Source organism: Gopherus flavomarginatus, chromosome 10, assembly GCF_025201925.1.
Source record: "Gopherus flavomarginatus isolate rGopFla2 chromosome 10, rGopFla2.mat.asm, whole genome shotgun sequence".
Classification (NCBI taxonomy): domain Eukaryota; kingdom Metazoa; phylum Chordata; order Testudines; family Testudinidae; genus Gopherus; species Gopherus flavomarginatus.
In genome coordinates this window covers 32,845,944-32,953,378 of record NC_066626.1, presented here as the reverse complement: position 1 = coordinate 32,953,378, position 107,435 = coordinate 32,845,944, and the positions used below count along the sequence as shown (strand labels likewise).

Genomic DNA, 107,435 nt, shown 5'->3' with positions numbered 1-107,435 from the left:
ATCATTCCTTGATATGAGGCTATAGGTGAGAGGGAGAGAAATCAGTACTGTATTTGGAATCTAGCCAAAGTATCTCTTATTTACCATTTTTTATTTCTCAGTTCCTTGGTGCCAGCAATTTCAGTGCATTTCCTGGCCCATGCAGTAACACTATTGGCAAGATTAAGTTTGTCGATAACAGTAACACAGTCTAGTAATTCTCAAACACTTGATGTTATGGATGACATCTCTTAGCAGTGTAGTTATTGAGCTGTGTTGTGGGCTTCTATGTGGTGTGGTAGCCTCTTTGCTCATACAACCTGTTTAATATGCAGATGAATAAATGAAGATGAGGCTTGTAGCATCTGGTATGTCTATGTATGCTGTGGAGGAAAGGAGATTTAAAATCCCAACTGAAGTATTAAAAAAAGGAATACTGGGTGGGGTATGAGGAAGAGGGAAATGGGAAGAAACTTAAATATTCCTTACAAAATTTTACCTACTCATAGCATTGGTAATTCCAAAGAACATCTAACTGAAATTTTTTTGGGTTTTTTGTTTGCTTATTTTCAACTTTTCTTGTCAAATATCTACGGCACTTTGTGTAGCCAATGTCCTCGTTTCCCTTTGTAGTTAGTTATATGACTATATATTGTGAAACCAGTATTGCTACAAAGAAAGGGGCAAGTGTGCTTCTTTATGCTGGATTAAAATTTGTATATCTGGATAAAAATACTATGTTAATCTGTTACTTGATAGTTCAGCTGATTTTAACAGATACATACTCATTGCTGTGCAAAGTGCTTTTCCTCAGAAAATCTGAAATTCTGAAGAGATCTTAAACCCACAGCTAACTTGGTCATTACAAGTTGGTGCTGAAGCTGAAGTAGTTAGGGTGTAGCCACCAGTCAGTGACTTGTGCCCTACAATAACATAATATTGGTAATCAGCTGCCCAAGACACTTTTTGGCAATTGAAAGATAATTCTTGTGCCTTTTTGCCAGAGGCATCTGTTTCACATACAGTATTGACTCCTATAACTGCAGTGGTTTTAAAAGGGTTAAATTGTGTCTTTGAAATTGTACCAAAAATCTTTTGCTTTTTTTTCCCTCCCCCAATCAGAACATCCACCAAGTCTGATTGAGGTGTTAAATGTAGTGTTCCAAAGATTCATGAACTATGGGGTAAGTAACAATTCTGTGGTCCACAGAGTCTGGCCCAAGGGATGAGAAATGCCTAAATAAATGCTGGTAGCCACACCGGCATCATTTCAAAAGTCGGGGAAGAGGAGAGTAAAGTGTTCAATGAAAAGATGTTATAGTACAATTAAAATACTCTCTAGTTCTGTACATTTTAAGCAGTATGTGTTTCATTTAAACACTGAGCGCTTTGGGGCCTGACTTTCAACAGTGTGGCATACTCAGAACTTCAATTCAAGACAATAATAGCTACATGTGCTCAGCACCTCAAATAAATTATTTCCCCAGAGCTAGAAAATATTGTCATTCACTGTCCTCATCTGTGTCCTTTCTTCTTTGCCAATTCTATAGTGTCCTCTCTTGCTCAGCTCTTTTGCTCTGTCTTGGTTTCTAACTGTAGCAAGCAGGATGACAGCCTTTAACTTTAAAAAAATCCTTAAATTTGGGTGGTGGTTCAGCATACTTTCAGCTTAGAAGAAAAATTTAAGAAATGAACGCAGAAATGAGCTACTTTTAAATTCCGGGCATTTAAGTACTTCTGTTATTTGAAGATTGGCTTAAACATAATCTATTTTTAAAATATTTTCCAGTCCCGTGTCTTGTACAAAGCTCAAATTCCAGGAAATCAAGCAGTATGACAAGTACTTATTCCAGTCTGTGTGCTAAATTAAAAATGAGTGCATTCTTCATCTGAATGAGTTCTGGAAACTATATCTGTGCTTTTGCAAATGAACATTGATGTAATACAAGTGGGTACAGCTGAATCTGATTTCGTGCACAGATAGTAAGAAAAATATCGCCAAGTTGAGGCTTTTGATCTTGTTAATTTTTCTGTGATGAGTTTAATAACCTCACATTAAAGTCAGTTACAGTAAAGTGAGGGACAAGGTCCTGCTTCAATGAAATGAGTTACTTGAAACATTGCCTTTATGCAATTCACTGAACTCAGATACACATTATATATATTCATTATATCTAATGAGAATAAAAGTAGTTTAATCTGCCATAGATAGTGTATGAATTCAGTGAAAGGGACTCTTCATTTTTTCTAGTTCAGGAAACATGCTTTTCTGGCAAAAAAAAAAAAAAAAAAAAAAAGCCTCACTGATTAGGTTATAGATTCTTTTCCTCTTCTCACCTTTCCTCCAGGCCCTTCAGCTAGTCATCAATAGCCACTGTATTTTGTTTGTTTTTAAAATCCTTATACACACTAACATACAGTGAAGACACAGCTTTTTTCACGTTCCATGTAATAAAACTAGTTGAGATAATAAACATTCAGTTGTTTCTTGGCTCCTGTGTTGTGTAAATGCTTCTCTACTGCAGTCACTTCCCAAAAGTTGCTGAACAGAACATTATAGTATCCAAGTCAACAGTAGGAACTATAACTTGCTTGAATATGCAGATATTCAGTTAAAGTAGCAAGAAAACAAAACCAAAGGCCAAGAGGAGCACGAATGACTGTTTCTTTCTACTACAGTAGCTCTATTCTTTTTGTTCCAATTTCTTAAAAGTAGCTAAACCCATGCAATGTATTCAAGTTTTTGGTTACAAGGTAATAATTAAGCTTAGAAACAATGTGTTTGGAAACACACTCTTAGCCATGTGTTCTGCACTTCGATGCAGACAACTGCTATGCCTATCTTGAGCTATTAGTGAACTTTTAGAAGTGATAATTTTACGTGCACAGACCAGGAAATTCACAAGTTCAGATCCTTGCCTTCCCCAATGCACCAAAATCACTATAGCTTTAAACTTGGGAAGATCCATCTCCACATGCGTGTCCCTTTCTTAAACTCTTCAGTTTACACAGTAATGACAAATCTCATTTGTTTTTCTGTAGGATGTTTCTTTATTCACAGTTGCCAGTGTTAGGAGAGAAGAGAAAAAGGAAGATGGGGGGGAAGAATGATAGGTCTAAGTATGACCAAAGGAGTTAAAAAGAAAAATGGTGTTTAGTGAAAAACAGAAGGCTAGCAAGTGCCTGGGAGGGAGGCAGTGCCAGAGAATTTCATTTATTCTTTCTTTTTCTAATTTAATACAAACTAGATAAAACTATCAATGTATCTTGATCTTGTCAGGACCCTACTCCTTCAAGCATGTTTGTAGCTTTGTCAGTTATTAGCAATCTTTGTTATGGAAGTGCCTAGGGACCCCTCAAGAATGGGGCCCAGTGCACTAAGCCCTGTACAAAGGTGTAGATATCCCTTGCCCATAGTTCTGTACAGTGTGTTTTACAAGGCACAAAAGTGATTTAGAGAGACCTTTCAGTGGTTGTATATGCAAATTGCCTGCCCCTTCCCTTCAGCTCCCATATACACCTGCAAGACAGTGACCTTAGCTTTGTCCTGTCTCTCTTCAACTGTCTTCCATTTACTTCAATAGATGGTCTGTTGTCCTTTAGAGAGAGCAGCCTTTGCTGCTTTACTCATTTAGGATATTATGTCCCTGATATGCTCATACTAAAGGAACTATTGAGTATTATTCCTAGTGATGAGAAAAATTATTCTATTCAGTGAATCATCAGTAGCACCATTTTATTTGTGTTTAGTCCAGCAGAGCACAGAGGCAAGGTATAAAATGAGTAGCTATATTATAAATGCAAATTCTTATAAAATACAGCATTGCAAGTGTGTACATTGGGACAGTTAATTAAAGCCACTTAAGGAGAAAGAGATGCCAAAATTCTTCCAACCAGAGTCACGCAGAAATAATGACGAGATTGTTGCTTTGTGCTTCAGTGGGGCATGTTGCAACTGAATATCCCGTTCAGTGAGGATCAGTGAAATTTTGTCAAGCGTTTTCAGACTGCCTTTGTTTAAAGATGCACCTTGCTATTATCACAAGCTATAACAAGTCAAGAACAAATAGCCTCAGAGTTATTTTCACACACACCCATGTATCACATGTCTAATATTTTGATGAGGACAATGGACCAGAACCTCATCGGGTATAAATCAGGGTAGCTCCATGGAAATCGTTAGAAGAGAAATGAGGAGCAAGGGAGAGAAGGAAATGTCTGCTCATTCTGCCACACTTTCATTTCACTCTTCTACAGCAAGGAGGAAAAAAGAACCAGAGGCATTCTAAAAGGGAAGAGAGAAAGAACAAACTAAAGCAGAATAAGATTACAGCAAGAAGTGTGTGAGAGAGCAAAGCAAGACCCAGTGAGAAAATCTGATTCCCCTGTACATCAGATGGTTCAGGTATATGTGTTCTAAAAATAACAGATTATGCAGAGGCTCCATGGATCCATAGACATTTTAATGCCCCCTTCCATCAGTTGCAGTGCATATCAAGGTAGTGAGGCCAAGTGGCTAGATAACTGGACTGAGACATGGAAGACAAAAGTTCTCTTTCCAGCCCTGCCACTGTCCTTCTGCATGCCCTTGCACAAGTCACATCCTTTCTCTGTGCCTCTGTTTCCCCATCTGTAAAATGGGGATAATGATACTGAACTTTTTAAGTGCTTTGAAATCTACCAGTACAAAGCACTATATAAAACTTACTTACTGTTGTTTTCTCTTGTGGTTATTTTGGAATCTCAGCCAAACCATTCCTATCATTCCCTGACCACTAGAAATTGTGAAACTGCATTTACTACACCAGTCCTTTTATAACAGAGTGAATCGACTCCTTAGAGACAGCTCAGAAGGTTGAAGTCATTTTTGTACCCTCTGAACAGGAGTGCTGCAGGCAGGTGCAGTGCAATCTTTCCCTCTCACTGCTCCAGTCATCTGCCTCAACCTTTCCCTGGAGGAACCAGCCATGTGGGAATGGTAGTTTTGTTTCCTCTCCATGCCTGTTTAATCCTTGGCATTTTTTCTGCCACTGAGGGGGTATATTTTGTGGGTTTCTTTAAGCCCTGGCCACTTGTCCATAAAGAGTGGATTGAAGGCCATCAAGCAGCCACGTGTAACGCTTTGTAGCTACATGAAAGACTCTGAATCACATTACCAATCCTTCCATGCTTTCCATCAGCCTCAGATGTCTCATGGCCAGGACACAGATGTGTACCTAAACAAGAGCAGTTCTCCTTTGAAACTCCAAGATTCCAGTCCAAACAAATGAATGGCAATGCAGCCTTGAGTGTCTAATCAGGAATGGCTGTAATTTTCAGAACTGTCACTCTTATGCAGCATTCTCATAGAAAACTAGTATTTTGTTTTTCAGACAACTCTCTAATTTACATTGACTAGTTTGAATAACTGCTGCATTTAGAAGTCAGCTAGTTGTACTTGCCCTTTTGGCTATATCTATACATGCTAAGCAATATGCAATCATTACACAATGGATAACCATATCGATGTGTATTAAACTTTTATTACTCTTTCTGGTGTATAATTAAGAGATCACACTTTGAAGGATCAGATGCCTCAAGTCAGAAGGATGCGGCAGAGGTGTGTTGTATGCAGTCAGAAAACACACAGGGAAAGGTGTGATATTATATATCTATATATATAGATATATATAATTTAAAAGAATAATGGTGATATCCGTGTAGTGGAAAACAGTTGTGATGCCAGTAGTGGATATACTTTTGTGCACCAAAAGAAATAAGAAAGGGCATAATCCAAAAAGCCTCCAGACCTCCCCACTTACTTCAGTAGATTTCCATGTATGGAGAACTTCCAGCATTAAGCCCTTTCTTATTTCATATGCATATACACTTTGGCTGCATGGAAGGGGAATCTTATTTCTTTTTGGCTGATAATAGAATATGCGGTAATTAATATTCCAAAGTTTCCTACTGACACTGAATTACGTATGTTTCAACTTATTTCCCCTGAGGTAGTATCTTACATTTTCTAAATTTCATCTCATGTTGTGTATTATCCCAAGCTGCTAATCTCTCTAGGCTTCTTCGTATTATTACTGGCCCTGACAGAGGGTCAGAATGTAGGGCTGTATGAAGACGGACAACAAAGAAACAGCAGTCATCAGGGGAGATACTGAGGGAACAGTGGGGGATGTTCTAGGTGACAAGATGAGCTAGGATATGTGTGTGACCCAGAGGGAATAGAGGTAAGGGTTACAGGAATCCCCTGGATCTGACATCTATATAGAATTCTGCCAAAGAATGCCATGTAAGTCTCTGATGAAAGCTTATGTCACACTGATTATCATAAATAAGGCTCCTTGTTTGTCACGGAGCTCATGGAAGTCACGGATTCTGTGACTCTCCATGACTTCTGCAGCAGCTGATGTGCCTGGCCCTGGGGCCACCTGAGCCCCCACACCCCCCAGCAGCAGGAGTTTGGGTGTGGGAGGGCTCAGGGCTAGGGACTGGGGTGTGGGGCAGTGCTTACCTGGGTGGGAGGCTCCCCTCCCTCAGCTCCTAGCTTCTTGTGCTACCTCTTCCGGCAGGCACTGCCCCCACAGCTCCCATTGGCCACAGTTCCCAGTCAACTGGAGCTGCAGAACCAGAGCCTGGGGTGGGGTGGAGTGGAGGCAGCATGTGGAGCTGAGTAGCTAGGTAGGGAGCCTGCCCTAGGCCCATCAATCTTCCCCACTGTTTCTCTAATGGAGAAAAAAATCTTTATTAATTCTTAAAAAAAAATATGAGCAATTAATGCCTATGTGGATTATATTCGTTTTTCAAGTTTGCAGGACTGCTATTCAGAATGAATGTTTAGTAAAAGGCATGAGTTATGAGGACTTAATTCTGGCTAAACCAAGGAAATATGAGTCGATTTTTAAAGGCAGTGGAATTGTTTCTTATTCTGACTGTGTGAGGTCCTGGAAATAAAACTCGGATGAGTAACTTATCCTCTACAGAAGGCAAAGAATTATGGGAGGAAAATGTCATAGTCTTATACTGAAGTAATGTTACTAACAGTACTCAAGGAATTAAATCCAAACACAGACATGTTTTGGAACTCACTTCCTTTTTCTTCCTCAAGACTCTTTCAGGTTGTTTCTGGCCTAACCTACTTAGCCAGCCATATCTTAGGCGTGATCTTTGGGCTAAATTTTGACTCAAAGTACATCTTCATCCAGCCATTGTCCTGACTGGACTATTGCATTATTCAGGCAGGGGTCTTAGCACCTTCTATACTGCATGAAAGTCATATAATCATGGTTCAATCCCTAAGGCTTTTGGGTCCCACCAATTTGTAAAACATCCTTGAGGGCATCGTCAGTCCAACAACTGAATGAAGCACTGTAGATCTGGTAAGACTCATCACATGCTAACCAGAAGCATAGATAGAGTGTCCCAGAGTCTCTTTCCCCCCGCCCCGCAACCCATTGCTCTCAGATTCCTATGGTTCACAGACGTCCTGCACCAGCAAATGAGATGGGCAGAAGTTCAAGTGACAATGGTGGAAATCAAAAGCAAAAACACACCAAAAGAAAAGCCTGTTTCCAGGCCTATCAAAAGCTTGTATTTCAGGACAAGAGTTCACTGTGTCTCACCTCCATTAATGCACCAAACCATGCCCAGTAGAAATATTCAGAGTGGTGAGTGATTTCACTAACCCCACATGCTTACAGTCCCCAACACAACCTGCCCATTGCTCATGCTGATATCTTTCTTCATTGAGGATACAGTTCATGTCTGTAAGGGCTTCTCAGGCAGCATGGTACTGGAACCCATGAGCAAATCCATGCTCAGCCCTCCTTCACTCCATGAATTCATCCCACTCAAAACATGTGGGACACTCTAACAGAGTCATGACCCAACACTTATGAATCAGACCCCTGGCCTTCTTGATTAGTAAAGAAGAGTAATGAACAACCGGGATATCTTCCAACTGAGATTGCTAATGCTTCTTTTGTACATCCTTCTTCCTGCTTTAAAGACTACAATGGCAGATCAACCCTGAAGAAACCATCCCTCAATGCCACCGATTAAGCTATTACCCACTATCTAATCTTCCTTTCTTTGGCAAGTTTAGAAAAGCTTGTAAATGTATTTGTCCACACCCAGCACTGGGGATGCATGCCTACAGATTATCAAGATAGTCTGAAATTCATCTGGCATGAAGCTAGGCCTGCAAATATCAGTGTGCTCGAGAAACATTTCCCACCATATCCAACTAGCTAGAAGTCTGTGTCCTCCCATTTTGCTACTGTTGACCTGGTCACAACAAAGCACACCTTTATTTCCTTTCAGCATTGCAGCAATGCATGGTGAAAGAAAATAACTAGACAAGACAGATACAGAGTGGAAGAATGTAAAATGGAGATATTTTGTGATGGGAGATTGAGGCACAGAAAGAGGGAAGTGACTTGTCCAAGAGCACATGGGAAGTTCGTGTTAGATCCAAGACTGGAACCCAGATATCTCTTAGGGTCTGATCCTGCGAAGTTTTATTCATGTGAGTAGTCCTGTTGACTCCCCTGGCAGTCCTCCTGTAATAACTATTCACACAAATAGAGGCTTGCAAGACTAGATCCAGAGTTAGCAGATCCCAATATGGGGCAGAGTTTATCCCTAGACCGTAAGACCCTAAAGAGGCTAGATTAATTTTAAATTAATCCTGCCTTTCTCCACAACCCCATCCCTAGCATTTCTAAGAAATGGAGCCAGTCCTCCCATCCACTCTTTAATTGTTAGCTTTTATCACCAAGCATCCTAGTCAGTAACTGCAAATCTAACAGTGGAGATAAGAGGAGAGTAAACACATAAGCACATACTTTCCTGTTCACTGTCTGAAACATGATTTTACAGATTTCAGTTTATAGTTATGCTGGAACACTGAGAAAGCAGGAAAGCCTGCCCCCCCCCCATCTCCATGCCTGGTGAGACGGTGTTTTTGCTTGTAAATATTAACAAACCCATTCTTGTGTATTCAGACAGCAGTCCATCTTATTGCTCTGTCAGACCTAATTACTCAGTGCAAGCAAAAAAACAGATTAGTTAAGCTTTTGTACAACACAAAATACTCTTCTTCCTCATTAATGCAGAGCAAGCTGGCTTTGATCAAGACACACAGTGGTGCAACAGTTAAAGAGACATCAACAGAGAACCAAATATGACCCAAATCTCCTTCACTTTCCAGCTCTACCTGGGCTGGAGGTGGGGGTAATAATGCCATATTAGGAGATGTGGCTACACCCTGAAACTGTCTAGACTTACTGACTCTGATTGTGCTCTGAATTAAGCCAGACAGTAATGACTCCATGACTTCCGCTTAGCTGGATCGGTGACTAAACTTGGTGGGAGAAGAGTGGGAGGCTGTCTGCTGAGTCAGGAAAATGACAGGCTTTATTACCTTACTCCCTTTGGTACAGCTCAAGATAAAATGAGAAGAGATATGTATGTGAAACAGTAGTGAAGGAAAGAGCAGAGGGGAAATTGTTTGAAATTAGATAAATAATCCCAGAGATAAGGAGCCCAGCGTGTGATATTTTCACATACCTTTTCTCTTAATGAATTCTCTTAACTGACAATGGAAGATAACATTGGACCGCTAAGCAGGAAGAGTCACCACTAAAACTTATAATTGACAGAGCAGCTTTGACACTTTGAAAATAAAGCATTTTTCAGTGATTTGGATATAGTTTTAAAGGAACACTGTTAATTAAAAAAAAAACCCACTCTTCTCTTTCTGTTTACCTACTCGTGCAGTAAGTAACACCTGTCTATAATCAAAAGAGATTAAAGCATTTTTCTGTTTCTGAGCTTGTTTATGTTGCACATTTGCCAGCTCTTTATGTCAATTCACTGTTTATCCTTCATAGTCAGTCACTTAGCTGACCTCATCTTGTTTGTTTTTCACACATGCACAGCAGGAAAGAGAATATATTTTTTTTTAAAAGCAGGAAAATTGCCAGAGGGGCTTAAGGACAGGTGTAGTAACTGAAATTATTAAAGCTATGTCTACACTACAGCTTATGTCAACATAATTTATGTTGCTCAGGTGTGTGAAAAAAACACTTAAAAAAAACCCTCACAAAATATTGAAAGATTTTTAAGGAAGTAGACACTTTCTGCAAAACAAAAAAATAATGTAAGTGAAAACTCAGTTTTCTGTCAAAAAAGTTTTGATAGAAAAATGTTCAGCTAGCTGTAATAATAAAGCATTTTCAGATTATCAGATGAAAACTTCTGGATAAATATAAAGTATTTATGAATATAATGTACAGTATTTCTTATTGGATTTAGGGACCTTATCTTTTCAGTTTAACTACATAATTCCGTTTTGTGGATATATCACATACTCTAGTTATTAAAGGCAGTATTTTCTTGGCTGGGAGTCTGGCTTTGTTATTTAACTAAAACAATATTGCTTATCATTTATAAGGATTATGATTTAAAATTATATTTAACACAATAGGCATGCATGGCATTTTAGATATATTACTGCTTACATGGAATACACAATTCCTGCTTTGAGAGTTTTACAGTGTGAAATATATATAACATGACATGATGCAAAGGGAATATCACCAAAATGATTATTTTAAAATAAAGTTAAGGCAAAATCTCTTCAATTGTTTTTGACCGAGGTGAATGGAAGAGGCAGTCTATACTTCTCCCATTGTCATAAGATATTTTCTGCAGAGAAAACTCACCGGGATATACTCTTGGCCTTTGATTGGTTTTATTTGTGTGAGGACTCAGCAGTGTGTCAGTGTCCATCTTTCCTCTCTGCTAGGAGGACTAGAAACAAAATGAAATGTAGTTTCTGCAGACACTGATAACTCCACCAGAGAGGTCCTTTGGGGCCATCTGCCTGTCCCAAGTCAGGATAAAGGAGGAGGGTTGGGCGTGGGGCTAGCAACTCCACCTCGTAAAAAATCAACCTGCTACAGAAACGCCAACAATACAGACAACAGAGACTTTTACCCTGGAAAAAGAAGGGTCTTCAACTCGAAGATGCATGACGCTAGGTGGTAAAAGCCGTGAGGAAGCCACTAAGCCGATTACCCTTCTTGCAACCAGGAGGATTACCATAGGCACATGGAACGTTAGGACCATGTACGAGTCAGGAAAGACGGCGCAGGTTGCAGCAGAGATGAGGAGCAACAACCTGACCCTATTAGGCATTAGCGAGACAAGATGGACGCAAGCGGGACAGAGATGACTGTTGACAGGAGAGCTGTTGCTGTATTCAGGACATGAAGAGAGTGACGCACCCCACACACAGGGAGTACGTTTCATGTTGTCCAAGCAAGCACAGAGAGCACTGATTGGATGGGAGGCACATGGTCCCAGGATCATCACAGCATCCTTCAGAACTAAAATGAAGAGGATTAAGATGAATGTTGTTCAGTGCTACGCTCCAACTAATGACAGCGAAGAGGAGGACAAAGATTATTTTTACAACAGACTTCAGAAAATATTAGAGATTCTCCCAGACAAAGACATCATCATCCTTATGGGAGACTTTAATGCCAAAATTGGACCTGACAACACAGGATACGAACAAGTCATGGGGACCCACGCTCTGGGAGAGATGAGTGAGAATGGAGAGAGATTTGTGGATCTGTGTGCACTTAACAACCTGGTCATGGGAGGTAGCATCTTTCCTCACAAGCGGATCCACAAGAGTACCTGGGTATCACCAGCAGGCATGACAGAAAATCAGATCGCTCACGTCTGCATTAGCAAGAAGCTCAGAAGATCCTTGCAGGATGTTAGAGTTAGAAGAGGAGCAGACGCGGCATCCTACCATCACTTAGTGGTGGCCAGATTGAAGCTGAAGCTGAAAAAGAACTGGATAGACGCGTCAGACAGAAGAGTGAAGTACAACGTCAGCCTTCTGAAGGACCATAAGACCCAAGGAAGATTTTGGACTGACGCTGAAGAATAAGTTTTCAGTATTACAGGATCGGTCTGAGGAAGAGGAAAACAGTGTACTAAACAGATGGCAGAAAGTGAGAGAGACACTTAGGTCAGTATGCCAGGAAGTGCTTGGAATTAAGAAACACCAGCAGAAAGAGTGGATCACAGCAGAGACCTTGATCAAGATAGAAGACAGAAAGAAGAAGAAGGCAGCAGTCAATAACAGCAGGACTAGAGCAGCAAAGGCCAAAGCTCAAAAAGAGTATGCTGAAGCCCACAGATCAGTGAAGAGGAATATCAGGAAGGACAAGAGAGAGTATGTGGATGAACTGGCAGCAGAAGCGGAGCAGGCAGCATACAGCGGTAATATGAAACAGCTGTATGATACTACCAAGCGACTGTCTGGAAAGTTCAGCAAGCCAGAACGTCCCATTAAAGACAAGCAGGGAAAGTCTATAACAGGAATAGAACAACAGATGAACAGATGGGCGGAGCACTTTGAGGAACTCTTGAACAGACCAGCACCACCAAATCCACCAGATATCAACCAGCCAACGAGGACCTCCCAATTAATTGCGATCAACCAACCAGAGATGAGATCAGAAAAGCCATCACCATGATGAAGAATAGGAAGGCGGCTGGACCTGATGACATCCCAGCAGAGGCCCTGAAAGCAGACTTGGATGCTTCAGTGGAAATGCTGTACCCCCTCTTTGAGAAGATATGGGAAGAAGAAGTGATTCCGGTAGACTGGAAAGAGGGATATCTCATCAAAATCCCCAAGAAAGGAGATCTTAGCAACTGTGCCAATTATAGAGGAATCACACTCTTGTCAGTGCCAGGGAAGGTCTTCAACGGAGTCCTCTTAGAGAGAATGAAGGATGCCGTCGATCCACAGCTACGAGACGAACAGGCAGGTTTCCGGCAGAATAGATCATGCACGGACCAGATAGCAACGCTTCGCATCATAGTTGAGCAGTCTGTGGAGTGGAACTCCTCGTTGTACATCAACTTTGTTGATTATGAGAAAGCGTTCGATAGCGTGGATCGAGAGACCCTCTGGAAGCTCCTTCGGCACTAAGGCATCCCAGCAAAGGTGGTCAACCTGATCAAGAACTCATATGACGGTATACACTGTAGAGTGACCCATGGAGGGAAGCTTACTAACAGCTTCCAGATGCAAACTGGAGTCAGGCAAGAATGCTTGTTGTCACCACTTCTCTTTCTCCTCGTCATCGATTGGATTATGAAGACATCCACTCACGAGCGTAGAAATGGAATCCAGTGGACGTTGTGGACCCAGCTTGATGACCTGGACTTTGTTGACGACCTTGCACTCCTTTCGCACAGTAAACAGCAGATGCAAGAGAAGACCAACATAGTGGCAGCCATGTCATCAAGGTTGGCCTCAACATTCACAAGGACAAGACCAAGATCCTTAGGATTAACTCCATCAGCAATGACCCAGTCACACTGAATGGAAGCCCCCTAAAAGAAGTGCAGTCCTTCATCTACCTAGGTAGCATCATCGACCAGCAGGGTGGCACAGACGCAGAAATCAAAGTAAGGATTGGTAAGGCAAGAGCAGCCTTCTTACAGCTCAAGAACACCTGGAGCTCCAGAGAGCTGTCTTTGGCAATAAAAATTCGACTGTTCAACTCCAATGTGAAATCAGTCCTACTGTATGGAGCTGAAACCTGGAGGACAACCAAAACAACCATCAGGAAGATCCAGACCTTCATTAATAGCTGCCTCAGAAGGATTCTCTAGATCTGCTGGCCAGACACCATCAGTAACATCCACCTCTTGGAGAGGACCTGTCAACTCCCAGCAGAGGAAGAAATCAGAAGGAGAAGGTGGGGTTGGATAGGACATACACTACGTAAGCAGCCAACTAACATCACCAGACAGGCACTGCGGTGGAACCCCCAAGGCAAGCGGAAAAGAGGCCGTCCAAGAAACACCTGGCGGCACGACCTTCAGGCTGATAGCAAAAAAATGGGCTAAACCTGGAACCAGCTAGAGCGAATGGCCCAGGATAAAGTACTCTGGAGATCTGTGGTTGGCGGCCCATACCCCGATTGGGGTGACGGGCATGAGTGAGCGAGTGAGTGTGCAGACACTGATGGGTCCAGCAGAGAAAGTAGGTATAGCATAGTACCCCGCAGGCAGCTCAATCCCCAATTTTTGACCTTTCCTCTAACCCTCATCTTCATCCTTTCCCTATAGTGCATTTCAAATCAATCCCAAGTTTCCCAGGTATAGTGAATGGAAAGAATAAATTAGGCAAGGCATAGCAGCATTTCTCAAACTAACATAGCCATATTAGTATGTTTAAATGAATAAATGGCCCACTGGACAGATTATCAGTCAATTTCTATGTATGTAAAAAGCAGCCTAGTATTTCTGTTTTGGAAAAAACAATTCAGGAGTAAGAAAGGTTTATGTTGAAACTCTTCTTCTTTTTCTTTTCCCCCTCTTTTGCTGCTCATATTACATAAGATCAGTGTATGTGAGAAACAGCACTGACTTGTGTTTTCATAATTTATGAGCTTTTTTATTGACAAACTTTCCAAATTTACTCAAAACTACGCCTCAAATTCTGCTCGGTTACATTGTGTAAGCAAGGGCAGAACCCGCCTGCGACTTTAAATATGCAGAATTACTATGCTTTTAATAGTAATTCTCCATATTTATTAAATCCAAAATAGATTCTGAAACTTTCCTAAAGGTTACCATTATCTTGATCTTCCCTTTTTAGTCTACCTTAATCTGGGCAATCTTTAGTTGACTTCAGACTAACTTAATTTATATTGTATATATCCAATAATAATGTAATTATCTTATATCCAGAGATAAATATTATGTTATGCCTTTTAAAGTTTAGGTGACTTTCTCTGTTAGATTTTAATCTAGTGTTAGATGAGGTCTCCATCTCCAATACTGATAATCCATGGAACCCTTATATAGTTTGTTCTTATTAGCTTGTGCCCTAAAGACTACAGAGATCAATGAATCTGAGTTGTTGAGAACTAGCTGGGACAGAAAAGAGAAGACTGTGATATCATATTGGATAGAAAACAGGAAACTCTGATTCTAATCCTAAAATGTGATTCATTACTGTGGTTGTGGATAAAAGATCATATTCCCTGTTTGTGAAAGGGTCTTAAGAGGATTAGGATCTTACAGGAAAAGTAAGACAAATATTGTTAGAATAGAGGACTCTATTAAATATTAATAAATTAATTTGATTAGATATGGATTAAGCCTTTTATCAAAAGATAAATCATTAAAATGCCTCCTTTAGAAAGGGATTTTGTTCAGGAACAATGGTGGATACATTAATCGTAGATCTTTTAAACAGCACTTTAAAAATTTAGCACTTTTAAGAATGATTTCCTATTGGATGTGTTTTCCACTTGAAAAAAAAGAGTCTAATACTTATAGATGCTGATTCACAGAATCACAGAATACATGTTTAAAAGCAATTTCTAATTTTGGGTACCTCCCTTTTTTGAATCCCAACTTCAGGCATTTTGCACTTGATTTTCAGAGGTGATGAGCACCTGCAGTTCCAGATTTTAAAGCCGAAAGGGAACACTGTGATCACTCAGTCTGATCTTTTATAAAACACAGGCCACAGAATTTCACCAAGTGATTCCTTTATCAAGCTCAAGAACATCTTTTACAAATACATCTAATCTTGATTTAAATACTTAGGGCTTTTCTACACTACTCACTGGATCTGCGGGCAGTGATCGATTCAGTGGGGGTTGATTTATCGCATTTAGTATAGACACGATAAATCAACTGCTGAGCGCTCTCCTGTCGACTCCAGTACTCCACTAGAATGAGGAATGCAAACAGAGTTGATGGGAGAGTGTCAGCTGTCGACTTACAGCACTGAAATTGCGTATCTTAGATCGACCTCGGGCGGTAGTGTAGACAAGCCCTTAGTGATGGAGAATTCATCACATCACTTGGCAGGTTGTTCCAATGGTTACTCACTCTCACGGTTAAAAATAAGTGCATTATTTCTAGCTTCAGCTTCCAGGCATTGGATCTTATGTTTTTGCCAGATTAAAGAGCTGTCTACTAATACAAATCTCCCCATCTTCAGGTGTATTTCATACACTTATTTCCTTGCTGATTCCCTCTTTTTAGAAGGGATTCTCAGAACTCTTTATCTGACCTTAAATCAGAAATGTATCTATTAAGATATCTTAATATCTACCTACCTGGTAACTCTAATATATTGTGTGCAGCCTTTATTATTTGCTGTCATTGGCTTTGCTTTTACTTGGCTCAGACCCAAGGTCCACCTAGTTCAGTATCTGTGTGCATCACCCACACCTTCCCTGCCCCCACATCTCTGCTAGTGGTATGTACTAGATGCTTTAAAGGAAGGTGCCCGAAACTCTGACAATTCTGAAATAACATGTTCATAGAGGAAGTTTCTTCTGAACCCTGATTCAGATACTGTTTATTCAAACCCCTCTAAATTTGGAATTGATCCTGACCAATGGGAAATCTTGGCAAGTGATCGTAACAAGCGGCACCATCATCTCCATCAGGGTATCAAAATGCATGACAGGAGCTGGCTCCTACAGTCTGAAGAGAAAAGAGCCCACAGAAAGCAAGCAGCTCCCAACCAAGATACATACATTTGCAATAACTGCCAAAGATCAAGCAAATTTCAGATTGGCCTATTCAGTGACATGAGACATTGCAAACCATCTAGATCACAGGCTGAAATTTCCACCATCTCTTGCAGACGAAAGGATGCCAGCTTGTTAACTAATGTAACTGTATTCCTATTTGGAGTCTGAAAAACAATTGCCCTTGTGACAGTGAGTTCCACAGGTTAATTATACATTGATTTTTTTTTATCAATTATCTGTTTTTTTTTTCAATTTTGTTGCCTCGCTGTTTAATTCAATGTCTCCTTTGTTCAGCATCATGAGAAAAGCCAGACTTGGCACACATTTTACTGCGTCTATACCAGTCATTATCTTATGTACCTTTATCATTCCCTCGCTTATTTACCTCCTCTCTGAACTAAACAGCCCCAGCCCTTTCCATCTCTCCTCCATTTGAAAGTCTCTCTGTGCCTCTAGGTATCTCCCTACCACATTCATCTGTCTCTGAACTTTTTTTATTGCCAGTATTTTCTTTTTCAGCAAGTAACTAGCACCGAAGACAGTATTGCAGGTGAAGGTGTACAACTGATTGCTATGATAGCATAATATTTTCAGTACTTTATCCCATTTTGTATGCAACCAACATTTTATTTAAGAGTTTTGAACATTACTCTACATTGAGCAGAGGTTTCCATTGAGTGTCCATAACGGGACCTAGGCCTTTTTTCCCTGAGGGATTAAAGTGAATTTTGAACGAATCACAGTGTACGGATAGTTGCAAATGATGTCTTCCAATGTTTATTACTTTGCTTGAATTTCATCTGCCATCATGTTGCCCATTCTCCTAGTGTTCTGAAGCTCCTCAGACTCTTCTCTTGTCTGGACTAATCTAAATTTTGTGCAGTCTCCAAACTGTGGACCTCACCACTTAAACCTTCTCCTGAGATCACTGACAACTATATTAATAGATTCTATGGCCACAAGGGACCAATCACCTAATCTCACTTCTTGCATAACACAGACCATACAACTTCCCCCTAAATAATATCAAACAACATGATCCCACTATTGAACTCTAGGGCACTCTACTCTGAACCTTTTGCCATGCTGAAAGCTGACCACTTATTCTCACTCTGCTTCTGTCCCTGCAGCAAGATTGTAATACATGAAAGCACTTTCCCTCTTCTCCCCTACTTTCTTTCCTTAATAGCTTCTTGTGAGGGAATTCATCACAGGTTTTTTGAAAGTCCAAACATATAATGTGAAACAGTTCTCCCTTATCTGTAGTCTCAGATGTTTCTAAATAATGTTGAGGCACTTGACCTCATTAAAGATTTAAGTGTATGACCAATTAAACTTTAAAACTAAGAAATCTAAGTTCTTAATCTGTGCCAAATATATTTTCTTTCCATCCTGAAATTACTCAAAATTAGCCATATAACCTTAGCAAATTACCCCAAACATTCCACCGTTTGGGTTAGAATAAATGTGTTAGAAAAAACCCTTAATTATGATGATTTTGCATTTGTCCACAGAAACACAAGATGAAATCCTGGCCTCTCTGAAGTTAACTGGCATTTTACCACTGACTTCAACAAAGCCATGATTTCACCCTGGGAGAATGAAGATAGTCCCTGTTCCAAGAAGCTTTTAAGGTATACTCTTTGTTTTTGCAGAAAAATATCTCTTCTTCCCTCAGTTCTGTTTTCAGGGTTTTTGTGCTGTCATCATTTCTCTGACTGTCCAGTTGCAATTGACTAAGTAGAGGTGCCCCACGTTTGCCCAGAAGCCTCCCTTTTTCTGAGGCAGCTGCCCTGGGAAATCGGCAAGGGTCTCAGCACATTCTGCCGCTGTCTAGATTTCTGGGCTCAGGAGCATCCTCGAAGTCCCGGTTTTTTCCAGCTTAGAGTCGCTGCAAACCCTAAGCCCAAGTGTCCCCAGGCGGACCAACATCCCGTCTCCGGGGCGGGAAGTGGCACTGACCGGCCCCTGCTGCTAAGCGGTTCCCTGGGGCGCGCAGAGCCCGGCACTCGGGCGCTGCCGCTGCTCTGCTCCTCCTGTCCCGGGGCGGTGCTGCTCGGGCCTCCTGGCGCCCAGGGCCCGGCACTCAGCGCTGGGGCGCCCCGGCGCAAGGGCAGCGCAGCAGGTGCCCCCGGCTGGCGGGGGCAGGCGTGGAGGGAAGCGAGCACCCGCCCCATGGCCGGCACCGACCCTGTCCCGCCCCCGGAACGGCCGCTCCGCCCCAGCGCCCCAGGACGCGGCTTCCCCGCCCTGGCGCGTCACCCGCCGGGAGAGGCGGAGGCAGCGGCGGTTTCTCGCCAGCCCCCGTCGCAGGGAAGAGCCGCTCCGGGAACACGACCAGAGAGGAAGCGACCCGCCCGGCCGGGAAGCCCTGCGCCGCCCCGCGCCTCGCCTCGCCCCGGACACTGGTCCCTGCCGGCAGCGGGCACTGCCAGGCGTCCCTCCGCCCGCGGGCGCGGCTCCGCTTCGGGCTGCTGGGGCCGGCGGGCGCTCGGGCAGCCGCTGGGCATTGCCAGGCGCCTGGGCACCGGCCATGGCTCGCCTCCGCCTGCTGCTGCTGCTGCTCCTGGGCCGCTGGCTGGCGCTCGGCGGCGCCTTCAATCTGGACGCGGACGGCCCGGCTGTTTACTCCGGCTCGGCGGGGAGTTACTTCGGCTTCGCTGTGGATTTCTTCGCGCCAGACTCCTCCTCGTACGTATCTGTCAGCCCGGCGGGCGGGGGTCCGCACTCTGCTGGGGGGGGATGTTGTAACCTGGGTCCCCTTTGGCGGCTCCAGGGCCGTGTGAGTCCCCAGAGGGGCTGTGGCCCCTGGTGGCAGGGTGAGAGCAAATGTGAAAAATCAGGACGGGGGTAGGGAGTTAATAGGCGCCTATATAAGACAAAGCCCCGACACCGGGACTGTGACTATCAAATCAGGCCATGATCTGGTCACCTTTGGTGGAGCCTTGGAGGGCCGGGAGAATTGTGAAATGAACAAAGCCTCCCATTCCTTCCTCTTCCCCCGTCCGCCGAAGCGGGCGAACATCCTGTTCTACTGTAGCTCGGGTCTCTAGACACTTGATTTCTTTTCTGGCTCTCTCCGCTCTCCCACCCACCCACCCCTTCCTTGCGCTGTGGTTTGGAGATTGACCAGATGCATCCCAAGCGTACAATGTTGAGGGTCGCTTTCTATGAGAGAGTGAGGGCGTTGTGTGTGAGTGGCTGTGGAAGTCACACAACTGGGTGGATGAAAGAAACTCTTCTTTTGAAACTCTGATCCATTATCACCTGTGGCAAATTGTGTCGAAGAACTTTGTCAGCCAGAAAAGTAATTCAGGAGTGCACAGAATAAAATAGCAAAGACCAAGCTAAAAGGAGGCTACCTAGGCATTTAAATGGCTACTGTAGCTTATTTTTTTATTTGGGAGAAAATCAACCAAGTTCTTTGTATTAAGCCTTTCAGAAGAAAACCGGTGGCAGGCATTAGTGCAGGCCTGTTTACTTTGAGGGGAGTGGCTAAATGGCCTAACATTAAGGATTTAAATATATAGAGGCCCTGAAACAATAGGTTTAAATCTTAGGTGGAGGGGATCATCCCTTCATTCTTCCAGAGTATACTGATCTAGAGCCCACTTTAAATCAGTAGAAATCATTTTGTTTTCTTAGGCCCAGACTGAATCTTGTGCAGTTCAATTTATAGACTTGGCTTTTGAATGAGACCTTAAAAATTGTACTGCCTGGGCACTAAGGGCCATTTTTTAAACCAGATCCTTTTATGTGTGTCTGCATAGGCATACACAATTACCATGACTGTGTGCACAACCTGGATATACAAAATTCTACTCCCTGCAAACGTAGGATAGCTCACTTTTGTTTTAAAACTGGTGTGCAAAATATAATTTTTCTTACTCATCATAGTTAAGGGCAGGGGCATAGACTTTGTGCTTGAACTGGAAAATTTTCTTAACAGTATTGCAAGACTGTCATAATCCATGATAAATATTATGTATGCAAATCTAGGCATGGGTTTGTATTCGCATTGTTGCATACAAAACACTGAGTATCCTGTTTTAAAAATCTGCCCAAGTAGCTCCCCTGGCAGTTAACAGAAATGTAGGATTTTTTTTTCTAATGACTTTATCAACTGAATCAGCATATCTGTTTCCCACTCCAGTGTTGTGTATGAAGCTGTTTGACTTCATTGCTATAGTTCTTTGCAAACTTGGAGGTATTTCAGTGGTATATCTCTGAATTTTGTGAAGTATCTGAGGGTTCTAAAGGATCAAAAGTGCTCTAGAGATTGTTATTGATCATGTGCTCTTCTTGAAAGTGTGAGATTTGAAGAAGTTGCAGTCTGATTTTAATTGGCACCTTAAAATAAGGATTCAGAATGATGTAGCTTGTGATTCACAAAAGTGTTCCATAGTTCTTCTATCAACTCTTAGATTAATTATAATACTACAGTTGATCTTTCTTAGGTGGGATACACATTATAGTTCTCCCTTTTTGTGCCCTCCTCACTCCTCCAGAAATCAACTTTAGAGGTAGAAGATTAGCATATATCTAACATACAGGGTGATTTTTCCTACTCATCTCTTGATTTTAGTAGCTAGAATTTGTTTATAAATATATAAATATTAAGTAACACTTTTTGTAAAGTATCAGCCTTGTTTGCATTCTTTGTTGCTCCTGTTAAGTAGAAGTCACCCTGCCTTAACTTGTAAATGTTGCAACACTCTTCTGTGCTGTCTTCATTCTGCAAGTTTTATACTATTATCTTTAGTTGTATATCTTGAGTAAGAATAGTAAATATGTAAACACATTAGACTTTCCTATTGTATTCTGATCCAACTCCCATTGAAGTCAATTATGGGGGATTTTCTCATTGATTTTAATGGGAGTGACCTTTTAATGCCTTATTGGAAAAGATCTTGGTTTACTATAGTGTTTGTTTGCCAATACTCTAAAGCATTTTCCAGATGACCAGCCAAATGAGAGACACATGACTATCCTGTATGGGAATTCTTTTCCTTGGTGGTTTTTATATTGTTATGCAGTCAAAATATGTATCTTGTGTGCTTACCCTACAAAATTAAGCCTCAGTACTGCAGATTTACTAACATTTAACTTTAAGCATGTCCCGTTCAATGAAATTATTCACTATTAATGCTCTTAAAGTTAAGAACATGTATAACTCTGCAGGATCAAGGTTTTATGTGCTACCCTACATTTTATACAATGGACCTGTTCAAGTGTTTGCAGAATCATTAGCTGTATTGCATGTTTCATAAACATATCTATTTGCTGTGAAAGAGACACACATTCTGAAATATCAGCTTCATGATAGTTGCACCAGATTGCATACATACAAAGCAGTGATCATAATTAAGGCTATATTTTGTGTCAAGTATTTTTAGTAAAAGTCACGGATGGATCATGAGCAGTAAACAAAAATTCACAGCCTGTGACCTGTCCATGACTTTTACTAAAAATACCAGTGAATAAAACTTGGTGGGGGGCTGCCTGGGGCCCCTGTGGGTGCTGAGAGAGGGCAGCTCGGCTGCTTAGCGGGGGATGGCCCGGGACACTCACTAGTGCTGGAGGGTTTGAGGGTGGCCGGGGACCCCCACTGGTGCTAGGGGAGCGCAGGTGGTGGCGCACGGCCCAGGACCCCTGCTGGTGCTGGTGGGCGGCCGTGCATGGCCCGGTACCCTTGCTGGTGCTGGGGGCGCGTGGGTGGTGGCATGTGGCCGGGGACCCCCACTGGTGTTGGGGGCGACGGGTAGGCGGGGCTGGCAGGCTCCCTGGCAGGCTCCCTGCCTCCTCCTTCCAGTAGCAGCAGAGTTTGGGTGTGGGAAAAGGCAGAGGTTTGGGCCACGGGATGGGGTGAGGCAGGCTCTGGGCAGTGCTTATCTGGGGGGCTCTCCCGGAAGCGGTAACACCACTTCGCTCAGCTGCTAGACAGAAGACTGGCCAGGAAACTCTGCGCATTACCTCAGCCCAGAGCACTGGTTCTGACCAATGGGAGCTGCGAAGTTTAACATCCAGAAAATTTAACGTCAAGAATGGAATGAAGCACAAGTTATAAACCTTAGTCCCCTCCAAAAAACTGATTACAAATCTTGAAGCTTGTCCCTTGTGTACTAAATTTTCCTGTGTCACGCACTGCATAATTAGCCTTCACTTTATCCCCACTGCATGCTTGTGGCTAAATAGCAAAGCTTTCATTGATTTCAGTGGTTCAGGATCAGATCCATGATTCTTCCTTTGTGTTATGCAGAAGCTTGACAGTGTATGTAAAAATATAGCTTGCCCATTTGGTCCAACCACTGTGCAAGAGAGAGAATAGGCAGTGAAGAACAAACTACATGATATCTTCAGTGGACCATTGTGCAGAAATTCAAGAAAACTGTTTTTCATTATGATTAGGAAAACGCATTTAGTGAAATCAATATTGAATCATGTTACAGTAAAAGCTTTGTTATCTGGCATGTTGGGGGAATGGGGAGTGCCGCTAAGTCAAAAATTCCAGTTGACTGAGAAGGAGGGAGTTTAGGCTTAGGAGGGGGCTCAGGGCTGGGATTGGGGCATAGGAAGGGGTGTGGGGCGTGGGCTCTGGAAGAGAGTTTGGGTGCGGGACGGGACAGGAGGTTGGGGGCACGAGAGGGTGTGCGGTGTGCCGGATCCTGGCAGCACTCATCTCAGGTGGCTCCTCACAAGTGGCAACATGTCCCTGGCTGCTCCTAGGCAGAGGCACGGCTGGGCGGCTCTACGTGCGGTCTCTGCCCATGGGAGTGCAGAGCCAACACTTGCGGCAGAGTGGGGAGCAGCAGCACGGAGCCCCTGTGGCTGTCTCTCCACCTAGGAGTAGCAGGAACATGTCACCACTTCTGGGGAGCCACACTGAGCCAGGTAGGGAACCTGCCAGCCCTGCGCCAACCAGACTATAAACCAGACTTTCAGTGAAGATCAGAAATGCTGGTTTATAGAGCTTTCCAGTTGGTAAAGTGCCAGATAATGCAGCTTTTACTGTGTATGATTTCTGCCAAGCTTGTGACATGGATCATTGACTCCTGAGCCTTTTTTGTTGCTTCTGTGTAGAATGTTTTTTTGTTTTTTTTTTGTCACCTACTCTTCACTTGATATAGCTTCTTTAAGCTCTGCTTCATAAATGTATTAAGGCTTTAATGTGTTTATTTTTAACTTGCACATAATTTTTGCAGCATTTTTTGTTACTCAATAAAACTTTATTGTTTGGAAAATAATTCATCTTCATTAATTCTGAACATATGCTGCAGAGTGCCTGGCAGCAATGAGAGCACCCACTTAGTTTTTATTGTAAACTCTGACACAACTCATAGGATCATTGTGACCTTGTGTTTATCAATCCTAAATGTACAGCAAGCCCCACAAAATTTGTAGCTACACTGCCTGTTTTATGATCATAGATGTGCATCAAACATCACACAGTTCCTAACAGGTCCCCAAACTGCAGAGCCAGTTGGAACACACAACGCCACAGTGTCTTACTGTGACTCGCTGTTAAAGTGCTCTTCCAAAGCTTCCCTGATATAGCTCCTATATCTCCATGCTAACCTCTTCTGATAGCCCCTGTATCTGGCTGTTCAAACTCAGCAGACAGCTGCTCTATCTCTGCCCTACATCCTGGCAGCAGCTCTTCACCCTTTGCTTCACAGATACTATGCTGGTAGTCGAATCTGTCAAGGTGGTCGGTGTAAGGCTGGGGCAGGCTGGGTCACTGTTGGCATTGCAACATTGCCAATAGCAATCTGCGTGTTGGGAAAGAAAGTCCTTGCTTGTAGCTTTCAGAACAGCCCTCTGTTCTTAGAGATGTGAGCATCATGCACCTTGCCTGACCAGACCACACTGATGTCAGTGAAGCATTCCCAGTGATCTACCAGTTCTTGCATAAAAGTAGCCCTTTTTGTTGATGTACTCTGTAGCAAGGCAGTCTGGTGCCAGAGTAGGGATGTGTGTGCCCTCTGTTGCCCCCACAGTTTGGGAACCCCATTGCTGCAAATCCATCTATTGGACCCGGCATGCTGCCAAGAGTCAGAGCCCTGTGTACTGGGAGATGATTAATGGCCCTGTACACTTGTATGACAGCGGCTTTCCACAGTGGATTTTCCCATTCCAAAATGATTTCTCATTGACCAGTAGCAACCTGGCAATGCAAGTATCTACAGTGTGAATGCCACTTGATTTTTCCACTGTCAGTGCAGCTCTCATTCTGGTGTCCCTGCACTGGAGAGCTGGGGGAGATCAGCATACAGATCCAGGAATGTGGCCTTGTGCATCCAAAAGTTCTGCAGCCGCTCCTCATCTTCCCAAGCTTACATAACAATGCCATCCCACCAGTCAGTGCTTTTTTCTCAGGCTTAGAACTGGCACTCCACCATTTTGCAGCTGCTCTGTGCACACCACCACCAATCTTGAATTGGTTCTCGCTATGTCCCACTGCAGGCTTTTCTCCAGAAAATCATCACGTTCTCCATGGCTCTTCTTGAGGCTCTGCAAATACAAGAGTATCATGTGTCCTGTGATTGTAATGCTCATGACAATAATTCAGAGCTGAGCATGTTCCATGTTTCTGTCAGCGATGACAGACAGTGACAAGTCCCATGCAGGTTCATGGGATTTTCAAAATAGGAACAAAAGTTATGGAATAGAGATGACATCTTGGATTGGAGACAGTTGCATGATGGGATCTTGACCCTGGAGTCACGACTCATTTTGACTCCACCATGCATTTCCAAAACTTTCCAAAAGACAGTGCACTGCTGGACAGTAGTTAGTTGCACACTGGGATACCTACCCACGGTGCACCGCACGTTGCATTGAAACAAGCACTCCTTTGTCTTGAGTACATAAAATACCTTTTTGTTTCTGACTGCCACCACCAATGGTACCATCCCTGCATGAAAACGAGTAATGTTAAAAACAGAATCTCATTGACTTCACTGGGCTTTGGATCAGGTCTTAAGTTTGTGGGATCCACTTAGATTATTCCTGACCAGCTAGTCATATTACATCTGATTTCAAAACAGTGGGCCAGATCCTCAGCTAGTATAAATTACGTAGTTCCCTTGACTATACTGATTTACCCCAGCTGAAAATCTGGTGTACCCTTGCTTCACTTTGATAAGTGCACTAAGAATTGCTTAAGTGAAAGTTTAGAAAGCAGCAATTGATATGTAGAGAAGATTAAGAAACCTGGGTGTTTCCACACCGGGGATATTTTCTAACCAGTGCTGAAGTTGGTTCAGCTAACTAATTTGCGAGCCTTACAGCATGGTTATCTGAATCAGTTTCGGGACCGACTCTGTTTAAACAAGCCATGCTATCTAAAGCTGTCTAAAATCAGGTCTCTGCTATGACTCTAACTGGTTTTAAAATCTATCTGAAAATATTCCTAGCATAGACAGGGGGATCCTATAACATAGTATGTTCTTATGAGTTTCTATAGGGGAGATACACTGGGAGTGCTGTCCTTTCTCTTCCTTTTGCTGAAAGCATTCTTTTTCTCTTTAACACGTTGGTTTTGGTTGTATGTAAGGGCCAACCAACAAGGCGTCTCATTGTGCTAGGCTCTGTACAAACACAGTGCAATAGACAGTCAGTCTCTGTCTTGAAGAGCTTACAATCTAAATAGATCAGACAGACGCAGGGTGAGGAAAGGGGTAGAAAACATAAGCGGAGCAAACAATATGATGACAGCAAAGAGCATGTTGGTTCCACAATTTTTTTTTTTTTGCTTTAGTTAGGAGGGGATGAGGTAGACGGAAAGGGAAGAGAAGAGAGATGAAGGGTACGGAGCAGGGACCTGCAAGGATGAAGGGCTCTATCCCAAGCCCAAATATCTACACAGTGATTTTAGCCCTTCAGCCTGAGCCCCACAAGCCCAAGTCAGCTGACCTAGGCTAGCCATGGCTATACCATAGGTCTTTTATCCATGTGTAGATATACTGTGTGAGGGCACGAGAGGGCTGGAGAAAACATCCAATCAGCATAGGGCAGAAAAAGTCCACTCAGAACTATGGAAGGTTCTCTGAATATGGAGCTCACATGAGCAGATAAGGAGGGAGGTGACGTTTCCTTGGTCCTAGGGTCCTCGTTGTGTTTGGGTAGTCTCCCCTGCACAGTTATGTGTCCAGGGGGCGTGGAAGGAGGGGTTGTCCCAGTTTGCCCCATTTTACCTCCTCCCACCAGTGCAGTAGACCCTGCTTTGGCTGCTTCTGTCCCTACTGGCTGGAGTTTCTGGCTTTGACAAATAAATACAAATTTGACATAAATGATAGGAAGGCAGAGCTGCCCAATGCCTACTTTCCTTCACTAGTCATCCAGTCACATATTATTTTTGTTAGAAGACTGAAGTTACCAGGGACAGTAGAGGGGAAGGAATGCAGATCAGGATAAATGAAGAACACATCGGATACATTGTCTAATTTGAATGAATTCAAGTCAGCGGGGCCTGGTGATATTCACCCTTGGGTGCTGAAGGCATTAGATGAAGAAATCTCAGTGTCCCTGGCAATAATATTTGCAAACTCATAGATGACAGAAGAGATTCTGGAAGACTGGAGAAGGGCTAGCCTAGTGTGCGTCTTTAAGAAGGAGAAGCCAGGGAAGTATAGACCAGTCAGCATGACTTGATACCTGGTAAGCTACTAGAGCAGTGAATAAAACATACAATTTGGGAAGACCTGGAGGATGGAAGGGGTGATTGCTAGCAGCCAGCTGGGGTTCACTAAGAGCAGATCATGCCAAACCAACTTGATTTCCTTCCTTTACGGAGTAAATGGTTTGGTGGGTAGGGAGAATGCTGTGAATACTTGGACTTTAGCAAGGCTTTTCACACAGTCCCACGTGAGTAACTATCAATGGAATGATGTCAGATTGGAGGGAGGTCTCAGGTGGGGTTCCACAGGGATCTGTTCTAGGTCTGGTGTTATTTAACATCTTTATTAATGACCTGAGTATAGGACTAGAGAGTATACTGATCAAATTTGTAAATGACACAAAGCTCGGGAGGTTGCAAACACTTTAGAAGATAGAGCTAAAATTCAAAAGGGTTTTGTTAAATTGGAGAATTGGGCTATAGATAACAAAATGAAATTCAACAAAGGCGAATGTAAGGTGCTACACTTAGGGACGGACACCAGAGGACAGCTGTACATCCAGTGTTGATCACAGTGAGCTCAATTTTGAAGTCAAAACAGGAGTACGTCATGGGTGTGTCGTGTCTGCAATCCTCTTCAACATTGTCATTGACTGGGTAATGTGGTGTGCAACAGAAGAGGCTTGAAATGGACACTCTTCTCATCCTTTGAAGATCTGGACTTCACAGATGACGTCACTCTAATTCATACCTAACACCATATACAAGAAAAAACAACTTCACTCATCGCATTCAGCCAGCAAATTGGACTGAAAATCAACTGCAATAAGACAGATATGATGACCTTTAATATTGCCTCACCATCGCCAGTACGGATAGAGGATTATTTACATACGGATAGAAACATTCACATGCTTGGGCAACACCATCAGCCAGGATGGTGGAACAAGTCAGGACATCTGGAACCAAATCAATAAAGCCAGAAGCAGCAAAGAGATGCATGCATCCGACAAAGTGGGTATTCACTCATGAAAGCTCATGCTCCAATACGTCTGTTAGTCTATAAGGTGCCACAGGACTCTTTGCTACTTTTACAGATCCAGACTAACACGGCTACCCCTCTGATGATAAAGCCAGAAAGACTCTTAAATACACTCTGGAAATCATCAAAATACGACACCAAAACCAAACTCAAGATTTATCAGAGTGGAGTACTTTCAGCACTACTCTATAGTGCAGAATGCTGGGGAATGAGAAAGTATGACATGTCCAAACTATCTTCATTCCATACAACTGCCTCAGAAAAATCCTTCGTATCTTTTGGCCCAGAACAATCTCAAACCAAAATCTATTGACACAATGAAGCCAAGAGGATCTGAGCACCATCACTGCCAGGAGACGCTGGAGATGGATTGTCCATGTGCTTCAGATGGAAACTGATTCCATCACCAGAATAGCATAAGATGGAAACCTGAAGGCAAGTGAAAATGAGGCTGCTCAAAAACAACATCACTGTGCTAAACATCAGAGGTGTAATAGGAACATGATGATGATGACACTTAGAGAAGAAAAAACAAATGAACAAATACAGAATGGGAGTTAGCTGGCTGGGCAGCAGCACTGCTGAAAAGGATCTGGGAGTTGTGGTGGATCACAACCTCAATATGAGTCAGCAGTGCGATGCAGTTGCAAAAAAAAAAGCAAAGTGCAATTTTAGATTGCATTAACAGAGACATAGCATGCTAAGTCATTCTACTTAGCGCTGGTTAGGTCTCAGCTGGAGTTCTGTGTCCAATTTTGGTCACCAGTATTTAGAAAGGATGTAGAGAAACTGGAAAGGATCCAGAGATGAGCGACACAGATGATCAAAGGATGGAATGCAAGCCATATGAGCAAAGGCTGAAGGAACTGGGTATGTTTAGTTTTGAAACGAGGCAATTAAGGGGGACGTAATAGTAGTCTTCAAACATTTGAAAGGCTACAATAAAAAAATGGAGGAAAGTTGTTCTCTCTTGCCACAGATGGCAGCACAAGAGACAATGGTTTCAGACTACAGTATAGCAGATTTAGATTAAATCTCAGGGGGGAGAAACTTCCTAACTGTAAGGACAGTCGGACAATGGAACAGACTGCCTAGAGAGATCATGGAAGCTCCTTCACTGGAGGTTTTCAGAAGGAGGCTAGATAGCCATCTGTCTTGTAGGATTTGTTGTGTCTAAACCATCCATCCTGGCAGGGGGTTAGACTAGATGTCCCTTGAGGTCTTTTCTAACCCCATGGTTCTGTGATTCTGTGACAAGCTATTTGTTAAGCATTCCTCTCTGCATTGGTAGTAACACTTTTACCCACTGTCTGCATTTGAAAATGTATGTGAGGAAAATAGCCATCCGTGGTGTCAAGGTTTTTTTCCCCCACTTTGAACTTTAGAGTAAAAATGTGGGGGACCTGCATGGACCCTTCTAAGCTTAATTCCTAGCTTAGATCTGGTAATGCTGCCACCAGCCAAAAATATAGTGTTTGGCACACTTCCTGTTTCCCCCAAAACCTTCCCTGGGGGAACACAAATCCAAACCCCTTGGATCTGAACACAAGGAGAAATTAACTATCCCCCCCTACTTTCCTCCCAGACCTTCCCCTCCCTGGGTTGCCTTGAGAGACTTCACACAGGTCCAAACTCCTTGGATCTTAAAACAAAGAAGGATTAACCTTCCCCATCCTTTTCCCCCCACCAATCCCTGGTGAGTTCAGACCCAATCCCCTTGGGTCTTAAAACAAGGAAAAAAATCAATCAGGTTCTTAAAAAAGAAAGCTTTTAATTAAAGAAAGAAAAAGTAAAAATTATCTCTGTAAAACCAGGATGGAAAATGCATTACAGGGTATTCAGATTCATATAGACTAGAGGGACCTCCCCGTCCCCCCCCGAGCCTCAGATTCAAAGTTACAGCAAACAGAGGTAAAAATCCTTCCAGCAAAAGGAAAAACATTCACAAGTTGAAAGAAAACAAACATAAGACTAATCCGCCTTGCCTGATTACAATTTTGAAACATGAAAAACTGATTCAGAAAGATTGGGAAAGTCTAGGTGTACGTCTGGTCCCTCTTAGCCCCTAGAGCAAACAACAAACAAAACAAACAACACAAACAAAGACTTCCCTCCACCAAGATTTGAAAGTATCTTGTCCCCCCATTGGTCCTCTGGTCAGGTGTCAGCCAGGTTCACTGAGCTGCTTAACCCTTTACAGGTAAAAGAGACATTAACCCTTAACCATCAGTTTATGACACATGGCTTTAAAGGGAGGAACAGTGTCATAGTATTCAGTATAAAATGGAAATAATACAATGGACTGCTTAGTAATTGCTGCCTCTTATTTTATATCTACACTGTTTTTCAAATTCAGACCTTACAGAAAGTGCTGATTAGTCAAGTGTGGTTCGTAGAATTGTCGGAGTTTCTGAAAGATGTAATAATCTTGAGTTGAATGGGAGTGAGAAAAAGAAAGAGAACCCAAATCCGAATATACAGAAGTAGATTTTTGCAATCTGCAAGTTCTCACAGCCTTATGTCACAACAGCCACTGGGCAGAATGCAAATCTAAATATACATGAAGATTTTAAAAATTAGAATAGGTGTGAGAGGAAAAAAGGGTTCATTTTTGATGGGTTCCAATAAAGACTCAGTCATATGCCAAACGTGCAAATGTGTGGTTGACAACAGCTGGAGTTCTTGGAGGGACTAATTAAAAAAAAATTGCTACTGCTAAGCTGATTTACTAGTCAGAATATTTTAAAAATGAAAACTCCCAGATTTTATCAAGGTTGGCCTTTGACTATCTGCCGTGAATTGGTTTTGGTATGAAATGAACTAGAAGTGATGCCAGACTATTTTCTGGTGTTTTTTTTTTAACCAGGGCACACTACATCCCCTTCTGTCACACACACACACAAGATTAAATAATGAAAGGAGGGAAGGAAAGGCTGTCCAGCTAAATGTTTGTTTTGAAATCTGAATCAGTCAGGAAATGTTTTAAACATGAATCTCTATTTACACTTTCACAGCTGTCTGGTTTTTAGTCAAAATTTTGTTTTAACCTGCATTAACACAGGATCCAAAACAAACCCCCTAATCCAAACATCTCTGAATCCAAATTCTAAATTTGTGTCTTAGAACTATGGTTACATAACCATTTGAAGCACTACATAAGAGCTAAGCATTATTATTATTAATTAGCGACTGTCCTCTTGAACCTTCTATTTGTGTGTTCTTTTTTACTTCAGGATATTTCTTCTGGTGGGTGCTCCAAAAGCGAACACTACACAACCTGACATTGTAGAAGGAGGCCAGGTGCTCAAGTGTAACTGGAATTCCAACAAAAACTGCCAGCCTGTTATATTTGATTCCACAGGTAAAGTATGATATACTTGCTGTAAGTAGATGGAGCTTGTAATGTTTCCCATGTCCTAAGCCAGGGGGCTTTCACAACAAAGTTTTTGGTAGCCTCAGAGTGACTCACACTGACACTTTTTCCTAAAATACATATTTATTTCTTTTTCCTAAAGTTAATTATGGACATATACACATCCAAATCATTGTAATTTATTTATGTATGCGGACTCAATAATAAAAATGTTGTGAAAAGTAATATTTGTATGTTCTTTATCACTTTTCACGGCACACTTAGTAGCTAGCTGGAAGGCTGTGATAATTGATACTAGAAGTATCAGACTCTACTTGTATCACTTATCACAGCCTTCCAGCTAGCTATTAAGTGTGCTGTGAAAAGTGGTATTAAAGAACATACAAATACTACTTTTCACAAGTATTATTTATCACATCTTCCCAGGTGAAATATGATACTTGCATCTTTGTTCATCACTTTTCTCAGCAAGCACCAGGACAAATTAAGCCCTGGAGGGGGAGGCAATGGGGGCCAGGGGTGATGTAGGGATGGTTGTGGGGCTAGAAGAGGCAGTGGAGGGTCAGTGTGATTGGGGGGTTGGGGTCTGCATGGCCAGAGCCAGCGGTCAGTGTCTGCTGCTGCATGGTCAGAGCTGGGGGCTGTGCAGCTGAAGCCAGAGGCTGGAAGTCGCTGCCATGTGGCCAGGACCAGGGGTCAACACTCAGGGTTGGCTTCCGCCATATGTCAGTGGGAGCCTGGGACCAGAGCCAGAGGCTAGTGGCCAAAGCCAGGGGCTAGAGGGCACCCGAAGTCCTGCAGCCTGGCTCCTGAAGTCCTGCTGCTGGAGCTGCTGCTTAACCACCCCAGGGCTGAAGCCCATCCTCTTCCCAAGGTTGGTCAAGAACTCACCTTGCTTCTGCAGTGTTGTGCCCCACCTGTCTCCAGAGGCAGTGCAGGGCAGTGCATCCAGGAGCAACAGGGAGAGAGAGGGAAAGGCCAATACTTGCCCAGGAGGCTGTCATGGCCACACGAAAGGCCCCTGGTGGCCGCATTAGAGAAATTCTGCACCTAAGCAATGTCTGACAGTGTGAGCATGTTCAGATTCAGATGAGGGGATGTGATTCCAGTTAGTTTAAATGCAAGTTCTCTTGGTTTGGCTCACTAGTCAGTGCTTACTCTTCTTTCTCATTGAGAATTTCAGCGAGTTTGGTGTGTGCTGGAAACTTATGTGATCACAAGTATTTCTTTATTATTTTTTTTCGTTTAACCTGACTACAGCCCTGGTTATTCATTCATACTTTCTCTTGTGTATTCTGAAATATATCTAAGACATTACATGGTAAATATAGCCCTGACTCCCACTCAAAAACATCAAACTGAAACCTGTGGGTGTAAACTGAAACAAAAGCAAAGGTTTTCATGAACAGAAATCAGTGGGGTTTTTACAACTCAAGTCATTTCACAATACTTAATTCACATCTTTGTCAGGATTTCTCAATAGGTATGCGATGAGAAATTAACCTATGTCAGCACTGTACTAAAATGGAAAACAATATTACACTGTGCAATGTTATCATTCCATTCAGTCTTTACGCTCTGTTACACTTAGTGATTTCCACCACCTGTAGTAGGCTATGTGATAATCCACTGCACGTGTTCCTACACTTGAGCCCATGGATATTGAATCCTGTTTTCCACAGCTTGTTTTAGGCTAGCATGTGGAAAAACCATTGCATGACATGAGTGTGGATTAGCAAGACCTATATTAATGTGGCCTGAGGAAGCACTGGTGATTTAGAGCATTACAGGTCACCATCCATCTGTGTGGCTGTCAGTACTGTCTATGTACATGTATGCACACATGAGTTTTGGCTTGATAGGTTGTCATGCTTATTCAGAATTTGTAAATTATACTACAGTACAATCAAGATGCTGCTCCTCTATTGCATTAATTTGTCAAGGTATCTCACCAAAGTCTCTGAAATCTGCACATGATACTGGAAATTGTTCTGTTTATTAGTTTCTAAACAGTTGAAAGCTGTACTCGGCATAGTGTGTATAAAACTCATATCAAGATTTGGCTCTTTCTTCATTGGGAACAAACCATGGTTTTAAAGTTGTTTTGGCTGTAAAATCTCAGTCCACAGCTACCAGTTTGTCAGACTGCTTAGGACATAAAAACTGTGTACAATTATTATTTTCAAGTTATTGGGGTTTTTCTCCCCCTTCTGAAGAGGGTAGGGTAAGAGTCATGAAATTGGGGGGTTGGATTTGACTGGAGAGTAGTGTTGGCACTAGCTTTAGATGTCATAATGGTGTATCACATATTTGTTCTTCAAAATATTTCTTAACATATATCTGGAAGTAAGACTGACTCTTTTTTTTTAACATTTATTTCACAGTACCCTAAAGCATGCTAAGTACTTTACAGCACGAATACAACAAGAGTGAAATCCTGACACCATCAGAGTCAATGACAAAGCTCCCATTGACATCAGTGAAGCCAGGATTTCACCCCAGGTCCTTGCCTCAAAGAAACCTTTTCTCGTTTCCCTCATGTCCAAAGTTAGGTGGTAAAAGAGTGTAGGTTGTGGGAGGGTAAAACTTAAATATGATCATGTGGTTGCCTAGTTTAGTCCTGCAAGATTAATTTAAAACCTATTTTAAGCAAATAAATCCTTCAAATTTACTCCTGATGTCGAAAATATGCTCTGACTGTCCCATAAGCGATGGGCTAGTACTCAAAGCCATATTCAGGCAACAAGACTTAAGAGCAGAACATCGAGGAATCTGAATGTTTAACACAGCTGACACTTCTGATGTGACATGAGCTTTAGAAACTCAGATTCTCAGGTGTCCTGTGTTTTATATTCACTCTAAATCATTGATTATAACCCTTTTGCAAACCACCCTCTTGAGTTCTGAACAGTCCTTTTGATAGGGTAAGATTGGTTTTAGTATAGTTGAGGCTTGTCAATCAGGTCAATGACTGCTGTACAAATATCTTTGACCAGAATACTGCATATATACATCTCCTCCTTTCAGTAATCTCTTTTGAAAATTTGATATTCTGGATTAAGTCAGTAGTACAAATGGCCTTGAATAACCAAATTGCAGATGTTTAGCAGTTCATAATTAAGATACTTTTTGTTAGAGGATCTCTCTTTTTTTTTTTTCCCCTTTAAATATCATCATTATTAGATGCTTTATAAATACCAAGAAATATAGGGGATATTCTGGTCATTAAACTTCTTTTTGACGTTAAGCACTGTAGATGAATGTTATTGACATGTATTGCAATACAATTTTATAGCATTTTTACAACCAAACTAATAAATGTGCCACTAGTACAGAAATCAGTGTAGGCTCCAATAAATGATAGAGTAAAATTTCATATATAGGAAGAAGGTTTTGAAAAGTCTACTGTTGAAAAGTGCTATATAAGAGAGAGAGATTACTAGGGCCTGGTCTACACTGGGGGTGGGGGGTGAGGGGTGTAGATGTAAGATACGCATCTTCAGCTACGGGAATAGTGTAGCTGAAGTCGATGTATCTTATTTTGACTTACCTCCTGTCCTCATGGCACGGGATCGACCGCCGCAGCTCCCCCTGTTGACTCCGCTACCGCTGCTCGCCTTGGTGGAGTTCTGGAGTCGACGGGAGCACGTTCGGGGATCGATATATCGTGTCTAGACAAGGAGTGAAATTTCAGTCCCCGATAAATCAGTCAGGTGGGTAGTCTGGACATACCCTAGCTAGTCAAGGAAAGCAGGATGCCAGCCCCATTTGTGCAGGCTGTATTTTTAAAAGGTCAGTTGGTAGTTCTTTGAAATCTTGTAGTTCATTTTCATCCACTGGACGTTAGCATTTGGTCAACAGATTAAGGAGAAATATGTTCGTAGTCTAAATCGGGATGCTCAGACACCTGTATACGTTTGAAAATAGCGCTCTTTAAAGGACATTACGCAGTTAGGGCCCCAAGTTTAAATTTACTTTTTTTCAAAACCTGTTATAAAAATATATTGCAAACTTTTCTTTTATTTAAACATTCCCTTGCAGTACAGTAGCTATATTTGCCTTGGGTTAGTGTGCAAGATCAAAAAAGCGAAACTGATTGTAAACTGCTAGCAGAGGTAAAAGCTGTATTTAAGTTGGACGTGTAAGCAGAAAGATATGCTTTAGCCAAACACAAGTTATTGGGCTGAGTGCAAAGGAAATGGATGAAATTTGATGTCATCTGATACAGGATACAGATGATCCTTTCTGGCCTTAAATGAACCTGTGAATTGAGGGAGTACAGTTTCAATGTCCGAGCTGAACGTAATTAAAAAACATAAACTTCAAATGCTCTAACGTATATTAGCTAGGAAAATAATTTCAATATGAATAATCATAGGCCCTGATCCTGCAATCCATTCCACACAGGACCTCTGTGCAGATTCTCAATTACTTCAGTGGGAACCTGTCATGCCACTCAAATTGCAGGATTGGGGCTTAAACTGGTCTAATTAAAACAGATAAGAATTTTGTTTTGAATATCAGAGGGGTAGCCGTGTTAGTCTGGATCTGTAAAAGCAGCAAAGAATCCTGTGGCATCTTATAGACTAACAGACGTATTGGAGCATGAGCTTTCGTGGGTGAAAGCTCATGCTCCAATACGTCTGTTAATCTATAAGGTGCCACAGTACACTCTGCTGTTTTAGATATGGTTTCAGATGTTGATAGTGGAACAAAATCAGGTCTTGTTTACAACAGTGTAGGAGAGCAGAATTTGTCTATATTTCTGTGTCTTTGATAAGCTTTATGTTTTCTGGATTATGCTGAAGTACAGTCTTGGACACTGCTAGCAATCTTTATAAGAGTTCTGTAATTAGTAGATCTTTCTATGCTAGCTGAAAGACTTCTGCTAGATACAGAACCCCCAGGGGCAAGTGGCAAAAGATGATGTGCCTCTTCTGTGGTGATCACAATTAATGTATCAGTTTAGGCTCTGAATATTTACAATAGGCTTTCCCATATGCCAGGCAAAATAGGTAGAGGAAAAGGCCTCACTACTATAATGCATGTCTCTACTTATCAAGGTATGTACTACTGGGCAAACACGCAGTGTTTTATTTGTATTTTTGCCTTAGGTAATGGGCACATTAGGTTCCTGGCATAGGCGGCGGGTTATATGGGCTCCAGGTGCCCGGGCTTCAGGAATATTCAGGGCTGGGTGCCCTGCTCCAGCAATATTTGGAGCTGGGTCTTTCCCCCAGCCCTGCCTGGATCAGATCCCGTCCCCGGCGGGTCTCCCCCCACCGCCTCGCCCTGCCACGTCCCTGCCTGGAGCGGGTCCCAGCCCCCGCGGGTCTCTCCCCACCGCCCCGCCCCGCTGCGTCCCTGCCTGGAGCGGGTCTCGGCCTTTGCCTTCCACCCCTCCCCCTGTGTCCCCCCTCCGCCGCATCCCTGCCTGCTCCTGCTGCTCGAGTAGAGTGGCTCCCGGCAGAACTGCTGTCTGCTGCCCCAAGGTCCTAGCGCCTGCCATCCGCTAATGGCAAGGCAGGCTTCACTTACCCTGCTCTTCTGCCCTAGCCCTGAGCCTCTCCTACGCCCCAAACCCCTCTTTCCCAGCCAGAGCCCTTATCCCTCTGCACTCTGATCCTCTTTCCCAGCCAGAGCCCTCATTCCCCTGCACCCTAATCCTCTGCCCCAGCCCTGAGCCCCCCCGCAGCATGAACCCATTATCCTCAGCCCCAACCCTCATTCCCTTGCACCCTGAGCCTCTGCCCCAGCGTGCACCACCTCCCCCTTCCCGCACTCCCACCCCCAGCCGAGCCTGCACCCAAACTCCATCCCAAAGCCTGCACCCCTCACCCCCTCCTGCACACCTGCCCCAGCCCAGAGCCTGTACCCAGCACCCAAACTCCCTCCCAGAGCCTGCACCCCTCACCCTTCCTACACCTCCATCACCAGCCCAGAGCCTGCACCCAAACTCTGTCCCAAAGCCTGCAGCCCTCACCCCCACCTGCACACCCACCCCCTGCCCCAGCCCGGAGCCTGCACCCAGCACCCAAACTCCTTCCCAAAGCTTACACCCCTCCTGCACCCTAATCCCCAGCCCAGGACCTGCACCTCAGACCTCCTCCCTGAAACCCCGCCCAGAGCCTTAGGCAGGTGGAGGCGGAGTTTGAGGGGACGGAGTTGGGGGGTGGGTTCTGGGCACCACCAAAATTTCTACAAACTTGCCTCCCATGGTTCCTAGAACTTAAAGATAAGAATTTCATAGCTGAGAATCATGGTGGCTCAGGAGAATTTTTATTCAGATACATTTTCAGTTGTTAAAATTTCATTTGAGTGTTTATGGAAGTGCTGTATTTATCACATTGTGTCTGGGAGATTGAAGTTTGTTTATACTCCAGAAAAACAGGGCAGTCAATGCATTGTAACAATGCAATCTCTTTTAATGTGTGTAGCTGGTTCCTTGCCATTATCAGGCCAGTAGTTCAGATTGCCAAAGCAGAATCATATTTTCTTTTTTTAAAAAGTGCATGGCAAGAAGAAGGATGGCATTTTGATCTCTTTAGAGCAGAAATCTATTCAGATACTTTGTAAAGTACATGTGAAGTTTGGTTGCTAATGGAGGTAAGTCTGTTACACAACCTTTTGTGAGAAAGTCTGTGAGAAAGTTAAACTAAGCCTCTTGCCCATAATAGTTACTTTTGTATTGGAGGTTCTCATTCTCTTTCATCCTGTGTCCCTTTATTCAGCCACTTGCAAACAGATATTCTTCAGAATTCTCTGTTCCTGTATTTCTCTTCCTATGACCTTTTAAGCAGTCTTTTAAGGGCCTATAAGAATCCTCAAAATAGTTCATGGCAGTGGTTCTCAAACTTTTTTTTTACTGGTGACCCCTTTCACATAACAAGCCTCTGAGTGCGACCCCCACTTATAAATTAATTTTTATATATATATTTAACACCATTATAAATGCTGGCGGCAAAAGCAGGACTTAGGGTGGAGGCTGACAGCTTGTGACCCCCCGTGTAATAACCTCATGACCCCCTGAGAGGTCCCGACCTCCAGTTTGAGAACGCTTGGTTTATGGGGAGGCCCTAGAGTCTAACATAAGAACCAGGGGGCTCTCAATAAAATTAATAGGCAGCAGCTTTAAAACAAACATAAGGAAGTACTTCTTCACACAACACACAGTTAGGGTTGCCAACTTTCAAACTGCACAAAACTGAGCACCTCAGCCCCGCCCCTTCCCGGAGGTTATGTCTCCTGCTCATTACAGTCCCCCTTCCTTGGTGGCTCGCTCTTCCCCACCCTCACTCACTTTCACTGGACTGGGGCAGGGTTTGGGGTGCAAAAGAGGGTGAGGACTCTGGCTGAGGGTGCAGGCTCTGGGATGGGGCCAGGGATGAATGGGTTTGGGGTGCAGGAGGGGGCTTCAGGTTCGGGGGTGCGGCAGAGGGGTTCTGGTGGGGAACTACGGCCAGTGGGAGTGCAGAGCCGGTGCTTGGGGCAGGGGCAGCATGTGGCGCCCCGTGGTCCCCCGTCTAGGAGCCGGATCTGTTGGCCACTTCGGGGGTGCAGCGCAGAGACAGGGCAGGTAGGGAGTAGTCTGCCTTAGCCCCACAGCACCGCCAAGTGGACTTTTAACTGCCTGGTCAGCAGTGCTGACTGGAGCTGCCAAGGTCCCTTTTCGACTGGGCATTTTGATCGAAAACCAGACACCTGGTCACCCTACACACAGTCAATCCATGGAATTTGTTGCCAGGAGATGCTGTGAAGGCCAAAAGTAGAACTGGGTTCAAAAAAGGAATTGAGTATGTTCATGGAGGATAGGTCCATCAATGGCTATTAACCAGGACGGGCAGGAAGGCAACCTCGTTGTCTGAGAACCAGACGCTGGGACTGGATGACAAAGGATGGATCACTCTACAGTTGCCCTGTTCTGTGCATTCCCTTTGAAGCTTCTGGCATTAGCAACTGTTGGAAGACAGAATGCTGGGCTTGATGAACCATTGGTCTGACCCAGTATGGCTGTTCTTATGTTCCTAAGGAAAATCAATTGTCATTTACTGAGTGAATCTTCAATAGAAGACAGTATGCAGGGAACTGGAAAATGCATGTAATTCCTCCATAACATGTGGTGGAGGCTAAGGAGGGAATGATTTGAGTCTCACATCATACACATATTTCTCCCTGTGTATTTTGAGTGGTTAACTGTGTGGAACCTCTGCAGCTTTGCAGGGTCATCTATCACTTCTTTATTTCTCATATGTTGCACAAATGCTAATTCCTGAGTGTTGTTGAGAAATGGCAACGTAAAACAGATTACTCCCAAGAGTATTTGGCTGTTTTGTTAATGGAAAATGTAGTATTCTCTTTGTGCATGGACTAACATTTAATTAAATGGGTTTCTTCAAAATTTATTTAATTATTCATATCTAGTGATAATTCTATTTTATGAAGGTAATATGAAACTTAACGAATGGCTTTCCTGCCTATGGTATATAACACAGGCAAACTTGAGTCTTAAGTGGTTCTGGGGTCAAAGACAGGAGCGCACGCTCTCTCTTTCTCTCTCGCTCTTTCTCTCTCTCATTTTTTAAACTCCCTAGGGCTGGAGTCTGTAGAAGCCTTGCCTACACTAGAGTTTTTAGCCTCTGATGTAGCTAGACAAGTTTGAAACTCCTTTCTGTAGGAACTGCCTCCTGGTGGTTGTACTAGGGTTGTACAAAGCTGGTCCCAGAGGAAAGCACACACTATGCCCTTCTCAGGGTTGACGCAATGAGTGTGCTTCCTCATGAGTTGAAGATATCTAGATGCTATTGTGCCACCTCGGGCTTATTTAAGAAAAAAAAATTCCACTCAAACTGCTTTGAGAGACTGAAAGGCACTTGTTCTAAAGTAATCACTGATCCTCCTAAAAGCCACTCCATGCCTGAGAATGTCTATATGTTGGTGTAAATCAGTGGGGCAGTTATCTCTTCTTTATGTCCTGCAGAATAAGTACTGCAGTTTCTTTGTACTTATAAGCAAGCAGAGTAAGGTCAAAATGAAAATATGGTCCATATTACCTTCATCAATAGTTTCCAGAATTCTGCATTGATGATTCCCTCTGAAAAGGCTTTGCCTCTGGGAATTGGTGGTAAGCGCTCAGTAACCTGCCTGGGAATGGCCTACTTTTGAAATGAAAGAAAACCAGCAATCCACTCCCTGAGGCAAGCTCACTGCAACCCCAACTACAAGACAACTCTGCAACCCACCCCCCTTCAACAGCCACTTACAGTATGTAGAGAGAGAACACATATAGATAAGATTGATAACATCGCATGTCTCCTCACTCTCATGTGACTCAAACCATCTCTCGCACACGTGTGGTGCACTTGGGTGTTGGTGGGCAGACAGCTGCTGTATTTTCAACAGTTTTGATATGTTGTTGCTTAAGCCAGGGGAGGGCAAACTACAGCCTGCAGGTCGAATCTGGCCCATCAGGGATTTCAGTCTGGCCCATGGGATTTCTGGCCCCGTGACACAGCAAGGCTAAGGCAGGCTCCCTGCCTGCCTGGCCCTGCACCGCTCCCGGAAGCAGCCAGCACCACATCCCTGCTTCCCATGGGGGAGGGGGAGGCAGAGGGGTCCATGCGCTGCCCTCCCCTGCAGGCACCGCCCACCGCAGCTCCCATTGACTGGGAACAGGGAACCATGGCCAATGGAAGCTTTGGGGGTGGTACCCACAGGTGAGGGCAGCAAGCAGCAGAGCCACCTGCCCCACCCCACCTCTGGGAGCTACTGCCAGACACGCTGGCCACTTTTGAGAGCGGCATAGGGCCAGGGAAGGCAGGGAGCCTGCCTTAGCCCCGCTGCGCACCACTGCAGAGCCGCTCAAGATAAGTGGTGCCAGGCCACAGCCTGCACCTTGAACCTCTCCTGCACCCCAACGCCCTGCCTTGGGCCCCCTAACTCCCTGTCTTGAGCCACTTGCTGCACCCTCCTGCACCCCAAACCCCGAGCTCCCTTCCACACTCTGCATCCCCTCCTGCACCCCAGTCCCCTGCCCTGAGCTCCCTGCCATACCCCAATCCCCTGCCCTGAGCCGTCTCCTGCACCCTGGCCCTGTGCCCTGACCCCCTTACTGCACACCGTGCACTCCCTCTTGCACCCCAACCCTCTGCCCCAGCCCTACATTCATGGCCCTGCATGCAATTTCCCCACCCAAATGTGGCCTTTGGTCCAAAAAGTTTGTCCACCCCTGACTTAAACTGTAGAAGTGGGAACTATGCAGCATTGTCAGCTGGACACAGAAACTTTTAATATGAGGTATTCCAGTGTATTGTGATGACAATGCAAATCTTTAGACCGACATACAAAAAGAACCTGGCAGATTAAATTATTTTTCTGGCAACTGGCAAGTCCATAGAAATACTGGCCAGTCCAGTCAAATACCAGCCAGGTGGTAACCCTAGCCCGGTCCAGTTGCATCTCTCTCTTCTTTTTTCTGCCCCTTTTTTTTTCTCAGTCTGCTCCATACTTTTTTCTGTTTTTTCATTGTTTCCCTCCTTCTGTTGTTTGGCTTTTGTTTTTATAACACTTCTTCTTTCCCCACATGTGTCACATTCCCCCTCTGGCTCATAAGAGGGCTACTTAATGCTCAAGAGCAATGGCTGCATGGAGCTGGGCTATGTTTGCTTCCACTGGTTGATCTGGTAAGAGAATCTGCAACCCTGTACAGCAGGGGTCGGCAGCCTTTCAGAAGTGGTGTGACGAGTCTTCATTTATTCACTCTAATTTTAAGGTTTCACATGCCAGTCATACATTTTAACATTTTTAGAAGGTCTCTTTCTATAAGTCTATATTATATAACTAAACAATTGTTGTATGTAAAGTAAATAAGGTTTTAAAAATGTTTAAGAAGCTTCATTTAAAATTAAATTAAAATGCAGAGCCCCCCGGACTGGTGGCCAGGACTCAGGCAGTGTGAGTGCAACTGAAAATCAGCTCGTGTGCTGGCTTTGGCACCCGTGCCATAGGTTGCCTACCCCTGGTCTAGCAGATAAAGACTTTCTGAATGATACCTCACAAGACTGACTTTGTACAAAACATAACCTAATTACATGACAGTGGTGAATATTGGGGTGTCACAACATCACCAGACAAATGCTTCAAAATTCGTTTCATTTTAAAAAATACATTGGACTTTCAGTGGAAAAAATACTTATTTTAAGGTACGTGTAAAATATTTTGTGCTAACACAGTGTTAAGGTTTCAAAATTGAAGTGTCAGGCAGTGCACATTGTTTTTGTAACTTTAACTTGACTGTGTTGCAGATCTACTGATGAGTGTACAGTATAAGTGCTAAGTGATTTTTTTCCATTCCTGTTTATCTTATTCACTGAGTAGCTTAATACATCATTGTCACAAAATGTGTTAACACTGGAAATTTTATTTTTTTGAGTTTCCTGACTTCTCATTACTTTAACAATGTAAATATAACATAGCGCTAGCAGTTTCTTTGAACTGAATTACTTCTTAGAACTCCTTGGAGTTTTCTTTCTGTGTTCAAATACAATTTCAGCATTTGTTAAGAAGCTGTGGATGTTTAGTGATTCTTCAATACAAACGCTGTGGTGAAATCTACTTCCAGAACAATATACACTGTATAATTGCAAAGAGATCATTTAGTAATAATTTCTCTTCCTTTGAAGATAGAGTTACTGGTTTCCCAACTAGATTGCTATAAAAAACTTGTAGAGCATGTTGGGAAAACTTTGTTTACCTTCAACCTCATGACCTATCTGTGAAAACATAACTTGTGTTTTAAACTCTGGCTTTAAAAATTAGATTTTCGGGATTCAGATGGGAAAACTATGATCCTTATAACAAATAGTTTCTTTTCTCAGTTCTCTCCTTTCTTTCCCTTCCCCACCAAATTTTGTGTGGAGGTCCTTTACTGTACAGGGCGGATGCTTTAGCACATACTCTGGCCTTTGCATCTGATTTCCTGCCCTTGCTGGGTGGCAGCCAGATCTGGTAATTTGTTCATAGTGAAAATCTGCAGAGGCGTTGAACTGTAGCTAAATTTTACTACACCACCCTCTCTCTTTTCCTTCTGAAAGCAAATTATATAAAACTTGCTAAAAAGTGTGATGACACTACGAGCTGCACATAGGGGTTGCCAACTTTCTACTCACAAAACCGAACACCATTGCCTTGTCCTGCCCCTGCCCCGTCTTGCTCTGAGGCCCCACCCTTGCCCTACCCCTTTTCTGAGGCCCTGTCCATTCCATCCCTCTTCCCTTTGTTGCTCTCTTTCCTCACTCTGACTCACTTGCTCATTTTCACTGGGCCGGCTCAGGGGGTTGAGTTGCAGGAGGTGGGGAGGGCTCTGGGATGAGGATGGGGATGAGGGGTGCTTTGAGGTTTTGAGTGTGGGAGGGGGTTAGGGTGTGTGAGGGCTCCAGCTGGGGGTGCAGACTCTGGAATGGGGCTGGGAATGAGGGGTTTGGAAGGTGGGAAGGGGTCAGAGTGTAGGCTCTGGGTGGCACTTATCTCAAGCAGATCCCAGAAGCAGGGGCATGTCTTCCCACTGGGTCCTATGTGGCGGCGTGGCCAGGCGGCTCTGCGCACTGCCCCACCTGCAGGTGCTGACCCTGCAGCTTCCATTGGGAGCCGCGGAACCGGCGCTTGGGGAGGGGACAGTGTGCGGAGCCCCCTGGCTGCTCCTACACATAGTAGCTGGAGGAGGGACATGCTGCTGCTTCTGGGAGCTGTGCGGTGTCACGGCAAGTAGGGAGCCTGCCTTAGCCACGCTGTGCCACTGATTGGACTTTTATCAGCCCAGTCAGTGGTGCCGACCGGAGCTGCTGGTGTTATGGTTAAAATCCGGATACCTGGCAACCCTAACTGCACACCTCCAGCTTTTTCTGAAAATCTGTTTCCTAGTCTATGTCTACACTACACACCACTAGAAGTGACGTGTGGGGTATGTGTAGCTACACGCAACAGTGAAAGGCTCTGGCAGTGTGGAGGCAGCAGTGAAAGGCTCCAGTAAGGGGGAGGTGGTGGAACCTTTCCTTGCTGCTTTCCCACTGCCGGCACCTTTCCCCACTTTCCCTATGGTAGGAAAAGGCTCCAGTAGCGGAGAGGCAGCAGGACACTACACTGCTGAAAGTAGTGGCATAGACCAGGAGGCATGCCTTGGGCAGCTGGAGAGCTGTATAGAGTATGCACTCAAATACACCTTTGAAGGCTGTGGATATGTACTCATTCTACTTGCCTAAACCATGCTTGACTGTGTGTACTGCTATTACTACCCATGCTTGGGGAGCTACTCATGTATATGCACTACACCTCTGAAAGAAGGTGCATCCTTACTGCTGCACCCACTAGTTTTAACTGTTTTGGGCCAGTCTCTCATTGCTTTGTGGTATGCAACTTATCTTCCATGCCCCTCCCTCCTCACAGTCGTGTAACTCAGTAGGGCTGGTCTTACACACACACACAGATCCATCTACTGCTGAAAGTGTTTCCAAATCTTGCCCAGCTGATGGTTTCTTGAGATGCTGAAAGGTAGTTCACATTAGTTGTACAGACTGGGGATATCCTCCTCTTTAGAGAAGATTAAACTTATTCTTATTTTGTCAAAAGATTGTCAGACACTAATTGTAACAGGTAACAAAAATCAGTGAGCAGGTAGGTGTTCTGCAGTCATTGTACATGAACATCAGCAAAAGTAAGTTTTGATCAAATGTGACATACCAGGGTACAATCCAGACTAATGAGTAGCTGTGTCACCCCTGCCCTGCAACCTAGGGTGCCGTACAATGATCTTGCTGAAGTAGCTCACACCTGTGCTGCTCACAAACAGCCTTCCAGCATACAAGGCACATTAAGATTTTTTTGTTACTGGTAATATAGTGAATGTCAGGGGGTGTAATCTTTACTGGCTTTATGCAGTCTGGATAAAATGCCTCCGTCCTTTTGACATAGGATTTTGGGGGAGTGGGATCACTAAAAGCTATGAAATTTTATTCTGGACATGCGCGCGCACACACTTTTCAGGGACCTACATGACCAGTTGAAGTCTATCAGATTGTACACATGTGGGCAATATGTAGAATGTGAACCAAAGGATTCTGTTACGTGCTTGTTTCCAAAAAGGAAATTGTATTCTTCCTTTCAAGTCTCTTGCAGTTCTCTTGAGTATCACGCCTGCAAGATTGAAATTAACTCTTCCTTTTTCAGGAATGTTTAGGGCATTGTTTGGAATCCAGTAACCTTTTCAAAAGAATAGTAAAAAGTTTTACATTTTCAATGACAAACTTTCCTGTTAATGCTTCAATGCAGTGTACTTGTGAGCTCTTGAATTGCATATTAGATTGGGAAAATGTGACTGTTCCATTTCAGAATGCCTCTGTGTACAGCCCTGTGCCGTCAGCTTCATAACTTTTTTGAGTCCTTGCTTCAAGAGCTTCCTTGCTAATTCAAATACTTAGTTATCTGACAAAATACAGAAAGTTCCATTAAACTATTGTAAACTAAAATATGCTCTTAAATCAGCTTGGAATTTTCATGCTAATGAGTTGCAGATTTCTCTGGCAAATTCCATTTTAGCACAAAGTGCTGGCTCCGCAGTGATACTGTCTCCCCACCTCTTTAAAATTGTATATATAATATATATCTCCACAGATTGGCTCACTGTTAGTCTTAATCTTTTTCCTGGCAATGAGGATGTCTCCAGAACTCTTTATCTTTTCTGTATCACTTCCTGAAATCAGGAACTGGGAAAAGCATCTACAGAAAATTACCAAGCTTCAAGTCTGGGGTTTTCGTGTACTGGTTGAAATGTTTGAGTCCATTCCAGCTTTTTTCTGATTTGCTCCAGGAAAAAAAAGTTACATAGGCTAAGTCGGACTGGGTACTGTTTGGCACTTTTCCAATTAGCTGTATTCTTCCACTGCCCACGTTTAGTATACCACAGCCTTTATGAAGGAATTTTCCTGTATTCATTTTGGCTGAAATTAGTTTGAGATCGATTGTGTTGATCCACACTAAAAGAGAAATAAGCTTTTCAAAAGGGAAATAATAAAGTCCACCCCCCCCACTCCCTCCTACATTTCTCAGCTTCCTTCCCTACTGAAGTGGGTGATCCTAGACAATAAAAGGCTTTGTTTGGAAGCCTACTCCACCAGTCTGGCCTGGCTCTATCTGTGACCTATTTAGTTTTAGGAGGGTATATTAGCTGTTTTGTGCAGCTTCATCCTTTCACAGTTTAGGAGCTGCTGATAGAGTTCAGGGCAGAACTAGCATGTTGTAAACTTGAACAAAACTCTTGAAGACAAATTTATACGTATATTGAGGAGAAAATAGTGGGGAACTCCTGCTTTCCCCTAGAGTAGGATAAGGAAGGGAAGTTGGGATGATAATATAACTGTTGTATAGCACTTTTCATCAATGGATCTCAGGACTAGGAAAGATGGTATCTTTGGGAAATTATCCACTTTTAGCAAATACTGGTTTTTAAATGAGTATGATTATTTTATTAGGCTAGCCTACGTTAGAAGTGCTACATTGTAACACATTTGGTGAAAATGCTGTGTGCCAACGGGAGAGAACTTGGGGAGGTGGCTTATTCACACCCCTGAGCAATGTAAATTATACCAAAGTAAGGAGGAGTGTAGATTTGGCCACTGACATAGACAGAGATTTAAACCTGCTAATCTCAAATGGAGCTGTTTGGTTCAAAAACAAACCACTCACCTGTGTGAAGGCTGTTTTTTCATTTGTAATTAGAGGGATTGATTCTAATCTTGCTAACTCCTCCTTCACACTCCTGTGGTTCTCTTGAAACCTAACTGTCATCTGTGTAATTTACCCTGGGGTAAGTGACATCTGAATCAGGCTCAGGGTAACTCCAGTGACTACAGAGTGGGGAGAGGTGTTACATGTGTAAAACCTCACCAATGTGCTGTCCGTTCCCGGTGCTGGAGAAATCACTCTTGTGTGTTTGTGATTAGGTAGATTTCTGCCAGGATACTGTTTCACTGGATGTAGTTGGATCGTGATTTAAGGACTAGCTGGAACACACGACTTCTTGCTTACATCGGTTGAGGTGGGGGAGGGGAGGAGAGGGGGGAATTCTGTTGTTCCAACAGAGCCTTGAGGAAGTAACAGGATTTTTTCCCCCAATCAGAGGTAAGCAGGAGCTTTGTGTTCCCGTTTATCACTGGGTCATGAGCCAAACAGGCTTGCTAAACAAGTGATCTTCATGCAAGAGTCAGTCCCTTCACAGCATGGGACTTTTAAATGGTGATTAACATTCGCTCTCTTGGCTCACGATCCCCCACATTGAAACCTTTTATTCAGATTTTAGGTGGAAGATGTCCAGCTTCAAACCATCTACAATCCTGCTTTCTGAGAAGAGCACTTCTGTATATTTTGTGAGGTTGCCTCTTTTTGGCCAGCTGCATTAAGTTTCCATTTATTAAAACTCATCTTAACTGCACCAGTCCTTATTTTACTGAGGAGTCTTTAATCTATTCTGTAAATTAGGTCAGTCTTTAAATTTTACATCTTTTTAAGTATTCATAGTCTGGGCCAAACTTCACCAGTTCAGTGCCTCTTGTCTTGACTCATACAGTTACTTCAGTTCAGACTCTTACTTCCAGAAGGGGACAATGTTTACAGTCCAATCTTCTCATTACCATGGAGTTTCCATGAGTTTCTGCTTCCAAGCATGTTAAGGGTTGCATAGCACAACTTCCAGATCACTTAACAGTAAGTTCACCTTGTTTATATAGCATTTATATTGAATGAAGAAGGCATAAACTGTAGCAGACTGGACTAAAATAAGTTAGAAATAAACCTCCCCCCTCCTTCAATCTCTCTGCCTTCTTTGAAAGTGTGTGGTTAATAATCTCCTCCTCTTCCTGCCATTTTTCCCCATCTCAACTTCCAGATGTAAATTTAAGTCCTAGTTAATATAACAATGACAAAGTCCCATTTCTCCAACAGGAAAAACACACCCATAAAACTGATCATTAAAGGATATCAAGTTTGTTCTTGAGCAGGAGGCTTGAATATAATAGAACTGGAATGTATCAAGGCATAATTGTGTTAGGATCAGTTAGGTGAAGGCGCTTTTTGTTTGGAGTACTTGCCTGCTCTTACTAGAAAGAAGAAAAAGTCCTAGGGGTGAGATTTCAAGGGGCTGAGCACTTTTGAGTTGGCATATCAGGTCCTTTTCCCTAATGAAAAGGTACATAAGATGATAAGTAGGATGGTGGAACAGATGCACAAAGGAAAAGCCCCAGCACAGATCTGGCATTTATACATTCATTTTTATTTTTGTGACATGTACCCCATGATTCAGGCCCTTCATTTTCAGTTTTTATTTTATTTAATGTTTCTGGGGAGTTTATCACTGCAGCAACAAAAACAGGTGAAAATCAGTGCAAAATTATTAATTTTTTTTCTGGGTAAATATCAGGGTTTATTTTGGTGGACAGAAGGACAGGAACTAAGTATTCAGTAGGTTAATGCTTTGATGAAAGGAATTCAGTGTGGTTTGCTACAGAACTAAAACTGAACTCAAAACACAATACCACCTCTGAGTTTAAGAAAACAATATATTTCTAATCCCCAAATAAAACTTTTTATTTGGATAAACAGTTTATTGTTGTAGATTTAGAGCTATTAGCCTATAAATATTTGCATTTAAGAATTGGCCACACCATTTGCACTGCATACACTCAACTTTCATCCTTTTCTCCTGATTTTTTTTAAACTTTTGAATACTTCCTTGTGTTTTGAAACACATTCTGATATAGATTTTTGTTTTCTTCCCATTTTACCTTATCAAATCTTTAAACCATTATCTGCTAACAGCTTGAAATGTGTATATGGTAGCTGTGAGATTCATCCGTACATTCAAATGGGTACGCATTTAGAGCATGAGTGCAGGCCTGTTTGTTTGTGTGTATCTTCTAGACTAATACATAGCCTTACTTCAAGAGGTGACCTTCAAGAGGCCACACTGCTGTTTTGACGTAGGCTGAGACATGCTGCCTGGAGAGTCTTTGTTGGCAATGTAGACGTACCCTCAAAGGCACTTTACTCCTTATTGGTACCATTGCAGTTGACCTAATGAGCTTGTCTTCAATGCTTTTTTTTTTTTTCTTCCCAGAAAGGGCAGCTGCATTTTTCACTGAGGGGTAACTAATGGACATGAGCTGTGAAGATGAGCCCTCCCCCCGCACTTTTTTTTTTTTTAACTGTGAGGTAAATTTGCTGCTGTCAGTCTGCGGGGGAGCAGGCAGTAGGGCTGACCTCAGTGTGTTTACTTCAAGGTCAATCTAAGTGGTCTCAAGTCTGCACTAGATTTTCATTTTGTAGTTGTTTTATTTGTACTGCAGAGAAACCAAAGTGTCCATTGTGCTAGGTGCTGTTCCGATTCATAGTAGGAGAGAGAGTCTGTCCCAAAGAGCTTACAGTTTAAGTTTAAAACAAGACAAGATGATGCATCAAACAAAATGGAGAGAATGGGCAGGAGTTAACAGTGAAAGTGTTGTCACCTCTCTTCTTTAGTCAGAAATCTCATGGTATTTTGGTATTAAAGCCCCAGGTACTACAGTCAGTTGATGGTTATGTGAAAATCTCAGCTTTCATTTTAAAAACAAGCAGAAGTTTCTAGCCTGTGGACAAAAGCATAACAAAATTGAACTCTGAGGCCCCCAAACCAGAAAACAAATAAAAAGAAGCTCCAATTAATTATTTTTCAAATCTCATGATTTTTAAGACCATATCATGATTTTTGAGGACCTGACCAATTTTATGTATTTATGTATTTATTTATTTACTTGGGGTCGGCAACATTATGGTTAGAGAGACATGCTCACTGAGATGGATTTACAGTAATTTTCTCATCACTGGTTTAACAAAATTCAGAAATAAATAGTACAAAATATTGTCCAACGAAATGTCTTACATTGGTTTGAGCATGTGAACTCTTGTACCCAAAGTTTCATAAGTTTAGTAAACACTCATTGATTTTCAGTTTTGCACACTTAAGACTCTAGGCCTAATTTACTTTCTGTGAATACTCTCATGAAACATTAACTTTTGGCACAATCTAAAAAAAAGCTGCTAAGGAGAAGGAGAAGCTATTGCAGTGCATATATTTCTCACTTGTTGATACATGTAGGTGAAATGTTTTTGCCTTGCTTGAGGAGGAGACAGTTCTTTTTTTCTCTTTGTCTAAACTCTGCTTATGAAATATGATGATTTTGTTTAGTAATTGAGCTTCTTTGTAAGGCTTAGTTAACAAAAATTTAATCTCTCATGTCAAACATTTGTGCATTAATACTGTATGTTGAACACTTCTGAGCATGTTCAGAAGAACAAAAGGTATCATTTTCTGTGTTTGTGGAATATACCCAAACTACTATGCTTAAATCTCTCCTCCCACTCCAATAGCGAGTTGCCAGATTCCCTAGGCTTTGTGTACACTACACAGTTTTTAGTGACATGGCTGTGTCACTACAGCTGTGCCACTAAAAGTCGTGCAGTGTAGCCGCTGTTTGTCGTCTCTCCTGCCGACAAAAAGAGCAGTGTTTGCATTTGCATTGTCAGCAGGAGAGCGCTGACAACTTGCTGTTCACACTGGCACTTGTTGTGGCAAAACTTTTGTCTTTCAGGGTTTTGTTGTTATAACACCTCTGAAAGACAAGAGTTTTGTCATTCAGTTGCCAGTGTAGACATAACCCTGTACAAGGTGGATACCTTTCTAGAAGCTTAGGGTGGAATTTTTCAAAAGCACTGAGTGCTTGATTTCAGTGGGAGCACAGTCATGCAGGGTGCTTGGGAAAATTCAGCTGTTAACCTATAACTCAGTTCAGTCAAGTCCTAGATCAGGGGTCAGCAATCTAGGCAACACTTGTGCTCTTACAGTAATTCAGCATTCTGCCTATGCTTCTTACATGTTTGGTAAATAGTCACATATCCCATAGATACATAAGCACATAAAAAAATTACTTCTATCAAAGCTATTTCTTCCCTCAGATATTATTGGTTTCAGCTTGCTTTTTATCTCTGTTTGTATTAGTATTTTCTCTAAAGATCACTCGGTGCTCATGAAATAATGCTGTGTTTTTAATTTTCTTTGCAGGCGACAGAAATTTTGCACCTAATGATCCACTGGAGTTTAAGTCTCACCAGTGGTTTGGAGCATCTGTGAGGTCTAAAAATGATAAAATTCTGGTAAGTCTTGCTTGTAATGTTTTTCTACAGGAAAATACTGCAATAGAAGGATTGTGACAATTCAGAATTAAACTTAGCTTTGCCATCCAATTTGAGTTTCTCATTAGGAGTTTATTTGCTGGCTTTTCTGCTATGGAAAGTCCTAGTATAATTCATGAATTAGTGGATGTTGAAGTTATTTCTGAAAAATTCCTCTGAAGCCCTTCCCTCTTTTATGAGAGTTGTACACAGCCTTCTATCAACGAATGCACATTTCTAAAAATACAAGTGGACTTTTCTTTCTCTAAGGTTGTTACAACTGTCCATTGTGTAGGTAGTGTGATGTACTTCTACTAAAAGCAGTGCTTTTGGATCATTTTTCCTTGGGCATGCAGTAGAACAGTGGTGCAAAGATCCATCCAACCTGTTCAGGCATTCTGAAGAGAGACCTGTTTTATAGACTGTCATGTCTTTTCCTCAGGCCTGTGCCCCCTTGTATCATTGGAGAACTGAAGTGAAACAGGAGAGAGAGCCTGTAGGAACTTGTTACCTTCATGATGGATCTAAGGCTGTTGAATACGCTCCCTGCAGATCGAGTATGTATAGAAGGTTTTGTTGTTTAACTTAGTAATTTCAATTTCTCTTCTGTTACACCAATTTTATGTATATTTGTGTGGAGTAAGAAGAGAATCTGTTTTGTTCCTTCCCTCTTTTTCCATGGTCAGGTTGGCATTTATCCTTGTGGCAGTTGGGGAAGAGCCTGACTCAAAGCCCCAGGTCTGGGCACTTCTGAACTTTTGAGGTGTTCAGGATTTTCATTCAGATTTCACAGATGTTGGTATCTCTCTCTCTCCCCACCGCCACCCGCACCCCACACTATTCCATACAGTGGATCAGACTAAGACCATGGATCCAAATATCCCTGAATTTTGGAAAATCCAGATATGAATTTAATAGCTCATTGGTAATTGTTGTGGCATCCAAAATGAGCCCACTTTTCTTCGGAGATGTGGATGTTTTTCTGTTGCAACCCCCAATGCATGAATTTCTGAATCTGGAATTATTGTCGTCATATTAATGCTCCAGTTGATGCTCCTTTTAACTGTTTGAAATGTGCCAGAGCAGATTAAAGTTTCTGCCAGTGAACTACTGAAGAGAAGAATACCTAGGGTACTGCAACATATTATGAGTACAAAGTGCCCTGCACAGAACAGTCCCACTTCTGTGCAGCTTAGCTGTGTCAAATAACAGCAACTAGGGTAAATTTAGGGTAAAATTTTCAAAAGCAGACTCTGATTTTTGGTGCCTTCATGTTGTTTGTACTCAATTTCAGATATCATGGGCCTATTTGTTTGAAAGTGCTCAGCACCCACAAGCCCTGGTCATAGCAGTGGGGGCTGCAGTGGCTCACACCTCTGAAATCAGACCCAAGATGTCTCAACTTGAGCACCCAGAATAAGAGATTACTGTTTAAATTTGTTACCCTATTTCTTTAACCTCCTTTTGAATCACGACACTGACTGAGAAATTCTGCAGAACAGCAGGAAGTGCATTCCATAGTCATCCAACATAAAAGGAGCATAAATGTCTATGTCTTAAACTTAACAAATATTCAACTACTCACACAGTTATAAATAAGGGCCTGTCTCATTACTGCCCTAGAGCTGTATATACAGGGGATTAACTTGGTCATAAAATCTCTCTCTGGGTTGAATCCTAGCATGGGAAGTCTCTGCCTGGAATGCTTTTCTCTTGTTCTTCAGACAACCCTTGAAATACATTATAGTTATAGATTTCCGGGGTTTTTTGCATAGAAAGAGAAAAATATGTTCCTTTTTCCAGATACTTTACATCTGTTTTTCCCCAATACCTTTGGAATTTAACTCAGCAGGAATATGGCGTTACCATTTACTTCTATTCGGATAGGCCTGGAACTAATCCTAAAGTTATTTGATCCTGTGTTGAAGAACAGGAAGAAATATCTGCCTTGCCATATTAGAACAAACTATTGAAGCACCTAGCTTGGTATCTGACCTCTGGCTTTGACCACTGCTTCAGAGAAAGGGACAAAAATCTCCCTCACACAAAACCAAAATCACCTGACGTTCAAGTTCACCCAATCCAGGCTTTGGCCATCCACGGATGTTTGAGCAGAATGGATCAATGTAATTATAACCATTTTACCATTCCCTGTCACAGTTTAATTTATCACTCTCTCCTCATCTCTTTTCTGTAGCAATTATTGATGCTGATGGACAGGGATTTTGTCAAGGAGGCTTTAGCATTGATTTTACAAAGGTATGTGATGCTCATTGGATGTAGCTTGTTTTCATAAGTCAGCAGACAAATTACAGCAGTTCCAACCAGTACCTGATGTAGGCATGTATCTATTTTTTAAAATAAAGATCCATCATTCCTGAAAGTAAAACTTTATTAAACTAATCTAAATGTTTGGAACAAGCCATTATTATGAGCCCTGATCCTGCAAGGTGCTTAGCACCTGAGCTCTGAAAGATCATGCCCTACATAAGTACCCTGCATTTCCAGCTTCTGTCAATGGTACCTGATTATTTGTTTTATCTTTGCTGTCACTGGTCCTCAGGTCAAATGAAACTAATAAAATTACAAGATTACTGTAGACATTTAACCATATACTGGTCTCTTCGAGTCACTAAGTCGGTTCTCTTCCAGGAATGACTTGCTCTGAAAGTGACAGTGTAACCCCCACCCTTAATAACTCCATTAGTAGACTCTGCTTTTAGACCCAAATCACTGCTGCTTCTTGAGCCTTGGCTCCAAATTTTCTGTATCTTCTTGCTCTTGTTCTCTTACTTATGTTTTCTTTCTTTATGTATGTAGGTTGCTGTATGAAAATGTGTTTTTCATACAGTCTCTTAATTTTCTTTTTTTGTTTTGATTTCTTTTAAAATCCAAACATAGGAAAAAAATATTTACAAAGCGGAGCATCACATAAAAAAAGGACTTGATTCATCAACACGTGTAAGCACACAAATGGTCCCAATGACTTAAATGGGACTGCTTGTGCTTAAAGTTACAAACATGTTTTGCTGGATCATAGCATACCAAGTACAGGAAAAGCTGTGTTATCTGGCACTTTGCAAACCAGAAAGCTCTATAATCTTTCCTTTTGGGAGGGGTTGTGGGGCGTGGGCTCTAGGAGGGGGTGCAGGAGAGGGCTCCGGGCAGTGGGTTGGGGTGTGGAAGAGGTTTCAGGGTGCTGGATCTGGGCAGCACTCACCTTGGGCAGCTCTCTACAAGTGCTGACATGTCCGAAGAGACGCAGTGAGTGGCTCTGTGCACTGCCTTCGCCCGTAGGTGCAGCCCCCACAGCTCCCATTGGCCGAGGTTAATGCTCCTAGGTGGAGGAATGGCCACAGGGGCTCTGTGCACTGCCCCCACCCTACCCTGAATGCTGACTCTGCGGCTCCCATTGGCCAGGGACTGCAGCCAATGGGAGCTGTGGGAGCGGCGCCTGGAGGTGGAGGCAACATGCAGAGCTGCTTGGCCGCACCTCTCTGGACATGTCACCAATTTTGTGGAGCTGCCCGAGGTGAGAGCCATCCAGATCTGGCACCCTGAAACCCCGCCCATGCCCCAGCCCTGAGCCCCCTCCTGTACCCAAACTCCCTTTCTCTTAGTTAACCGGAATTTTTGACTTAACCGTCAACCTCCATTCCACAACATGCTGGATAACAAAGCTTTTGCTGTAATATACACAAAGATCGAAACCAAGACCACTGTGTGTACAATATTTCTGTAGTTGATTAAGAAAAAGTCTGTATGCCTCCACAGAAACCAGTCATATGACAGACTCCTAGCAAAATGTCATACAGTTTTGTTCTAACTATATTCTATTGTCTTAAAATTATGTCTGTAGGAGTCTCAGCTAAAATGACATGAATCATTCAGTTCAGAGTTTAAAAAGAAGAGGCAGGGTGGGGGAAGGAGCATAGAGGTGGGAAAATAAATTGATCAAATGCAGATGTTGATTTGCTTCAGTAGTGTTAAACCTAATAAAATTTTAGAAGATCACCACCTTTTTAATTTTCCTTTTTGTTTTTTGATTCTCTTTTAGTAGGTCTGTGTAATCTCAAATCATAATTAAAAAAAATCTATTTAAAAAATATAACGCGTGGCTGGGTTGCTACAGCAACTTTACAGTACAAGAAAACTGTGTGCCCCTAGAATTACCATATATTTTATTATTGTTTATTATTTTTCAGATGTATGGTAATGAGGGATCTTATTTTTTTTATTTAATTCTTTCTAGGGAGACCGGGTACTTCTTGGAGGACCTGGAAGCTTCTACTGGCAAGGTGAGACAAATCACTTACGTGACACAAAATGCTGATATCTTTGATTTTTCACCCCCACTCCACCTATCTTGACTCCTCCATAAATGCCAATATCTCAGTGAATGAGACACTAGAAATATATTTTTTTAATCCCCTTAAAACATTTACTGAATATTTGAGGCAGCTTTAAAAGACTTCTTTGCACTGATTATTAACTAAATAGCCATACAAATGTTCTTTTAAATATATAAAGTGTGTGTGTGTTTGTTCCTAAAGGCAAATACTTTGTTCAAGCCCAATGAGGTTACCTCCGGGAATATTTTGCCCGTTCACCCAAAATCTTAAAAGCAAGGAAACGTAAAGTTAAGCCAGAGGTCTTTCCTGTATCTTATAACGCAGACATCAAATTGTTCACCATCAATGAGACACGCTACAGGCCCCACAAAGAGAAGTACATTCCATTTCCTTTGGATACAGAGATACGTTACATTCTCCACATGCATCTGCCTTGCGCTGTAACACAAACCTTACCTCTGACTTCACAGTTTCCACAAGAACTTTTCATTTATCTTCTCCTAGAGGGAAGGCCTTCAACTGACCATTGCACATCCACGGTCTGTGGGTGTGTCTACACTGCAGTCGTGGAAGAGCCCTCTCGGCCTGGCAAACAGACGCTCACTAGCTATGCTCAAACGAATGTGCTAAAAATAGCAGCGTGGACACCATGGCATGGGCTAGCCACCTGAGTACAGACTCAAGGGGTCAGTTGGGCTTGTACTTGGGCAGCTAGTCTGTACAGCAATGTCCACACTGCTATTTTTAGCATGATAGCTCAAGCAGCATAGACAGCCTGTGAATACAAAAGCCGATTGACTTGCTGCCACCACCCCAGTGAGCAGCTGCCAAATGTAGTTGCTCACGTTGCACATACATAACATAGTTTCTGTATTAGTGCAGACCCTGAATAAAGGAGAGTGATTAAAAATGTGTTACAGATGCAACTGATGCTCATCAAATTGAGTTTGTAATGTATATTTGTTTTGTTAGCTTCTTGAGAAATTGATATCTCTTACATAAAACTTGAAAGGAAAACAAATTCTAAATGTAACAGTAATTTAAAAATAAAATAATGCGCCTTAACTTGCAGTTTCATAATTTCCTACAATTCTTTTAAGCTAAATTCTGAAATGCCACTAAAAGATGCACAGTATAGCCTCTGTTTGTTGGCAGGAGGGTGCTCTCTCACCGACAAAATACTTCCACACCTGACAAAGCGCTGTTCAGACCGGTACTTTTAATCGGTAAAATTTTTGTCATTTGGGAGTTGTTTTTTTTCACTCCCCTGAGCGGCAAAAGTTTTAACAACAAAGTCCACTGTAGACGAAGCCTAAGTCTTTGCTGTATCGTCGTCTACATTTTTATTTTCATACCTCCCGATGGCTACTGTTGTTATTGGATAATGGAGGTTTAGAATCCAAACATTCTCTGATTAAGTCCCATTCTTCACAGTTAAAGTCACCAGAGCAATTATCTATTTTAATGGGTTTTTTTTCCACAGGTCAACTCATTTCTGATCGAGTGGCAGAAATTGTGTCTAAATACAATTCCAAAGTCTACAGTATAAAGTATGATGACCAGTTAGCAACACGGTCCGCTAGTGCTGCTTTTGATGACAGCTACTTGGGTAGGTTGTTTTGACAGGGGGAAAAAAGGGATATTTGTATCAATATTGCAGCAAGACTCATTGAATTTGATCCTGCACCCGCTGCAAAAGACCCAATAACTTTTATTGACTTCATTGATTTTAACAGGAGCAGGTTTGAACCCTTACTGAATGTTAATGTTGATAAAGATAGCAGTTGATAAGAGTGTTTCTACCTGCTAAATGCCTATCCATTTAGGATTGTGTGCATCCATCCTGTCTCTCTCATATGGAGAGTGACTCATGGTCAGTCTGGAGCTCTTGGACATGTTATCTAATCCATGTATATTTGCTTTGCATTTGCTTTTTATATGGTGTCAGAGATTTGTCACTTTCTCAGTGACTCTGTATGACCCTTGGGGGGAAAAAATGTGTGACCAGAAATCTATGTCAGTGAGATTACTTACTATTCTGTAATCTCTGCCCTTCAAAAAAGAAGTGTTTTAAGTCAGCAGCTGATGTAACATGGCACAGAAAATCCCCTAGTTCTTAAGTCCTTTATTACTTTAAAATTGTGAAAGTAAAGGAACAAGCCCTGTTCTGCCTTTACAGGGCAGTCTAATGTACACCAGTCTGGCATGGAATCAGACTTGCCTGTTCAAATCGTACCAGTTTCCAAGGTAATTCAAAATTCAACTTTCCCTGAGAGGTCTTAAAGGAGAATAAAAGATCAAAAAAAAGTGTATAAGTGGACCCTGCTAATATGGGAACAGAGGTCAATCTTAGTGACCCATTTCCCCACCCTTACATAAACCTAGATAAGAAAATGCAGGAGATTACTTTAAAATGCTGAAACATTTGAAACCTACTTACTAGTTTAAATTCATGCTTAGAGCAGTCCTCTTTCTAGATAAAAAAATATTTTGGTCAGGAGCAAGTGAAAGTCTGCTTTCCAGTATTGCACCAATACATCAATATGTCACAGTCACTTGAGACCTCATTTCATTTTTGTCAACACAATGGGTGCCAGTAACTTTTCATGGCCCTGAGCCAAAGCCCAGAGAAGCCAGTGGGAGTCTTTCCATTGACGTTATTAGGCTTTCAATCAGGCCTTACATCACTATATGTAATTCTATATGGAGATTCACATCCACACCCATCCCCTCACACATCTTGTATTTACTTTAGAAATACAGCAGTTGGAAGTAGCCTTTGGATTCTGTGAACCAAAATGAAAATGTGTGTTGATGGAATAACAAATAAGTGCTCTCCAGGAGAGGTTAAGGAAGTAATCATTTAGCTTTATCTTGGTCTTGCTTAGACAAAAGAAAGGAAAGGAAAAATGTTCCTAGGGAACATGGAGTAAAATTCCTGAGGGAGAATAGTTTTAGAGTGTTCCTTGGGTGAGTGTGTGGAATTCTTATGGATACCAATGCGAGGTTTGTATTCCAAGAAATAGTGGGTGTATATCCATCTTATCGCATGTGCAAAACGGAGGACCAGGAAACTCTTTAAGAGAAGGCTGTTTGGGAAACATTTTTATTTTGTTCACGTGTACATTATTTAAAAGAATTGTCCCTTCTAAAAATACTCCCCTGTCTGGACCTGAATATGTTCATAATTTAATACTGTAACGAATTAATATCGATGCTCTTGCTACAGTTCCTGGAAGTTCTCAAAAAATACTGTGCCTTAAACTTCCAAGTAAAACCCTTATCTGAAGGAAGAAACTGTTCTTCCTCACTAAAATAAATTGAACCAAAGCATGTTGGAGTCTGTCAGATCTGACAGTTTAAGTAGGGTCTGTACTTGTGTGGATGTGTGACCTTCAAAAAAAAAAAACGGTATTGTGTTGCAAAAAGTGACTTTGTAATACTATTTCCTCTGAGGCTGTACTGACTAATGGCCCAGTGTAATGGTTGGGAGAATGGGGAATATGTACTCCTGAATGATGAGATTAATACAGAGGTCCTGAATTTTTGTGGTCATTTAAGAATCTCAGGTGTCTTTTCACAAAAGCAGAAGTGTCAGTAATGATGTCTTAGTAAAATTCCTGTTTTCTTTCCTGAAGGTCTTGTGAGTAGACATGAGGCCCAGGAGCCAAGCACTTTTGTCTAACTGTGTGCACTTCATTATGCATCTGTTCGTTTTTTCCTATCGTAAAATTGGTATTGTGATTGGGCTTTTTTGTATTAAGTAGTTAGCAAAGAGCTTTAAGATTATTTTACCATCACCATCTGAATTTACACAGAACAAGTCATTGTCTGCTCTCTCAGTTGAATAATGATGTGACCTACCCTCATCCACCAGAAAAAATCAGGCTAAATATTATCTCAAGTAGAAGCTCTCTCTGTATTAGACATTATTCAAAATTCTTTTACAAAACCTGAGCCAAGATTCAGCTGCTGAGTCCAGAACTAGGATCATTCTGTTACTGTTCCTGATATGCCCTTTTTCAACATAACAGGTAAATCCTCATTTGCTCTCGATCACCACCAAATTTCATTGCCATAAATTCATCAAAGGATTCCATTACAGAGAAACTTGGATTGCAACATATAAATCCTTTCAGATGCAGACCCAAATATGTCAGTTCTGGACCATCTCTAGGTTCTATATGTTTGTTTGAACCTAGCCATTCCAGTTTCAAACTGGTGGATCCCCATTTGGCAAAACAAACCTGACCATTTGGGCATGGTTCCTACTGAAATTGATGCGTCTCATGCAGACTGTAACTATTTTTAGTTGGATAGTATAGTTATCCAATGGATATGCTGTTTGAAATAGCTATTTATCTTACTGTCTTTTGAGATCATTCAGTAGGATGTGCAAGCAAAGTGGATCATATAGGAAATGTTGAGAAATTACATGAAAAGCAAAAATGAATAAGCTTCATATAGTGACATCACTTTTTTGTTATTGTTGCTCAGGTTATTCGGTGGCTGTTGGAGAGTTCAGTGGTGATGGCATAGAAGGTACAGCCTTGTTCTTGTTTTGTTGGTATGTAAAAATGTGTTCAGCAGGAAGCAGACTTGAAGTAATATTCAAACAGACACAAACCCACATGTACATGGATGCATACACAGTATAGTACATCACATTCTAGGAACGAGCAAAAGGTTCAGGCAAATTAAGATCTATCTTGAGCCATTGTTCTTTGCTCAACTGGAATCTGAACATTACCAAGTTGTCTTCTCTTATGTTTCAGACTTTGTATCTGGGGTTCCAAGAGCAGCAAGAACGCTGGGCATGGTAGGAAACTTGAAATGTTAAATTTGAAAAACTAATGTTAAATGTTATTATAGTGTATAGTGACGTTACTAGCTCATTTCTTTTTCCTATGCAGGTGTCTATTTACAATGGGAAAAATATGTCATCCTTGTACAATTTTACTGGAGAACAGGTATATAGTTCTGCTTTATACCAATGAGGTGGATGTAGGGGTGCAGAATAGAAAAATTCTTCAGAATGACAGAACATAGGCATGAAGTCCATGCTCTAGGAGATGTATTTTGTTAGCTCATATGCCTCCATATCTTTAGTAATCTATGGATGTGTTCCATGAACTCCCTTTCTTGTGCTGATGTTACTTAGAAAAACAGTCTTAGCGCAGAAACCCCTTTAGAAACCTGTGAAAGTCATTGGAGTGGAGTTGTGTTAGGGCTGCTTGGTGTCGTAATTCAATTTAGTCTGTTAAGAATTAAAAAAGAGGATGGACCACTGGATTCTACTAGTTGTGGGGAAGGAGTCATCAATTCTCTTTATCCAGTTGTAGAAACAGACCAGTTTACTAAGGAAGTAGGGGAAAGGAATGAAAAAACTATTGGTGGCCCCTAATGAAATTCATGTACCAAATATTTTGGAGAGGGGCAAAAATGACACTCATTGAAGTATTTGGATCAAATGTAAAATTGCTGCTGTTTTCCAGATGGCTGCCTATTTTGGATATTCTGTAGCTGCCACTGATATTAATGGAGATAAGTAAGTGCCTTTTTTTTCTTAGTAGTTTGTGGAACCAGTTGTGTGTGTCTCAAAATTAATTTCCTAGAACAAAATTAGCAATATTTCCTATTACATTTATTTCTCGCTCCTTTATGGCTTTTTTACTGCATTTTATTAGGGTTTCCCTGCACAACACACTTTATTTTGAGCATTCAACATGCTTTTTTTTTTTTTTTTTTAAAGTTGCCATACGTCATTTACACTGTCTAAATAGGAAATGCATGCTTTAGATGCTGGTAGATGTATGCTTTCTTCATCACTACATTTCTTTAAATTACAAGTGAAACCTAAAGATAGATATGAAACATTCGTCTTAACCATAACTGTACAATTCTGGGTGACAATGGGTAATGGGAACACGTGAAGCTGGAGTTTCTTGCGGTGGTTGAAAGACTGTGTATTTTTTATACAGTTACACAGATTTGTTTATTGGAGCTCCTCTCTTTATGGAGCGTGGTTCTGATGGCAAACTTCAAGAGGTGGGTCAGGTCTCCATATGCCTACAACAAGCTTCTGGAGGCTTTCAGATCATAAAGCTGAATGGGTTTGAGATCTTTGCGAGATTCAGCAGTTCTATTGCACCTCTGGGGGACCTGGACCAGGATGGCTTCAATGGTAGGACCTCATATTTTATGAATTATTAAATTCATAATGTAATCTGAATTCTGAAAACAAACAGATTAGGTTGTTGGACACCAAGGTCTAGTCTTCCTTCGATGCATATATGCTGCTCTCAAGAATGCTAACAGGAGTTACGTGTGTGCACCACACAGAGACTATACCAATTAAACTACAGCAATGACTATTTTAAGCTGTTAGATCAGTCAGTGAACTTCTTTGTGAATGATAAGTACTTTGATCAAATACGTCATTCCAATCATGAGTTGGAAAGGCATCTCTGGTGAAATTTTGAGGTTTCCCTTTTATAAAAGCCAATCCTTCCCCCAAAGTGTTATGATAGCAAATACAACCTCAACAAAGGATATTTCATGAAGGATTAATACATTAGGGATTGTAGCTGATCTTCTAGCCTTTCATTTGGTCCATAGGAAATGTTATAGTTCCAAAATAGTCATGCTACAAAACAGAACAAGAAATGCAAACTATATCTAAAGAACAATATTAAAGGTGATAATCTGTCCAGGAGATTATTCTCATGCATGAAAGGCAAAAATTTGATTTCAGGCCCAGTATTAGCCTGTATATGTTACAACTTCTTTTCATAGGAGAAAACAGTTTTAATGTTCAGCTTTTAAAGAAATGTGTTTTACTGCTCAAAATAGTCTATGCCAGTGGTTTCAACAAAAGTGAATATTTGGACTTTTAGTTGTTAGTAGCATGAAATCCTTGTGCAGAGGCAACATCTCAGCAGCCATTCAAGTACAAGTTTAATAACACATTAGTAAGATCAAGGCTAATAATAGTCCTGCAAAATGCTGATCATCAGACTAGATAACACAAGTGGTCTTTTCTAGTTCATTTGCTACTCTGTTATGCTTTTCTGCTCAGGTTATTTTAATCAGACTTAATTCATTTGTTAGAAAGGTAACTGAACAAAATCTTCACCTTTTTAAAGTTAATTCATTTACTAGTATTTAATCATTACTATGTCTTTTCCCTAAGCTCTACTATTCCACTCTGTAACAGGGTCATTTGATTAACATGCTTTCCATCCCAGGATGGTACAGTACCATTGTCTCTGCTCCTTTCATCAGCTCAATGCAGATGAGTCCTAATACCCATAAGACAACAGTTCTGTATTTAAGAGTTTCTTCTCATTATGCGGCTTTATATAAATGTACAGGGGGTAATGTTATAACATCTGCTACATGTTTCAGATTTTAATACTTTGATTAGAATCATACAGTATCAGGGTTGGAAGGAACCTCAGGAGGTCATCTCTAGTCCAACCCCCTGCTCAAAGCAGGACCAGTCCCCAGAAAGATTTTTACCCCAGTTCCCTAAATGGCCCCCTCAAGGATTGAACTCACAACCCTGGGTTTAGCAGGCCAATGCTCAAACCACTGAGCTATTCCTCCCCATGATATTCTTGAATCAGCATGTGCACTGCATACCAACGGTAGTCTTGCTCAGCATGCACACTTGTTTTTTACTTCTGTTCCCTGTAAAGAATCAGATTAGCATTTTGTTTAGGGCCATTTGTCATTCACTGCTAATATAAGTGTTCTCAGACTTACTGAGATGTGGCATAATTGCATTAATTTAAAATTCTACCTGTGGTATATTGCGAAGCACTCATCAACATAGCGCTTTGGTTCTAATAACTGTGTTTTACTAGGCTGGTTTAGATCTATAGGAACTATTAAAAATCTTGAACCCTCTGGATGAACGTGATTATATTAATGAAACCTAGTTTGATGAGTTGTCTCCAGAAGTGACCAATCCTGGGTGGTTTAGGGGAAAGTGTTAAATACCCAGACTCCAGATAGGTTCAAAAGTGTGTTTGTGGGACTGGGCCCTTCTATGTTGTAGATAAGGAGCATGTGTCCTGTAGACTTAAACATTAATTTTGGTATCATTCTGGAAAATCTCAGGATCCTACAAGTTATATAAAAGAGAGATGAGGGTGTAGATAAGTAAACCTTTCAGAGAGTAGTAACATTATCAACTTGCTGCCATGTTCTGAAACTCTGCTGTAACTGTATTTTGCCCATATGAATTGTTCAGTGTCAGCACACAGAAGTTCTCTTTGTTTATATTTGGAGACATTAAGGCTATTCTTCTGGTTCGCAGATATTGCAGTTGCTGCACCCTATGGTGGAGAGGACAAAAGAGGGGTTGTTTACATCTACAATGGAAGAGCGACAGGTTTGAATGCAGTGCCATCTCAGATTCTTGAAGGACAGTGGGCTGCCCGTACCATGCCACCAAGTTTTGGGTACTCACTGAAAGGAGCCACTGATGTGGACAAAAATGGATATCCAGGTGCCTTTTTCTTGACGTAGCTTTAGAACGGTTGCAGTAATGTGACTACATCACTTTTATATGTCTGACCAACTAATGTCCCTTTTTAAAAAAGAGGATAAACTCTCAAATTTAGCATTTCTTTCTCCTTTCCAGATTTGATTGTCGGAGCCTTTGGTGTTGACACAGCTGTTTTGTACAGGTAGGCACATAGTGCACATTCTCATGTAAGTTCAGTCAGGAGGAAAGCTCAGTGCAAATTGTAAATTCCAGAGTGGAACAGAAACGAGAGAGTCTGAAGTTCTGTCTTGCTGCATTGCAGAATGACATGGATAAAAGTAGGTACCTCATTCTTTCCACTGTGTTAATATATGGTCCATAATCTATTATTTGCTTCTGGTGAATATGTCCAAAGCTGAGAGAAAACATTGCATGAGATCTTCCTCCATGGCCTCCCCTGAGTGACAGTTCTCCAGAAACCTGCAGGTGTAAAATGCTGCTGCCTGGTCAGATATGCAAACCTGCTCTCATCCTTGAAGGTTCTGCGAGCTCCTAACTCATTATAGGCAACTCCTCCTGTTTGAGAGGGGCAGAGTAGGGCATGGAATGGAAAGAGCTTGCTCTCCCCCGCCCCTAATTCTCACAGGCCAGAGTATTAAGTTGAGCACAAAAAAGTTTATGGCTGCTTCACAGAAAAGGGAAGTAACTTACTCTCCTCGGAGAAAGGGGGAGAAGGGGAGGAATTGTGGGAGAGTTCCAACTCCTCTTCTGATCTGCTTCTGGGGCCACGTAACTATTCCCTTCCCCTTACCCAGTGTAGGGTGTAAAATTACAATATAGCCATTAGGGATCTAGTTTAAAAGTGTCATTAAGGTTCTTCAGTTCTGCACGTATTCACTCCAGTCTCCTCCAAAGAACTTCTCATTCCACTCCCTTCCCTGTTCCCTCTACTTATCTAGTATCTGCCTTTTCTTGATTCATTCTGACGTTTGGGTAGAATTGATGTGAGAGTCCACAGCTCCTGGTATCTGGGGCAGCTTTTCTTTAATTCTCTGCCCCATCTACTCTCTATCTCTTTGAATTCAATGAAAAAACTTCTCTTGTGTCTTTTTCCATCTGCTGCTCTATCGTTACATTCTGTATCTATTATTTTTAGCATTACTTAATGTATAAAATTTTTCATGGTATGAAGAATTTTGTGATGTCGTTCACACGAATTTATTTACTTTTGTCTACAGGGCTAGACCAGTTATCAGTGTAAACGCCGGCTTAGAAGTTAACCCGACCATTCTAAATCCTGAGGAAAAAATCTGTGAACTGCCAGATACTCGTGTGAAAGTTTCCTGGTACAGTGGTTTGTTTTTACTTAAACTCTCAAGGCCAAGAGAGTAGAACTAATAAACAGATTTTTAAAAATGAAACTGGATTTTCTGAAAGGCTAGGCAAAGCAGAGCAAGCACACTTAGAGCATGAGCCAAATCAAATGAAAATCAATAGAAAGACTCCCAGTACTTCAGTGGACTTTGGATTTGATCCTCACTTTTCACCTTTCATTCACGGATGGCAAAATGTTTCCACTGAATAGAGTAAAATCTCCCCAGTTAAATCAGCTCATATCTGAACAGCTGCATATCAGTGCAAATTAGGAAGTCCTCAGTTTCCTTTTGGAAATTTCTACATGTTCCAGGTTCCTAATGCATGTCATCACCAAGGTTCAGCATCTTGCAGATGAATGCTTGTATAATCGCTAGCGAAGTTATTGCATAAACATTTACTACTACTACTGCTACTACTACTACTGATTAGAATGAATTCACTGTTCAGTAAAGTAAAAGACCACTAGGGTTGGTCTGGGCCAGGTTTGTTGGGATCAGATGTCTTGCAAACTCCCTCTAGCAGTTCTGTTTTAACAATTCAGTTCTGGACTGCAATAGCCCTGCCTTTTTAGGCCTGGACTCCTCAAAGCCCTGGCTGCCCGTTGTTCCCCACTATGGAGTGCTTTAGATGAAGAACCGCAGCTCACTTTCATTTCTGGCCTACAGCACAATTTGAACTCTGGTCTTCACAGGTGAACGTTATTAGGCTAATCAAGCTCTAAAGGCTCTGCATTTCTACTGTCACTGTCCATCTTGACGTTTTAAATTTTTACAATGGCAAGACCTATACCCTAGTCAACAATGACCCTTCAGTGTAGAAGTGCCACGAGCCGTATAAACTGTTATATGCGTTCTCCATGGTCGTGTTTAAGGTTGATGGCTCTCTGGTACTTCAGTCCCCAGAGCTATAATACTGCAAGGTTTACTTCCTAACCCTAAAGAGTGGCTGCCCAACATGCTTCAGGTATTTTTGTATCCCCTGCCCTTGAAAGCCTCCCCAACATTAAACTTTTCCATATGGAAATAACATAATCTATATCTACTGAAATTTCCAGTTTTCTCCCAGGTCTTGAGAGCAATGCAGTGAGTTTTCTACCTGCTTCAGCTGGGGTGAAAAAACACATGACCTGTTTTTGTATATTCATTTGTCCTTGTAAATGGGGAAAGAGCAGGTCACGTTTTGGACAGTGTCCTATGACCCCACTGGAACTAGATGGGACAAAAGAAACAGTCATGAATCTGTTCTGGTTTCTTTGGCTATGAGGATTGAACTTTGGGAGTGGACTGGGTTCGGAGTCTCTAAAGAAGAGAACTTTGAACTGGGAAAATTATGGGAGACTGCTTTTAAACTACGTTCTGCTGAAAAATATTTAATCAAATATGCTTTTTGAAATATTTTTTTTGAACAGCTTTAATGTAAAGTTCTGCTTAACAGCTGATGGCAAAGGAAAGCTCCCCAATACACTCAGTAAGTTCTGCTGTTTTAAAAAATGTAAAACTTTTCAAATTGTCTGTAATCATGAATCCTGGTTATAACTGTTTCTTAATCACTGAAGTAGTTGCCTTTTCAGTATAGAGCTTGATCCTTTCCAGTGCTGAGCCCCTTTAGACACCATTCAAGTTATTCAGAAGTGAAGTCCCAGTTCAGCAGTGAATTTAAGCATGCATTATACTTTAAGCATGTTAGGTCCCACAAAATTGAATGGGCTTTAAGCACGTGCTTAAGTGGCTTTGCTGAACTGGGGCCTGACAGCACTTGTCATCTGGCAGGATCAAGCTCTTTAGCTATGCCTTCAAAAGGGAATTTTAGATAAACAGTTCCTGTGGGTACATTAATGGAACTAATAGTGGAGATGGTAATTGAGATACTAAGGGCCTAATCCAACTCCCATTCAAGTCAATGGAAAGACTCTCGTTGGCATGGATGGGAATCGGATCAGGAACTGGACCAGTTTCAATAAAAGATTGATTCTAAGAGGTTTATATGGTGCTATATGTAGGTTTTTGCAGTGCAACAGACTGATATTTTCTGGATGATTATACTTTCACATACCGAAAACTTTCAGTGTTTTCTACATAATGTGTGTATAATAGATATGATCTGGCAAAGTTTATGTAGAAGGAAATGTATTATATTTTTAAGTTGTGGGATTCATATCAAATACATTAAGCAATGATTAGATTAGTAATAATAAAAGTGAAGGATATATATTGTGGTTATAAGGATTTTTTCCAGAGACCACAACAATCTAACTTCTGCTATCAAAAGAAATCCCAATATAGAGGCAAACCTATTACTTGAAGATTTGTCTTCAAAAATAATAATATGCTTACAGTGTTGAGCAGAAGATTTGAGTCTCATTTTAGTACAATATCAACCTCTGCTACAATATTGTGATGACAGATTTAGTACTTGAAAGAAATAAACGTTTTTAAGAGGGCACAGCTCTTAGATTGCCATTACAGCTGAAGTCAGCTTGTGACTTATTAGCTGAGAGGAACCTGCTATGCATACGAGTGGTCAAGAAATTCCTAACTCAAATGCTTTGAATTTGATAGCCTTTCAAGTGGAGCTGCTGTTGGATAAGCTTAAGCAAAAAGGAGCCTTAAGGAGAGCTCTGTTTCTCCACAACAAACAGCCTGGTCACTCTAAGAATATGACTGTTGTCAAAGGGGGCACAATGCGTTGTGAAGAACTTCAGGCTTTTTTGAGGGTAAGAGGTCACGTCAGTTAAACTTTTAGGGCAAATGTCTTTTGCCTTATTGCACACATTGAATAAAGAGCTGTAATTACCAGAGTTGTCGTTGTTTGCCCTGAATTATTATTGCTATAGAAGAAGGATGGTTTTGTGATTAAAACACTGGGCTGGGTTTGGAGAGCCAGTTCTCATCCCTGCCACAGACTTCCTGTGCACTCTTGGGGAAATCATTTAAATCTCTCTGCATCCCTCAATTTCCCATCTGTAAAGTAGACATACTAACACTAACATTGTCTGGTTTGTATATTTAGATTGTAAGTTCTTTAGAGCCGGGACTTTCTCTTTGTTTCTACAACAGCTAGCATAAGGGGGGCTAATGGCTTAGGACTCAGGGTGCATAATATAACCAATAATTAATAATATTACTCAATACTGGTAGGCTTTTGATTTGAATCCAGTGCTCCTCTAGGGTCTTTTTTATATGATTTAAGAATGACTGGAATCATTTCTCCCCTCAGGATGAATCTGAGTTTAGAGACAAACTTACTCCGATCACCGTTTTCATGGAATATCGGTTGGATTACAAAACAGCCAAAGACTCAGCTGGATTACAGCCCATTCTCAACCAGTTCACTCCTGCTAACATTAGCAGACAGGTATATTCCTGACAGTTTTTGGTTAAACAGAATAGACAGTGTTTTCAGCCTTTGGTGCCTGAATCCACATAATGGTAAACTAGTGGCCTTATTTTCAGAAACACCTCTGAAATATCAGAAGACCTAAATATGGATATGGGGGTCTAGCTTTAGGTACTGAATTTTCAAAATGTTTTCCAAATACATGCACATAGTATTTTCTCTTTTATAAGTTACTTTTTTGCATTAGATGTATCCTGTGCTCAGGGTTTAACTGATTGCCATATTTGGGGTCGGGAAGGAATTTTCCTCCAGGGCAGATTGGCAGGGGCCCTGGAGGTTTTTCGCCTTCCTCTGCAGCATGGGGCTCAGGTCACTTGCTAGAGGATTCTCTGCAGCTTGAGGTCTTCAAACCGCAATTTGGGGACTTCAGTAACTCATAGGTTAGAGGTTTGTTATAGAAGTGGATGGGTGAGATTCTGTGGCCTGCATTGTGCAGGAGGTCAGACTAGATGATCATAATGGTTCCTTCTGACCTTAAAGTCTATGAGTCTAGTCTTCAGAGCTGAGCCTCTTTTTCACCTATCATACTTAGTTGTATTACAGAAAGCAGAGGTCAGGTCAGCATCAGGTATGCTGGTCCAGAAGGGTTTAATCCATTTTAATCCATTTTCTCATTTTGAGCTGCTGTATGTGCCATACCTATGTGAAGTTTCCAGGGAGAGGAAAGAGTAAATTACTCACTGAAGAATGCAGTTCACTCCTGCAGCTTATTGGTGTTCCTAGATCAATGGGTGCTGCTCCTCCCTTTTAACCCAATACTGCAAAAGATGCAGTCACCTCTGAATTATTTTTTTTTTTTTTGCTGTTTGCCATTCTGGAGCACAGGGTTCCTAGAAATTGGTCCTGATCTTATGCTTTCATTTTTATAAGTTTCAGAGATGCTCTGTAGATTAGTAATTTATCCTTGCAGTTCTCTCAAACAACTTAATTTCTACCTTTTTATTCCAAGCTTTATAATAGTCATTTGCACAGAGAGAATAGTGGAGATCAGGGGTGGCTCCAGGTACCAGTGCACCAAACGCATGCCTGGGGCAGCAAGCAACAGGGGGCTGCCTGATGGTTGCCATGAGGGCGGCTGTCAGGCTGCCTTCGGCGGCATGCCTGCAGGAGGTCCACTGGTCCTGTGGCTTCTGCGGCAATTTGGCGGCGGAGACACCGAAGGCTTGGGACTGGTGGGCTTCCCGCAGGCATGCTGCCGAATCTGCGTTACTCGCGGACCTCCCACAGACGCGCCACTGAAAGCCCCATGCCTGCCGTGCTTGGAGCGGCAAAATACAGAGAGCCGCCCTTGGTGAAGATGCAACAGTAAGGAAACAGACATGATTTATTTTAGGTGATCTGCAAATACAATTGATAAATGTAGACATTGGCTTTAGATTTATATAGTGAGGCTTTAGATTTATATAGTGGGCAAGTGTAAAAGGGGCATGCAGCATGCATAAAAGCTGTTTTTTTCTTTTTTCATAGTTCATGTATGTAGAGACAAGTAAACAGTTCCCCTAATTAGAATTGTTCCAAAAAACCTTGGAAAAAAGCAGTGATAAGGGAACTGTGCTAAGAAGATACATATTTGAATTAATGGGCTGAACTTATTAAAGCCATATGTGTTTGGTTTTTGCACAGACACACATTCTGCTGGACTGTGGTGAAGATAATATCTGCAAACCAAAATTGCAGGTTGCAGTACACAGGTAAATTTCAGTGTGGAAAAATAAACAATAAATACTATGGAAAAATACTATTGGGAAAGGTAACTTCCTGTGTAAGACACCAGCCCTACATAGATCTTGTGAACTGTGAGTAGTCCCATTGAAAAGAATGGAATGAAACCATTGGGAGTACTCAGAGTGTAAAATTTAAGCATGTGCATAAGTTGTTCTTGCTGGATCGTGGCCTAAAAGGGAACCTGTTTTCTCATTGTGTCTGAGTGCTGTTAACGTAAACGAGTTGTGAGGAGAGACTAAACTCCTGTGAAGACACTGTGGCTGCATGTATATAGTCATCATTGTCTCAGCTAAAGTGAAAACGTGACAAAGAAAGCAGAGCTTGTAGAATCTTCGGCTACAAACCAAAGGGCTGTCCCACAGTTTCATTAGCTGCTACTAGACGCAGTTACAGACACATGAGAAGGTGTGATTTTTATCCAGCAGAGGGCAATCGTACATGCATGCATGAGTATGTATACACTCCATGAGGTGGCAAAGTTTGCAGATGATACAAAATTACTCAAGATTAAGTCCAAAGCTGATTGCAAAAAGTTACAAAGGGATCTCAGTAAACTCTATGATTGGGGAACAAAGTGGCTGATGAAATTCAATGTTGAGATGTGCAAAGTAATTCATATAAGAAAACATAATCCTATCTCTGCATACAAAATGATGTGATTTTAATTAGCTGTTACCACTTAAGAGTGAGTTCTTGTAGTCACTGTAGATAGTTCTCTGAAAACATGTGCTCAGTGTGCAGCGTCAGTCAAGAAAGCTCTCTCTGTTAGGAACCATTAGGAAAGGATAGATAATACTGAAAATATTATAATGTCACTACAGTAAAACCTCAGAGTTACAAACACCAGAGTTCTGAACTGACTGGTCAACCACACGCCTCATTTGGAACTGGAAGTATGCAGTCAGGCCGCAGACACACACAATTGTACATACAGTACTGTGTTAAATGTAAACTACTAAAAAAATGAATTGACAAGGAAACTATTTCTGTGTTTTTTTCATTTCATAGAATCATAGAATATCAGGGTTGGAAAGGACCGTTAAAAGCAGCATTTTTCTTCTGTGTAGTAAAGCTTTAAAGCTGTATTAAGTCAAAGTTTAGTTGTAAAGTTCTGAAAGAACAACCCTGAAGTTTTGTTCAGAGTTATGAACATTTCAGAGTTACGAACAACCTCCATTCCCAGGCTGTTCCTAACTTTGAGGTTCTACTGTATACAAATGCATAGAATGCTCACATCTTGAATACTTCATACAATTCTGGTCTCCCCATCTCAAAAAAGATAGATTAGAATTGGAAAAGATACAGAGAAGGGCAACAAAAAATGATTAGGTATATGGAACAGCTTCCACATGAGTAGAGATTTAAGCAACTGTGTCTGTTCAGTTTAGAAAAGAGATGATTAAGGAGGAAAATGATAGAAGTCTATAAAATCATAAATGATGTGGAGAAAGTGAATAAAGACATTTTATTTGCCCCATCACAGTACACAAGAACCATGGGTCACCCACTGAAAGTAATAGGCAGTAGGTTTAAAACAAACATAAGGAAGTACTTCTTCACACAACACACAGTCAGCCTGTGGAACTCATTGGCAGGAATGTTATAATGGCCAAAAGTATAACTGGTTTAAAAAAAGAGAGAGATAAGGTCATGGATGATAGGTCCATCAGTGGCTGTTAGCCAAGACGGTCAGGAACAAAAACCTGTGCTCTGGGTATCTCTAAACCTCTGTTTGCCAGAAGCTGGGATAGGACAACAGGGAATGAATAATTGTCCTGTTCTGTTCATTCCCTCTGAAGCACCTCGCACTGGCAACTGTTGGAAGACAGAACGCTGGGCTAGATGGAATATTGGTTTGACCCAGTATGGCCATTCTTATACTCTTACGCTTGAGAAATTTTATACCACTTCAGAGAAATTTTGGGTCCCTTGTAGTTTATATGCAACATTTTCAAAGATTATATAGGGAAAATCTTTTACATTTATCTGGAATTATTAGAAAGTGATATAAATGTGTGTATTTTGGAGATGCTGCTTGCAGTTCTGTAGTTAACTTTAAGTTGAGTTTGGCTCTGTGTGTATGTGTACACATTTTATATCTAAACTGTGTATTTGTGGTTATTAAAATAGGAAGGACATACTGGAGATCTGGCCCATAGCATTTATCTACTGTTCTGCTGTTAGGAAGTGTGTGTTGTGTTGTGGTTTGTTTGGTTTTCTTAATTGACAAAATGCTTTGTCAGGGACAGTTTCTCTTAACGATATTTCATATTTGCTCCATTATTGCCAGTGACATTGTATCTTTTTTCCTTTAAAATCCATTGCAAGTTGTATTTTTTTGAGCTATGAAACATTTATTGCAAGTTAACTGTGGTGACCCCTAATGCTCTAGTGCAAAGTCAAAACGCCTCGTTTCTGTAAATCCTAGCTGTTAAACGTAACTACTTTAACCATGTGAACACAGTATTCACTTTTGCACTTGCTGTGCTTGCTCAGTGATCAGAAGCAGATCTATATTGGTGATGACAATCCTTTGACCTTGATTGTCGATGCCCAGAACCAAGGGGAAGGAGCCTATGAAGCCGAACTCTTTGTTATCATTCCACCTCAAGCAGACTTCATTGGTGTTGTTCGTAACAATGAGGTAAGTTTCTAATTCGCTTTCTTCCTGTCACTAGTCTTGCAGAATTTACTCATGTGGAGGTTTGCAGGATCGAGCTCTTAGTGTTGCGCAAGCTTCAGTCTTTAACTAAGCCTAAAAATTCAAATGTTTACCCAAAGCTCTTGGCTGTGTAAAACTGGCCTGGAGCTTTCATTAGAACAGATGTAATTGCAGGAATTCCATGGTACTTGCTTTGTTTCTGGTTAATCTGAAAGTGCTGTAAGTGAAGCATGTCTTCATCTGCAATGACACGTGTGTTTCTGGTACTAAATGAAACCAAAAGGTCAAAGCAGTGTGTGGAAAATATTAAAACCACAACTTGCTACTGAATTGTTCTGGCCTCACAGCATACACTCCTGCCTTGTGTAGTTTTGTGCATCCCAACACACTATTGTACCTTTTAGGAAAGAGTTCCCAAAAGTGAGCTATTGTAAGAGGGGCTGTAGATCACCAGTTATTAGACTAGTATCAGAGGGGTAGCTGTGTTAGGCTGGATCTGTAAAAGCAGCAAAGAGTCCTGTGGCCCCTTATAGACTAACAGACGTTTTGGAGCATGAGCTTTCATCGGTGAATACCCACTTCGTCAGATGCGTGTAGTGGAAATGTCCAGGGGCAGGTATATATATGCAGGCAAGCTAGAAATAATGAGGTCAGGGAGGATGAGGCCCTGTTCTAGCAGTTGAGGTGTGAAAACCAAGGGAGGAGAAACTGGTTTTGTAGTTTCAAAACTACAAAACCAAAACTACAAAACCAGTTTCTCCTCCCTTGGTTTTCACACCTCAACTGCTAGAACAGGGCCTCATCCTCCCTGATTGAACTAACCTCATTATCTCTAGCTTGCCTGCATATATATGTACCTGCCCCTGGACATTTCCACTACATGCATCTGACAAAGTGGGTATTCACCCACGAAAGCTCATGCTCCAAAACGTCTGTTAGTCTATAAGGTATGACAGGATTCTTTGCAGTTATTAGACTGGGTCACTAATATTCTCCTGCTCTAAACCCTCACTGGTTCAGTCCTGGAAATTCTGGGTATTCTGTGTTAGCCTTCCAGTTAGTCAGGTGATCACAATAACTTGGAAATTGCCTGAGCAGATGCCCAGCTGGAACTTCAAAGCTGAATTATTCTGATTCAATAGAGAGGTGTTAAGCAACAATGAATAGACTGCACATAGCCACAGTAAATACACACAGATTATTTCTGTCACGGTTCTTTTGAACAACACCTTTGCTAATTAATTTATATTCAGACTTAGCATTTCATATCTTGGGTAAAGAGCTGAGCAAATCTAAGAGAGACAGAATAATATCTGGATTCTATTGCTCCCTCCCTGCCACACAAGTGAAGAACAAAGGGAAAAATCAAAGAGTGGATTCTACTGGAAATTTTGTAACTGCAGAATCCTCATAAATTAAGGGGCTTCAGTTCTCTTGGTCACATGGAGTATTTGGTATTGACTTTTAACTGCTGCCCCTGTAGCCTTCTGAGATGTTTGTATTTCTTGGAAGGGACAAAGATTCTCTAAATGGTTTTCTTTGGCATCACAGGTGCACAGGCACAATCAACCAATCTCTAAGCGCCAATGCTGATTCTTGAAGCTTCTGTGAAGTTTCCCAGCAGTGCTCTGCCTCAGAGTGTGCTTAGATCCCACTATGCTTCCAGCACTTCCCCCATCCTAGTTTTCTCTCAACACAGTTAGGCCTTTGACCTATAGGATTGTTTAAAATGGCCCCAAAGTTGGAGAATGCTGAGATAAATCAGTAAATGCTGTTTTTGCCATGAGTTCTTGCAACTTTGACTGACTGGATTGCGCTGCTTCTAATGTCTTGTACGTGGTTACCTTTGAGGGCTGGTCTACACTAGGGGAGGGGATCGATCTAAGATACGCAATTTCAGCTACGTGAATAACATAGCTGAAGTCGAAGTATCTTAGATCGAATTACTTACTGTCCTCACGGCGCGGGATCGACGTCCGTGGCTCCCCCTGTCGACTCTGCTACCACCGTTCGCGTTGGTGCAGTTCCGGAGTCGACAGGAGCGCATTTGGGGATCGATATATCGCGTCTAGATGAGACACGATATATCGATCCCCAAGAAATCAATTGCTACCCGCTGATACGGCGGGTAGTGAAGATGTAGCCTGAGGTGTCAGCACACACGCACTGTTCCCCTTTCCTCAACTAGTCAGACCAGGGAGGAGGAGAAACAGCCTTCAACAGCTGAATAACCCTAGGTTTGGTTGGAATGCCAGGATGCTAAGACAAACCTTACCTTCGATGCAATTTATCCCACTTCTTTGATAGCCAAGGTCTGTAGGAAGCACAAAATGAAGTTAGATAATCCCTCTTTCATACTTGAAAGTTTAAGAAAGCACCTGCTCTTAAGAAAGAGGGGGGAAAATCCTTTTGTTTAAACCTCCTCAACTCTGTTGTTGTTCACTGTCATAGTGGGCACCACTCCTTTAGTCCCATATGGTAGTGTGCCTTTGAGTGTCCTGGTCATACTTCAAATGGCATGTTCAGAGAGGTTTGCCTTCTGCTACCCTAGATCTCTCTACTGTTACTGTGGTTTTATCCAAAACCTGATGTCTCTGATAAGAACTGCTTCTGAGGAGCTACTGACTTCTCATCGCATTTTGCCTTCAAAGACTTCTCTCTTAAAGTGAAGTATTAATCAAGCTCTGAAACTTACTCCCCTGCAGAAAAGTCATAGGTACTTCACATAGGTGTGGAGAACTCAACCAAAGAAATACTTGAGGCCTCAAAAATCATCATTGCCACCCAATATGAGTAAGAGTATTAGACTTTCATACTGTATATTTGAGAAAACAGACCACCTACCTTGTGAGGTTTTCACCTCTAGGTTTTTTCCAGAACTATTTGCTACTAGATTATATTAAGATTGGCCAGTAGTATTTAAATAAATGCAACTTGCTTGCAGTTTGTTCCTGTCTTTCATACTGATGCCAGAAAATGTTGCACTGCTCTTCTTTAAGATATGCCTGTTTTTATTGCAGGCTTTAGCACGTCTATCATGTGCATTTAAAACTGAGAATCAAACTCGCCTGGTGGTCTGTGACCTTGGAAACCCCATGAAGGCTGGGACTAAAGTAAGTCAAATGCATGGCTGGGGTTTAAAAGAGGCAGGAAGATGACTTTTCATATTCTTTGAGATAGATGCACACTCATACTGCTAGAAGATGTAATCTCATTGACATTTAGATCTCAAAATATATTTTAAGCCACCCACATGTTAGAATAGTTCAAAGAAAACATTCTGTTAATTGGCTGCAAGTTTGCCGGTAAACTAATGTCTGAAAAGAATGTGCATGGTTTTTATGATGCAACTTTACCTAGAATTATTCTGTAATAATTCTGAGCACTGTTGTATAGCACTTTTCTCTCATAAATCTTGAGGCAATTTACATAAGGGAATACATATCACTTCCAAGTATTTTAAAGATGGGGACGCTGAGGTGCAGAGAGAGCGAGTGATTCACTGCATGACCATGGGTGAATTAGTACAAAACTCGGAATTGAATCTAATTTTCTTGACTCCCAGACATTTGTCCAGTTTACTAGACCATGCTGCCTCCTGGTGCAGAACATGGGGTCTGGGAATATGTAAAAACAAACTGGAGAAATTTGAAGCAAATTTTACTTTTTCTCTGAGGCAGCATTATGACAGCTCAACCAAGTGAGAGAGGCACCACTTGTTCAGTTGGATGTCCTTATTACTAGTTCAGTCTGCCTTCTCCTCCCCTGTGACCTTGGGCCATGTGCAATTTCAGTGACAAATAGTAGTGCTGAGCACTTTTTGTTTTGAACTTGATTCTGTTCCACTAAACTTTGGTCACTTGGTTTTGTTTCTAAGCTATTAGCTGGTCTGCGTTTCAGTGTGAATCAGCAATCGGAGATGGACACCTCCGTGAAGTTTGACTTGCAGATCAGAAGGTATGGAACTAGATGCTAACGCCACTCCTCCAAAGCTACTTTATGCTGTAGCTAGCAATGAATAAATACCTTGGTAAATGACAAAGCTATGAACGGATCATTTACAATTTAGTTCTAAGCTAGTTTCTTCCTTTCTATTTGGTAAATGTTCTATCATGGATTTAACTTGCTTTAAAACACTTCTCTGTTGTTTGTAATGTAAGAAAAAAGTCAGTTCTATTTGTATGCGGTTGATTTTTCCATCCACATGGTGTGGCACAAATGAAATGGTGCTATTTAGTGACAATGGGTACAAAACCAGATGAGGTATTTGAAGTGGAGCTTAATATTTTGCCTTCTTGGTTCAGTTTGGATCTCCTCTTCACACATGCAGTGCCAAAATGTGAAATAATGTGTGCATTTGAAGGATTAGCAGCATGCTCTGTTTTAAAAATGAAGTTTGCTTGGACACTCCAGTCCTTCTAGGGATATGTCTGCACTGCAGTGTGAGATGTGATTGCAGCTGGGTTAGGCACACCTGCGCTAGCTGTAATCTAGTTACCGTGGTACAAATAGCAGCGAAGGCATGGGCTTCATCTCAGGCTGTATGAGCCCACCTGGAACGCTGAGTATGTACTTGTGTTGCTAGCCTGAGCTGGCATCCGTGCTACTGTATCTTCACAGCTATTTTTAGCTGTGCTAGCTAGATTAAAGCTAGTGCAGTTACACTGACCTGAGACTCAGTAGTACCTCCCATTGCTATGCAGGCATGCGCTTAAGAGCACGTTAGGCCAGGCCTCTACGTCTAATGAACTTGTGACCATGGGAGGTGCTACCCCATACCAAGGCTATTCATCTATGCTGTTCAGAGCAGAGACCATTTCTTGGTGTGGTGTGGTTTGGTTTGGTTTGTTTGTTTGTACAGCCCCTGGCACAACCAAGCCTAGAACCTGAATGGTGTCTTCTGGGCAATAGTATATCAGGAGCATATGAATGGAGTAGATTTATGTGCTTGCTGGAGAAAACACACAGGCTTCCTGTGATGCATAGTCGATAGGAATTTCTCTCTGGTTACGATTTATACATCTCTTAAGTTAACTCTGAGCTTCAAATATAGCAGTTTGTCCTTGAGGCATCATGTGAATTTGTCACACTTCCTGGGGACTTTGTCCCCAGAACCCAATGAATGGATTACGCTCACCCATTATGCATTTTACCTCTCCAAAACTGATAATATGAAAAATAATTTTAGCCTCTTCCTTCAATTTTAGTGGCACAGCAGTTTGCCTTGGTGATCAAAGGCTTCGCAGCACTTCAAACCCTTTGATCTCACATAGCTGTCTGCTTCAGTTTTATTCCCATCCTTTCTACCAGCCAACGTACTGTTGCTTCTGGCCAGTGGCATATAACTCTAGCTCACCTCCCTTGGAAAAGGTGGGCACCACTGGGCCTCCTAGCTTCTCCCTCCCTCAAAGGTGAGAGCAATCACCAAGGCACCTGGTTCCCTCCATCAGAGGAATAACAGTCCCTGCAGATCCTCTTTTCCACAGCTTCCTCCACACAGAAGTGTGGGGGGTGGGGAAGAGGAAGGAGCAATACTACTGATGGAGAAAGGGGGAGCTGCTACAGCACCTTCCAGGTCCCACCTCAAGAAACTCGCCTGCCTGGCTTCCGATTGCCACCTCCCTCAAAAACCATTCCCCACCATCTACCTCTGATAGCTCCTCGACCCTTTTCACTCCCTGATCTCTCATGAGGGCAATCAGTTGAGGAAATGAACTGAGTCAGCAACTCAAGCATAATATACTACAAGTTAATATAAGGGAGAAATGCACATTTTATGTAACTGTTTCAGAGGGCAAACACAACAGGATAGAAATTGCTTCTGCAGAATGTGAGAGGGGAAACTGCAGCACTTAGTGACATGTGACAGGTCTGAGTAATATGACAGACATGTCCCACTTCTCTATTCTGTGCCTTTTGCTGCACTCAGAGGTGTGCACTGCAACTTTCCCAACAGTGACAAAAGAGGGGGTGCCCTGGTTTTTAACAAACCCCAAACTGGTTGTGAGGTCTAAACTTAGATTTCACCAACAAACTGTACCAAGTGCAAACTCCTCAGCACTTTATCAGCCATAACACAGAGTCACAGACAGTCCCTTTGGATACTCTTCTGTATTGCCAGCCAGGTGAGCATATCTCTGTGATAAATATCTCCTTATACCAAGGATCACAGCAATATTCAGGTTACTCCTGCTCCCAAAGGACCAGTCACTTACCACAGGTCAATTGCACTTAAGGGCTCACATCCGTGACAGTACTTGTAGACAATCCTATAGTAAAATATGAAGATTTATTAAATAGGAAAAGGAAACAGAGTTATTTACCACGTTAAAGCAAGCAGTTTTAACGTGGCCTCTGCCTCAGTTTCCCCTTCTGTAAAATAAGGATAAAGAATTGATGAAAAGCTTTTATATAGGAGCTAGGAAAGTGCTAGATTGTATTGGTATGAGTAATCCTAGCATTTATAAGTGACAACTGCCCTGTGATCTAGTACACCCTTCTGTAGGTTTAAATGTAGGGTTCAGTGCCCAGCTGCTGATTAGTGTAGCTGTGGCAGGGGATGAGGTATGCAGAGATGACTTTAAGGCACTTCCTTGCATCCCCAACACTGGGGCTAGGTGAAGGCCACGCCAGCCTGTGGGGCAAGTTAGAGCGGCCTGCGGGCTCGATAGGGTCCATTATGTAGCAATGATCACCTGCCTCCTCTGGCCCCTCGTGCCAAGGAGAGTTAAAGTGGAAGGGCTGGCATAGTCAGCTACACCAGCTTTATGCTAATTGATTTTGCCATGCCAGTAGAATATTTAGGGCAGGTTTAAGGCCCATTTATTCCATACAGTATTGCAAAGCAGACCTCCGTGGAGCAGAGTATCTGGCTCTTCATTTTAGTACCTCTCCTTTTGACCCAGTGACACAAGAGTCACATAATAATATTACATAACATGTCCTTAATGCTTGAAAAAAGAGCCTTGTTCATTCCATTTAACAAATGGACTTATCTTCTTTTTCAGCTCCAATCTATTTGACAATTTAAGCCCAACAACATCTTATCAGCTAAAGTTAAAGCAAGCAGACACAGACACACGAATGAGTTACAGTTTTAGGTTTCATACAGTAACATAGGCTTCTATAATGAGCAAGCTCTACTTGACCTTTAGAGCTAACCTGTGCTTCAGCTGGGGATCTCTTGTTTATGCCTAGAAACACCTCTCCCTCCCTGATTCCAAGCAGCATGGAGAAACCTATTTGCTTGGTATGGGGTTTTTATCTCCCTCCTGCCATGTGCTCTGAGCTGCAAACTCAGCTGATGGGCAGAATCCACTTGCATGACTCATATTCTCAGCGAGGAGAGCAGAACAACAACAGTCTTCAGTCCTTTTGTTGAGGGTTTCTCAGCCCAGACATAGGGAGTTTTCAGTTGCAAGATCCAACCAAAGCCCCTCTGATCTGGTGGGTCTTCTGTAGAAGAGCAGTTCCTCACATTAATTAACATTCCTCTCTTGTATGGCGAGAATCGCAGAGGTTCACAACAGAACTGCTCACAAATTACAGTATGAAACAGATACTGCAAGTAAGATGAATGCATGCAGCAACTCTCATCTAAGCACTTTCTTAAAACTCTGATAATTGATCAATACTGACCCACAAGTGAGCCATACAGATTCCAGCTACATATCTGTTAGTGTCCAGTTGAGACACGAGCTAGCACCTGGCCCACCAATGTCACAGGTACAACCCAGCATCCAAAAGGGTATGATGATTGCTGCCTAGGAGGAAAATATTGCTCTGCTACATGTAATTTATAATTACAACAGCTGTGAAGAAAATAGAGAACATTTAGGAAATCCTTACAGAGGAGGCAATGGGTTCTAGTGGAGAGAGCACTGGTCTAGGATTCAGGAGACCTGGATTTTATTCCCAGTTCTGCCACTGACCTGCTGAATGACCTGGGGCATCCTCTCTGCCTCAGTTTCCCCTTCTGTAAAATAAGGATAAAGAATTGATGAAAAGCTTTTATATAGGAGCTAGGAAAGTGCTAGATTGTATTGGTATGAGTAATCCTAGCATTTATAAGTGACAACTGCCCTGTGATCTAGTACACCCTTCTGTAGGTTTAAATGCAGGGTTCAGTGCCCAGCTGCTGATTAGTGTAGCTGTGGCAGGGGATGAGGTATGCAGAGATGACTTTAAGGCACTTCCTTGCATCCCCAACACTGGGGCTAGGTGAAGGCCACGCCAGCCCGTGGGGCAAGTTAGAGCGGCCTGCGGGCTCGATAGGGTCCATTATGTAGCAATGATCACCTGCCTCCTCTGGCCCCTCATGCCAAGGAGAGTTAAAGTGGAAGGGCTGGCATAGTCAGCTACACCAGCTTTATGCTAATTGATTTTGCCATGCCAGTAGAATATTTAGGGCAGGTTTAAGGCCCATTTATTCCATACAGTATTGCAAAGCAGACCTCCGTGGAGCAGAGTATCTGGCCCTTCATTTTTAGTACCTCTCCTTTTGACCCTGTGACACAAGAGTCACATAATAATATTACATAACATGTCCTTAATGCTTGAAAAAAGAGCCTTGTTCATTCCATTTAACAAATGGACTTATCTTCTTTTTCAGCTCCAATCTATTTGACAATTTAAGCCCAACAACATCTTATCAGGCTGACCTTGCCATCTTAGCATCTGTTGAAATTAGAGGGTGAGTGTTGATACTAATTTAGCAAGTGTCTCTTTCTCAGATGAGTGTTTTTTGTTTTTGTTTGTTTTTTGGTAAATTTCCTTGCGGATCTTGTCTCTCATTGAGCCTTGGAGGTTTTGTAATAGAAAAATAAACACGGATTCATGTCGTCATCTTTGGGGCTTTAAGTGAAACCTAAGTAATTTGGGATCCCAAGTCAATTTTGAAAATGGGACTTGGGTTCCTAAGTCACTTAAGTGCCTTTGAAAAAGCTACTCTTCATCTTTATAATTTGTTCAAAGAACAGTATGTAAAAATTACTCCCAAAAAATCGCCTTCTGAACAGACTAAGAAAATACACTTTGAGTCCAAAACTGCCAAAACCCTTTTTTTAGAATGTCAAAATACTCTCCAAATATAGGTCTAAAGTAGCTTGTCCTTTTCAGCCTAAGGCATAGTATCTGTGAGGCTATGATGGGACTCTTCTACTGCAGTTTATTGAAAGCCACACTTCACCTTACTGTTAAATGGTCCTTCTGATCAGCCAGTCAACTCAGGATGCCTCTCACTACATATTTTAATGTTCCTGAATAGCTTTTATTTATATGTTTATTTTACAAAGAGCGCTTTTCTGTGCAGCTCTTAAACCTCTAAAGAATCCTGACTGTTCAGTGAAGATGTTAATTTTTCTCCTGCTGGAACACGAATATTGCTCACAATCATTGAGGCCTTGCATATTTTTTAGGGGAAAAGTGAAAATCGCCTGTGAGGCACCATTTTCTTTAATTTTTCCTTCGCACCAGAAATCTTCTGCATTACTAAGTTTCTTGAGATCCTGGTACTGTTAAACCTTCATGTTTAAAAAGGAGGAAAAATTAGTCAAACCACCATTACCAACCAGGTGCTTGCTGAGTTCCATGTATGACTCTACCAATCAGATGCCACTATCATCAACCCGGCTCACAGTTAACTTCCTCACCACAGAAGATTGTCGAGACAGCATGTTTTAATTTTATACTATGCCCCAAACTAGAAGAATATGAAGAAACATCCCTCTGAGAGAGAATTGTTCTTAACAGTATATTGAGCAGAAGATCAAGCATTTTATACCAAAAAAATCCCACTTCTGCTCATTCCAAAATCCAGTATTTAGGGTGGAAAGGTCATTGTCAGTCAGTGTTGTTTTTTAGATATTTGTAAATTTAGTTTTGTCCAGTCTGCATTATGAAAGCCTTAGGGTCACTTTTTAGAAATTAGTAGTTCATTAAGCTAAATATTTGATAGCTTTGTTTATTCCCTTCACTATGTAGTGTCTCTTCTCCTGATCACATCTTCCTCCCCATTGCAAACTGGCAACCCCAGGAGAATCCAGAGACAGAAGAAGACATAGGACCTCTAGTTCAGCACATATATGAGGTATGTAATGGTTACTGATTTGAGGTCCAGGATTCTAGCTAATAAATTACAGGGGAAGGAGGAAATATTTTAGTTAAGATTTCCTTTATGGTAAATGTGCTTTCCTCCATGTGGTTGTTCAATAGGAACTTAAAATTTACTGCATTGAGTCAATTTAGTCCACTAGTTCAAGCCTCTGAGGAAGGCAAAGATAATAACAATTAATATAGCCAGCTGTGCAGTGCTGTACATTGCAGTTAGTAGGACTTGAGAAGAAATTCCTCTCTGATCCTTACAGCAGTCAGCTTATACCAGAATCATAAGCTCCTATGCTATTTTACATAACTGTGCATGTTATTGGCCATAAAATCATCCAGTACTTTAGAAAACTTTACAAATTATCTGGTCACCTGAATCTTGCAACAGTGAAACCAATAAAATGACTACTCTGTTTGTTAATTATTCTGGACACTCAGCTGTACTGTAATTATGCAGTCATTATTATAAAAGCCTTTTGCCCTGAAAATTAGTCTTTTGAGAGTTCCTTTTTTTAAGCAACTATCACAGATTTCATCTGTGTTCAATTAATTTTTTTAAATAATTTTTTTTAGAAAGACTGAGTATAATTCAACTTATTATGCAACCAATAAGGTACTGAATTATCTAAAAAAAATTATTCTTATATATCTGACGTGTCCACAACGTACCTACAACTTTGGTTAAGAAATGTACAGTATCTCTCACTTCGGGCAATGTAGTACATTTAACAAATGGAATTTCTTGAAGGTAGAAAAAATCTTTCCTTTTAAGTTTTTTCAGAAGAATTTCCCCTTTCCAGCAAATTATTTCAAGTCATTATAAGTTATCTTCTTGGGAGATGAAATTTCATTCCATAGTAACACTGGTGATACTCTGATTGTACTGACAGGGGAAATCTTGTAGATGCGCCTTCATATAATTTTAAATATATACTAGTGCCTGCTGGGCCATTAATAAAGGAAAGAGGATAGTCTTACACAGTCATTAATTTTCTTCTTGTCACTAGCTGAGAAACAATGGTCCAAGTGCCTTTAGCAAGGTGATGCTAAATCTTCAATGGCCTTACAAATACAACAATAACACCCTGTTGTATATTATGCAATATGAAATTGATGGACCCATGAACTGCACTTCAGATATGGAGATCAATCCATTGAAAATTAAGGTAAGCAGAGACTTTTGTAATGCCATGTTTGAGTATACTATTAAATGTGAAATATAAGATTATTTATATAGACCAGACCCTTTGCTGATCTAAATAAGCATAGACGCTAGTTTTGCTAGTTTTACTCCTATTGAGAATCTGCCTATTTTCTCTATTCTTTTTTATGTATTCCCTTTTATTTTATGTTATATCCTGGTTCCTTGCAATAAGAGACACCAGCTGGAAGGATAGGTAGACACCAGTATTTCAGCCAAAAGTTCAGATCTAGTATCCCACATTTTTTTAAAAAAACCTCATGTTGGCATAGTTTTCAGTCCACAGCAATGTGTAGCCTTTTATTTTATTTAAAGTGAATTTTGTAATGTGGACAACACAATAACACCACCGTGGGTTCAGCTGTGGCAGCTACAGTTTCAAGCTTAACAGAGTAAAAGTCACCTTTGCTACTTGCTTCAGAGTTAGTCTCTAGGAGCAGATAAAGACCAAAGGTAGTAACTACACATACATTCACAAGTACAAGGTCTAGACTGTTTTAAAATTTTTATTAAAGTTACAATTAAAGTTAAGATTACCCAAGCATATAGAAATTCTATACATATCTATGACAAGGATGCGAATATAACTATATTTGTAACTTAACAGTGTTAGGGTCTGATGGGTCTCTCCTGGCTTGATCATCAGTAGAGGGATGGTTCCTAATGGAGTCTCCCATACTAGGGAGTTCAATTTTCCCATTCTGGGCATCCTCTTTTTATAATGTAATTCTGTCTTTACCTGCATTCTGCACATGTCCATAAAAGTGTCAACCTCTTTCTCTTATTGGTTTGTGTCCCCTGAAAACTTAAGGGACCCCAATTTTCTATAGGCTGTGTAAGTTCCCTTTATTCTCATTAGCATTGATGCATAACCTGTATCCCGCGGTTGAGACATGTCGGATACAGATGTGCCTTTACAGTATTTTTATGATTCAATATTTATTTTCTGGGTAATTTTACACAATATTACCACTTGGTACCTCTTTTCCCATAATCTGAGGGCATCGAGTTATTTTCTGGTCACTCATGTCATCATTTCTTGTCTCCAAGACCTAAATTAGCTAAGCTAAAATCTTGCAGGCCTCAGCCTACATGTTCTTGCATTTCAGCTTGTCATGTCTGATACTTGGTTCTTCTGAATACTGATCAATCTTATACTTCTATAATCTTACAAATTAACTCTAATTAACATAGAATGAATATATATGATATAACATATTAATGAATAATTAAAAACATTGGCTACAAATGGAATCTAGATTTAAACAGCAACATTCCAAAAGTTGTTTTGTTATTTATGTAATATTTTTATTTTTCAATTTAGTAGGAGACATTTCATTATTGTTTTTATTACTACTTATTTATCTAAGACCTGATCTAAAGCACAGTGAGGTCAATGGACGTCTTTTAATTGATTTCAGTAGCCTTTGGATGAGGCCCAGCATGCCACAAGAGTATTTTATATATAATACACAATGATATATATTTCTCTCATGTAATTTCAATATACTGTATAAATATAGTGTGTACATATACACCTCTACCTCGATATAATGCTGTCCTGGGGAGCCAAAAAATCTTACCACGTTATAGGTGAAACCACCTTATATTGAACTTGCTTTGATACACCGGAGTGTGCAGCCCTGCCCCCCCTCGGAGCACTGCTTTACCGCGTTATATCCGAATTCATGTTATATCAGGCCGCGTTATGTCGAGGTAGAGGTGTATATGCGATTTCAAATCCCTCACAAGGATAAATGGATATTTCGTATGTGGAACCCAGAATCGTATAGTGTCCCTTAGGTCTCAAATGTGAAATCTGGAAAAAGAATTCCAAAATTGGAGGAATTGCTGAGGCCCACAATATCCTACCCACAGTACCCTATTTCAAATGCCTCCTTAGATGATACAAATGTGTGTATGTAAGTGTAGCATACAGTGCTTGTACCGGTTTCTTAGACTCAAATACATTAGAAGTTTTGGGGAGAGACCCTTGAATATGAGATTGCTAAATTGAAAGCGCACTATTAACAGCTTTAAGAATAGATTCTTTGCTCATTCTAAGCATGAAACTTCTATTGACATCAGCTAACATTCTACTAATTGAACTGGCTGAACTGTGTTTTAAAAAAAAAAAGCACTAAAAATTGTCCAAGTATTGAGTTCGGTGAGGCAAGAATCGGACACTGCAGGGCTCTGAATTAGGTCGTATTAACCATCTATATTAATGATCTAGGAAAGGGAGTGATTAATTAAAATAGTAATTAAATTTGAAGATGATGCTAAATTTTGGAGATTTGCAAATCTCAGCTAGGACAGAGACAAAGGGACCAATGGGGATTAAAAATAAGGACACACACATCTTTTGAATAGGTTCCATTCTGCTGCACCTACCAGAAAGTTCCAGACTAGGGCTGTGTGCAATTCATAGATTTTGATTTGTCCAAGTTTTGTGAAATCTTTCAGGTGAGGTCAGTTTGAATTTTTTCTTGACCTAGTTTTACTTTGCTTGAAGTTTACAGGCACCCAGAAAGTCAATGCAAAACACTAATAAACTTGAGTTCCTTCAGTGGTTTTGCTATGCAATTGGTATGTTCATGTCTGTGTTGCAATGACATAGCAACAAAATTATCCCTGGTTTCAAGGAATCCATTTGCAAAATCACTTCTTTTTGCTTTTCTCTGGAATACAGAAACAGCATTAACAATTAAGCAAAAAACATGTGAATGACCCAGTCGAAGAATTTTGGCTGGCTGTTGGCTTGTAACCCAATTTCTGCACACTCTTAAGTCTAATCATTAGTAGTAGTTCTTAAAGGTCTCAGATCACATTTGCCAAGAGTAGGGGTATTAGCCTGGTGTCCTAGACCCGTTCTTTTTAGGTAATTACTTTTGTCTACTTAAAATTCCACGGCATTCCCCATAGTATGTGCAGGGGCGGCTCTAGGCATTTTGCCACCCCAAGCACGGCAGGCAGGCTGCCTTTGGCGGCTTGCCTGCAGGAGATCCCCGGTCCTGCGAATTCGGCGGCAGCCTGCGGGAGGTCCGCTGAAGCCACGGGACCAGCGGACCCTCCACAGGCATGCTGCCGAAGGCAACCTGCCTGCCGCCCTCACGGCGACTGGCAGAGTGCCCCCCGTGGCTTGCCGCCCCAAGCACATGCTTGGCGTGCTGGTGCCTGGAGCCGCCCCTGAGTATGTGGCAGTGTTCTCGCATTCCTCTACTAAACTGTGGTGAAGTGTTGCTCTCTGCAGTTAAAACGTTACTATGTTCCATCCCAGAGGTGATTGCTTCTGTTAAGTTATTCCTGTATATGTATTTGGTAGTTTGTAAAGCATTCTAAGATCCTTTAAGATAGAAGATGCTATATAAAATATTGTTTATTATTTGTGTCTTTCTTGATGTAACCCTAGATTTCAGTTCCTAAAGCAGATGAGAAGAATGAAACAATTAGGGACGAAGATAATCGTGATCACCATATAAATCGAAGAGATATAACTGCCATTGAAGGCGATGTACATACTTTGGTAAGTGCTTCACTGATATATTTCAGCTGTCATCTTTTGCTCTTTTAATGGAGAGATGAAAACTTTGGAAATAGTTTTATAAGGGAAAGAATGCATTTGATAATCTAGGGCCTTGATTTTTCCATGTGTTTCCATTTTTAGTGGAACATATCTAATTGTGCAATCAACTAATTAGATGTCTGAATGCATTTGTGCCCACAGTTATTTGCAGGTATGGAAATTGAGTTGAGGCCTTTTTCAACGTCAGGGTGTCCATATACTATGCTTTTCTGTAGAGTTCGGAGATTGACAGTTGGATGGGGGAGGTGTGAGAAACTGAGGAGATATATAATGACTGGGTGATCCCTGGGGGCATCTTCACAGCCCTGGATTGCAGTGACATCAGAGCATACTCTATCTAACTGACCAATGGACTTTCTGCCCTCCTGTTCCTGATGTTTGCAGGGACCTATCCCTGTTTTCTGGATAACAGCAGGGAGTGGGAAAACGTCTGAGCTCTTGTGACCTCTCGGCTCCCAAGGGGACCCAATATCCACAGGAAGTGTGGGGATCATCTGTGTTTCTCTTTGAAAGGAGTCAGTAGTGCTAGGTAGAGGGATTTGGGGGATCGACTCTGCAGGAGGAAAAAGTAATAATATAGTAATAATAATGTAGTGAGTCCACTTTATCTATTAGGTGAGGGAGCAAATGTAGAGGGAATCCAGGGTGCGGGGGAGGTTATCGTTAAATGGGGACTCTTTAGAAAGGATAATTCTAAAGAAATGTTTAAATGGTATGGAACCATCAAGCTGTGTATCCATCTGTTGTTGCTGTCACCCATGAATTCTTTCCATTGCTTCCCCTTTTCTTTCTCTTGTTTGTTATGCTCGGTTCTTGTGCTTTGTCTTTAATTGGCTGGGGCAGGGACCGTGTCCACCTAGTGTTTGTACAGCCCCTAACAAAGTCAGACCCTAGTTCTGATTTGGGCCCTTTGGCATTACTGTCATATAAATAAAGTTACTCAGTCTATTCTGTAACCCTGAGACTGCAGAAATGGACTGTGAATTTCTCCCCATTTCTGTGGAATGAACTGTCAGACCTTTGGGAAGGGCAGTCTGATGGATCTGCCTGGGAGAAGTGGTGGGAGTACTTCTGGGATTGGTGTTCTGCTCAAGAGGCTGGCATCAAGGCAGAGCCGTAGGCGTAGACTCCGTGGGTGCTCCGGGGCTGGAGAACCCATGGGAAAAAATTGGTGGGTGCTTTGCACCCACTGGCAGCACCTCGCCCCAGCTCATCTCTGCCTCCACTCCACCTCCTCTCCTGAGCATGCCGCATCCTGCTTCTCCCCCCCCCCCAGCGCTCATGCCGTGAAACAGCTCTGATCTGATAGTCTGAGTCTTCTCCACATAAGAGCTCCAAACTCCTATACCTCCAGTTGCCAAACATTCCTTTCTTAAGGGTCACTGCCTTTGCCCAGCCTTCCCAATGGCTTGGTTGGACTCTCTAATCACCAAAAATTATAGCCTGTATCTGGAGTCTGTATTTTAGCATTTTCAGGAAGACTGATTACAGGTAGGTTCCATTTAAAATATAACCTGCACTGTCTGCAATAACCCCAGTAGCTTCCCCTAATTAGAAGAGGAGGTACTGCAGAATAGCAAACAGTGGATTTTAACAGCACCTATTATAGATGATACAATACAGTAGGTTTCTTCAGTCTCTTAACATCTGTGATTTATTATATGTGAGATACTTCAATTGATTCACTAGCTTGATAAATAACTCAGTGTTTCAAACAACTCTGAGACGGGTGACATCAAGGACACAGTTTCTGAGTGACAAGAATATGCTGCCAGTTTACGTTTTTATCTCGTACTCTTTCCCTCCAAGGCAGGGTGATGGTTGCATCCAAATTGTATTTGTATAAGTGTAGCTACAGTTCTGAATGTCATGTCAAAAAAGGAAGGGGAAAAGAGGCAGCCTTGTTTTGTTCCTCTTTCAGTCTGAACTGTTGATGATCTAATCCCATTAGTTAATGATGATGCTAGTGGAAAATAGAAATGTTTAATCCAGGTTAGAAAAGCTAGCCGAACTCTGAATTTCCTTGGCAATGCTTACAGGTAAGGGACTGTGATGCGGTCCCTGGGGTTCATCCTTGGACTGTGGGACTACTGTGCCCCCTTAACTCTCCACCCTGGGCTGTTTCTCGCAATGCTTTGTTAGTGACAAGCAGCAAACCCCTCCAGGTGCTGTTATCGCTCAGCACAGCAGCATGTGAAGCTAGATTGCATGAATGCTTCCAGAGCCACTCATGAATCACACAGGGAAAGGCACCAGCCAAATCTTCCCAGCTCCCAGCCTCAGGAATATACCATCTTGCACTGCTCAAGACCCTTTATTGAACAATGCAAGTTTATTAATTGGTTCACCACTTCATCAGTGGAAAGTGGACATACACCAGCCTTTGTAAACCTGAGCAGATTTATTAAACACTTCAAGGAAACTCACTGGTAAAGATAAATAGTAAAACAAGTTTATTGACTACAAAAGATAGATTTTAAGTGATCATAAGTGACAGGCACAAAGCCAGGTTACAAAAATAAAATAAATATAAATATGCAGTCTAAACTCTCAATCCTGTTAGACTGGGCAACATGTAGATTAAGCAGTTTTTCTCATCCCACTGGATATTGCAATTCATAGTATGCAGGTTTCACCCTTGAAACCTGGACTAGTCTTCTCTTTTGGAGTCTTCAGTCTTCTGAGTGTCCTTGTTGCTTGCAGCATAGGGAGAGGAGAAAAGGCGAAGCATGGGGCCCTTGTGTTCTGTTTTATACCCTTAATCCGTGTGCTTGGAGAGGCATGTCTGGTGGGCATTGCTGAGTCACAAAGTGACCCAATACCCCTGGTGTGTCTCCTGTGAGTGAGTCATTGAATTGTAACTCCTCTGCTGGACAAAGGCTGGTGATGTCTGTTCTGCACCCACCCAGGCGTTGGTTACCTCCCTTGTTGTTGTCGCTGGAGAGCTAGTATCTGGGCGCTTCCCAAACCCACAGCATATTTTAGTGAAAACCATACAACACAATTCTTATAATTTTATATGCATTAATGATGCACATATTTAGATGGGACAGTGGGTTTCAGCAGATCGCCTGATACATCACATGGCATGCTTTATTTGCAATATCACAATTATATATATAGATGAGGAACATGGGGGTTACAGGGTGCTCCCCCAAGCTATAGAGTGTCACAGGGTCACTCTCCCTTACTGAAGGCCTTTTGTCCAATTTATCAACAATGCAGCAGCAGAATGTTTCATAGGTGTCTGATACAGCAGGTGGAATCTTTGGCATAAATCTTTTTCTAAAACCTCTGTGACCTTTGTATGAAGGCAACAACAATGAAGCACTTAGGTTGGGTCTGTGCAGTTATTTGGCACACGGTACACAATAAAATGAGAAGCCAAAGCTTTCACAGTTTCTAGAACAAAGAGAGAAAGTAAAGCAGTCTAGTCAGTTATCATATTAACGGGAACAATTACTATTTGAAATAATTTTTTAGTTATGTTCTCTGGGAGTGGAGGATACTACAGTCTGAAAGGATTTGTGCTGCTCCTCGTTTAAGGGTATTTATCTTAAATGATGGAATTTGGCTTTTACATGTTGTAACAACAGTATATTGCATCATGAGTTTGTAATATCCAGCTGTGAAATACAATGCTATGGAAATCTATAACTGAGAATACATTGGGTACAATGTACCATATTTTGTAGAAATATGTAACCTTTCTAATTCACACACTGAACAATTACAAACTCCAGCATTCAGTGAGAGTTCAGATGGGCACACATCTTACTAAAGTATATATCTATAATGCATATCCTGGAATCGCCATCAGATGTTTCTAATCATGGTACAAAGGGGCCTTAAAATTGGGTTAAATCAATAGAGTTCGTTAATTGCAAAATTATGGAATTTTGCTATGGATTTCCCAGTCACTTGAGTGATTTATGGTGTTTCTATTGCACACTTGAATATATAAATTATCTAATGTTTAGCAATTGATGTAATGTCATTTGTGCCTTTAAGACTGAATGTAGACATAGTAATGAATTTTCATCAGTGAGGTAACCATTTCTCTTGTTACACATAGGGCTGTGGAACTGCTGAATGTTTAAAAATAGTCTGCCAAGTTGGCCGCTTGGAGAGGGGAAAGAGTGCAATATTGTATGTAAAATCTCGCCTTTGGACCCAGACCTTTATGAACGTAAGTGCCTATTAATAATTCACAATCTCTCTCAGCTTCTGAAACATGAAAAGTCTTTTTACATCCAGCATGTAATATCAATTTTGGTTTTTTGCACAGAAAGAAAACCAGAATCATTCATACTCGCTCAAGTCATCAGCCTCATTCAATGTTATAGAGTTCCCTTACAAGAACCTTTCATTTGAAGATATCCACAATTCTACAGTAGTAAGTCATTTATGTCTGAACGTGGTTTGACCCAATGCACATTCAGTTGAAATTAATACGATCAAAATGAAGCACATAAATTCACCTTCATAATGCTACTAAATTTTAACTAACCCTTAGTTTTATATTTAAAAATTATTTATACATATAAAATTTAAGAATAAAACCAAACATTTTCAATCTGAAAACTAGGATTCTAGCATTTGGCATGTAGGCTGTCATATATCTATATTGACAATACTGTGTGCAAATAGACCTAGTTATTAGATACAAATCAGTCTACATACTGACAGTCCTGAATCACTTGTTCTGATGTTCAGGATTATATTTAGTCCTTTATTGGGAAATACAGTTTACTGATGTCACAATGGTGGTACTACCGAACATCTTAGGGCCCAATTCGGCAGACGTATGCAATATATGCTATTTATCATTCATCTTTGACCGCTTCACCTGCCTTTTGCCTACTAATCTATGTCTGCTGGGACTGCTTTTAATATTCCAAAGCTTAGAGAAGCTTTCCCGCACCTACCATCTCGTGGGTCCCCCTCCCCTTAACTCTTCCAGAGACATATTCCCTTCTCCCCATCCCCACCCATGCACATTACACTTGGCAGACCCCAAAATGGACAGTGTTAAGTCCTGCACAACTGACAGATGTGAAGACCAATACCTTGTGACCAAACTGGTACAATAAGAAATCCAGGAATGGTAGAAATTTTTAGTTTTCTAGTCTTTGTAGAGTGGAAGGGTTTGAACTTAAAAATTATGACATTCTTATTTATTAAAATTAATATTAATAATAATTAATAATCTGGTACTGCAGTAGTGCCCAACAGCCCCAGTGAAGAACCAGAACTATATTGCACTAGGCAGTGTACAAATGCAGAACAAAAAGATGAACTCTGCTCCAAACAGCTTAACAAAGTATTAAGGCAGTAGACAACAGGGTGATACAAAGACAAGAAGAAACAATGAGGCAGCAGTGGTCATCATGACAAACAGCGAGCTCGGCTCACCAGCTCTCTAACCAGGGTCAAGACTTTTGTAGGCATTACGGCAAAAGAGAGTTTTTACAGAGGGATTTGGAAGAGGACATTCTTATACAGTGTCTGGTTTCTAAAATATATTAGTTACAATTTACAAGTTCCAAGTCCTGTAAGGTTTGATTCTTAGCATTACCAGGGGGCCTACCTTTAAAATAAAATAAAATATGTCAAAAATATTTTTAAAAACTCTGACACATTTGTGAGATGCCACAGTTGTTCTTTAAAATGTCAAGCGTATATAGAATCTGTATTTAGTGTGGTTCAAAGGCTTTCATAGCCTTGGATAATGTGGCTGCTTCCAGCTGGGGCTGATGAAGCCTTTTTGAATTGATATATTCTCCATCAATTTACAGAAGTGCCATCTCATCCAAAATAAATGTTGTTTCATGGGTTCCATTAGGATGTGTTTTAAATATGACAGGTTCAAAATATGTATGTCACAAACTGTATGGACAAACTCATTCATGCCACTGCCTAATAAAATGTGATCCGTTGTGTTTTCCATTAGGTTACCACAAATATCACCTGGGGCATTCAACCACAGCCCATGCCAGTGCCAGTCTGGGTTATAATTTTGGCTGTCCTAGCAGGATTATTGCTCCTGGCTGTTCTAGTCTTTGTAATGTACAGGGTAAGCATTATACTTTGGGGGCGGGGAGGGGGGTTCCATTACTGACGTATTACTGCAAATGAGACTAGTAATTTTCTCCTAAACAGTCTGAATATGTTGATCTATTGGGTAAACTGCAGAGTCCATCCATTCATTCTAGGTTGTTGAGCAGGGGAGGAGTTGCAATAAGGATTGGTGTTTGTGGGAGGATTGGGCTGTTGTTTGGCTGTTTCCTTTTTCAGTTAGTATTTCCTGGTTTTAGAGGATGAGCTGAAACTAGGGAGTAGGGAGGAAAACCCAAGTGACTGAATAGTTAGTTGGTTTAAGCTCACACAATGAAAAATGCCTTGTAGATGGGATGACTGTCACTTTCCAAATATGTGTGATTTCTCCAAATTACAGATGGGGTTCTTCAAACGTGTGCGACCTCCTCAGGAAGAACAAGAAAGAGAACAGCTGCAACCCCATGAAAATGGCGAAGGGACGTCAGAAGCTTAAAAAGAGTTTTATCTGTGTAACATACTGAAACTGTAAAAATGCCAGCATCTTGGTTACAAATTTGGATTTCCCTCTTAAGGAACAGACACTCCACAACTGCACTACTGCTGATGTCTTTTGGCATTGGGAATAGCCTTAACTACAGATTAAAAGCAATATATTTAATTCATCCCTCGTATTAATCATGTTAATAGATGTGACTAATGCATATGCACTGATTTGGATGTCAAAAACATACATGATATTTAGTTCCATGATTTTGCTAATCTAATTTCAGAGACAGTCTTCTGATGCACAGACTAGTGTTGTACGAACTGCTACATAGATTTCACTTACGCTCCGTAAACCAGAAGTTCCCATAGTTAATTGCTAGATTTAGTATGTTCTCTGTTGATGGACATTTACATTCAGACACTAATTTTCAAGCTCTCAGTGGCTAGATGCACAAAATGAGTATAGCTTGTTTTACAAGTCTGCCTTGATTGCAAAGCTTTTCTGTCCTTAGACTGTATGTAGGCTGATGATTTCCCCAAAAAGAGTATACATGGGAACATTCAGCAGGATCATTCCCATTTGCCTTCTCTTCTGCATGTTGGTAGCCCTTTCTGTAGGGAGTTGCGGGTCAGCTGCTTCCATGGGACCATTTCTCCTCCCCTCTCCCACTCCTCTTGATTTCATAGATGGTGCTTCACAGGTCTTAGTCTGCATTTTTAACCCAATATAATTACACTGATATCAACCCTAGTGTGGATGATGTTATATCAGTATAAAGATTCTTTCTGCTAGGATAGCTTAGTACCCTCCCAAACATATATAAACTATACCAGTATAAATTCCTTTATGCCAATGTAACTGTGTCCACACTAAGCCCACGTCCAGACTACCCCGCCGTATCGGCGGGTTAAAATCGATTGCTCGGGGATCGATATATCGCGTCTAGTCTAGACGCGATATATCGATCCCGGAGCGCGCTTACATCGATTCTGGAACTCCATCAACCCGAACGGAGTTCCGGAATTGACACGGAGAGCCGCGGACATCGATCCCGCGCCGTCTGGACGGGTGAGTAATTCGATCTTAGATATTCGACTTCAGCTACGTTATTCATGTAGCTGAAGTTGCGAATCTAAGATCGATTTTCCTCCCCTAATTTGGACGAGGCCTTAGGGTACGTCCAGACTACCTGCCGTATCGGCGGGTAGCGATCGATTTTTCGGGGATTGATATATCGCGTCTCATCTAGACGCGATATATCGATCCCTGAACGCACTCCCGTCGACTCCGGAACTCCACCGGAGCGAACGACGGTAGCAAAGTCAACACGGGGAGCTGCGGACATCGATTCCGTGCCGTGAGGACCCAAGATAAATAGATCTAAGATACTTCGACTTCAGGCACGCTATTCACGTAGCTAAAGTTGCGTATCTTAGATCGATACCCCCCCTAGTGTAGACCAGCCCTAATGGTATTATGCTACTTAAATATACTAGGATAGTTGAACTGATGCAACTTTTGTATTTGACAAGCTCTAAGAGTAACAGCAAAGACAGAACGCTTTGGCATGTATTCCAGGTTGCTTAGGGCAGCATCTCCACTATGAGTACCCCAATGACCAGAGAACCTTTTTGCTGCAAGTTGTCTGAAATTAATAGCTTGTTTAAACTTTCATTTCTGCCTCATGTCTGGTTTTTTGAAAACCAGGACTGATTTTCACTCTTCATTGCATTCTTCTTAGCTGAGCCATTATTCTTCTGAGTTATTACTAAGAAAGTCCAAAGTTAGTAAGGAGTTAATATGTATATTGGGCACCTTGCTTTTTTATCCATTTACATATTGTTTTAGACAGCTGTTTAAGTGAAATTAGTTTATAATGGAAATCCTGGCCTCACTGCAGTAATGGATTTTACCCACCGCCTTTAATTTTATAGTATTGTTATTGTAATCATAGAGGGAGGAATCAGGACCCAAGCCATTAGGGACATGTCTACCAGGCGTCTGGGGGCAAGCCTCTCACCCTGGATCCACAGAGTTGCTCTAGTGAGGCTTATGCTGGCACTCAAAAAATAGATGTTTTGATGTTGCATCATGGTCCAGAACTCAGGCCCTCAAGCCCATCTCACCCCACCCTGGCTTAAGAATCCAACCTCTAACCTTACCCGTCTACACAGCTGTTTTCAGAGTGCTTGTGCAAACCCTGCAAATCTGAGTCTTTGGACCCAGGCTGGGAGGCTGGGTCCCAGATGCAGAGTAGACATACCCTAGATAGCCTTGTTGTATGAGTTTTAAGATGAGACAGGAGTGATTTTTTTATTAAATTCGGCTTCAATTGAGGCTTGATCCTGCAGTTATACTGCACACGTGATTCCCATTGACGTTAGTGGGAAATCTGCACACAAGGACCATTGGATTCTTTGGGTCTAGTCTGAAACTTAGGCTATGCCTAGAAGTTGAAGAGACTGTCAGCAGAGAGAACATGGCTCTGATTCTGCAAACACGTATGTGCTTAAAGCACGTGAGTAGCCACAGTGATTTGGAATCAGCAGGAGAATTCACGTATCTAAGGATGAGCACAGGACTGAGGCCATCACAGGGAGACAGAAAAGCACGAGAAAGCTCAGCTCATCTGGGAGAGGTGTTAATGTTAGCATTAACTACCTCCTGATCAGGTCAGGAAAAGCTTGTTATTTCTTGGCATTTAGGGTACAAAGGTATAATTTCAGCACCACTGCTTTAACTATTGAAACATCCATTTGTACTAAGTTGCATAAAGTAAGATTTCTTGAAATTATTTGTATTTCTTATATTCTACTAAAGAATAACAGCAAATAATTGCCTCCCCTCTTTGATTAAAATTCCTGTACATCCATTAATCTCCAGTTTCATTGTTAGAAAACAGTAACATAGCTGCAGTGTTCAGGTTACATCATAACTGCAACTGGACACGCAGCCCCCAATTCAGGACAGCACATATGCACAGGCTTAAAGTTAAGCATGTGCTTAACGGATATTTTGAACAGGTATGCTTTCCTGAATAGAGGTCTTTGTTTTTACAATCTAGATTTGGCAATAAGATGATTATAGAATTTATATTTTCTACTGTCATAATAGTTTTCATAGTGGCCTGCAAGTGCTACTTGTATTCTTATAACAAGTGTTTGATAATGTTCACTTTTTTATAAAGAAAATGTGATATTTTTGTATGCAATGAATGCCCCTGAATCAAGTGCTGTGCATAAAATACGAATAGCAGATAACTTATTTAGTCCTCTTTTCAGATAAACTCATTTCATAAGTCCAGATTCATGTATATGCACTAAAAACTTGTGAAATTATTTAGCCTAAGAGGGCAATTAAAAAAATCTAGATCTTTTATGAATTTATATATCTACTCCAACTTGCATTATTGCAGCATTTCATGATGTATCTTAAAAAGTTAAGATTTATATTGAGAACTGTATATTGTCTGGTACCATACTTTGACAAGATTCATGAGGTGTAAGGATGTAGTCTTTCAAGAAACACTACTAAAGTTCAGTAGTAGATATATTATTGTTAAGCACAAGTGGGAAGCCAAACTTTAGATATTTATATCAAAAGTCAAAATCTTTTAGAAATGTTCACAAATGTCTATATTAGGCTTGTAGTTCTATCCTTTAAATTTATGATTGACGAAACGATTTTGGTACTTTTTATACTTTTAAAGAAAATCTGCTACTGTATTTCCTTCCTTTACTAAACATTTTTTATCTCTTTATGTATAGATAAGATTTAAATCCAAACCGTGATTTTTAGTATTATTCCTAAAATTGTGTCCAGCCTTGAATACTCATAACCTTGTTAAAATGGACTTTCATAGATATCTTTTGAAAGTATTTCAGCTGGAACTAGGGGATTCTTGGTGCTTTTGAAATGTTCACTTTATTAATACATCGCTATGAAAGTGTAGAGCTTTACACAGCAAAAAATGCATTAAAGAAGCTTTCTTAGGAGTATCCGCTGCTATTTCAGAGGGGTTAAAAGAGATTTTGACCATTCTGGGGGGAAGGGGGAGAGGAGGAGAGGAGAGATCTTGTTTTAGAACCAGTGCTCATGCCAGAGGGAGCTATGGGGTATCACTACTGAGCACTACCAAATCGCATCAGAGAGCAGTATTAGCGTGGATAAAATCTAGTCAACTCTGTTTTACTGCAGAGTGGGGCCTGTTCCAAAATCCTGTGAAGTCAGCTTTCAGTTGGGCTGCTCATGTACAATGCAGCTGTCTGTGAATGGGAAAGAATTGAAGTTTATGTAATAGGAAAATGGCAGCCCAGAATAAATGGGTAGGTAGAATGTGCACTGACCTTGTCACTTTCTTGGGGTGATAAGGGCTTCTTTCACTTGTTGACACAAGAGCTGAGAAAAAAAAAAAAAAGGTTTGTGCATTGTGTACTCCTACCACAAAGAAATATAACCTTTTGTTCCTTTTAGGATCTAATCCTGGGAGATGCTGAGTTCTTGCAATTTCTTGGGATCTGAACTTTTTGGTACTCAGTCCCTAGTTTTTAGTTCTCAAGTGCAATATAACATTATAATCAGACTTAATTCACTGCCAAGTCATTTTTAAGTTTAATAGGCCTAACCTAAAACGTCATGTAGCATTTGTTGACTTACAGGAGTCAATACTTTTAAAAACCTTTTACAAAACAAATGTATTAAATGGAGTTGATACATGAATGCTGTAGAAAGTGTTTTGATCACCCACATTGGGTCAGACATAATGAGTATATATTCTAAAGTTTATCAGTTGCTAACTCATTGGTTTGGGTTAATGAGATTTGGTACAATGTTTTTCTTTAAATCCACTGTGGAAAATTTGACTAGTGACTGTACAATAATATATTTGAGTCTGTAGTGCTACTACTGTTTCATATATTTGTGCCTCTTATTTCAGTGTCATTTTTTTCCAAAAGATATTGGAAACTTTTTAATAATAGCAAAGGAAATCTAAGTTTAAATGCATTGTCCTTGTAAAAATATTTTACATTAAGGTTGAATACCTTGACCCTTGACTTTTGCAAAATAAAGATTTAACGTAACATTAGAAACTGCAATGAAAATATTAGTTGAGTGGCCCTTTCTGATCCATAAAGGAAACTTACTTGTTATGACAATTCTGTTTTGAAAATGTAAAATTTAATTTTTCATTTTATAAGACCATTTTGCATGCATTTTGCTAGTGCATTAAATTAATACAATGTTGTCTGCACAAGCAGAAAATTAACTTACTAACAAGACTGCCACAAATTTGGGCAACTAGTGTTCCTAGCTATTTGATAAATATATTCATGAAGTATTTTCAAAAGTTACAAAATTGTTTAAAGGGGCCTTATGGAACATTTAAAGAGAGTAATATTTATTTTCAGCCACCTTATTTTTTTTTAAAAATATAAATCGCACAAATTGTGTATTGCAGCAGGAAGAACTGCATTAGCATCAGATATGGCTAGCAAACCTTTCTTATTTTCCTTTAAAGTCAATTTTTAATCCCAGAAATCCACTGACACCTTACAAATTAAAATGATTTCATTGGGTTATATTTGTATAGCTCTGTATTTGATTTTAGATATAATTTAAAATATTCATGATTGGATAAACAGATTTTCAAAATCTGATTGTAAATGTTAGATTGATTTTTATTAGAATTTTGGAATAAAATACCTCAATAAAAAAATCTTCTCTGAATTATTTCAAAGGAATATGCACTTTAAAAAGATTCTATAAAATAGTCAGTAGAAAAGTTCCAGAGTAGCTGCTTGCAGCCCACAAGGATTCATTGAGTATTAAAAGGTGCACATAACACAGATGTCACTTTCTCAGCTGACGTTGCACTTGCAACAAGGGGATTTGTTACTACAGTAAGGGAAAAGAGAAGCTGGTTGCAATCTTATTTTCTCTCATTACTGGATGACAAACATCTTGCAACATATCTCAATATCAAAGTTATATCTGCAAGGGTTCCATGGTCGTCATTTTATTGACGGAAAACAGTCACTTTTTATCCTTTTCTTAAATGTGTAAAGTTACCAAGGGAAATTGCTGGGAACGAGTGTTTAATTTTCTAGTTGCACATATTAGGACAATTTCTTGGATTGTTTTCAGATTAACAACTGTATTCATCTTTATATTCTGGGTGATTGTAAATATTTTGCTGGACAAAATAATAAAGGGGTGCATATTATTTTCTTTTGACTGAATATATGTTTACTTAGGAAGTAGAGCTAGCTGAAATTTTTCAAAAGTGTGCGTGTGCGTGCTGGTTTTTCAATGAACGATAGAAATTCAGTGGAAACTTTTGGCATTTTTCAATCGGCTCTATAAGAAACAGTATCTGCACACAGGTTGTGTGTCTATAGAAAACACTGTGCATACAGCTCAGATGGTCAGGTTGCACCTTTGCACCTAATTCTGCATAGATTTATGCATGTGCTTCCCTTTACACACTGAGTAGCACTATTGTCAGGGCTTTAATGTTCCCTCAGTTCTGCTGCTTTTGAAGACCATGACATAATACAGAGGTCGGCAGCCTTTCAGAAGTGCTGTGCTGAGTCTTCATTTATTCACTCTAAGGTTTTGTGTGCCAGTAATATGTTAATGTTTTTAGACAAGTTATTTTCTATAACTCTATAATATATAACTAAACTATTGTTGTGTGAAAAGTAAATAAGGTTTTTAAAATGTTTGAGAAGCTTCATTTAAAATTAAATTAAAATGCAGAGCCCCCCAGACCGGTGGCCAGGACCTGGGCAGTGTAAGTGCCACTGAAAATCAGCTTGCATTCTGCCTTTGGCACGTGTGCCATAGGTTGCCTACCCCTGACATAATACATGTTGACTGCAGTGAAATAAGAGTGAGTGCTCCTGACTAATATCAAATTACCAAAACAAATAGTGGGTTGGATACTAACTGGAGAAAAACATAAAAGGAGACTAAGAAAGATGTGCAAAATTTGTTTACAATATTGAAGTCAATCTGTAGCTACCTAAGGTGTCATGGTTGTTAATATGCTCCATATGACACCTCCTGGCAACAGCAGGAACATAAATGAGGTCTTTGGCTCCACAATCATAGCTACTGCATATATTCTGAGCTAAAGAAAAACTGCTTTTAGTTAGTGGAGACAGGACACTGAACAACATGGACCATGGTCTGACCCAACATATGGCAGCTGACATGTAGCCACCATTTTTATCCTGTGAGTCAAAGACCAAAATGAGGGGCCACCATTAAAACAGCATAGAAAACCTCTCTCTACATCTTCACATCCAGGAAGTGTTTGAGGGTATGTCTACACTACCAAATTAGGTCGCTTTTATAGAAGTTGATTTTTTTATAAATCGATTTTATACAGTTGATTGTGTGTGTCCCCACTAATCGCATTAAGTCGGCGGAGTGCATCCACAGTACCGAGACTAGTGTCGACTTATGGAGCATTACACTGTGGTAGCTATTCCACAGTTCCTGCAGTCTCCGCTGCCCACTGGAATTCTGAGCTGATCTCCCAATGCCTGATGGGGCAAAAACATAGTTGCGGGTTGTTTTGGGTACGTCGCCAGGCCTGCCTCCCTTCCTCCATGAAAGCAACAACAATCGTTTCTCGCCTTTTTTCCATGCAGACGCCATACCACGGCAAGCGTGCAGCCCGCTCAGCTCAGCCGCCACTGTTGTGTCCTGGGTGCTGCAGGCAGCAAACGGTGCAGTAGAACTGCAAACTGTCATCATCGAACGACCGCTTCCGCTGCCACTCTGCTCTCCTGCAGATGCCATACCACAGCAAGCATGGAGCCTGTTCAGATCACCGCGGCAGTTATGCGCACTGTAAATACCACACGCATTATCCTGCAGTATATACAGCAACAGAAACTTCAAAAGCAGGCGAGGAGGTGACAGCAGCGCGGTGATGAGGACATGGACACAGACTCCTCTCAAAGCACAGGCCCTAGCAATTTGGACATCATGATGGTAATGGAGCAGGTTCATGCCGTGGAATGCCAATCCTGGGCCTGGGAAACAAGCAGAGACTGGTGGGACTGCATAGTTTTGCAGGTCTGGGATGATTCCCAGTGGCTGCAAAACTTTTGCATGTATAAGGGCACAAATCAAAGTTTCATGGAACTTTGATTTGGTTTCCCCTGCCCTGAAGTGCAAGAATATTAAGATGAGAGCAGCCCTCACAGTTCACAAGCTAGTGGCAATAGCCCTCTGGAAGTTCGCAACGCCAGAGTTACCGGGCAGTCAGGAATCAATTTGGAGTGGGTAAATCTACTGTGGGGGCTGCTGTGATCCAGGTAGCCAACGTGATCACTCAGCTGTTGCTATCAAGGGTAGTGACTCTGGGAAATGTGCAGGTCATAGTGGATGGCTTTTCTGCAATGGGATTCCCTAACTGCAGTGGAGCAACAGGGATATGGGTTCCGTCTATCTTGGGACCGGAGCACCAAGGCAGCCAGTACATAAACTACAAGGGGTACTTTTCAATGGTGCTGCAAGCACTAGTGGATCACAAGGGACATTTCACCAACATCAACGTGGGATGGCCGGAAAAGGTACGACACTCACATCTTCAACTCTGTTCTCTTTCAAAAGCTGCAGCAAGGGACTTACTTTCCAGACCAGAAACTAACCATTAGGGATGTTGAAATGCCTATAGTTATCCTTGGGGACCCCGCCTACCCCTTAATGCCATGGCTCATGAAGCCATACACAGGCACCCTGGACAGTAGTCAGGAGCTGCTCAACTATAGGCTGAGCAAGTGCAGAATGGTGGTAGAATGTGCATTTGGATGTTTAAAAGTGCTTTGGTGCAGTTTACTAACTTGGTTAGACCGCAGTGAAACCAATATTCCCATCATTATTACTGCTTGCTGTGTGCTCCACAATACATGAGAATAAGGGGGAAACATTTATGGCGGGGTGGGAGATTGAGGCAAATTTCCTGGCCCCTGATTAGGTGCAGCCAGACATCAGGGCGGTTAGAAGAGCACAGCATGGTGCGCTGCGCATCAGAGAAGCTCTGAAAACCAGTTTCATGACTGGCTAGGCTACGGTGTGAAAGTTCTGTTTGTTTCTCCTTGATGAAAACCTGCCCCCTTGGTTCATGCTACTTCCCTGTAAGCCAACCACCCTTCCCTCCCCCCTTTGATCACCACTTTGAGAGGCAATGAAGTCATTAAAAGCAGCAGAGAGTCCTGAGGCACCTTATAGACTAACAGACATATTGGAGCATGAGCTTTCATGGGTGAATACCCACTTCATCAGTTGCATCTAACAAAGTGGGTATTCACCCACGAAAGCTCATGCTGCAATATGTCTGTTAGTCTATAAGGTGCCTCAGGACTCTCTGCTGCTTTTACAGATCCAGACTAACACAGCTACCCCTCTCATAATAAATTCATTGTTTCAAGTTCATGCATTCTTTATTAATTCTTCATACAAATGGGGGGATAACCGCCAAGATAGCCCAGGAAAGATGGGGGGAGGAGGGAAGCACTAGGTGGAGTGGTGGAGAAGGGGAGGACAAGGCGCACTGCACTTCAAAACTTATTGTAAATGCCAGTTTTCTGTTGCTTGGGCAATCCTCTGGGGTAGAGTGGTTGGGTGTCTGGAGGCCCCCCTACCGTGTTCTTGGGTGTCTGGGTGAGGAGGCTATGGAACTTGGGGAGGAGGGCAGTTGGTTACAAAGGGGCTGAAGCAGCGGTCTGTGCTCCTGCTGCCTTTCCTGCACCTCAGCCATACGCCGGAGCACATCAGTTTGATCCTCCAGTAGCCTCAGCATTGCTTTCTGCCTCCTCTCATCATGCTGACACCACGTATCATCTTGATCCTGCCACTTCTCCTCTTGCTCCTGCCACCTGTCCTCGGTTCATTTTGTGCTTTCCTGCACTCTGACAGTGTCTGCCTCCATGCATTCTGCTGGGCTCTTTCAGTGTGGGAGGACTGCATGAGGTCAGAGAACATTTCATCGTGAGTGTGGTTTTTTCGCCTTCTAATCTTCGCCAGCCTCTGAGATGGAGATAATAGGGGGAGCGTTGAAACATTTGTAGCTACAGGAGGAAAAAAAGGGAGAGTAGTATTTAAAAAGACACATTTTAGAGAACAATGGGTAGAGTCTTTAACAGTGGACATTAAATAGCCTCTTATATTGAGGGCCTGCTGGTTTGGTGTGAGAGATCACACATGCAGGGCTGGCGGGCAACAGAATTCAGCTTGCAGGCAGACATGGTAAGCCAGTCTTTTGGCTTCTTTAACCTCCATAACATGTGGGAATGGTTTCAAACAGCAGCGCCCTCATTTCTCATACCAAACACCCGGTGGGTTGGCCATTTAAAAGGAGGGGTTGCAGTTTTCGGGTTAACATGCAGCACAAACCCAACTAAGTCCCTTCCTCACACCCAATTCTCTGGGATGAACGCTTCACCCCTCCCCCAACCGTGTAGCTAACAGCAGGGATGATTTCTGTTCAGCCATAGGCAAACAGACCAGCAGGAACAGCCACCTCTGAATGTTCACTTAATAAAATTGCCCTGTTTCAACCAGGTGACCATGAACAATATCACTCCCCTCATCATCATCTTCCTCATCCTCAAAATCCACATCCCTGTTGTGTGAGAATCCATTGACTGAGTCCACGCACAGGGGTGGGGTAGTGGTAGGGGCCTCCCCTAGAATGGCATGCAGCTCATCATAGAAGTGACTCTGACCTAGAGCAGCCATTTGCCTCTCTGGTTCTTTGGTAGGCTTGCCTCCATGCCTTAAGTTTCATGTGGCACTGCTGCGGGTCTCTGTTATAACCTCTGTCCTTCATGCCCTTAGAGATTTTTTCAAATATTTAAGCATATCCTCTTTTGGAATGGAGTTCTGATAGCATGGATTCCTCTCCCCATACAGCAGTCAGATCCATTTCAGCAATCAGATTCCGTTCAGTCCATGCTGGAGCTCTTTTACGATTCTGGGACTCCAGGGTCACCTCTGCTGATGAGATCTGCACAGTCACCTCTGAGCTCACCACACTGGCCAAACAGGAAATGAAATTCAAAAGTTTGTGGGGTTTTTCCTGTCTACCTGGCCAGTGCATCTGAGTTGAGAGTGCTGTCTAGAGTGGTCACAATGGAGCACTCTGGGATAGCTCCCGGAGGCCAATACCATCAAACTGTGCCCACACTACCCCAAATTTGACCCAGCAAAGTCAATTTCAGCGCTAATCCCCTCATCAGGGAGGAGTAGAGAAATCGATTTGAAGAGCCCTTTAAGTTGACAAAAATGGCTTTGTTGTATGGATGGGTGCAGGGTTAAATTGATCTAACACTGCTAAATTTGACCTAAACTTGTAGTGTAGACCAGGGCTAAATCTTGCCACATCTTCTTCCTTCAGAATATCTGTAAAATCTTTGCCTTCCCCCTAGTATAGACACAGCTACATTTTTACCCAGGCCCTAAAGTTGTGTTTCATCTACTGCAACCTCTTGTAGACTGATGAATTACTATCAGGTCTGAAATTTAAGTAGTAGATGGAGAGCTCTGAAGACTGCAGGAGCTACTCCCTAAAAGGGACTGCCAGACATAATACCTCAGAGAAAAGAAGTATTCAGGTAAGCGAAACAAATTTTTTATTATTGCTTTCATATCCTTACAAGCTTGGTTTAAAAAAAGATAAGTCTGATACAATTTTTTTTGTAAATGAACAATTGTAGATATGCCAGAGGTAGTCCTACCTCAATGATTTGCCTTAATACAATATTATTCCCCTTTGGAAGTCATAATCACAACCATTTTTGTTTTTCAGCATTCATTTCATATTTTTGTACATAACTAATAATTGCATATTAGTAAACCAAAACCTTAGTTTAAAAAGTTTAAGGTGGAGAGTGGGTCCAACCAATACCCACAATAACTTATTTAAAAAAAATCAATACTTTTTAAAGACCAAATATTAGAGCTACTTAAAAATCCAAATATTAGAACATTTGGAAATGAACTCTTAAGGGATCCAACCATTTCCCCAGGTCCATATAATCTTTCATCATTCATCAGCTCAAAGGGGGAAGCAGGTAGCAGATAGAGCTAGAAAGTCTTTTATAGACTCATGTTGCTCATCT

At 41.5% G+C, this 107,435-nt stretch overlaps 1 protein-coding gene across 1 annotated transcript; it reads left to right on the top strand.

Annotated features, from left to right (window-relative positions):
• The first annotated feature begins 19,082 nt into the window (after positions 1-19,082).
• On the top strand, positions 19,083-95,469 carry ITGAV (integrin subunit alpha V). The gene is made up of 30 exons (XM_050916402.1): positions 19,083-19,265; positions 31,468-31,595; positions 51,745-51,836; positions 52,297-52,411; positions 54,052-54,113; positions 56,107-56,152; positions 57,690-57,815; positions 60,704-60,748; positions 60,982-61,025; positions 61,120-61,176; positions 61,702-61,754; positions 62,188-62,390; positions 64,530-64,721; positions 64,857-64,902; positions 65,939-66,046; positions 67,486-67,544; positions 68,636-68,790; positions 69,294-69,431; positions 71,097-71,164; positions 73,695-73,842; positions 76,881-76,973; positions 77,738-77,817; positions 82,472-82,552; positions 83,842-83,947; positions 84,972-85,130; positions 88,578-88,691; positions 92,827-92,940; positions 93,040-93,147; positions 94,705-94,827; positions 95,209-95,469. Exons 1-30 carry the CDS (start codon positions 19,108-19,110, stop codon positions 95,302-95,304), a joined length of 3,117 nt encoding a protein of 1,038 aa, XP_050772359.1. The 5' UTR covers positions 19,083-19,107; the 3' UTR covers positions 95,305-95,469.
• Positions 95,470-107,435: the final 11,966 nt, after the last annotated feature.

Coding starts and splice junctions, on each gene's coding strand:
- ITGAV (XM_050916402.1), top strand. CDS start 19,108: ATGGCTCGCCTCCGCCTGCTGCTGCTGCTGCTCCTGGGCCGCTGGCTG. Junction 66,047..67,485: donor ACTCGTGTGAAAGTTTCCTG/GTACAGTGGTTT, acceptor TTTTTTGAACAG/CTTTAATGTAAAGTTCTGCT. Junction 92,941..93,039: donor GGACCCAGACCTTTATGAAC/GTAAGTGCCTAT, acceptor TTTTTTGCACAG/AAAGAAAACCAGAATCATTC.